Consider the following 144,179-nt stretch of genomic DNA (forward strand, 5'->3'; position numbering starts at 1 on the left):
CGGTTACTTAACACACAACTCTCCTTCTTTACTCGAGCTTGGGACTAACAGAGTTGTTAAATAGCCTCGGCGGAGTTATGGGGAAGTTTGTTTAAAAGGATAAAAAAAAAGAAATGGGCTGGTAAGTAGTTTATTTTATACTCTATATTTTTTTAAGAAGAGTTTGACTCTTGTCTAATTTCTAATCGGATTGGAAAGTGTAGTTGACCCATAATTGGCTCAACTTTGGGCCTATTTTAAAGATTTGACAGTTTAATATGTAGAATTCATCAAGTATATTATTTTTATAAAAAATCACATTGAACGAATATTGATAACTACTTGATCTGTTCATATTTGTGTCAACAGTTTATTTTAAAAATCATACTTCTTATTGATACAAATGTGATGTAATTAAGTAGCTATCGATATTCGATTAATGAAATTTTTTTAAAAAAATGATGTACTTAACGAACCGTATGCATTGAACGATTTGAATTATTAAGATAAGAGCCGATCTGGCACATCATAAGCCAACAATACCTGCCAATCCATAAGTGAATTGGAGAGACGCCACTGCTTTTTTATAAACATTAATGGAGACCACACTGAAATCTAGATGTTATTGTACTTTCATGATATGGTTTTTTAATTTATGTCTACTTGTAGATCATGGGTGCAGATGCTGCAAATGGTGTAAGATTTCTAGCCTTACATTTTTTTTTTAAAGGAAAAAAAAAAGAAATAAAAAAAGCTATCTGAAGGAACAAAACATGAAATCTATGATTGTTAGGGAGAAGATTGAGTTTGTTTGAGGGATAAGGTTGTGACATGAGCAGTGAATGGTCTGTTTGGTATCGATTTATTTATTTATATTTTAAGTTAAAATTGATAATCAAAATTAAAAGTATATTTGCGCTTGTTTCTCAATAAGTTTATTTAAACTATTTTTGCTTCACATTGTAAGTAAAAGTTACATTAAATATTATGCATAATTTTTAAAAATAAAATAAGCTATAAGTAGCTTTATAAAATGCACTAAACAACAGTGCACAAATTTCTGATTGTTACATTTTAAGTAGAATGACACATTTGGCAAAAGTTGAATAAAATAGTTAGAATGATGTAATATTGTCACATTTAAGAATGATACATTTGATAAAAGTTTAATAAAGCTATAGTGCACAAAAAGTCTCATTGTCACATTTTAAGGAGAATGACACATTTGGCAAAAATTTAATAAGATAATAGTGCACACATTAAAATGACATCACATTGTCACATTTTAAGAATAGTATATTCAACAAAACTTTAATAAGACAATAGTGCACAAATGTATCATTGTCACATTTGAAGCATACCCCACCTTTGAATTCTTTAGGAAATATAGTGAAAGGACCTCACGGTATACATTTTCAAATTCAATGGGACTTAATAGTTTACAAGAAAATTTATGGGACTTTTCGACATATACTTTTCTGGATAAGTTCAGGGTAAATTTTCCTAAAAAGAATAATATAGCTTTTTGTGATTCATTCATTTTTAATCAAAACCTCCATCATTTTTATAATTTTCAAAATAATGTTGACACATTATTGCTAATATGTTTTTTTATAATATTTTTGTATCGAAATCATTTTTCACGGTAATATTCTTCACCAAAAAGAAAAATGAGTGCCCAAAAACTTTACTATTTATATCATGACCAGTACCAAATGAACCAGGCTTTGACTATAGAGGATTATGAATTTTCTTTTCAAAAAAAAAAAAAATCTAATAAATTTTACTTTTTCATAAAATTTTTAAGGAAAAATTATCAAAAAAAAAAAAAAAAAATAGAAGAAGACATTATACATCCATGGTACCTTTCAAAAAAATTATAGATTCATGAAAAGTTTAACACTTTAATTATTGAAGTACATAAATTTTACCATTCATCTGATTTTTTTTTTTGCCAAAAAAAAAAAAAAAAAAATCTACTAAGATTATAGCCTTGTAACGAAACAAACCTTAATTTTTAAATTTATTAATTTAAATCTTAATATTTTAATTTATTTTCAATCTAAACCATCTATTTATTTTTGTTAAGTAAAACTGACGAAAAAAATAATATTTTAGTTATTAAATTCAATAGAAAAGAATATTTTAGACAATTTGTGTACACTTATATATAACGATTAAAATATTTTTTTTATTCAATTTTATAACAAAAATGGACAAATAATTTAAATTGTAAACAAATCAAAAGATTAAAATTTAAATTGATAAAGTTAAAAATTTAGAATTTATTTTACTGTAAGACTCAAATCTTGAATTATTATTTTTTTCCTTATAATTCCCCAATTTTTTAATAGGTCTTATTAATATTATATCAGAAAACTTGGTTCATGTATTACTAAACTAAAAGTAAATTTCATGGAAATAAAAATTACTTTATTTGGTTTTGAATTTTCAAAAATAATTTTTGAATTTTTAATTCGTATTTTTTTGTGTGTAGTGAATCTTTTTAATATATTTTAGTTTTTTTTATTTTAAATACATCTAATTTAGACATACTTAAAAATATAAAATTTGTGAAATACATAAAAATACATAACAAGTACAAAAATTCAGTAAATATTTTGCTATGAGCACCAACACCACATAAGGAGCACCTCATTATATTTTTACTCTTCCTTTGGTTTATTGGAATGATATGAGATGTAATATAATAGTCATTTCTTCAGTATTTTTTTTTTAATTTTTTTATTTATAGAACGATCATTTCGTACAATAGTAAACAATGATTACATTTATAATGTATTTTTTTTATCATTATTTTAGTAAATCAAAAGTAAAATAAATATTTTTATGAAATGAGAATGTAACCACCCCAAACTATCTAAGAATTTCAGAAAAGCTACTCTGCACTTTTCATTTTATTTTTTTATTATTTTATATGTAAGGTATCCTACGTATGTTTACGCATATCAAACAAAGTTCCTATAACCCAAACAAGACTTCCAAAACAAATCCCAACTCCGAGGCCAAACCCTTCACATCTCACTCTTTGACAACTCTTCGACAACTTATAGGTAAGATATTTTAAATAACAACTATGCTAGGGACCTCAGCACCCCTACTGGCATTTCATTGGCCAGTTTTTTTTTTTTTTTTTTTTTTTTTCTTTTCTTTTCTTCCAATCACCCACCCCCACGTGGGGCTAGAGGTCATTGGGGGTGGGGAAGTACAGGGGGTCTGGGACATTAATCTTTAAATAATATTCACAACTTAATATAAAATAATAAAATATATAAATAAATAAAAAACAACGGTAATCAAAATAATTCTACTTTTAGTGGGTAAGATATTTCAAATAATATTCACAACTTAATATAAAATAATAAAATATATAAATAAATAAAAAACAACGGTAATCAAAATAATTCTACTTTTAGTGGGTAAGATATTTCAAATAATATTCACAACTTAATATAAAATAATAAAATATATAAATAAATCAAAAAGTCTGTGCCTAAGTGGTAAGAGTTGTGCCGCTTGTAGAGTTTATTTGGCATTCTCTAAATAAATACATTTATTTGGATCATATTATTTTTTTATTTTTTATATATTTTTTTATAAAAAATTAAAAAATATATTTATTTAAATCATCTCAATCAATCCCAGTAAATTTCAAAATGAGAGCTCATTCAAAATGAGAGCTCAAAACAATCCCTAGTAAATTCCAAAATGAGAGCTCAGGCAGCTAATGGAGGAGGCAAAGAACAAAGGGTAATCAGGAAAGGCTGCGCCCAAATACATGCCTTTTGACTATTAGTGAAGCAACTCTTACATAGACATATATTTATGGTCGGCGAATTACACAAACAGTAGGAATCGTATTATTTTAGTTTTTAATTTTTTAATTTTGACACGTTTTATCATAAATTTTGAATCTTGTTTTAAATAAGGATAATTAAAAATGCTATTGATTATAAATTAACTTGACAAAAATAAATGTCAAAAAAATGTTTTTAAATTTTTAAAAATTATTTCTACCCACAAAAGATAAAATTATGTAAAATTGATAAATCTTTTAGACATTTATTTGTTTATTTATTTATTTTTACCAAATTAATTTTTATTATGTGTTTGGATGATGATTATGTAATGGACGGTTGTTAGAATTTTAATGTGTAATCGATATATTTAATATATGAAATATTTTTGGCTTTGAATTTTTTGATTTAATGAATTGATTTAATAATGATATCAAAGTTGTCGCCATATTTGACTTATAGAAAAATAGAAAATAATTTAATGAAAATAAAAACAACCATCCATTACATGATCATCATCCAAACACATAATAAAAATTAATTTGGTAAAATAAGTAAATAAATAAATGTTTAAAAGATTTATCAATTTTACATAATTTTATTTTTAGTGTGTAGAAATAATTTTTAAAAATTCAAAAATATTTTTTTGACATTTATTTTTATTAAATTAGTTTATATTTTATCAAATTGACGATTTTGTCCTTAAAATTAAGTAATGGTATCTTCAATTATCTTTATTTGGAACAAAATTCAAAATTTAGGATAAAATGTGTCACAATTAAAAAGTTGAGAATCAAAGTGATACAAGTCTCAAACTATAGGAACCGTTAATATAATTCACCCATTTATGTTCGGTAGCTTCGTTAGAAACTTTGTTTGTTTGAAACCATTATTTTTTTAATTTTTAATTTTTAATTTTATATTGTTGTTATTTTCTTTATTTTTATTTTTTTAATTTTGTTTGTAAATTTGTAACAATGAAAGCTTTGAAGTACCTCACAATCACTTATCCGCACTCACGTGTTATGATTTTAAGATAAATTTAGAATATACTTTAAGTGATTATTCTCGATGCATGCGTGGCTGGCCTGTTTGTTATTTGTTCGCATCGGTTTTTCATTACTTGTGGAAATTTTCCTTCATTGAAATTTTGTGAACATATAAATGTGTATCTAACCGGGGTTGAACCGGGTGATATGGTATATGTGCAAGACGTGGTAATGAGGATATGAAAGTGGCATGTATTGCCGAATGTTCAATGTGCGTCCCAGTGCTAGTATTGTGCGAACTGGATTTTCGAACCATAACATAACATGAGAGGTAATTTTGGCTAGGGGTGAACATGGATTAGACCGAATTGGGATAAAACCAGAACCAATCAATTATTTACAGTTTTTGAAAAATTAAAACCAAGTCAATCCGTTTAAATTGTGGAACCAATCCGAACCAATCCATTTAAACAAGAATTGGATCGGTTTAGGATCACAGATTCACATAATTAAATAATAAAAAATATATATAACACTTTAATTTTATAAAAATATAAACATAGCACCATATTAGTTTCATAATAGAAACATACATTTCCATAATAGCGACAAATTGTTCTAGAATTTAAACAACCATAAGAAAACTGGTTCAACCATAAGTATTTAGACCATTACAAATTAAAACTAAAAACTAACAAACAAAAGTAATAAAAGAAGATATTATGCGGGTTTATGTTTGGGTTTAGGTTTTATATAGAATAAGAGAAGATACTATGCGATAGGGTGTATAATAAAAATATAGACTATTTATATACGGTCCGGATCGGTTTCAATTCGGAACCGTGGGGTTCAATCTGGAACCAATCCGTGGACTATAGATTTTTAATTTTTCAATCTGGAACCAAATCACAGATTCAAAAAATCAATCCAAACCTACCGGATGGGACTGGACTGGATCGGATTACAAATTTCGTGGATTCCTTACTCAGTCCTAATTTTGGCTCCTTAATGGATTCGGCTATGGCATAAGGGAGGCAGTGAAGGTCTCACACAGAGAGAGTATCCCTGAAAGGCTGTTCCTTTACAGTAGACCGACGATGTTACGGCTTGAGTACATAATTTGAGGCATAGGCATTCCTAGTGTTTACTTATACGTTTTAATGTACCAAGTAGGAGTCTGAATAGCCCAAGGCTAGTGTTAGTGGTTGAGTAAGAACGACATTCCATGGGAAATCGCCTATAAATAACTTAGTTGACTGAACAATAGAAGAACTGGAACTTATAAATTACTTTCATACTAATTGTTGTTTCCGTTGTTTATCGTTAGGGAAAATTATATTATTAATCTCTATACTTTGGCCTGTGTGTCATTTTCGTCCCTATAATTTCAATTTGATCAATTTTGACCCTGAACTTTTGATTGTCTCAAATTGGTCCAATTGCTTCCAATTATTAGTATTTTTTATGGCAAATGTGCACATAAGTGACATATGTCATATTTTTAGAAGTAAAAATGTAGATTTGATCAATTTAGTGACTTAACCTTAACTAATTTAATGAAAATTTTCTTTCAAAAACCCCATCAAGATTATTAATTGGACCAAATTGAAGCCAAATTTAAAATTAAGAGTCAAAATTGAGTCAATTGAAATTGTAAGAACTAAAATGACACAAGCAGCAAAATATAGGGACTACTAGTGTAATTTGTCCTTATCGTTATTATGCTTGTCGTTATATTACTCTTGTTCCTTCTCATTTGTTATAATCGTATTGCTTGTATCTATGAGTGCTTGTGTTATATTGGGGCAGATAGTATTGGGTAGATTGTTTCTATTGGTCCTCGCAACTCATGGCATCCTATGACAACCAGACTATTGAACCAAGGTTAACTTAGAGTCATCCAGGTCCCTGCTCGTCTTTTTCCCTAATTTTCAACTTCTTTTCTTAAATTGAGTACGATTAAGTGTTGTAATCGGATCATTTTGAACTTTGAGTTTATTTTGTGGTGTACTATTGAATATCGAATGATTTAAGGTTTAAATTACATCCGGAGACGTCTTTTCCTATAAAAGTTCAATTTGGTAATGTAGTATGAGTAGTTCATCCTTGATCTTATACTACTAGTGGCTTAAACCTAAATGATGTCTGTAACACCCTACACATATAATTCCCATTAAACAATTAAAAGAACAATCTCCACCTAACGCATAACACCATTCCATACAAAATGTTCATCTTTCTTATTGAACTGCAGATTTTGTTTACAAAATTACAAAAGACATATCTCGGTTCAGTGAGCTAGAGAAGATTACAAAACATTTATATTGTGACATTCCGCTCGCAGAATGGGGTATAGACATCGTCGGACCATTTGAAACAACAGCCAACGACTATCAGGCCAAGTTTGGGAAGACTAAATAAGTACACTTTTTGACTTTTTATGAAATATGAGTTGGATTTGGGTTGGGTTTGAAGTGATGTGTTAGAGAAGTGATGTGACTTAAATAAGATGATGTGACTTAAATAGGATAGTGACTTTTTGACTTTTTAGATTTTTTGGAGGATGCCAAACTTAATACATCTTGGCTGCCACTGACTACTTCTCCAAGTGGGCGGAGGCGAACCCTTTGCAAGAAGTCATGGGAGAAACCACTGCTCAATTCTTCCGTAACAATATCAAACACCAGTTCGGAATCCCGGCAAGGATTAAGTCGGATAATGGACCAAACTTCAGGAACCAGAGCATCTACAGACTTGTCTAGAAGTTTAAGATCAAGTGGGAGTACTCCACTCCCTGGAACCCACAGTCTAATGGCCTAGCCAAGGCCTTCAACAAGATTCTATGCGACATCATAGCCAAGAGTACCCAGAGGCTCAGGTGATGGGGAGAGAAGTCAAGCACAGAGGCACTATAGAGAGAAAGGGGGGAAAACCTCCATGGTGGAATGTCCCCGGCCAGGGAAAAGAAAAGCTGTGACTGGCTTAAGGGGTGGTAGTGAACTGGGGAAGCAAGCAGAGTCTTTCTCCTATCAAATTTTCTTATAGATAAGAGAGTTTGATAGACCATGTCACGAACTAGATTTGAACCAGCACCTCCGGGAGTTACCCAGCGAACTACCGTTATTATTCTGATCGTGACTTTGGTTAACTGGTTCTGCTCCAATGAATGATTAAAGGGCATACGTCCGAGAGGGAGTTCTTTTACCTTTTTGACTCCCCTTTGTCTTTATAGCCTAGTCAAAGAAGTCAAGGTGCCAGAGGAGGGAGTAGGGAGTAGCAAGAGCATAAGGTAGCAGCATTTAGTACAATAATACAAACTTTAAAAAAATAAAATTTAGAAAAGGAGTTCCCAATCACATCTCAACTTCAAGTTTACAAAAGTTTATATCTTAAAAACGAGTAGTCGTTTTCTTCTTCTTCTTCATTAATGGTTTTGGGACTCTTCATTTCCTGAAAGGTTAGTAAATAAGAATGAGCAATTTGCCTAGTAGAGAATAACTTTAACAAAGTATATAAACATTTGATTTAAATATGTATGACCTGTATTAATGCCCAAGAATCTATATTTATTTAAGAATTATTACACAACACACAATTCAACATCCAACCTCCACATTTTTCCGTCCTCACACAGATGGCCTGTGGACGTCTCAAACCTTTTCCAGTTTTGTCGTCCTCACACAAACCGGCTAGTGGACACCTCACAACACCCCCACATTTGTCGTTCTCATGTGAACTGGGCAAGTGGGTACCTCAAACACATTTCAAAACATTAACATTTTATGCAAAACACCAACAATCACATGGATTCTCCAATTTTACTTATCCATTATCCATTACATCAAAATTATGAACAATCCCTTAGAGTTCATATAAAAATTTGGGGCCTTTCATTTCAAATATTTATTTTCTTGATTCAAGTATGTTTACTCACTATTTTATAGTTGATTCCACAATCCATCATTAACTTCACACAAACACTGTATCACACAAGGCCCATATATATATATACATCATTCATCTCAATAGCTCCATACATCTTAAGATCCGCACCTATTTAGACCAAAATATAAATATACAAGGGTAAAGGTATTCCTACCTGAAGGTTGTACGGCGAGAGATGAAGGTACACTCGATGAGCTTCCGAAATACCACGATCTATTCGGTTCAAAATGTAGCTCTTGGCATGGGTAACAACTTTAGTAAAAACCCAATGATCAATTCTTGCTCTTACTAGATGAAATCTAGGTTTTGGAAAGAGGGTTGTTAGGGAGAGGAGTGTGAGAGAAATGAAATAGAAAAGTGTTTCGATCGTAATACAACAATGATGTCCCGACTAGACAGCTTGGGCAAACTTTCCATCGCTCAAGCGAAGTGCCAAAATACAAAGGAACCGTTCGAGCAAACTTTCCACCGCTCGAGCGGTAAACGCAAGGTCCTAGAAGTTTTGCACAACTACAGTGAAAACACTGGAAACTCACATTTTACGCTCGAGCGACCATTCTTTCGCTCAAGTGGTCTCACCTGCAAACCTGCGAGATACTGGAAGCTACAAATTTTCGCTTAAGCGACCAAATGACTGCTCCCCAAAAACAGCTCTTACAATGTCCTAGAGAAATTTGGGACGTCACATGCCACCGGCCACCTCTCACAACTCAACCACTAATTCTCCTCTCTCCACTACCATACACTACCACTACCTTCATTATTTATGACCCCACCCTCTTTCTCCTCTCCCTTCATTTTTTTCCCCATTCCTTCTACCAATGGTGTTTAAATTCACCACTTGATTCCCCCACCAACCCTTAGACTATGATTGACAACACCTAGACTATGATTGACAACCCCTCTACTTCTACCAATGACACATCTATTGAAATTCTTCATTTTTGGCCGATTTGAAATTAGATTTTGAGATGGGGTAGGCTTGGTGACAGAGCTGACTCTAACTTTTTCAAGGGTCAAAGCGAACTGTCAACATGGGACCTTTCATACATATTTGAAAAAATAAAAATTGTGTCTAATTTTTTTTTGGGTATTTGACAGTACTCATAATAAGGTTACTTCTAGTATATATGTCTATTAAAATTTACTTAAATATACATTAAAGTTTACAATAAGAAAAATGACCAAAATAATCTAAACTGGAATATTAAATAAAAAGTAAATAAACTGTAATAAAAATCACTTAAATATAACTCTTCTGGCATTTTTAACTGTAAAATTATTAATCTAGTTTGCATAAACCAACTTATAAGTTATATCATATTCGATGGATAAAATTACTAATCCATTTAATTTTTCATTTGACATAGTTGAGTAAAGGTAAGATTTATTCAACTTTAATTTAAAAAGAGTAACTGCAAGTAGTATAATAAATCATATTCTATATAAAATCTATACATTTGGAAAATAACCATTCAATAATTTCAAACAATTCACCACATCAATAAGTTATTTGGTTTATTCTGATTTAAAAAAAAAAAAAAAAACTATTTATTAGTTTTAAATAATTTATCACATCAACCATTTATTAGTTTTAAATCATAATTGAATTTTATTGAGACCCTTTAAATTTCAGTGGGATTTTTCTTTTTATTGGCTAATATAATAATTAACAAAAATTTGGGGCATTTTTTTTAGTCAATTTTTCAGGGCCAAAGCGACAGCTTCTCCGGTTTGGGCCTTGCTTGGGGATAAGTTTTAGAGTGTGGATGGTTTTGAGATTGGGTTGGGTTGGGTTGGGTTTGGGTTTGGATTTAGGGACCAAAGTGTTAACCTTTTAAATTCCAAAATCTGTCCCTTAATCGTGACGTGAGTTGCTAATTGGATCAAAGTGGGGAATAACTGTTAGTTTAGAGACAAAAGTGAGAATTTTTTTCTACCAAAATGAAAAATGGCCCTCTTCAGGAGGTGAAAGTGTAACTTAACCAAAATAAAATCCTAAGCTAACAAGAAGGAACTTATGGATATATCACAACAGCAAGTGTGGGAACATAACTTACCTATTGATGAACATTAGGTATGGTGTACCAACTGCCAAATCAACAAGGCAAATGAGAAGATATTAAATAGATAAACGAATATAGATAGTTATTCACCTTCACAAGTTTAAACCAGACATTAACTGCCAAATTGTTCTTCTTTTTTGTTTTTTTCCTGGATTCTTACTGCCCACCTTCCCATGTCCTCCTGTACTTCCCATATCTTGCTTTGTATTTGCCAGTCCCATATTTCACTGAGTGTTGAGTGCTTATCTTCCTTTTCCTTCACATACAATCCAAAGTCCCCAAACAGAAAATCAAATCTCTTTGTGAAACAATTTAACATAATGTAGCGCATTGAAGAAAATTTTAACATTAAGCACCCCCACTCTCTTTCTTTGGGGCAGGGGGGGTACCATTTGAACAAGTAACAATAAGCCATAGCCTATAGTCATGCACAATGAATTGAAATTTTATTACTTAAAAAATAATAATAAAAAAAAAGAAAAAAAGAGAAGAAGAAGAAGTTAGGATATCAATAAGTTGCTTCAAAATTTACACGTCTCATTAGAACACTGATAAGATTAGTTTTACCCCAAACAAACAAAAAAGAACAAAGGAGAAATTTAAAAAAAAAAAAGGCTAAGGTTTGACCCCAGTAACAAATCAAATCCAGACTTTAATTATTTCAATTTAAACCCTCAATTTTTCAAATGGTATCAATTCTAACCATCCATCAGTTATAACTAACGAAACATGGGCAATAAAGACAATTTAACCACTTTTTGTCAGTGGTTGGACAGCAGTAGTGGCTGTGGACTACGGAACGAATTAGAGTGGTGGCAGTGAGCTGAGGAATGGGAATAGTAGTAGTTGATGGGGAAAAAAGATGGGGCAGTGTTAGTAGATTGGGGAAGAGAAAAGGATTGGCAATAGCCGACGGTTATGGTGAGAAGTAAGGGTTGGTAATGGCTATAAACAGTAATGAAGGAGAAAAAGTGACTTAACTTCTCTAAATTGCCCAATATCCATTAGTTATAACTAATGGATACAAACATATGGTTAGCATTGGTACAATTTTAAAAGTTGAGGGTCTAAATTGAAACAACTAAAAAGTTCGGGTTTGATTTGTTACAAAGGCAATTATTTTTTTATTTTTTTTTATTTTTTCAAAGAACAAAAAAAGCCAAAGAGAAGATAAAAATTCAATTGGGTAAAATACAAGAATATTTTCTGGTGCATTTATTATATGACATCAGTGTATGGCATTACTCAACTTAGATATGAATCCATCTAATACAGCTATTTTTAATCCATCATATTTCTTACATTCTTTTCTCACTCTTAGACACAACAATGGGACCCACATTCATAAATGCAAATGGGATCCATTGACTTGTGTCTTTGAGTGAGAAAAGAAGATAAGAAATAAGATTATATGTAACATTTTCCATTAATAAATGCAGATTGGTCCTGTTCAAGCCAATATTGCTAGAATACAAAATAAAGTGTTAAGTTACCATTTTTTCCCAAAAGCCTAACCTATTAGAAAATAGGCCCAACAATATATATCAAGCTATCTAACACTCTCTCATGCAACCCCGCCTTGCACGTGGAGAGACAAACAAAAAACTAAACAAACTAAACAGAAAGAGAAGCAAACAGCCAAACGGGGAAAGAACACGACATGCTAATTGAGAGATTTGAACCCAAGACCTCTCTCAACTTGAGCTCTGATACCATGTTAAGTTATCCAATTTTTCCAAAAGCCTAAACTATTAGAAAATGGGCTCAATACTTAGTGGGAATGCACACTCAATACTTAGTGCATTTAATCAATCACTGCCTTGCCATGGTTTCAAAGACGGTATCAATAATGGTATTAGTCGGTGTAATAGTCGTGGTCGCGTGTAACGAATATCATGGCATTAGCCACTGTGTAACAAGAATCGGAAACCAAACTCATAAATTATTTTTAAGCACTAGCAAAAGTTAAGAAAACTCATTGCTAAGTATGTTTTAACCTTAATCATCACAATTTGAATGTTTGTAATGCTTTTAATCAACCATTGTAGGACCTAAAACATGTTTTCGTAAAAAATATTGAATTTTATGTTGTTTTGAAGGCCAAAGAAAGGAGAATTTCATGTAACAAGCAATTTTACTATCTAGGATAATTATAAATGCTACTAAAATAGGAAACTCAAAACAATAAAGAAAACATAATTCAATATATGTTGGTAGTACAATGATACTCATACAAGTTACAACAATAGTTATAACAATGATAATATTCATGCTCCATGCTCTAATATAGTACTAAATAACTAACTAATAACTAACAACTAACATATTGATAACACTTCTTTGATGTTCACAGGTCAGATCCAAAAAAATGGCATGGATGATACTGGTGATTCCCACTTATGTTATCTCATCATCACAAGCATGCTGATGTGGTTGGTGTTTGTAGAAATAGTTGGGGTTCCCATTCCAATATCTTGTACTAGTGATGGGTTCCCATTCCAATATCTTGTACTATTGGTAAGTCACTAGTTTTCCCAACACCTTCCCTCACACGTGCAACCCTGTCTTGTACATAGAGCGGCAAATAGAGAACTAAATAGCAGGAGAAGCAAACAATTAAACAAAGAAGAAGAAACAAAACGGGGACAAAATACCAAATGCCAATGGAGAGACTTGAACCTGAGACCTCTCTTAACCTGAGCTCTGAAACGATGTTAAGTCACCAGTTTTCCAAAAAGCTTAAGCAATTAGAAAATGAGTCCAACAATGTATATCAAATTGTCCAACACTATTGCCACCACAACTATCACTGGAATTCTCAAGATGTTGATAAGCATAGCCACAAGGAATTGGTGGCCCAAATATACTATAGCCATGCTTTGAGGTGAAGGATAAGCTATACGAGGTGAAGGACAAGCTACATGAGTTGGTTGGTAGTAGTGGTATGGTGGTAGAGGCTATTACAGAGGTAGAAGCACATGAGGTTGAGGATACATGGTAGGTGGGTAATGTCGAGTCACCAATTAGGTTCACCAAGTACAAGTTCTCCAAAATGATGCATGACAAGATGATTGTTATAGCTACCATCCAATGAGCAATGACTGCATCTTCTCATGTCAGCTACATTAGTGGGTTATGAACCTCGTGGAACTTTCTCTAATTATTGTCCAACTTCATTATCACAAAAGTAATGCATCTTAGATTCCCCATGAAAAGGTGTACCACTTCTGTCAACACCATGTCCAGACACTACAACTTCATCAGAGGGTGAATTGGTATCAATGTGGCTACTATTAAGCACTCAAAACACCTTCACCATCGAATCCTCTTGCAAGACTAGATAAGTTTGTTTAATTTTTCAAATGAGCTTGTGTCCCTTTGGTTTTTCCTTGTGGCATGACAAATCTTCAGCATATATTGTAATAGACAAAGATAAGTTTGTTTAATTTTTTGTATTTAAGCAGATTCCTTGTCTTTGTATGTATGAGACTAAAGGTGGTCCAATTTTGCTCACAATTGGAGGTTGCTCTAGTTTGCTCAACACCATGTCCAGACACTACAACTTCATATTGCTCATCACTGACATTGCCTTCATTAGAGGGTGAATTGGTATCCGTGTGTGACTACTATTAAGCGGACTCAGGACATCATCACCATCGAAAGCTTCATTAGTGATGATTTTTTGCTTTCTAGGTGTGGCCTCAATCTTTGTATTCTGTCCTTCATTTTTCACCCGAACTCTTGCAAATCAAACTCCTCAATAAATATCAACAAAGAACATGTTGTGACCGGTTAGGCTTGGTTTACTTTGTAATGAATGTAAACTAAAATAGGCTGCGTTTATATCTTCAACATATATTGTAATAGATATTGATAAGTTTGTTTAATTTTTTTGTATTTAAGCCAATTACTTATCTTTGTATGTATGAGACTAAAGGTGCTCCAATTTTGCTCACAATTGGAGGTTGCTCTAGTTTGGCTCAACATTTCAATTGCAATTCTTTGAAGTTCAGGAGCAGATGTGCAATGATGGACCCACCATTCAAATACATTATGTGGGAAAAACACAAATTAAAAACTTCAACAAGTAATATGAAACTTGAAAGATTAAATAAATTTGAGCAATATCCAACTACTACCATTGTATGTCGCACCACTCTTTGAGCTATTACAGTACCAAATGAATCTTGCTTATCTCAAGACAGTAAAATCTGTAAATTTAATTAATATTGCCAACATTTTTACTAAACAATATTATTCAAAATTTCAATACATAATAATATTATCAACTTACCTGATTATGTTTAAGTTGATCATTAAATCCAATCTTTGTATCACTTTGTTAACACCATTCATGATTTCCCTATGGTTGGATAGGGTTTCACTATATTGAGATTGGGGATTGAGAAAATAACCCACCAAGCAGCAAAGTAAGTAACATATTGACAAAATTCATAAGAGTAAATAAATATTAAATGTGAAAATTTAATTAACATATGAACTGCATGTAAATTAAATGCAGTTGAAAACTCTGCTTTTGTTAATGATCTTCCAATAATCTTTGAAATACCAACAATCTCTTTGAATGGTTAGTTTTGCCCTATCAATAGCTTCATACAGAAAGCCCAATGTCTTCTTATCCCCATCCAATAGTCAAAGTATCCTGAACAAGGGGGTTCTTGCACTTTCATAATTTCCCTTACTTTACTCCAAAATTCCCTCTCAAGTATGATCTTTCTAACATCATAACCCTTTACCTTTTTTTCTTTCCCCATTCATAGTTTCTCCAGTCAGTAGGATTGAATATATCTTCCAAGGCAATCGTATGCCTCACAATACTCTCCAAAGTAATAAAATTTGTGGCAAAATGTGTGATGGTTGGCTGTAATAATTCTCTACCATTGATAAATCGCTCCATTAAATCATTAAATTAATAAGTAGGCCTTGTCCATCCATCACACATTATAGTCACAACTCTCTCCTCCCAAAGATGCTTCGGGAATCAATCCATTTCTTTAAATGTTTGTCTACATTTGGTCCTACTTCACTAGCAACAACCAACTACATTGGCAAACATTCGACTTATTTCCTTCACTAGAATCTAATCTTGAAATAGTCAGGAACCAGTATTAGTAAATATTGCATCACGTGATTCAATGATGAACCATTGGGCTCTATTACCAAAAACCTATAGGCCTTACTATGCATAGCATAGCCAAGGAGTATACATTTAGTTCCTTTTTCACCTAAACTCTTCCTTGTAGGTTCATGCAATCAAACTATTGCCCCTACAACCCCAAGTTTTGATGTAACTCAGGTTAGGTTTCTTAGTCTTCCAAGCCTCATAAGGAGTAATTTCCTTCCTTTGAGAGGGATTCTATTGCATATGTGACAGGCAGTAAACAAAGCTTCACCATAAAAACCATAACTTAAATTAGATTAAGAAAATATATCATTAATCATATCAGTTGATGTCCTATTTTTTCTTTCAGACACTCCATTTTGTTGTGGTGTGTAGAGTGTAGATATTTCTCATGAATTATACCAACACTTTCATAATATTTAGGAAAGTCAGATTCACTGCTTCTATTAGACCTAGTCTCTTTATTTTACCATTATATCGATTGTCTACTTCTTTCCTAAATATCTTGAATTTATCAAGAACTTCATCTTTAGAATGCAACAAATAGATATGACAAAACTTAGAAAAGTCATCAATGAATGTCACAAAATATTTCTTCCCTCCTCTAATGTGGGTACTATGGGTGTCACATGCATCACCATGCACAAGTTCAAATAAAGATGTGGTTCTATCTACTTTATGGAAAGGTACACGAATTATTTAGTTTGCATACAAGTTTAACAATTTTCGACCATGTCAAAATCATACTTGAGAATTAAATCTAAATTAACCATATTATTAATTTTCCTAGTATTAACATGTCCTAAACGAGCATGCCACAAAGAAAGATAATCAACAATTTAAGCAGAAACAGATGTATTATTATTAATATTGAGTTTGAACATGCCCGGATACAAATAGCCCTTCCCAACAAAAATTCGACTATTGGACAGTATAAGCTTGCTTGACTCAAAGACTAGTTTGGAACACATCACCAAGAATCAAGACTTTTTTAGAAGTGAACTCCAGATCCACAGTCCCTTTGCCCTTGAGTGCATCGGTTGAAAAATTGCCTATGTAGAGAACTGTTCCATCACCCACTTTGTTCATAAGTGGTGAAAAGATTCCTATCATTGCAGATATATCTTATTGCTCTTGAATCAATCCACCAGTCACCATCATCCTAAGCATATTCACCTCGGATACATCAACCACGAACTTGTTCTTGGCACTTGATACTTCTGGCTTCTTCTTGTATGACTTACATTCACTCTTGAAATGCCTAGGCTAGCAAGCACCTTTCGGCTTCTTTGAGTCTTGGTCTGGGTGAGAGTTGCATTTATCCCTTTGTTGGACTTTTTGCCATCCCCCACCATGTGAACCTTGGAATCTTGAACCACTTTGTTATCTTTTCTCTCAAGAAGCCTTGACTCTTCCTCTACTCGGAGGTTTTGAGTCAATTCTTCTAGAGTAAGATTTTCCTTCTTGTGTGTCGGGCTCTTCTTAAAGTTCTTCCAAGACAGTGGCTTATAGGTGTTGAAATGTGCACATTTGAGCCCCCTAAAGTACATTTGTTAGGTCCTTCAAGCATTGTTACTTGATGGTTTTAATGTGTTTGCATACGTGCAGGTCACTCAAGCTTATGAGATGAAATTGCACTTAATTTGGTATTTGAAACTCGAGAACCTAGAAGATATAAATCAAGCAATAAAAGCCCAACCCAGAAGATTTAAGACATATGTCTCTTATCCAATATTGAATTGAGGTGATTCAAGTGTCGTTGGAAAGCTAACTTAAAGGATTACAATTTTTTGAAAACAGCCCGGCAAGTTGAGCCTAAAAAGATGGGAATAATTCTTACCGAATTGCCCATTTATTTTGGGGAATCCTAACCTGTTAGGTATTACTTAGAAGTCTCCAATGTCTATAAATAGAGAACCTCATTCATTATTAGGGTTTTTGAGGATTCTAGAGAGAGAGGAGGCTAGGAAGAAGATCAATTAAAAGGCTTGAAGATGGAATCAAACACCACCGTGGCAATTGTCTCCTCAACCATGAGCGGTTAATCCTTTCTTCCTTAGGGTTTGGATGAAACTCTAATCAAGTAACATTGAAATTCTTGTATTTTATATTTGAATTTGATTATTTATTCATGACAATTGTACAACCTTGAGATTTGTTTTATCAAATTGGTTTTAAATGTTTCATTCAATGATCGTGTTTAATTTTTGTGATCTTGAATACAACGATTATACAATAGTAATATTTGCACATGTTTTGATTGTTGAGATGATCCTTGCCTAGAGAAGATGAGGCGTGCCAATGACCATAGATGTAGCGTTGACAATTCGTGCTAATCGAATATGGGTCATTCTTGATTTTTAATACAAGAATTTTCTAGAAGATTCCATTGAGGCATGATTCATCTTGCATATTCTATTTATAGACATTTGAGACTTCTAAATAATACTTAGAAGGCTAAGATTTCCAAAAATAAAAAGCAAATTCGGATAGAATTATTCCCAACTTTTTAGGCTCAGCTTGTGGGCCTGTTTTCAAATAAAATTATAGGCTCTGTTTGGAACCATTTTCAAACGAGTTTTCTACTCCCACATTTGAGTATGATGTTTGGATAGAGTTGTGGAATTAATTTTCCACAACTCTGCAGAAAACTCTGTTTGAGAGCGCGATTTTCAAAAATTTTTTTTTCGAAATTTGGCCTAACTGGACGTCCCACCGGTCGTCCGGCCAGTTGACCAGAACAGTGCAATTTTTTTTTTTTTTTGCAATCGATATGTTAATTTTTATATATTCAAAAAAAATATTTTTCGATTTTTTTAAAAAAAAAAATTATGTGCTTTAATAGAATTTTGAGTTGTATATTTGGTTATGAGTTGTAAGTTTTTGTATCAAATATCAAATGTCATATCAAAAATTTCCCACTCTTTTCAAAACTATTTTCAAAACTCTTTCACCAAACAAATTTTCCACACTCAAATCATAATTCCAAAACTCACAAACTCAAAATACAACTCATACTCTCAAATCATAGTTACAAAGCTCTGCCAAACGCAACCATAGTCCTTTAAGTTAGCTTTCCAAAGCCGCTTGAATCACCTCAATCCAATATTGGACGAGAGAGATATGTCCAAAATACTGCAAGTTGTGCAGAGTGACTCCTACGACGGGATAGCAACAAATCTACCTTTCTTTCTTCATACCTTGGTTGGGCTTTTATTGCTTGATTCAAATTATTTATACCTTCTGGGTCTTTAGAGTTGGGTTAGAGCTTGGCTCTCAGGTTTCATATACCAAACTAAGTGCAATTTTATCTCATAAGCTCAAGTGACCTACACATACACAAACATATTAAAACTAAGTAACAATAATTGAAGGACCTAACAAATGTACTTTAGGAGGCTTAAATGTGTACATTTAGGCACCTATCAATGGAAATTTGCCTATTATAGATGAGACACTATAATAGACTCATTCATATTCATATTCTTCTGTCAAAACTAACTAAGAATGTGTTGTATCTCATGTAATTATTCCATGATTGGTTTATTATATACCATATTATAATGCATGAAATTACTAACAAGAAATTTCTTATAGGTGGGATCTTTAGTGAGGTACTTGGACTGTAGTGTATGCCAAAGTTGCTTCACAGTCTCCATATTATATACCATATTCATCATTTTTCCACTTGGTCTTGGTAATGGTTTGTTCCACTTTCTCGTCATCTTGTCCCCTGTGCTACACGGACTCGGGTGCAGGTGTGTATTTAGGGGTCGGACACTTCAAAATTAAAAATTGGGGATACGTGGATATGGATCCAAATTTGGATATAGGTATAGGAATACATTAAATAGTTATTTTTTTAAATATATTTATTATATGAAGATGAGTTAAAAAAAGTTAAGGAATAACAAATTTTGTTAAAAAAAAATAACAAATAAAATATAAATAATAAATAAAAATTATTTTAGACACAAAATAAATTATATTATATATAATAAAATAAATTATTTTTATTTTAGACATAAAAATTATATCATTTATAATATATTATATTATATAATATTTTTTTGAGTGAATATTATATAATATGACTATTATTATATTAATATTAATATCATTTATAAATAGAAAGTAGAGAATGAGAGCAGAGAGGAAGAGAAAACAGAGTCAAAAAAGAAAAAAGAGAGAGAGAGAGAGAGAGAGAGAGAGAGAGAGAGAAAAGAAGAAGAAGAAGAAGAAGAAGAAGGAGGGAAGAGAATAGAAGAGAGAGAGAGAGACCAAAGTGGAATCGAAGCCCTAGGGCCATTTTCTGGGTGGAATCGACTTTGAGATGTTGGTTTTTAGATCTCCTTTGATTCGGTCTAGTTCGCTACTAGGGTTCATGCTTCGATCTTGCTTCGTAAAGGTGAGTTTCAGCCCTCTCTCTCTCTCTCTCAACAACCCTTCTTACCCCTCTTATGTCAGCCGTGTCTGACAAAACCATGCCGAATTCGACACATATTTCACACCCGCACCCGTGTTGTGTTGTATCGACACGGATACTCTACCCTAAACCGTCGAGTCCATGTAACACAGCTTGTTCCTTTGGGTATGGGGTGGTCACATATAGCACTTTGAAAGTGATGAGCAAAAAATGCATCCTCTTTTGTCAGCGCCAAAAATTCCCTCCAACGAATCGATACGGCTTCATAAAGTCTTAAGTCTTGAGTCATTTTTTGAACAAACATCACCATGGTAAATATTTTCTTTGGGTTGTTATAAAAATTAGCGGTCTTCGAGGCTTCAAAATTGGCGATCGACTCGTGTCTTCAAGAATCTCTAATGAAATGACTGCCAAATTCTAGTTTTAAGTCGTGTTACAACGTCGCTTTCCTAAAAACAAAATTGCCCCTCACCAAATGGTGTGCACCGGGTTTACAACGAATTTGCCTCCACAATACAATGAAATTTGATCTAAAGATTAATCTATCAATAGCTGAACATGTGACAGTGTAGGAAGCATGGGTGTGGGTACAGAAATATAGGTACACCGATACGGAAAATTCTTTAAAAAGTAGGGTACGATACGGCTGGGGTACGTCAAATTTTCTTTTTTTAAATTTATAGCTAAACATCGAACATACAAATCAAAGTTTCAATATCAAAACTAAAAGGAGAACAACTTGTCTTAAAAGTTATATAATTCTTCCTTTCTTTTTTTTGATTATCTAAAACAAGATGCACTTTTTCTTTTTTGATTATCTAAAACAATGCAAAAGAGAGCAAAACTATAACTCATGGGTAAAGGGTGTTGGAAACAAATTACTTGATGATTTTCAAAGTTGAAAGAAGAATAATAAAGGCTGCAACAACTGCTGCAACAAATTCTAGCAGTTGCAGAAAATATAAATAAATAAATAAAAATAAAAAAATCACCCCGTCATACCCAAAACGTATCCAGGTCATACCCACGATATACCCAAACATATCTGCTGTACCCAGCATGTATTCGGTCTACCCAGTACGCATACCCACACCTGGTAAGTACCCGGTACTTGTACGGCACCATTTTTGGAGTACACGTGCTTCATAGGCGACAGTAGACTAGAATACTCTTGATATGATCAAGATGATCAAGAGAACCAAGACAACTGATAGTCAAGTATGCAAGAAATGATTATTAGAAATAAAGAAACCAAAAACTTGCTTTTAGAAAACTCTCGATCGAAAGTTCAAGATCGAGAGAGAGAGAGAGAGAACGAATTATAATGTTTTGGATGTGTTGGAATGGTTGGATTCATAGCCTATTAATAGGCCTAAATGCACCTAATCAGATGGGACATGTCCCTTGGTCGCATCCGATCATATGTACTTGATCGGATGAGACATGTCCCTTAGTCACATTCGATCAAATGGGTTATGCCCTTGATCGCACCCGACTGCATGCATTCTAGCACTCATTCCACAGTTCTATATTCAAAGGAATATTCTATGAACCACTTTATTAAGTGTTTTTTTTTTTCTTCTCTTTCCAATGTGGGACAAGTTTGCTTTCCAAAGAAAACAAGATTTTGAAAATACCCAAAAAACTTTAACTGTTAATTTTGAAAATTCCCAAACATTGATTTGATAGCACCAAGTTCCATGAAATTGATGTTGATACTGAAGCTTGGGTAACCAGCTTGGGGTATGATAGAATATCACCCCCTATTTATAAATGAAGATTAGGGTTTACAAGAAACACAATTATAAGATGATCCCTGAGGGCACAGAATGATTACAGACCCTAGTGTAACTTTCGGCTAATATAATATGCTAACACTTTCGGCTAATATAATATGCTAACACTCCCCCTCAAGCTGGTGCGAAGATATCTCTCATGCCCAGTTTGCCTAATATTTCATGAAATGGTTTATTCCCAATCCCCTTGGTGAGAATGTCAGCAAGTTGTTCACCAGACTGGACAAAAGGAGTACAAATGGTACCACTAGTGAGTTTCTCCTTAATGAAGTGGCGATCAATCTCAACATGTTTTGTCCTGTCATGTTGAACTGAATTGTGAGCGATGTTGATGGCGGCCTTATTGTCACAGTATAACCGCATGGAGTCTGTCTGATCAATACCTAGATCACTCAACAATAATTTGATCCATAAAAGTTCACACACACCTTGTGCCATAGCTCTAAACTCAGCTTCTGCACTTGACCTGGCAACCACATTCTGTTTCTTACTCCTCCAAGTAACTAGGTTGCCGCCAACAAATGTGCAATACCCTGAAGTTGATCTCCTATCAGTTACTGACCCAGCCCAGTCAGCATCTGTATAGGCTTCTACACGAAGATGATCATACTTTGAAAAATACAGACCCTTACCAGGAGCAGACTTCAAATACCTCAAGATTCTCATGACAGCCTCAAAGTGAATCTGATGAGGAGCATGCATAAACTGACTAACTACACTGACAGCAACAGCAATATCAGGACGGGAGTGAGATAGGTAAATGAGCTTACCCACTAATCGTTGATAGCTCCCCCTATCCACAACTTCTCCTCCTTCATCATCCCCAAATTTCTGATTGGGTTCCAGTGGGGTGGCACATGCCTTGCAGCCAAGCATCCCAGTTTCCTTCAACAGGTCAAGCACATATTTTCTTTGTGAGATAAATATCCCATCCTTAGAGCGAGCAACTTCAATTCCCAGAAAATACTTCAAGCTTCCCAAGTCTTTGATTTCAAACTCTTGAGCTAAATATTTCTTCAACAGAGGTATTTCCCCACTATCATTGCCTGTAAGAACTATGTCATCTACATAAACAATAAGTGCTGTAGTCTTACCGCGTGAGGAATGTTTCACAAACAATGTGTGATCTGCCTGACTTTGTTTGAAGCCATATTTAACCATAGCCTGAGTGAATCTCTCAAACCAAGCCCTTGGAGACTGTTTGAGACCATATAATGACTTCCGAAGTTTGCATACTTTGCCTTCTGTTTGATGATCCTCAAAACCCGGAGGAATGTCCATATATACTTCTTCTTCGAGGTCACCATGGAGAAAAGCATTCTTGACATCAAACTGATAAAGCGGCCAATCTAGATTAGCTGCTAGAGAGAGAAGTACTCTGACTGAATTCATTTTAGCCACAGGTGCGAAGGTCTCCTGATAATCAATGCCATATGTCTGAGTAAACCCTTTTGCCACAAGTCTTGCCATGTAACGCTCAATAGACCCATCTGCTTTGTGTTTCACAGTATATACCCATTTACATCCCACAGGTTGTTTGCCCGTAGGTAACTCAGTCAATTCCCAAGTGCCATTCTTCCTAAGTACTTTCATTTCCTCAATCATGGCTAGTTTCCACTCAGAGGTAGCAAGAGCATCCTGAAAATGGTTAGGAATGCTAACAGAGGAAATATTGGACACAAACGCTCTATATGAGGATGACAAATGAGAGTATGATACAAACTGTGAGATAGGATGTTGAGTACAAGATCTCACACCCTTCCTCTTGGCAATAGGAACATCAAGATCAATGGACTCAAGAGATTCAAAGTTACCTAGACTCTTATCAGAAGCAGGAGATGGCAGTGGAGTAGCAGAGACGGTCCCGTGTATCCAGTTAACTTGTTTTCTGTCTATGTCCCGGACATAAACATGCCCGTCCTTATTCTTGGTGACAGTGGGTTCTATAGTCCCAGTAGAAGAGGGGGGTGCAAGAACAACTGGTTCCACCATAGGAAGCACAATAGTAGAGGGTGGTGCAAGAACAACTGGTTCCACCATAGGAGGCACAGGACTCACTACCATAGAAAGCACAGTAGTAGAGGGTGGTGCAAGAACAACTGGTTCCACCATAGGAGGCACAGGACTCACTTCACACCAAGGCTCCCCCTGAAATGAGGACGGTGACACCGGAGAGGACAAGAAATAGGACTGGGACTCAAAGAAAGTGACATCCATGGACACAAACCACTTACGAGAAGAAGGGTGGTAACATTTATACCCCTTTTGAGTAGGAGAGTAACCAAGGAAAACACACTTGAGGGAGCGAGGGTCCAACTTACCACGAGAGGGAGAGTGATCATGGACAAAACAGACACAACCAAATATTTTGGGAGGAATAGAAAACAAGGACGGAGAACCGAGGAGGACGTGAAGCGGAGCCTGTTTGTTCAAGACCTGGGTAGGGAGACGATTAATAAGATGGGCAGCGGTGAGAACAGCGTCGCCCCAATAGGGCCAAGGCACATGCATAAAAAAACACATGCACCGAGCCATGTCAAGAAGATGCCGATTCTTGCGTTCGGCCACCCCATTTTGTTGAGGGGTATTGGTGCAAGAGGTCTGATGGATAATGCCATGAGTAGAGAAATATTGTCCTAACCCAGAAGCTATGTATTCCCCGCCATTATCAGAACGAAATATTTTGATAGTGGCCCCAAACTGAGTACAAATCATCTTATGAAAAGTGCGAAACACAGAGAAAACCTCACTCGTATCTTTCATGAGATACACCCAAGTAGCACGAGAAAAATCATCAATAAATGTAACAAACCAGCGATGACCTTTCACAGACAGAACACGAGAGGGACCCCAAACATCAGAATGTATTAATGAAAAAGGAACGAAGCTTTTATTCAAACTGGGAGCAAAAGAAGCTCTATGTTGTTTTCCAAGGTGACAAGACTCACAAAGAAAGTCAGACACATGATGATTTGCGAAACTAGAAGGAAATAAATGCTTAAGTAAATGAAATGAGGGATGCCCAAGACGCCGATGCCACAGCCATAAATTAGCGGGGGTAGTAGAAGACGTGGTGGAAAAATAAGCAAGTTTGTCTGGTTGATCTAGGAAGTAGAGACCATTTTCTGCACTACCACTGCCAATCGTCCTCCCCGTGACAAGGTCCTGAAAAAGACAATGATCAGGAAAAAACGTCACACTATAATTCAAATCCTGGGTAAGACGACTTAAGGATAACAGATTAACAGAAAACTTGGGAACATGGAGAACAGAAGAGAGATGTATGGTAGGAGTGACTTGGACTAAACCTTTTCCAGAAATGGAAGAAACAGTACCATCGGCAATTCTAACTTTGTCCTGACCTGAAGCGGGCTTATAGACAGAGAAAATATCAGAAGAGCCAGACATATGATCGGAGGCACCAGAATCAATAATCCAAGGCAAAGATGTATGACACAGGAAAGCACAAGGAGAAGATGCTAAGTTACCTGAGCGGGCAAAGGACGAGGAAGCGGTACTGAGAGCAGTAGAAGATCGGCGGTCTAACAATTGGCGCAAAGCATCCTCCAGCTCAGTATCAGAAGCTTGGGTAACAGAAGTAGAATTAGAATCAAGGGTATCAACGGCACTAGACTGATGAGCCCGAGAATAGGAACCACGTCCTCTAGATGGGCCTGACCGACCTCCTCGAGAACCAGACCGATCGCCTCGACCCCCGGATGGAGTCCCATGAAGCTTCCAACACGTCTCACGAGTATGCGCGGCTTCTTGCAATAATCACAGAAGACAGACTCCTTAGCAACAGACGGAGGAGGCAGGCTGAGGCCATCTCGAGGAGTAGATAGTAATGCGGAACGGTCAGTAGAGACAGGGGACATCATAGCAGATCGGCGACTCTCCTCATTTTGTACATAGGCAAATGCCTCCTGAAGTGAAGGAAGAGTGTCCATACTCAGAACTCGACCCCTAACTGGATCATACTCCACATTTAGGCCGGCCAAAAATTTAAAGACCCGTTCCCGTGCGATGAACTTCTTGTATCCGACAGAATCAGTAGGGCAAACGGGTTTATAGTCTTCCAGGTGGTCAAGGCGTTTCCAGCCGTTGGTGAGGAAAGTGAAGTATTGAAGAACAGTCTGCTCCCCCTGAAGTGAGCTCTCAATAGAGCGGCGCAACTCAAATGCCTGTGAAAAATTCCCTTTGTGGGAATAGGTAACAGCCACAGCCTCCCAAACGTCCTGGGCAGTCTCCATAGACAAGTAGCTCTCACCAAGTTCTGGAACCATCGAATGGATAAGCCAACTCATAATCAAAGAGTTGGTAATCTCCCATTGGTCATAACCGGAGTCAGTGGTACTAGGTGCCTGTATCCTGTCATCAACATACCCCATCTTCCCTCTGCTCTTCAAGAACATAGTCAAACTTTGAGACCATGCGAGGTAGTTCTGACCATTAAATAGAGAGGTGGTGATTTTCAGACTAGGGTTGGGGTTCTCAGTCATGGTAGTAGGTAGAATGGGACTCTCACTCTTTGGTGTTTGAGAAGAAGGGGACACACTGGTGGAATCTGTCATGGATACAATACTACCGAACCCGCAACAAAACTAGTGGCAATCACAAACCCAGAAGGTAGATAACAGGCACAATGATCACTATAAAGACATTAAGAAACCATTTTTTTATTTTTTATTTTTTTCCTTTTTTTTGTTTTTGTTTTTGTTTTTTTTTTTTTGTTTTTGTTTTTTTTTGTTTTTGTTTTTGTTTTTTTTGTTTTGTTTTGTTTTTGTTTTTGTTTTTGTTTTTTTGTTTTTTATTTTTTATTTTTTGTTTTTATTATATATATATATTGAGGTATTTATGTATACATGTATTTATATAGAAATATAGATATTAGGCTAGATTTATAGATATATAGATATTAGGCTAGATTTATAGATATATCAGGATAGATATAGTGATATATACCTGGGTAGGAGATCAGAGGACGACGAGGGGGGTTGGAGACGAGCGACGAAGGGGATGAGTGGGCTGATCGGGGACGACGAGGGCGATGAGCGACGAACCGCTGGAGGAGCTGAGATCGACGAGCTGAGGAGCTGATCGACGAGCTGAGGAGCTGAGATCGACGAGCTGAGGAGCTGAGATCGACGAGTGACGAGGCTGAGACGGAGACGAAGACGAAGCAGAATGACGATTGTGGCTGAAGATCGACCCAGCAGATGATCCAACTAGGTATGTTTTGAATCCTAACCCTAGAGGTGAAGCTCTGATACCATGAAGCTTGGGTAACCAGCTTGGGGTATGATAGAATAACACCCCCTATTTATAAATGAAGATTAGGGTTTACAAGAAACATAATTACAAGATGATCCCTGAGGGCACAGAATGATTACAGACCCTAGTGTAACTTTCGGCTAATATAATATGCTAACAGATACCACCTACCAAGCACTCTTAGGACGAACATGGCTCCATCAATATGCATCAATTCCCTCCACCTACCATCAATGCATGAAGGGGATAATGGATAACAAGGTGATTTGCCACCTATGGATCATAGAAACCATTCCAAGCCAAAAAAATTCCCTCCACCTACCATCAATGCATGAAGGGGATAATGGATAACAAGGTTGGGTAGCCACTTGTGGATCATAAAAACCATTCCAAGCCAAAAAAAAATTGCATGGAAGATACTATTGCACGGTCTTAGATAGAACTACACTCTCTCTCACGCCTAACATGCTCACTCAACAGCACTTGCGACGTGCAGGCCAGGGACATGCACCCAACCCATTACGGTTTTAATACGATGTTACATGATCTTGGGTAGAACTCAACCCCCAAAACTAGCTCATGAGGTGAGGTTGTCCTCACGCTTATATGCTTAACATTACTTTAGTACTTCGGATGTGGGGCTTTTTCTTTTCCTTTGGAAATCTCCATAGCCACTTCATAAGAAGGGCTGACTTGGTTGAAGTCCACCTCCTTTTTGCTTCACAGATACAACCTTTTACAACTACGTAGCCCAAGCCAAGTCTGCTTCCCCTCCAAGAGGTATTATAGTGTTTGTAATCGTGTTGGGGGAGGCCAGAACAATGTGATCTAGGAAGATGGTAAGCACTTAAGTGGAACGGGATCATCGGACGAGGAGAGAGTCGAAGCACTCTTAGAAGAGAGAGGGTGATCTTGGAGATCTTACAAGTTGGAAGGGAGCTATCTGGGGGGTATTGATGGGATTGTTTAGCGGAGAAATCCTTATGCAGGGAAAGTAGGAGCATGCCCTAGTTTCGATGTCTTGATTAGTCAATGATCTTTTGTCCTGAACATATCAAGATGATCAGCAGATCTTGACAACATCAAGGATCAGGGCATCTCTTGCATGACAGCGTCACGTGGGCATGTAATGTCTACACGGCATGGTTACAGTTAGTTGCAGTTTGGGTACATTACGCAAGATCCTACATGTAGGTCAATGGAGATCCTTAAGCACACTTGTCAATGCCTACATATCCCAAGTTATTATGTTCAAACTTATAATGTGCTTCATGTGTATTCAAACTTATAATCGTGCTCCTTGTGTGTTTAACCACCAAACATATTTGACCTCCATGTGTTAAAGAGTGTCAGGTCTGACATAGAAATTGTGAGAACTAGTATTTAATTATTTTTATAAGTGCATTATAAGTTATGGGTAACAAAATTTCTTTATCTAAAACCTATTTAATAAATGTTTCATTGTATAAGTTAGTTGAAAACTATTCCAATTTAATCACTAGCCAAAAATTGCTAAGATTAATAATTTTGTGGATAATCAATATTTTCTGTTTGTAACTATTTTTATGAAGGTTCTACTTAATAACTACCCTTACTAAATATTTTTATTTGAAAATCTACTTCAATTAATTTCTAAGGAACCCACACACATACATATTTATACATATTCACAAATTATCATTATATGTAATAAAAACTATAAAAATAAAAAAATGAAATGAGTTAGGTGGCCAGTGGGGGAATGACCACCCCACCACTTGTGGCCTTGCATTGAGGGCTAGAAGTAGGATATGATTAGAATTCTTGGTCATAGGAAATTTGAAGGGATGTATCCCATGAAACACTGATGAAGTAGGAGAATGCTTGGGGTTTGTTTGTAATTGCACAGATGTAATATATGTTTGGTGGGGTCTTCGTTTGGCTGGGCTGAAATTTAGTGATAGAAAAAGGAAGAAGGAGAGAAGGAGAAGAGGATGCTAGACTTCTTACCACTTCATTTTTCATTACTAAGTAAGAAAACCCTCAAACCCTCTCTTTCTTTTCTTAAAAACATCAAAAGTTTTTTGTGTTAACAGTATTGAAATCATGGTATGATATGATACTAGATTTATGGTTGCATGTGTGATTTGTGACATGCATTAGGTGTTTGAAGATTTATTTTTTATTTGATCATCTTTTTCTTAAATCTATCCAGATCCTTGTACAAATTTTTAGACATTTTTATAATCAAAATTTCGAGATGATTTCTTCTAAGAAGTTGTTAAGCATGATGTCTAGAAAACCCAGAAATTTTGGTATAATTGTTTGATGTCTTATACGAATTTATATGTAATTTCTTCTAAACATACATTTTGGGACAATTTTTTAGCTATCTTTGAAAAATCACTAAATCTACTATACTGAGCCAAATCTAGTATTTTCTAAATGAATAATGAAGTTTGAGAAGTCTACTTTCACCCAAAATTTTTGGATTATGATTTCAACTTGGATACTTTAGTGTGGAATTATTTTCAGAAAATGTGTCAAATCTATGTCTTGTTTCTTCTTGTCAATTTTTTTTTTTTGTAAAATGACCATAACATGTATACTGACTGTTAAAAATCTCATAAATTTTAGGATTTACCAAATATTTTATTTGAAATTTTATTCATGTAACTCTGAATCTGAAATTTTGGAAAACAAAATAACAAGTGTCCAAAAGTGCAAATTATAACTACTTAGGAAAATTAATACATGCTAGTACACTTATCTAAGTCTTGTACCATATTAGTTCATGCATGCGTGATGTTATTGGTCAAAATATTATATCATGTTATTATATAAATTTTTATGTCATATCATGACTTGATTTAACTGTTTACAATAATAAGTACATTTGATTAATTATTGTAGAAAGTATGTGTTAATATTTCTCTTTTATAGAATGTAATAAAATGATACAAGAGCATCTCTAACGGCAAGCTATAAGAGTTGCGAAATCCAAAATATAATGCTGCTCCAATGGTCTGTTAAAGACCCTGCCAAATTTGGTACAAGGTTTGGCAATGCCAAATTGTCCAGCTCATCTTTTTGACTATATCTCACCCTTCCATAAAGATTTTGGTTCAGTATAAAATATTTAGTGATTTTTCAAAGATAGATCAGAAACTGTCAAAAAAATGCAGGTTTAGAAGAAATTACATATAAATTTGTACAAGACTTCAAAAAATTATAACAAAATTTCTAGGTATTCTAGACATCATGCTTAACAACTTATTAGAAGGAATCATCTCGAAATCTTGATTATAAAAATGTTTAAAAATTTGTACAAGGATCTGGACAAATTTAAGAAAAAGATGATCAAATCAAAAATAAATCTTCAAAAACCTAATGCATGTCACAAATCACACATGCAACCATAAATCTAGTATCATGATTTCAATACTATCAACACAAAAAACTTTTGATGTTTTTAAGAAAAGAAAGAGAAGGTTTGAGGGTTATCTTACTTGGCAATGACAAATGATGTCAGGTATTGAAGTGGTAAGAAGTCTAGCCTCCTCTTCTCCTTCTTCTTCCTTACTCTATCCTTTCTCTCACTAAATTTTAGCTCAACCAAAATGAGAAGACCCCACCACACATACTAGATATATGCAACTATACACAAATTCTTCCTTGCTATATTTTCTAACACTAAATTTTAGCTCAACCAAATGGGAAGACCCCACAACACATATTAGATATATGCAACTATACACACCCTACGCATTCTCCTACTTCATTAGTGTTGCATGGGATACATCCCATCAAATTTCCTATGGTCAAGAATTCTAATCATACCCTACTTCTAGCCCTCCATACAAGGTGTCACACAGCTAATTTTCAGTCTATAAAATTTTACTGTGATGACACTAAGTCCCAACATTTAGTCTCAAACAATGTATGCAACTCACACACACAAGTTAAATTTCGTAAAGCATACAAGTCAAGCAACACAACAATTACGGGAAAACCCAACCTTTATAATTGTACCAACAATTTACAAAGTTAAGCCAAATGCCAAACTCTCAAACAATCGATGAATTCGAGCTTGCATGGCTATACCTATATATAGGCTTAATCAAAACATTTGAAATTCAAACAGGTTACAAAACATAAGGGACACATGCCATCTAGCGTGGCAGTTGACACCCCCAACTGCCAAGGGGTTAAGACAGATATGAAACTATCCTACAGAAATAACTATCACCAATTGCTCCTTTACTTCAGCCTTGTTCCTTGCCAGCATGTCTGGTTCTATGCATAACTGCCCACAACTGTCCCTATATTTTAGGAAGCCTTTGTCTTGTCTTAGACAATTTTGAATTTCTTAAGCCACTAGCCAAACAGAGCCTGAAGTGCCATCTGTTGGCCTTGGTCAAGTCTAACCGCCTTGTTACCTTGCCAAGTTGTGCACCGCGCCTTGTTGTCTAGCCAAGTCAAGCCGTCAGATTATGTTCAAACCCCCAAGTATGCTGCAACCTAGCATTAAGGTCATATTAATGCCTCGCACGTGCCATGCTGCCCATACTTTGGCCAAGGGTTGAATGCCGCCGCTGAACGACACAACTAATTGCCCACCTTGTTATCTTGGCATGTCTCCCCTCATGCCGCGGTCCAGGCCTGACATAGGTGCAAGGTGCCACCAAGTGTCAGGCCGCCAGGTCCCAAATTTCAAGGTGCTAACAGACCACCCCCATCAGAAAAAGCCAACGCTCTCATTGGTTCTTCAACTACTCTCCGACTTGTTTTTCAAACTGCCATAATGTTACATCTTTTTCCCAACTTGCATCAGATTCTGGGGAACCCTTCCACTTTACCAAGTAATGGGTCCTTCGGTTCTTTTTGCTCTGCCCCTCAATCTTGTGATCAAGAATCCTGTAAAAAATTGATGTATTATTGATTGATGTTGTATGTTGTATATTACAAATGGTGAGGGGCTCCTTATATAGGAGATGTAGTAGGTGAAGTGGGTGGAGTAGGTGTAGTAGGTGGTGGTAGGTTTAGTAGGTGGAAGTGGTAGTGGTAGGTTTTAACAGCCCCCCGCAAACTCAAGGGGGATAGGAACTAACCAACTTGAGTTTGGAGAGAGTAACAAAATAAGAAAATAGACTAATACATAAAAATAAAAGAGGATAGGAGACACTGTATGGTCGTGTCAGACCATTGGTGAAGACACTGTATGGTGGTGTCATAACGTTGTAGAGGACACTGTATGGTGGTGTCATAACGTTGTAGAGGACACTGTATGGTTGTGGCAGACCGTTGTAGCAGATAATGCTGGACAGGTGACGAGGTCACACCGGACCGATGGAGAAGCTAACCGGAATCAAATGTCAGGACAGTTTATGGGGTCATGTCGGACCGGTGGAAAAGCTAACCGGAATCAAATGTCGGGACAGTTTATGGGGTCTTGTCGGACCGTTGAAAAAGTCGCACCCTCAAAAGGTGTGCCCAATCCATAAAAAGGCGTGCCATCAAAAGGCGTGCCCTCAAAAGTCGCGTCCTCAAAAGGCGCGCTCGACAGAAAGCATCAATGGCGAGCCATCAAAAGGCGCGCCAGACATGCGGCGATGCACGTGATCGACAGAGCGGTGTGTCGGCCGCGTCGTCATTGTCGATATAAACCAATGCGGAGGCTGTGTAAACCAAACCAGTCTGAAACCTCTGAACATTGCCATTCTGAAACACTCTGAACATTTGCATTCTGAAACACTTTGCAACCCATAACATGGCCTCTTCTTCCCGACCAGCTACCCAGAACATGGCCTCCTCTTCCCGTGGGCTGCTCACTCTCTTTCCCGACCTCAATGAGTCCACAAGAGAGATAACTGGTGCGGTGGCCCGTGAACCGCAATCAAACACCTCTGGTTTTGCTCCGTTGAACTTTTCGATGCGGTCTGTGGAGCAAAAAATGGCGGTGCAATCAGATATTGAAGCCAATCAGTATACATTGAAGTCATGCGTGGAGACCATGACTGCGGTCACAAACTTGTCGCACCGGCTTCAGAGTAGGACAAATAAGGTGCAGCAGTTAAACGCCCAACTGGCTCTGCTCCAATGCATGTATAAGGATGCGCGAGCAGAGATAAGTGTGCTAAAGGCGGAAAATAAAGAGCTGAAGCGGAAGGCCACCGTGATGTTCCGATTTGGAGGGCCGCCATATGCTGTAGTGGAGGAGCAGGGGGGAGTGATCGTGCCCAGTGGAGTGGGAAACACGGAGGCAACACCGTCAAGGGCCTCCCAGGACGCAGGCAAGAAGAAGAGACCGGCGGCAGAGTAGAGAAGAAAAATCCCGCCTGTGGATGTGGTTGTTGTGTGTGGGTTTTGTTTTGTTTTGTTTTGTTTTTTTTTTTTTTGGGTGTAAAATGGTGATCGGGGTGAGGCCCGACATGAATAAAATGAGTTTGGTGTGCAGTTCGTCTTCTTCTTCTTTTTTTTTTTTCTTTTTTTGTTTTTTTTTTTTTTTTTTGCAAAGAAAGAATAATGAAAAAAGGTTTCGTGGCCCACGGTTTGGTTGATGATGAAAGTTGGGATAATATATATTATTTTGAGTCGGTTGTCCATGTGGTGGATATAAAAAGATGGGTCAGAAAGAGAACAAAATAAAGGTGGTGAAAAGTTTGAAAGAAATGATGGTGAAAATAAAGGAGGGACAAGGAAAGTGGCCATAGTGGTGGTATTGGGAGAGTGGGTGCAAAGTGAGAGAGAGAAGAGAGAGATGGTGAAGATGCTGCTGCTACTTTGAACCCCATTAACTGAAGCTCACGCATTGATCTCATATCCAAAAACACCGAACTAAGCAAGAAAACTTGCCATGGCAGAAAAGCCATGACAAGGCAAAGTAACTCACCACCAAACACAAGAAATCAGCATGAACGAACCATATCAGCCAGCCCGTAGAGCCCACCAGGCGACCACCAATCACCAAAAAGCATTGAACCTGAGTTTACCGAACAAACGGACGGCCAAGGCGCCACCCACAGCCGGAGCTTATCAACCCACCGACGCAACACCAACACCACTCTTCGCTGTTCAATACGTAGCGCCCATACAGGAGAAAACAAGGGCAGCAGCAGCGTCCAAGGAGCCGAAGAAAGGAGCGGTGGTGGTGGCCTGGTGCCGTGAGAGAGAGAGAGAGAGAGAGAGAGAGAGAGCGATATGTGTGTGTGTGTCTCTCTTAAACTCAAACCCAACTCCATGTTAGACTAAAGCTTTGAATGGTTTTTTTTATTGATGGGAGAGAGGACTTGTGAGCCATCTCAGAGTCTGCATTCGCTGATCTGCTTGAACGTAAGAGAACTGATTTGATGGTGCTGGTTGGGGTGGCGGTCGCAGATGATAAGCCTTATTACTGAATGTGGCACCATCTGTCTGTTGAGCACTACTAACAGGTTGAATTGGTGGATGGGAACAAGAGCCAGAAGAATCAGGAATCTGTGTTTGTATCTGAAGATCTCCGCAATCACGAGCCTGATAACAGATTGCATCAGACCTTATCGAGTTGATTCTTGGTGCAGCCGGCTGCTGAACCATAGACTGATGTAAGTTTGCTCTGATATTATGTGTACCCATGTAGAGCTTTGAATCGAGGCCATTCGGCATAGGATCTGGTATGGGAGGCAGTGGAGGTGGAGGTGGAGGTGTTGAAAAACTCCATCGGGCAACGAAGGCATGGTTGCCGGCCGGCTGCCGCCGGAAAGAAAGGAATATAGGCCTAAATCTTATAGCTCTGATACCATGTAAAAAATTGATGTATTATTGATTGATGTTGTATGTTGTATATTACAAATGGTGAGGGGCTCCTTATATAGGAGATGTAGTAGGTGAAGTGGGTGGAGTAGGTGTAGTAGGTGGTGGTAGGTGTAGTAGGTGGAAGTGGTAGTGGTAGGTTTTAACAAATCCGTTCTACCTCTCTGTCAAACTGCTTTCTGATCAATGGAGGTGCCCTCCAAGCTTACGTCCTTGTCAAGTTAGTCTAATCCTCATGAAAAAGGTTTCAAAAAACTAACATGGAAAGTTGGGTGGATTTTCAACTGATCAAACAACACTAGCGTGTATGCAACATTTCCCACACGTTTTAATATTTCAAAAGGGCCATCGTATTTCAGAATTAGACCACGGTGCATTGCCTTACTGCTTATCTTCTTCCAAATTGAGGAGTAAGCTTCAGTAGCACTTTGTCTCCCATTTTGAACTCTAAGGGTCTTCTCCCTTTGTTAGCATACTTCTTCATTCTTTTGCTTGCTTTAGCCAAACTATCTTGTGCTTCCTCTAACAACTCCTGTTTAGCTCTTGCAAAGCGGTATGCTATTGGACATCTATCACCAGAACCTATTTTAACCACTTCATGAGGAGTTAGGATTGCTGCCCCGTGGCCAACTCAAACGGACTCATCTCGGTTGCAGACGATCTATGCAAATTGTAACAAAACTGTGCGCTATCCAACAATTCGACCCAATTCTTTTGACTTGCTGTCACATAATGTCTGAGATACTCCTCAAGCAACTCATTCATCCTCTCGATCTGGCCATCCGTCTGAAGGTGATTTGCTGTGGAGAACTTTAATTCTGAACCCAACAAATTAAAGGCACAGTCCAAAATCTTCCTGTAAATTGGGTATCTCTGTCACTAATTATGTCCTCAGGTAAGCCGAAATATTTTACAACATACTCATAAAACAAATCAGCAGCAATATCAGTGGGACAAGCATGAGGAGCAGGACTGAATACAACATACTTAGAAAAACAGTCAACAAATACCATGATGGAATGCATCCCATTGATTTAAGGAAACCTGGAGATGAAGTCCATGGACGCTAAAACCAGGGCTTCTCAGGGAGCGGCAACGGTTGTAACGCCTTCTTCCTTACTGTCTTATCCAGTTGGCACACCATGCAAGTCTTAACATACATCATCTTCCATTTTTAGCCAAACATATGAACGAGATAAGAGTGCCATCATGCATTGCTGTCCCGGATGACCATCCCACTACGGATCATACGTCTCTCTAAGGAGTTCCAATCTCAGTCCCCGAACGCTAGGGACATATAGTCTATCTCCTTTGCCATGGAGAAGACCATCTTCAAGCCAGTACCGACGAACAATACTATTATTTATTTGCTGCACCAACCGTTGATACTCTGAGTCAATTGCAGCACTATCCTTGATCCTTTCCAGTAATTGTGTTTCAATGTTGGAAATAGCAACCACGTATTCAACTATCTCTTTTCAGCTCAAGGCGTCAACGACTACGTTATGTCGTCCAGGCTTGTGTCGCCACTCAAAGTCATATTCTTCAAGGAATTCCTACCAACGGGCCTGCCTTGGAGACAACTTTTTTTGAGCTTTGAAGAGTGTATTGGCCATATTATCAGTGAGAACCAAAAATCTAGTCCCCAACAGATAAACCCTCCAAGTAAGAAGGCAATGTACTACCGCCGTCATTTCCTTCTCATGGGCCGAATAATTCTTCTCAGCAACATTCAATTTTCTGCTTTCAAAGGCCACATGGTGTCCCTCTTGCACCAATACCCCCCCAAGCACTTTGTCCGAGGCATCCGTGTGCACTTTGAAAGGCAACTCAAAATTGGGCAGTCGCAAGACCGGTTCACTTGCCACCACCGCCCCTTTTAATTTGTCAAAGGCCTCTTGACAACTAATGGACCAGTGCCATTTGTGATCTTTCTTCAGCAAATCAATGAGGGTAGTAGCCTTCTTTGAATACCCCTCGATAAACTTCCTATAGTAATTTGCCAAACCCAAGAGGGATCACACTCCACAACATTGGTGGGACCATTCCGGAATAGCCTGCACCTTCTTTCCATCCATTTTGACAAGGCCTCGGCAAATAATATGCCCAAGAAACTTAATTTCTTTTTGAGCAAACTAACACTTTTCCTTCTTTACATAGAGTCTATTTTCCCGTAGTCAGGAGAATACTTTTCAGAGATGGGTCATCCAAGTAAACAACAACAAACCGATTAACATAATCATTAAAGACATCATTCATTAAATTACAAAATGTCGCAAGAGCATTGGTAAGGCTAGAAGGCATAACTAAAAATTCAAAAGAACCATATCTAGTTACACAAGTGGTCTTTGCCTCATCCCCTTCTGCAACCCGAACTTGCCAGTAACCCGAGTGAAGGTCCAACTTTGTGAAGAAAGTAGCCTTGCTAAGACGGTCGAACATATCAACCACCAAAGGGACAGGGTACTTATTTTTGATAGGCACCTTGTTCAAGGCCCGATAATCCACGCACATCCACAATGGGGCACCGTATATGACTTTGGAGGGTTGGACTAAACCGGCTTCCAACAAATCTGTCAATTGCTTCCTTAATTCAACAAGTTCCAACGGCGACATTCAATAGGGTGCCTTCGCAGGAGCCTTAGTGCCAAGCACCAATTCAATTTTGTGATCAGTAGCACGCTGAGGAGGGGGAGATTTAGGCAACTCTGGAGGCATTACATCAATGAACTCCGCCAAGACATCAGCCATTGCTTCCGGCACTTCAATAGTAAGGTTAGGCTTGATTTCAATCAATGTTGTAAGGAATCTCTCCTCACCCTTCCTTAGCCCATTAAGCACTTGCACGGCCGACAGCATCTCATCCTTCTTCTTTGCCCCATTTTTCTTGTCTAGTCGAGTAGATTCCGACACAAAACAAGGTTGATTCTCATCTGAAATCAACAACCCACCGAAATATGGCATCAATGCCACTTTTGCAGCCACAAAGAAGTCGTTCCCAAGAATAACATCAAAGTCATCTAATGGGACTGCCCTCAGGTTTAATTGTCCAGTCCATTCACCCACTACTACCTTCACATCTCGAGCCATCCCATGCACCGGTTGGGCTGCAGAATTCATGGTCTTGATTCTACTTGGATTCTAGACAATCTTGAACTTTAAGGACTGCACTACCCTTTTGGACACAAAGTTATGGGTGGCACTAGTGTCAACCATTGCAAACACTTCAATACCATCCAACGCCACCTTTATGTACGTCACACCAGATAAGGGGTCCTCTACACAAATTACATTCAGGAACTGCAAAGGGTTGACTCGAGTAGGGCCATCTGAGTCAGATCCTGCCTTATCATCTTCAGCAACTATGGCACTTAACTTCTCCCACTTCAGACAGTCTTTGGCTTGGTGAGGTCCATGACAAATGAAGCAACTTGAGTTAGATTTTGTTCCCTTACTTTGTGATTTCTCGCCTTTCTGTTTGGGCATGTAGCCCTCTTTCCCTTACTTGCAGCCCTCCTTCCACTTCTTGCCTCCGTTCTCCTTCCCTTTATGTTTGGAAGATTTGGATTCAGAAGTGGATGCTTGACTCAATTTGTAGTCAAGTAAACCATTCGCAGTAGCCACGGCAGAGGACAAATCTTTTACCCCCAACCTACGAAGTTCCGATTGTGCACAATTCTAAAGGCCCGACATGAAGTTGAACAACTCGTCTTTCTCAGACATGTTTTTGATGTCCAACTTAACTGAATTGCTTCACATATTCTCTTACTGATCTGCTATGTTTCAATCGCTTCAAAACGTCTCTTGCAACCCAAGACGAGTTACAAGGAAGGAACTGCTCCTTTAATTCCTTCTTTACTAATTCCCACGTCTCGATCGCAGGATGAGCATCATCCTCCATCCTAGTGCGGCACCAAAGTTTTGCATCCCTAGAGAGATACATGCTCGTGATCGTGACTTTCTCTGCTTCAGGAACATGGGTAGCCTTGAAATGGGTAGCCTTGAAATGCTACTCCATATCCCACAAAAAGTTCTCAAGTTCCATGGCATTGCGAGCACCGCCAAATGCCTTAGGGTCAGGGACTTTAACTTTCGAAGGGACATCACCACGACCCGAATGCCCACAGACAACCTTCTTGAGGATAGACAATTCGTCTTCCATATTCTGCATCTTGTCCCATGGCAGCCATGTCTTCCAAGGCTTCCTTGAACCAATCTGCCATCGAGGCCTCAAGGTCAAGGAACCCAGACGCCACGGTATCCAATCGATCTGTCAAAGAGTGACTTTCATCAGCCGGCGCCCCCACCAGATTTTCACTTGTTTTTTCAAAACATCCATACCAGACACCATTTATGAGCAACCTAGTTCTGATACCAACTGTCACAGGGTTAATTTTCAGTCTATAAAATTTACCTGCGATGGCACTAAGTCTCAACACTTAGTCTCAGCCAATGTATGCAACTCACACACATAAGTTAAATTTCATCAAGCATACAAGTCAAGCAACACAACAATTACGGGAAAACCCAACCTTTATTATTGCACCAACAATTTACAAAGGAAAGCCAAATGCCAAACTCTCAAACACTTGATGAATTCGAGTTTGCATGGCTATGCCTATATATAGGCTATAATTAGAACATTTGAAATTCAAACAGGCTACAAAATATAAGGGACACATGCTGTCTGGCATGGCATTTGACACCTCCAAACAGGTTACTCCTTTATTTCAACATTCCTTGTTCCTTGCCAGCAGCATGTCTGGTTCTGCGCATTAGTTGCCCACAATTGTCCCTATATTGTAGTAAGCCTTTGTCTTGCCTTAAACAATTTTGAATTTCTTAAGCCACTAGCCAAACAGAGCCCAGAGTGCCATCTGTTGGCCTTGGTCAAGTCTAACCGCTTGTTACCCAACCAAGTTGCGCACCATGCCTTGCTGTCTAGCCAAGTCAAGTCGTCTGATTATGTTCAAACCCCCAAGTATGCTGCAGCCTAGCATTAAGGTCATATTAATGCCTCGAACGTGCCATGCTGCCCATACTTTGGCATGCGTCGAACAACACAACTGATTGCCCACCTTGTTGTCTTGGCATGCCTCCCTCGTGTCTGGTTCTGTGCATAACCGCCCACCATTGTCCCTATATTTTAGGAAGCCTTTGTCTTGCCTTAGACAATTTTGAATTTTTTAAGCCACTAGCCAAACACAACTGATTGCCCACCTTGTTGTCTTGGCATGCCTCCCTCATGCTGCGATCCAAGCTTGACATAAGTGCAAGGTGCCACCAAGTGTCAGGCCGCCATCTCCCAAATATCAAGGTGCTAACACAAGGCCACAAGTGGTGGGGTGGTCATTCCCCCACTGGCCACCTAACTCATTCATCTTTATTTTTTTATTTTTTTTTATTTTTAACGTAGAATGATAATTTGTGAATATGTATAAATTTGTATGTGTGTGGGTTTCTTAGAAATTAATTGAAGTAGATTTTCAACCAAAAATATTTAGTAAGGGTAGTTATTAAGTTGAATCTTCATAAAAAATAGTTACAACAGAAAACATTGATTATCCACAAAATTGTTAATCTTAGCAATTTTTTGGCTAGTGATTATATTGAAATAGTTTTCAACTAATTTATACAATAAAATATTTATTAAATAGTTTTTAGATAAATAAATTATTTAAATGATACCAACTATAACTACCAGAGATGCCCACGACCAGGCTTACATATCCACGCAGTGACATCTATGGTTTGTCCAAAAGGAACGGTTTGCCAAGGATATCCTCCCTGTTGTGCCACCCGCACATCCGCCCTTATTCCAAAACTGAAATACCATAAAAGGTTCAAATTGTTTGACATTGTATCTGGATAATTTGAAGTTTTTATTTATTGTTGTTTGAACTTATGTTTATGTATTAGCGTTGAAAATTCCAATTAAGATGGTAAAATTTTATTTAGTAAGTCTTATTTGTTTATTTAAAAAATAAAATAAAAATTGATGTTCCAAATTTTGGGGTGTCACAGAAATGCCACATTCTTAGAATATCAGTGTTTCGTTGCTCTATATAGTATTAACAACAATTATATGCTAAAATAATATTTCTTATGATGTTTCAATTTGCCAGTTGTGCTAGTGAGCCACTATTTGGAGAGGGTCTACTAACCATGCACTGACAATAAATATAGAAATATATATATATATGTATATAGAAATGCTTGATGTCATAGCATTCAACGGTTTAGCAGAAACATAGAAGATAAATTTCACTCACCTTCCCTGTGGAAGATGAAGGAAGCAACAATCCACTTCCATGATGAGGCCTATCAACACGTAAATGAAGATTTTGCTTCACAACCAAAAGTGCTGTCTCCATATCGAGAAAGCCAACTTCCACCATCCGCTTAAGTACTCTAGCTTGGAAGGTCTTCCCTCTGTTAATGGAAATAAACCTAAGTACTTCATAATTCTAGAAGAAATTGAAATACAAGAAATTTAGTAGTACCGACAACTACAAACCTGCTAGTGTCCCTGAGTGGCGATCGAAGCTCTGGTGCTGGTATGATCCCAACAAGCATTGCACATTCCCCCAAACAGAGAAGGGTTGGATGTTTCCCAAAATAAAATTTGGATGCCATTTCAACCCCATAAATACCATGTCCCCAATATATCTGTAATTTACCATACCCTTTTGTTACACTTGACTGCTTGAGAGCTCAAAGCCTGATACTGGCAGTGAAATGATAAAATTGCTATGCAGTCAAACATTAAGGGTAATAAGAAATGGTTAATCTTGCCAAAATACAATTCACATTAACAACTTAACTAAGGCTAAAAATCTTTATGTCCTAATCCAGTGCTAGGAAATTGAGGACAGGAAAAGTGTAACAATTTTATAAGCTCTATCTCTATATTGTGGTGATCATTTCATTATATTTTCCTACAAATCTCAAACAACTAAACTAATAAAAATTGAGCAGGTGACAAGAGGAGCATGCAAAATGATGCTTGTAATAAAGTCCTCAAGCTATTCAAACTCAGCCAGTTTACACAGTCAGCTCAAGCTAACAAACTAACAGAAACCAAGCTCAATCCTGACCTCTGAGCTCACTAGCTAAAAAACCCAAATTTCAGCAATATCCTCTGGCCAATCATGCTTGTTTACATGAAATAACATTCAAGGATTCAAAATTTCGTCAATTTGCAGTCATTTATTGCAATGGTTCAGAGGCCAAACCTAATTTGAGAAATTTATAATCCGAAAACAATTCAATCACGATGTACCTCTAAGTGGGACCTTCACATACTAGCAGATCCTCAAGCCACTGAAAGTTATCCTCAAATCCACTGCACACAATTTTGGCCATCTATCTTATAGTTGGCAGAAAGCTTACAAAACTCTCTCATAATAATAGAAGGTATACATAAACCTGGTCTATTCTTAAGATTGAGCACCCTTCTGAATTAATTGTAAGAGAATACATTAACACATCAACTCAAAACAGAGAAAGAAATCAACTTGCAGTCCCACACAGAAATTCTTCAGTCCATTTTCTGTAATTTCAATGGCTCTAAAGGTAGTAAAGAGGAAAGCTTACAACCAATATGGCTGTAAATGGAAACTATAAGCCTATAATTAGTTTGGTCCATGTTCAAGGATCGATGATGGATTTCTATACATTTTTAATTAGCATCACAAGGCAGACTAAGTGATTGAATTGAATTGAATTTGAGCTCCACCATAGTTCAAACCAAGTAACGATAAACCGGCCAGTGCACAATACTCCTAAAACTATGAAAGCTAAGAAGCACAATCACTTCGACGTGCCTGTGTTGGAAGCTGGACACACATCAGACACTCAGGGGGACACATGTCCATCACTGTTCCATTGCTTAGATGCAAATTAAACTTATTACAAGTTTAAACAAACAAAACTTGGATAAACTTATAAAAAAAATAAATAATGTAAACTTATTAATCTCACCATCTCTTTAAACTTCAAAATTTAATGTTATGTTGTATTTTTTTCATTATCTTTAATGAAATATATCATATAGTTGAATGCAAAATTCATATATTTACACCGGCATGACAAGCGATGTGACACATGGACACGTAATCTGCTGCTTATTGTGTGTACAAGCAATGGACACACATAAAAAAAAAAAAAAAAAAAAGTACAAATTTATCCTTCTTAATCTCATTCCCTTTAAACAAATTTAGTGTTATGTTGTATTTTTTCATTAACTTTGAATGAAATTTAAAATATATGTGTATATATATATAAGCCAACACAAGCAGCGATGTGACATGATGCAACACGAAATTTTTTTTAAAAAATGTTGGATAATTTTACTATATGTTATATATATGAATATTTCATTCAAAAATAATAATAATAAATACAACATAAAACTAAACTCTAAATTTTGAAGGAAGGATTAATATGTATAAATTAACATTGTTTTCTAAATTTCATTCAATCAAATTATTTTGTTAAACCTTGTAATGTATTTCATGTGTGCAATGGACAATGTTTGGACGTATGTTTGACCAATATTGTTTCACATGTGTCCAACACGAACACACCATCTTCCTAGAAATACACGTCCTTCTTTGTGTGAAAATAGTTCCCACAGTGGTAATGCTCTCATGGCTAAATTATTGAAATGGCCTTTTTATTATCAAAATAACCATTTTACCTCCTAAGAGCTAAAATCACCAATTTACCTCTAAAAATTATCAAACTAACCCCAAGTGACAAAATGGCCAAAATGCATATACCATTTTACCCCTAATGGGTCAAAATTATAATTTTACCCTTAATACACCAAAACTCCTCAAATAATCCAAATAATGTACTTTTAATCATATCAGGCATAAAATAGCAACAATGAAACTAGAAACCAACAAATATTTCAAAAATTCATTAAAAAATCCAAATCATGCCATACTTTAAACTTTGTCCTAATCAACACTAAGCCATGAGACTTGCATCCCTTGGTTCTCAAAAGCATGGGGGCATCTATGATGTTGGACACTCTGTAGATGTCTCCACTAAAGTGGATCCATTATCTCAAAAATTAGATCAACTGATGTTGGTTGGGCACATTTCACCTCCCCTCAATCTCCTACACTACAAAAGGCATGTACCATTTGTGCTAGTCCTGCTAACCACATGAGTGAGCGTTCATCAGTCCCTACTTTGTAAATGTCGCTTACAGACTTCTACGACTTGGGTGCCACACACATTAACTGAAAACAATTTTGAGAGTACCTAAATCTTCCTACCAGAATATGGCTCTGATACCAAAGGTTGTCCCAGTATATAATCTTAGTGATTGAAAATAGTTTAAATAGAAGACAAAAAATCTAACATTTCTTGATATCTATATATTTGGTTTTGAACACGTTGATGTTCGTCCAATGCTCATGAGGCATAGAATTGAGACCAGATAAACTAGGATAAATTTTTTCAAACCGTGCTTCTAATCCTTTTATAATTTTTTACTTGATAATAACATAATCTATGCAAACAATAAAATCTATTAAGAATAGGCATAAAGATAACACAACCACACTTACATTAATAATAAGAAGTTACAACGAAATACTTAAATGCATATAGAGGATCACACTCTTCTAGGCAAACAGGGCAAAGCATAAACAAATACAGAAACACTCACACTCAAGACTCATAGAAAGAAAAATGAAATATTCTTCAATATTTTCAGATGCATTTTTCATTCTAAGCGGTTGCTTATATAGAGTATGGAAGTCGGATTTCAAACCATTTGATGTCCGAAGAGATAAGATTTTGCTGGTGAAGTCACATGGGCTGTATGAGGAATCAGCTTTTCATTTGGCATAATTGCTTTTTGCTGATGAAGTCACATGGGCTGTTTGAGGAATCTACTTTTCATTTGGCATTATTGCTTTCTGCAGGCTCGCTAGGCATAAATACTTTTACAAGTTGTATTAGGAATCCTTGCTTTTTGTTGTTTGTCATTCTCTGAAAATTATTGGCAATTGTCTCAGAAGCCTTCATCAAGGTTTTGTGTTGGAAAATGGGTTGGAGATGCTAGTGGACTGATAGAGGCTACTTGTATCCTATTGGAAAATTGAGGGATAGTCTCCAATATTTCATCAGAATCAAAAACAGTTTATTCTTCTACCATTTGGATCATTGTCATTTTAATTTCTTTTTTTATATTTTTGTTCAAGGTCCTTTTTTGATATTGAGGGATACCTATCCTTTAATTTTTATTTAAGTTCAGTCTTAAAATTGAAGGGCGGGCCTGGCGTAGCGGTAAATCTATCCCCTAGTGACTTGGTGGTCACGGGTTTGAGTCTCGGAAACAGCATCTCCATTTGCGAGGGTGAGGTTGCGTACACCAACCCTTCCCCAGATCCCGTTTAAGAGGGAGCTTCATGCATTGGGTACGCCCTTCAGTCTTAAAATTTTCATAATCGAAAGACTTATGAGATTTTGTGCTTGAAGAAGCCATAGATGGTGCAGAATTGATGTTAGCTAATTTTTTCCTTTGCTCATACAATTGGAGAAGTGGTTCATGATAATAATCTACTAGGATGGCATAGTTTTTCCACCATTTCATTGCTATCTGCCGGGTCAGAAACATGGTATTATGAGGAGAAGATGTGGTATATTGCCATGTTATAATCCATGGGAGTTTGAAGTCAATGACAAAGTATAGAATCTCAAGGAAAGGAGGTTCAACTTCCTTTCGATAAATGAAATATGATTTTTGCAAAGGTTTGGGAAGAACTGGAAATTACCATCCAAATTGGAGCCACCATGGTTCAAACCATGTAGGGATATCAGCAGTAGTAACATCGAAGTTGGGTCCAAAATGAATCCACCATGAGTGGTGGAAGAAATGATTTTGGAAATAAAAAACCTGAAACCATCCTAATTGATAATCATTATAATTGTAACTAGAAGGTTTTAAATTGGGGTTGACAAAGCGACGTAAGACTGTGGGATGAGCTCCTCACTCAGATTGAGAAATTATTTTATAAATATAAAGTTTGGAGTATTGGAGAAGATTTTTATCTTCTTTAGAATAGACATGCTCAACTGAAATTGATTTGGTTTCTTCTAAAATTTTCTAATAACATAGGCGAGAATGTTGGCCGGAATGTTGCAGGTAATGCCAATTATTGGCAAAATAAGTGGAGATTAAGGTTTTTAATTCTAGGTGTTCTCGAAGATATTGAGCATGTTCAATGGTGAGAGGGACAATGGGATATGTTATGTCATGGTTAAAATAACCTTTGGTATCAGAGCCATATTCTGTTAGGAAGATTTAAGTATTCTCAAAATTGTTTTCAGTTAACCTGTGTGGCACCCAAGTCGTAGAAGTTTGTAAGTTATTTTGGTCATTAGGCAAGAGGCCATCATAGACCACCAGAGATTAGGCAGAACTACCACCTATTGACAACTACAGTTATTTGTTAACCATGGCAAGAATATTTAGGTCATTCTCTAACATGATATCTGGCAAAGGTTCATCTAGGAAGCCTTTACTCATTAATCAAAGTGATTTGGAAATAGAACAAATGGAAGAAAAACAAAATATGGTTGTGATACCAGAGGTTAACAATTGCCAAGGCATAGATCTCAATAACTGTGAATCCAATAATTTTCGCAAAATGACAAACAACAAAAAGCAAAGATTCCTGATAAAGCCAGTAAAAGTATTTATGCCTGACAAGCCTGCGGAAAGCAATAATGCCAAATGAAAAGCAGATTCATCAAACAACCCATGTGATTTCATCAGCAAAAAGCAATGATGCCAAATGAAAAGTAGATTCCTCAAACAGCCCATGTGACTTCACTAGCAAAATCTTATCTCTTCGAACATCAAATCATTTGAAATCCGACTTCCATACTCTATATAACCAGCCACTCAAAATGAAGAAGGCATCCGAAAATATTGAAGAATATTGTATTTTTCTTTCAGTGAGTCTTGAGTGTGAGTGCTTGTGTATTTGTTTATGCTTTGCCCTATTTACCTAGAATAGTGTGATCCTTCGTAAGCTATGAAGCATGGACACACAGACACGGACATGTGGACACGCAAATTTTTAAAAAATGGGGAACACGATACGCTGGGGACACGCTCAATATATATATATATTTAATTTATTATACGTAAAATTAAAAATATATATTATTTTTATTTATTTACTTTAATATCAAATGTCATTCACAAAAAATATATGGGCCAACAAAATGTGCATCAATGTCCAAGTCTCGAACGCTTCATCATGAACCCGAGCACCGAGCTAGTCAAAACGCTATTGGCTCGACTCCTGATACGCATAAAAGTCAATTTGCATGAATGCAACCGACTGCTGATAGTCAAGCTTTCAAGCGTTGATTTGGTAGAATGCCGCTTGTGAATCATCCCGATACACCTGATAATCTGTGTGCAATCCCATGAGAAGCTGGTGGTGATCTTGAAGAGTACTGTGGACCTGATCCACAGAGTGCTGAAGATGCAAGTACTTCTCTCGAGTCATGTACATGGGCTCCCCTTGGGGAGGCACGGGAGGGGCAGGAGGGGGTGGGCCATGCATGGGATCATTTGCCTCAGCAACCGGGACACCGCCCTGTAGTGGTATCCGGGCTAAGCTATGCCGCCATTCTCGCTAGTCAAAAGTCGGGTAGGCAAGGTTGGTCTCCTCAACCGGATCAATTGGAAGGTTGTTCAGCTGGAAGAGAAGCGTGAGCAGGTTGGCAAAGGGCAGGGGCCAAGTTATGTTCTACAAAGGTTAAGGTTGAACGGCTTCCCGCATTAATTTCCGCATGTGCACCCAAATCACGTGCTAAAGATTTACCCAGTAACAATGTAGGACCCCGCACAAACTTCTTTCGGCGCTCAACTTTGTGCCCAAGTGGAAGGGCATTCTTATATAACACCAAGTCGAGGAATAATAAGTGAGCAGGCAGCTTGCTCCGGCGCAGGCATGTGAAGTTAGGATCACCATGGGCCCCCGAAAAGAATTCTTGGATGATGTGGGGTATGGTTTATTATCCGCAACTTCAGGAAATGGATGGCCTTCACGCTCGTTATAGAGACCTAACACCCTAGCAATCATGGGTTGTGTGATGCTGATGATGTGGCCATCTATAGTGGACAGAAGGTGGGGGAGATGACACCATGGGCTCCTCGTACTTGTTCTGGTAGAAGAGCCGGGCCAGACAAGGATAGGTTGGCGCAGTAACAGTGCAAATGTCCAACTGTTGCCGGAGTTGAAGCTGTTGAACGGCCCTAGAGGTGCCTGGGTCATTCTGAAAATACAAGATGTTGAACTGAGTGAGCTTGTGAAGCGGGCGAGAAGCCCACTTCGGTCTTCGCGATTCAACCGGTAGTGGTGGCAAGGATGGTGGTGACGGCGGCAGCAGCAGCAGTGCCGAGGAGGATGAACCTCTAGCCTTTTTGGAGGCTCGGGTGGATCATGGCCTGCACACACCAAAAACATATACACACATACCCATGGAACCCGCATGAGAATAAAATAGAATATCAAAACACAAGTCTGCCCACTTAGTTCACTACATGCAATTCTCATTATTTTATTTTTTTTTAAAAGAAATAATGAACAATGGCAGGAAAAAGAAACTCTATTAAACTACAATAAACTCAACTACAAGTAAAGATTGAAAGAAGAAAAACACAAATCTAAACAAAAATAAAGATTTACCTTGAAAAGTGAAGAAAGAGAGGGAGAGAATTGAGATCCGGAAAAAAAAAAATGGTGGTCACCGGAGATTCGCCGGACGGAGAGAAGGTAGGGCGCTGGCTGTGAGGCTTCAGTGGTAAGGTGGTGCTGAGAAGAGGTTGGGTTTGAGTGAGAGAGGAAGAAGAACATGATAAGGTAGAGAGAGAGAGAGAGAGAGAAGGTAGGGCGCTAGTGATTGCCAGGCAGAGAGAAGGTAGGGCGCTGGCGGTGAGGCTCCAACGGTAAGGTGGTGGTGAGAAGAGGTTGGCTTTAAGTGACAGAGGAGGAAGAACATGATAAGGTTGTGGTGAGAAGAGGTTGGGTTTAAGTGACAGAGGAGGAAGAACATGATAAGGTGGTGGTGAGAAGAGGTTGGGTTTAAGTGACAGAGGAGGAAGGACATGATAAGGTAGATAGAGAGAGAGAGAGAGAGAATCTGTGAGAGTGATGGTCAAAGTGGGTCTAGGGTTGTAGATAAAGAAATCAATTTTTTGTTTTTTGTTTTTTATTTTTGAGGAAATTCCGACGTGCCGAACATAACCCCCGCTCGTACATATAAAGCAGTACCCTAACTTGTTTCAGAAAATTCTACCACACATGCGGCTGTTGTGCCGCACCGTTTCTCGCACTTGCAATAAAAGCTGTAGCTAAATAGGGGACCTGAATTTGTGCCGCACCTACGGTGGGTTGTGCCGCATGTGCATGAATTTTTTTTTTTTTAAAGAGATTATACCATTTCTTAACCCAAGTACAACCCAAAAACATTTCAAACCATTACATAATCAATAATAAAAAAGGAAACCCTAGGGTTTCATCAAAACCTTAGAAATAGAAGCCTAGCCACTCATGGAGGAGTGGGAAGAGGTAAAAGAAGAAAAAACGCCCATGAAAGATGTTCTTGAAACTTGAGAACCCTCCTTTCCCAAACCCTAGCCCCCTCTCTCTTTTGCAATCTATCAAACTAAATCTTTTTTTTTTTATCTTTTTATACTTCCCGCTCTTTCAAACAACTCCAAATGGGCATGTTTTTTGAGGTACAACCGCACGTGCGGGAAACGCCGCTACACGTGCAGCGAGGGTTCCGAACATGGGGGAATGGGCCTCCGCATGTGCGATTTTCTTGGGCTCTGTTTAGTTGCAATGGATGGTCCTCCACATGTGCAGGAAGCATTTTCTGCTAAAAATTACAATTTTTGCTCATTTTATGCTCCTACTGCATCCAACCTGAATGGCATTAAACAGACATAAAATATACAATTTAACTAGCAAGTAAGGTTAAGAGATCCTAGTTACCAGCCTCAATGTAGTACAATTCGGCCTCAATCAGAAACGAAGATTCGAAGAAGATGAACAGGGTTCCAAGAAGACGAACAGAGAGCACCGAACAAAGGGAGAGAGAGAGTCGAACGCAGAGATTGGAAGAACATACCTCGATCTAGGGCTTCAGTAGGTTCTTCACCCTTTCTCTTTCTTTCTTTGTCTTCAATGGATTAGGGTTTCTCTCTCTGTCTCCAATACGTCCATAACGAGTGTTTGAAGAGTGTCTAGCTGCAAAAATTCAAAAAAAAAAAAAAGGGACATGTTAGGTAGAATGTCTGACACGTGTGCACCGAGTGTCTGTGTTCGACACGTGTCAGACACCCATACCATACGTTGCCTCCGGAGAGGTGTCCGTGCTTTATAGTCTGTAAGTATTTAAGTACTTTGTTGTAACTTCTTATTATTAATATAAGTGTGGTTGTATTATCTTCATGCCTGTTCTTAATAGATTTGCATAGATTACGTTATTATCAAATCAAAAACTATAAAAAGAATTAGAAGCACGATTTGAGAAATTTTATCCTAGATTATCTGGTCTCAATTCTACGCCTCATGAGCATTGGGACGAACATCAACGTATTCAATACCAAAAATATAGATATCAAGAAATGTTAGATATTTTGTCTTCTATTTAATCGGTTTTCAATCACTAAGATTAGACACTGGGACAACCTTTGATATCAAAGCCATATTCTGTTAGGAAGATTTAAGTATTCTCAAAATTGTTTTCAGTTAACATGTGAGACACCCAAGTTGTAGAAATCTATAAGCTATTTTGGCACCCAAATCTTGAGTTGTGTACACATATATCTTGGCTTAGAGACCCTACTTCAACAATTTTACACATCAGAATTTTCCAAAATTTTTATTCAATGTTCCTACATGAGTACAGTATACTTGATAAAAATTTTGGATCAAAATCCTCTGAAATTAATTTTATAAAATCCTTGAAACCATACTCGAAGTGACTGCCGAGCATAATTATGCGTTTCGAACCTCCATTTTGTATTTTCAATCAATAGTTTCACATCTCAAGAAATTTTGAAAATTTTATATGGTGTTCTCTACAAGTCTAGTACATTGAGTAAAATTTTCAAAGTAAAATGTTTAGGAATTAATTTTGTAAAATTGGCAGATTAATCTTTATTCTGATGACTGTTAGATCAGATTTTGTATTTCGATTATGTATTGAGCTTTGGGTATTAAGCCTATGACTTGAGGTAAATTTTGTTGGCCCATATTTAGCCGAAGGGTAAGTGCTAGTGGACCCATGGCCCAAACCTATTAGATGGAATCTTTCCTAGTCAAAGACATTCCAAAAATTGAAATAAAATTTGTTTCTCCCATGTGTACTTGCCGACCACGCTTCTCTTCCTTTGTCCCATCATTTTTTTGTTTTACATTATATACTGTGTGATGTGATGGGTGTCTATGCCTTGATCCCTATTGTCTTCTTTTTTTGATAACTCGGTATCCAAACCATTGGGACGACTGATCTGGGGGACCAATCCCATCGTCCAATTGCAGGGGTTGTAGAAATTTAATGTATAAAGAGAAATGATTGTATTATTGATTGATATGTTATGTTTACAATGAGTCCTATATATAGAAGATTAGAGGAGGTAGGTATGTAGTAGGTGGAGTAGTAGGTGAAGTGGGTGGAGTAGGTGTAGTGGTAGGTTTTGGTAGGTTTTAACAGCCCCCCGCAAACTCAAAGGGGATAGGAACTAACCAACTTGAGTTTGGAGAGAGTAACAAAACAAGAAAATACATAAAAATAAAAGAGGATAGGAGACACTGTATGGTCGTGTCAGACCATTGGTGAAGACACTGTATGGTGGTGTCATAACGTTATAGAGGACACTGTATGGTGGTGTCATAACGTTGTAGAGGACACTGTATGGTTGTGGCAGACCGTTGTAGCAGATAAAGTCTGGACAGGTGACGAGGTCACACCGGACCGATGGAGAAGCTAACCGGAATCAAATGTCGGGACAGTTTACAGAGTCTTGTCGAACCCATGAAGGAGCTAACCGGAATCAATGTCGGGACAGTTTACAGAGTCTTGTCGGACCCATGAAGGAGCTAACCGGAATCAATGTCGGGACAGTTTACAGAGTCTTGTCGGACCCCTAAAAAGTCGCACCCTCAAAAGGTGTGCCCAATCTTTCAAAAGGCGTGCCATCAAAAGGCGTGCCCAATCCATAAAAAGGCGTGCCATCAAAAGGCGTGCCCAATCCATAAAAAGGCGCGCCGGACATGATGACGAGGCGCGTGACTACCTTGACTTGCGCGCCCGTTTTGTCGTCTGGCGTCAAGTGGCGCGCGATGCGCGTGTCTGCCTCGGCTATTTAACCGCGACGGAGGCTGAGGCTGAGGCAGAACAAACTAGTTGAAACTTCCTCGTTCTCTGAGAGCTGTTCTCTAAGAGCTGTAAACCCTGAAACAATCTGTAACATCTGAAACACTCTGTAACAATCGGTTGCCCAGAAAATGGCCTCTTCGTCCCGTAGTCTGCTCACTCTCTTTCCCGACCTCAACGAGTCAACAAGAGAGATAACTGGTGCGGTGGCCCGTGAACCACAACCAAACACCTCTGGTTTTGCTCCCTTGAACTTTCTGATGCGGTCTGTGGAGCAAAAAATGGCGGTGCAAACTGATATTGAGGCCAATCAGTATACTTTGAAGTCATGTGTGGAGACCATGACTGCGGTCACAAACTTGTCGCACCGGCTGCAGAGTAGGACAAATGAGGTACAGCAGTTAAACGTCCAACTGGCTCTGCTCCAGCGCATGTATAAGGATGCGCGAGCAGAGATAAGTGTGCTAAAGGCGGAAAATAAGGAGCTGAAGCGGAAGGCCACCGTGATGTTCCGATTTGGAGGTCCGCCATATGCTGCAGTGGAGGAGTATGGGGGAGTGAACGTGCTCGGCGGCGTGGAAAACACGGAGGCAGCACCGTCAAGGGCCGCTCAAGACGGAGGCAAGAAGAAGAGACCGGCGGCAGAGTAGAGAAGAAAAAAAGCCTGCTTGTGGATGTGGTGGTTTTGGTTTGTTTGTTTGTTTTTTTTTTTTTTTGTTTTTTTTTTTGTTTTTTTTTTTTTGTTTTTTTTTGTGTAAAATTGTGATCGGGGTTGATCCCTGAAATGAATAAAGCAAGTGTGTTTGGCAAACTCGAATGGTAGGTGTGGAAATGCAGAAAAATCAACTGGAAGGAATTTTTTTTTTTTTTTTTTTTTGTGAAAAATAATAATAATAATAATAATAATAATAATAATAATATGGGTATCATGGAGTGGGCGGTGGTATAAAAATATTGTGTAGAAAAAAAGGGAGATGGTGAAAAAAGAGGCCACTCATGTTATTAAAATAAATTAAGGAATTAAAAAAAGGGTATTGATTGGCGAAATAAATATATATATATGAAAAAGGAAAAGGATGAGAGCATTGACGGAGGGACAGGCCCATGTGGCTGGCATGAAGTTGGGTCCATTGTGTTTTCATCATAAGAAGTGAGTGGGTGATAACATAAAAGAAAAGAAAATAAAATAAAAAGAAAGTTGGGGTTTGTCACAAACAGTATACTTCTTGGCTCCACTCTGGTCTACATTCCCACATGAATATCCTCTGTTTACTCCAACACAGCATGGCTTCAATGAATTCTCAAACTCTGAAATCCCTGTGTGATTTTGGTGTAAATTCAAAGCAGACAAAAAAAGCTGTGTGTAGATCGATGATTTCTGTCCCTTCGCACAAGTCAATGGAGCAAGTAGATCTCGATGAAGCCGAACCAAACCTTGATGTTGAGAGCCAAACAAGACCTTGATATAGCCGAAGGTGTAGATCTCAACGAAGTCGGCGTAGATTTCGTGTGCTCTGATCTTGCGATCCAAGCCAAGACGAACTCGATCTGACCAGATCTGGAAGGACGGTGGGTGATGGGGGGAAGAAGTCGCGATGGTTTTCATTGTCAAAGAAGAATGCGTCATAAGAAAAATGGAGAAGCTTGCATCAACTTCTGGCAGTTTCTACCATGGTTATGACACTTGCTGTAATGGAGTGGCTTGGACACCCATAACCCTTTATTGAGCCACCAACAACACCTAGGGCAGCAAACTTTGGAAGAACATCAAATGGAAATTCTGCCTTCTCCCAGTACTTCGCCATTATTGGTGCTATTTCTTTTTCCATATACTCTCTTACTTTCATCATGATGGACTGTTCTTCAGGAGTCAATAGGTCATGAAACTGAAAATAGTCCGAAGTGCAAGGAGGAAAGATGATACAAGAGGCCGAAAAGTACAAGGCTGAGGATAAGGACCACAAGAAGAAAGTTGAGGCCAAGAATGCATTGGAAAACTATGCCTACAACATGAGGAACACCATTAAGGATGAGAAGATCAGTTCCAAGCTTGGCCCAGATGACCAGAAGAAGATTGAAGCTACCATTGAGCAGGCAATTCAGTGGTTGGATGCGAACCAGCTTGCTGAGTCGGACGAGTTTGAGGACAAGATGAAGGAGCTGGAAGGCATCTGCAACCCCATCATTGCCAAGATGTACCAGGGTGCCGGTGGTGCTGCTATGGATGATGATGATGCTCCTCCTGCTGGTGGTAGTGGTGCTGGTCCCAAAATTGAGGAAGTTGACTAAGCTCTTCAGTTTGCGTGATGGCAGGTATGTGTAGAAAATAAGCGGAAGAGGTTGAAGTCCGGCGGGCGGCTAAGGTGAGGTTGCCGCCCGCCGGGGAAGCGAAAATACTAGGTTCTAAACCTGCTCTGATACCATGTAGAAATTTAATGCATAAAGAGAAATGAATGAGTCCTATATATAGAAGATTAGAGGAGGTAGGTATGTAGTAGGTGGAGTAGGTGTAGTGGTAGGTTTTGGTAGGTTTTAACAGGGGTCCTAGGAAATTTTTTGCACGTAGGAGGTTTTGAACCTAAGGCCTTGAAGGGAGCACACCCCCAAGTCCCAAGCCCCGTATGGACTGCCCTTTCTTTCCCTAGCCACTGCCATGCAACACTTCTCCCCCTCCCGTCTTGATTTTTTTCATCTTCCTCCATAGAAGAGCAACTTTGAGCGCCTATACACATTAACCCATCAACCCCTTTTTTAGCTATTTTGAGAGTTTTGGGGGTGATTTATTGGCTTGAAACTCATTCAGAAATTGCGGACAGCTTGTTGGTGATAAACTTTCCATCCCCTCAAGTGACGCATTGCGTCTGCCTCCGGGTGTTTCAAAAAGTAAGCAAGGGGCGCCGCATTGACGCCTGGGTGCGGTGAAAAATGGGCAAAGGTTCCCGCATTTTTCTGGACGAGGGCGGGTAAAGAAGCTAGTCCAAGACAATGGAATATAGCTTGCATACAAGAAATTAAGTGGACGGGTGAGAAAGCTAGGAAAATTGAGGATACTAGTTTAAAACTGTATTATAGTGGTAAGGATAGACGTAGGAATGGGGTAAGAATCTTAATTGCCAAGGGTTTTGTGGAGAATGTAGTGGCAGTTATTAGGAAAGGGGATAGGATTATGGTAGTTATACTAGTTATTGAAAGGAATATAGTGAACGTTATTAGTGCATACGCCCCTCAAGTAGGATTAGATGATCGGACTAAGAGGGATTTTTGGGAGCAAATGGATGAGATCAGACTAAACTAGTTATCTTACAGGATTAGATAAACTAGTTATTGAAGGGAATATAGTGAACGTTATTAGTGCATACGCCCCTCAAGTAGGATTAGATGATCAGACTAAGAGGGATTTTTGGGAGCAAATGGATGAAATCTTACAGGAGATACCTAAAGGCGAGAACCTAGTTATAGGTGGAGATTTAATGGCCATGTAGGCATACTAGGCTATGAAAGGGTGCCTGGTGGATACGGTTTTAGTGACAGAAATGAGGCTGGAGAGAGTATTTTAAATTTTACGTTGGCTTCTAACCTGGTGATGGCCAATACTATGCATAAGAAGAGGGAGGAGTATTTGATAACCTTTAAGAGTGGGTCAGTTAAGAGCCAAATAGATTACTTCTTAGTGAGAAAAGTAGACTGCCTAAAATGCAATGATTGTAAAGTGATTCCTGAAAAGAGCCTGACCTCTCAACATAGGATTTTGGTACTAGATTTATGTTTTAGAGGGCAATACCAAGCTAGGAAGGATGGTGGGCGTCATAGGACAAGATGGTGGGACCTAAAAGAGGATATATTAGAAATATTTAAGAATAGAATGGATAAGGAAGGTACTTGGGACTTGGAAGATGATGCTAACACTATGTGGAACTCGATGGCCAATTGTATGAGGAGAGTCTCAAAGGAAGTGCTTGGAGAGTCAAAAGGAACAGGACCCAGTTCTAGGGAAACTTGGTGGTGGAGAGAAGAGGTTCAAGCGGTAGTTAAGGCAAAAAAAGAGTGCTTTAAAAAGTGGCAAAAGGATAGAACTGAGAAAAACCTTAAGAGCTATAGATTGGCTAATAAGGAGGTCAAGAAAGTAGTGAGAGAGGCTAAGTGGAAAGCTTATGATGACCTATACACTAGACTAGATAGTAAGGAGGGAGAGAAGAGGGTATACAAACTTGCTAAGATACGGAAGAGGAAAACAAGAGATTTTAATCAAATTAAGTGCATTAAGAGTGAGGATTCTAAGGTATTGGTGTGGGATGAAGAGATTAAGGAAAGATGGAAGAACTATTTTGAGAAACTATTAAATGAGGAACATGGAGGTACGGCAATAGGGGAAGAAATAGCCAGTAATACGATAAACCAAGACTATAGGTTCTATCGCAGGATTAGGAACTTTGAAATGGAGATTGCACTTAAGAAGATGAAATCAAATAAGGCTTTAGGACCAGACGATATCCCTGTTAAAGCTTGGAAGAGTTTGGGTAAAAAGGGGGTTGCTTGGTTGACTAGGTTGTTTAGCAAAATTTTGTTAACTAGGAACATGCCAAATGAGTAGAGGAAGAGTATTTTAGTGCCAATCTATAAGACTAAAAGAGATGTCCAGAATTGCAAAAACTATAGAGGAATCAAGCTAATTTGTCATATAATGAAAGTGTGGGAGAGGGTGATAGAACGCCGATTGCGAGATGGAAAATGAGTGGGAGCACTAATTAGTGCTACCACTAAAGATGTGGCAGTAGGCCCCACCATGAATGATTTGATGTTTTGGCCTTGGTGTTGTAGTTTTTTTCTTTTTTTATTGAGTGTCATATCATTAGTGGTCTTTTTAGAGCTCCAAAATTAGTGGTCTCTATCATTGTTGTTGCGAGATATAACAGAGGTGTTAGAGAATCAATTTGGGTTTATGCCTGACAGGTCAACAATGGAAGCAATCTATCTTTTGAGGAGAGTAATAGAAAAGTATAGAGAAAAGAAAAGAGACATTCATATGGTGTTTATCGACCTTGAGAAAGCATATGATAGAGTGTCCCGGGATATAATATGGTGGGTATTAGCGAAGAAAGGGGTGACAAAAGGTTACATTGATGTGATTAGGGACATATATGAAGGGGTGGTGACCACTATTAGATCGTCTGCTGAAGAGACAAATGAATTTCTTATCACTGTAGGGTTACACCAAGGATCTACCTTAAGTCCTTATCTTTTTGCTTTACTTATGGATGAGTTGACGAAAAATATCCAGGATGATGTGCCATGGTGTACGCTTTTTGCAGACGATGTAGTGCTAGTGAATGGGACTAGAGAAGGAGTAAATACAAAGTTGGAGATTTGGAGAAAAGCTCTTGAATCTAAAGGATTTCGGATAAGCAGAACTAAGACAGAGTACATGGAGTGTAAATTTAGTAACAGTAACAATGAAAGTAGAGGAGAAGATTGAGAACCAAGAACTGCCTAAGAGTGAACATTTTCGTTATTTAGGGTTGATTATCACAACAATTGGGGAGATTGATACGGATGCGGCCCATAGGATTAAGGCGGAATGGTGTAAGTGGAGAAGTGCGTCTGGGATATTGTGTAATAAACGAATACCCACTAGACTTAAAGATAAGTTCTATAGAACGGCTATTAAACCGGCGATGTTGTATGGAACGAAGTGTTGGGCAACCAAGAAACAACATGTAGATAAGATTAGTGTGGCTGAGATGAGAATGCTAAGGTGGATGTGTGGCAAGACTAGACAAGACAAAATTAGGAATGAGTGTATTCGGGAATGGGTAGGAGTAGCACCGATAGAAGATAAGTTGAGAGAGAATCGATTGAAATGGTTTGGTCATATTCAACGGAGACCAACAGAGGCAGTAGTGAACAGATGCGATACTGTAACGGTAGATTGAAGTGTTAGGGGATCTACTTAATTTAACGGTAGATGAAATGGACGGGGTAGGCCTAGATTAACGTTAGTTAGCATTGTAAATAGAGATATGGATCTACTTAATTTGACTAACGAAATGGCCTTTGATAGGGCTGCGTGAAGAAGAAGGATTCATGTAGCCGACCCCATTTGATGGGACTTAAGGTTTGGTTTGGTTTTCCAAGATATATGTGTCCTTTTGATCATGTGGCTTTGAAAATGTAGAAAAGAAAGTTAGTTTATTGCCTTGAACTGAACTCCATGCTTCACAATGCTTACTTTGCAATAAAACCCTAAAAAATGTACTACTATAGGGTAGATTTGAGGCATTTTCATATGTGTATTGCTATATTTGATTAATATTTGTGAAATTGAAAAATGATTTTATAGAAATTGAGCAAAATGTTAATATTTGATTTGGATTTTTTTACGAATTTTTGAAGTATTTGTTGGTTACTAGTTTAATATTAATTATTTTTATTTTATGTTTTACATGATTAAAGTCTGTTACTTGGATTATTTGAACATTTTTGTTGTCTCAAGGTAAAATGATCATTTTGGTATTTTTTGTAGGTTTAGAGAAGAGAAGGAATTAGGGAATGAGTTAAACTTCATTCCCTTTTATATTAATAATACTGAGTAATTAAAGGAGTGCCATAAGGCATAATATATGGGCCAGCCCATTACACCAATAAGGGAATAAATAAGAAGAAAATACAATCACATATTTCCTATTCTAACTTGTTTCCTATTCTAACACTCCACCTCAAGCTGATGCGAAGATATCTCTTATGCCTAGCTTGTTAAGAATGCCATGAAATGGTTTGCTCCCTAGCCCCTTAGCGAGAACATCGGCTAGTTGGTCTCCAGTCTTCACAAATGGAATACATATGATGCCACTAGTGAGTTTTTCCTTGATGAAGTGCCTATCAATCTCGACATGCTTAGTTCTATCATGTTGAACTGGATTATGAGCTATGTTGATTGCGGCCTGCTTGTCACAATATAGTCGCATGGAGTTAGTTTGATGGATTCCCAAGTCTCCCAACAATAGTTTAATCTATAGTAACTCACATACATCTTGAGCCATAGCCCTGAATTCTGCCTCAAATCTAGCCACCACATTATGTTTCTTACTTTGCCATGTGACTAGGTTGCCACCCACAAATGTGCAGTATCTAGAAGTTGATCGTCTGTCGGTGACTGATCTAGCCCAATCTGCATCAGTAAATACCTCCACACTGAGATGGTCATGTTTGGAGAAATAGAGACCCTTACCAGGAGAAGACTTCAAGTAACTCAGAATTCTCATAACTGCCTCCAAGTGGGAAGTTCTAGGAGCATGCATAAACTAGATGACCATGCCCACGGCAATGGCAATGTCTGGACGTGAGTGGGATAAGTATATGAGCTTGCCCACTAGTCTCTAGTATCTCCCCCTGTCCACTGGATCTCCCTCTTGATCCTCACTCAATTTCTGGCCCGGTTCTAGAGGTGTATCACACGGTCTACCTCCAAACATTCAAATTTCCTTTAGCAAGTCAAGTACATACTTCCTCTGGCATATAAAGATGCCATCCTTGGACCGAGCTACTTCAATGCCCAAAAAATACTTCAAATAGCCTAAGTCTTTGATTTCAAATTCTTTGGCTAAGTATTCTTTCAAACGAGGAATCTCCTCAACATCATCTCTTGTCAGAACAATATCATCAACATAGATAATAAGAGTTGTGGTCTTACCATGTGAGGAGTGTTTCACAAACAAGGTGTGATCAGCTTGACTTTGCTTGAACTCATATTTCAGCATAGCTTGAGCAAACCTTTCAAACCAAGCCCTAGGAGATTGCTTTAGCCCATAAAGTGACTTTCGGAGCCTACATACTAATACCATTGGACTTAGCATCCGTAAAACCAGGAATATCCATATAGACCTCTTCTGCTAGGTCTCCATGAAGGAAGACATTCTTCACATCAAACTGGTGAAGTGGCCAATCCAAATTTGTAGCAAGAGAGAGTAAGATTCTCATGGAATTCATCTTAGCAACCGGTGCAAATGTCTCCCGGTAATCCACCCCATAAGTCTGAGTGAAGCCCTTAGCAACCAGTCTTGCTTTTGTACCGTTCTATAGAACCATCTGCTTTGTGTTTTACCGTGTACACCCACTTACACCCAACTGGATTTTTGACTCTAGGTAACTCCACTAACTCCCAAGTGCCACTCTTGCTAAGAGCTCTCATCTCTTCCATCATGGCATGTTTCCATTCAGGAATAAAGAGAGCATCCTGAAAATTGGTAGGTAGACTCACAGAAGACACTTTAGACAGAAAAGCTTTATATGAGGAAGACATATGAGAATAAAAGACATGATTACTAATAGGATGATTTGAAAAAACAGGAATAGAAGCACTAGAATCAGAATTACCTGGACTCTCAGGAGGCGGGGGTGACTCTGGACACTCATTCAGAGAAGAAGTTGGCAGTAGAGGAAAGAAAGTAGTCTCTTGCATCCAGGTGACTTGTTGTCTGTCCTTGTCCCTGATATAAACTTTGCTTACTTCCTTTTCTTCAACAACTGCTGGCTCATCATCCTCTATCTTTTCAATCACTTGCGAAAGTGAACAGGAATCTCTTCATACCAAGGTGCCCCTTGAAGGGATGACTATGAGACCGGGGGGGTCAGAAAGTAAGGCCGAGACTCAAAGAAAGTGACATCTATGGAGACAAACCATTTGCGAGTGGGAGGATGATAACAGTTATAACCCTTTTTGGTGGCAGAATAACCCAGAAAAACACACTTAAGAGACCTAGGATTCAATTTACCACGAGTGGGTGAATAGACAGCCAAAAGTCTTAGAAGGAATGGAGAACCCGGAAGGGGTAGACCCGAACAAAACTTGAAGAGGTGTCTGTTTTTTTAAGGACTTAGGTAGGAAGACGCTTAATCAAATAAGCAGCAGTGAGAACCGCTTCCCCTCCATAGGATCAAGGAACCTGCACCTCAAAGGATAGACAATGGGCGACATCAAAAAGATGGCGATTTTTGCATTCTGCAACACCATTTTGTTGAGGGGTATCAGTGCATGAAGTCTGGTGAATAATGCCATGAGTGGTGAAGTAAGTGGCAAGACCAGAGTCAATATATTCCCCCCCATTATCAGAACGTAGAATTTTGACAACCGCCCCCAAACTGAGTACAAACCATTTTATGGAAGTTTTGAAACACAGAAAATACCTCACTTTTATCTTTCATCAAATAGACCCAAGTGGCCCTGGAACAATCATCTATGAAGGTAACAAACCATTTTTGACCGGTTAAAGACACAAAACGGGATGGACCCCATACATCAAAATGAATCAAAGAAAATGGAACTAAACTTATTAATAGAAGGAGCAAAAGAGGCTCTGTGTTGTTTTCCAAGTTGACAAGACTCACATTAAAAATTTGACACATTATTTTTCCCAAAAACAGAAGGAAACAAATGCTTAAGTAATAAAAAAGAGTGATGTCCTAAGCAACGGCGCTAAATAGATGAATGAGCTAACTTGTCTGTCTGATCCAAAATGTAGAGCCCATGTTCCTCTCTACCACTGTCAATCCTCTTCCTCGTGATAAGATCCTGAAAAAGACAATGATCAGAAAAAACGTCACACTACAATTTAAGTCACGAGTAATACGACTGAAAGATAAAAGATTAACACTGAAATTGGGAACATAGAGGACAGAAGACAAAGGAAGAGAATAGGTGGCATGAATTAAACCTTTCCCTCTGAGGAGGGGTTATACTCTGAAAATAAATTAGAGGAGCCAAACATATGGTCGAAAGCACCAAAAATCAATAATCCATAGGATAGTCGTATGAGATAACAATGCACATGGGGAAGAAGTCAAGTTGCCTGAATTGGCAAAGGAAGAAGAATGTACACCTCTAGTAGAAGTGGAGGCTCGATGATCTAGCAAGTGTCAAAGAGTAATCTCAAAATCCGAGGTAGATAACCTCGAGACATCAGCAACGGAAGAGACAACTGGAGATGAAGATGGTGGCTCAATAGTGTTTGAAAGATGGGCTTGTGCATTGGCCTCGCGGCCTCTAGTACCAGACCAACCCCCTTGAGTACCAGGACGGTTGCCTCGGCCACCAGAGGGAGTTCCATGCAGCTTCCAACAAGTCTCGCGTGTGTGCGAGGTCGACGACAGCAGTCATAGTAAAGATTATCCTTCTCAGAGGAAGGACGAGAACCACGAGTCATACGGTCGCCATCGCGAGAGGGTGCAGAAACCAAGGCCGAGCGAATAGTAGCAGAAGGAAGCATCGCAGAACGGCGACTCTCCTCATTCTGCACAAAAGCAAAGGCTTTCTGGAGAGAATGAAGCACATCCATGCCAAGTACTCCGCTCTGAACCGGATCATACTCCACATTTAGGCCTTCCAAAAACTTGAAGACCCGCTTTTGCGCCACAAACTTCCGGTAACCAGCAGAATCAATGAGACAGACAGGCTTGTAATCCTGAAGGTGATCAAGTCGCTTCCACTCCTATAGACACCCCATTTTTGACCGCCCTTAAGACTTGGGCGCTACTGATTGTTTACTTGGTGATGAAAGTTGTGTAGTGCCAAAGGTTCGATTTCTTCAGTAAGGAGAGCGTCAAATCCCAATCTTATACCCCTTTTTGGACCAAAATTATTCAAAATGATTTTAGACCTTAAAACCCTCTCTTTCAAAATATTTTTGAAAAAGAGTTCCTATGATGTTCCGAGGCTCACATTACGTTAAATGTAGCGCTTTTCGGTAAACCGAGCAAGGACAAAGTAGAAATGAATGAAAGAGAGGTGAACTCTTTGAAAAAATCTTTAAAACATCTTATTTAGAGGTTTGGAGTTGAAGAAAATTGGAGGAGAGGGAAGAAACCAAGTTGGGGAAGAAGATGGGCATGAATTGTTAAGAGAGAGTCGAGCAGCCCTCACTAAATCGGGCCTATCCATTTGTACACTTGGATTTCAACTATGAGGCCACCATCGTTGGAAATTGGACTTCCAGGGCTCCATTTTACATTCAAGAATCTCCTCAAGCCGAGGCTAGATGAGGGACATATGGCTGGTTGAAGTTAAGCATCAATCCGGTTGGACCGAAACTGAGCAGTCTTCACTAAAAGAGGGATATCTCTTAGCACACTTGGAATTTTGATGTGAGGCTGCCACCATTGGAAAGAAGACTTCCAGGGCTTCCATTTAGGCACAAGAACGACCTACAAAGGTGCTGGAAATTTGTGTTAATAATAAGATAGTGGCATGTATATAATATGATAGTGGTGTTGGTGGTAGATAGTGGCATGTATAGAATATGTGATAGTGGTGTTGGTGGTAGATAGTGGCATGTATATAATATGTTAGTGGTAGATAGTGGTAATATATAATATGTAAGTGGCATATAATGGGTTATAATGATGTTTGTAATATCTCCTATATAAGGAGTGTCATTTGGTCTTGTAAGAGAAGAAGTTTTGAATATAACAGAAATATATTCCTTCTTCCTCATATTTTTCGGAGTTCTTCTTCCTCATATTTTCTAAGTTGGTATCAGAGCAACAAAAAACACAGCAGCCCTAAAACCGTCATAGCCATGTCGGAAGTCACGTCCGAAACCACTTCAACCCCTGCCGCTGCCATTCCGGTGAAAACGTCCAACTCTCACTCTGTCCAAATCACCACCATCCGCCTAAATGGTGATAATTTTCTCCGCTGGTCACAATCTGTCCGGATGTATATCCGTGGGCAAGGAAAGATCGGTTACATCACTGGTGACAAGAAGGCTCCTGCTGTTAATGATCCGCTATTCGACAGTTGGGACGCTGAAAACTCCATGGTTATGACATGGTTGGTCAATTCCATGGAGGAGGATATAAGCTCTAATTACATGTGCTATACTACTGCACAAGAGTTGTGGGATAATGTTAGTCAGATGTATTCTGACCTAGGAAATCAATCTCAAGTTTTCGAATTAACTTTGAAGTTGGGAGAGATTCGTCAAGGAGATGATTCCGTCACCAAATATTTCAATTCGTTGAAAAGGTTGTGACAGGATCTTGACATCTTCAACACATACGAATGGAAATCGGTTGACGACTGCAACCACCACAAGAAAACTGTGGAAGACAGCCGTATTTACAAGTTTCTTGCCGGCCTCAACATTGAGTTCGATGAAGTGCGAGGAAGAATTATTGGCAGACCTCCTCTCCCATCCATTGGCGAAGTATTTGCCGAAGTCAGAAGGGAAGAGAGCCGAAGGAGCGTCATGCTTAAGAAAAAAGGTACTGGTGAATCAATTGAAATTTCTGCTTTAATTAGCGATGCTGCGGCCAACAAGGCTGCAAATTACCAGCGCAGGTTTGATGATAAGCCACGGGTCTGGTGTGATTTTTGCAACAAGCCTCGCCATACACGCGAAACGTGTTGGAAGGTCCATGGCAAACCTGTCAACTGGAAAAGCAGCAAACAAGGAGAGAAGAATCGTGGCTTTCCTACCGCTAATGAAGCCGATTCAGGTCCCTTCAACAAAGAGCAGATTGATCAACTCTTAAAGCTGATAAAATCCAACTCCTCATCCGGTACTCCTAGTGTTTTGTTGGCACAAACAGGTAGAAATCCTAAAGCCTTCTCTTGCCTAAACTTCTCTCCGTGGATCATAGATTCCGGTGCCTCCGACCACATGACTAGTTTTTCCCATTTATTTAGTACCTATTTCCCTTGTTCTGGTCATGACAAAATCAGAATAGCCGATGGTAGTTTTTCACCTATTGCAGGAAAATGATTTATTAAACTAACTGAGAAAATTAATCTCAATGCTGTTCTTCACGTCCCCAACTTAGCCTGTAACCTTTTGTCTGTCAGTAAACTATCTAAAGATTCTAATTGTCGTGTTACATTTTTTGAATCCCATTGTGAATTTCAGGACCAGAACTCGGGGATGATGATTGGGCGTGCTAGGATGCTTGAAGGTTTTTACTACTTTGATGAAGTACCTGTTAGTAATAAAAAAGCTCAGAGCTTTAATAGTACTAGTTCAATCTCTGTTCGAGAAAAAATAATGCTATGGCACTATAGGCTAGGACATCCTAGTTTTCTTTATCTGAAACATTTATTTCCAGAATTATTTAAAGGGATTGATTGTTCTTCTTTTCATTGTGAAAGTTGCATTTTTGCAAAATTTCATCGCTCTACTTATTTGCCAAAACCTTACCAGGCTTCCAAACCTTTTTATTTGATTCATAGTGATGTTTGGGGCCCTTCTAAAATCACTACTCTTTCGGGTAAAAGATGGTTTGTTACATTTATTGATGACCATACCCGCTTATGTTGGATTTATTTGATGAATAAAAAATCTGACGTGAAAAATTTATTCACAAATTTTTACAATATGATTGAAAACCAATTTCAAACCAAAATTGGTATTTTACATTCTGATAATGGAACAGAATATTTCAATGAGCAGTTGGGTGAGTTTTTGGAAAAAAAGGAGATTTTTCATCAATCTACATGTCGGGATACCCCTCAACAAAATGGCATTGCAGAACGAAAAAATAAACATCTACTTGAAGTAGCACGTGCTATAATGTTTTACATGCATGTTCCTAAATATTTATGGGGTGAAGCAATTTTAACAGCCTCTTATTTGATAAACAGGATGCCTACAAAAGTGTTAACATACAAAACACCTTTTGATTGTCTCAAAACTTTTTTTCCTGACACGAGGTTGTTTTCTGATTTACCCGCCAAAGTTTTTGGGTGATAGCCTATGTTCATGTTCCCAGTCAATTTCGTTCAAAACTTGACCCCCGTGCTATAAAATGTGTTTTTTTGGGTTATTCCTCAAACAAAAAGGGGTATAAGTGTTTCGATCCTCAAACCAAGAAATTTCATGTGAGTATGGATGTGTCATTTGTGGAAACAAAATCCTATTTCCCCAACACTTCTCTTCAGGGGGAGACAAGTGGAGTAGAAGACCGTTTTTGGGATATTTCTATCCCGCTCCCCAATGTCATTTATCCTACACAAAAACCACATCTGTCTGATAATGATCACTTAGGAGAACCAAGTTCTATGGTGCCTAGTCAAGAAGATTCTTGTTTAAGTACTACAAAATGATCTAAATCCTGAGCTTCAGGTTTATACTAGGAAGCGATTTCATCTGAGGAATAATGACCCGAATGTCCATCCTAATGACCCGAATGTCCACCCGAGTTCTGGCATCGAAATTTTAGGTAATCCTATTCCTTCTATTTCCAACCTTGATGTTCCTATAGCAATTAGGAAAGGTGTCCGAAATTGCATTAAACATCCTATTGCAAATTACCTCTCCTATCAAAGACTGTCTAAAAACCATGGAGCTTTCACATCTAGGATTTCACACTTGTTTGTTCCAAGGAATATACAGGAAGCATTGGATGATCCGAATTGGAAATTAGCAGTGATGAAGGAGATGAATGCTTTAAGGAGAAGTGGTACTTGGGAGATAGTTGATCTATCCAAAGACAAGAAAACAGTTGGGTGTAAATGGGTGTTTACGATAAAATGTAACGCAGATGGAAGCGTTGAGAGATACAAGGCGAGACTGGTGGCTAAAGGCTGAACTCAAACTTATGGGATCAACTATCAGGAGACGTTTGCTCCTGTTGCTAAAATAAATTCCATCAGAGTACTGTTATCTCTTGCAATAAATTCAGATTGGCCTCTACATCAACTTGACATTAAAAATGCATTTCTCAATGGTGATCTTGAAGAGGAGGTGTTCATGAGCCTACCGCTGGGATTTGAGCAGAGACTTGGAAGCGACAGAGTATGCAGATTGAACAAGTCATTATACGGACTCAAACAATCACCAAGAGCGTGGTTTGAACGCTTTGGGAAGGCAGTTATCAGTTGTGGCTTCTCGCAGAGTCAAGCAGATCACACAATATTTTATAAACATTCAAAAGACAGTAAAATTGCAATTTTGATTGTTTATGTTGATGACATTATTTTAACTGGTAATGATGAAGCAGAGTTAGCAGCTCTCAAAGAGAAACTCGCAAAAGAATTTCACATTAAGGATTTGGGAGCCCTCAAGTATTTCCTCGGAATGGAATTTGCAAGATCCAAGGAAGGTATATTCATTAATCAGAGAAAATATGTTCTTGATCTCCTTGGAGAAACAGGTATGCTTGGTTGTAAGATGGTGGAGACTCCGATCGAGCCTAACTTGAAGTTACAAGCTGCTAAGGCTGAAGAAGTCAAAGAGAGGGAACAATATCAGCGACTTGTAGGGAAATTGATTTACTTGTCTCATACGCGGGCTGATATTGCCTTTGCAGTCAGCATGGTAAGTCAGTTCATGCACTCACCAGGGGCAGAGCACTTTGAGGCCATTTATAAGATCTTAAGATATTTGAAAGGAACTCCAGGGAGAGGCTTACTGTTCAAGAAACATGGACATCTTCAAGTTGAAGTATACACAGATGCAGACTGGGCAGGAAGTGTTACAGACAGGAGATCAACATCCGGATACTGCTCCTTTGTAGGTGGGAACCTAGTTACATGGCGGAGTAAAAAACAGAATGTGGTAGCTAGAAGTAGTGCAGAAGCAGAGTTCAGAGCTGTTGCCCATGGAATCTGTGAAGTAATGTGGATTAAAAGAATTCTTGAAGAATTAAAGCTTTCTCACCCGACACCTATGAAGGTCTATTGTGACAACAAAACAGCTATATCTATAGCTCATAATCCAGTTCTACATGACCGCACAAAACATATAGAAGTGGATAAACATTTCATCAAGGAGAAAATCAATGCTGGCATAATCTGTATGACCTACCTTCCAACAGGTGAACAATTAGCTGATGTGCTAACGAAGGGACTACACAAGAAGCAATTTGATAAGCTAACTAGCAAGCTGGCAATGGAAGATATCTTCAAACCAGCTTGAGGGGGAGTGCTGGAAATTTGTGTTAATAATAAGATAGTGGCATGTATATAATATGATAGTGGTGTTGGTGGTGGATAGTGGCATGCATAGAATATGTGATAGTGGTGTTGGTGGTAGATAGTGGCATGTATAGAATATGTGATAGTGGTGTTGGTGGTAGATAGTGGCATGTATATAATATGTTAGTGGTAGATAGTGGTAATATATAATATGTAAGTGGCATATAATGGGTTATAATGATATTTGTAATATCTCCTATATAAGGAGTGTCATTTGGTCTTGTAAGAGAAGAAGTTATGAATATAACAGAAATATATTCCTTCTTCCTCATATTTTTCGGAGTTCTTCTTCCTCATATTTTCTAAGTAAAGGAGTCCAGATGAAGGAGATATGCCCATTTGCAGTCGAGCTTGGAAGCAGATTTTTTGTGGCCGACCGACCACCACAAGTGGACGACCGGCCACTACTTCTGGCCGTTGGCCACTTGTGAAAAAAGCTCAAATTTTCCAGATATTATCCTCCAGCTGTCTCCCACACTGCTCCAGATATTTCTGAATTGACATTTTTGACTTGAGCTCTAGTATTTCTACATATTGAGGCCATTCTCTATTGTTTTCAAGGTTAGCAAATTTTGGGAGCCTCTCTCTCTAAAAATCCTCTCTCTCTACAATTCTCTCTCTCTAGATTTCTCTCCTTGCCCTTCTGTGCATACACATAGAGATACACCTCTCCTTTGCCTAGACATCCTTGATCAAAGTGGTTCATCTTTGGGCTGAGGTTGCTTGAAGCTCTCTTGGAGCTTCATTTGAGATCTAGAAGGTGGTTAAAGCTCAGATTGTTGCTTAAGTTGTGTCTTCCCTTAAAGAGGTAGAAACTTCTCTTTGCCATCTTTTGACACTGTTTTTGAGCTGGTTTTCAACTGTAAAAACCTCTGTTTTTCAGTCCTAAAAATGGTGGTTTGAGCCTATTTTGTGTTAGGGGGTTGTCTTTCCCTTTTGTTCCTTAGCTTGTATAGCTTTTTGCGCCATATTTCAAGGCTTTCAAATCAAACTTTTTGGGCCTTTAAAGCACTGAAATTTAGAGTTATTTCAGTGGTGGAAAGTATGTTTTGAAGTCCAAAAATGGAGGGGTTAGCCTCCCCTCCTTGTGTCTCACTTGCATGCCTAGTTAGCATCACATGGTAGCACATTTTTGTAGCTTAACTTAGCTTATTCCCAGCATGTGTTTACCTCTGATTTGGCATGATTTAGCTCTGTTTTGGGCTGCTTTGGTCATGTGGGCATTGTTTTGTATAGTTGTAGTGCAAATGGCTTCCCTAGCTTGGCATTTTAGGCCTCTAAACATGTTTTGCTTGGAATGATTGCATATTGTAGTGTCTTTTTACATGTAATTTCAGTGTATATAGCTCTGCCACATGCTCATTTGTTTCACTGTTTCATTACTTTTGAGAGTTGTGTCTTGAGTCTTGTTTGCAAGCTAATATGCGAGCATGTTTTTCTAGCATTTTGTACCTTCAACATGATTTAGTCACTGTTTTGACTGGTTTTAACTCTGTTTTGAGTTGGTTTGGCCCTTTGAGGCTTGTATTTTATGGTTGTAGTGCAACTTCTTTCACTAGCTTAGTGAGTTAGGCCTTTTAGCATGTATTGCATGAGTTGATTGCATGTTTTAGTGTCTCTTTGCATCCCATTTCAGCACTGAAATCTCTGCCATCTCCCTCTATTCTTCACTCTTTCATTTGTTTTGAAAGTAGCTTTGAACCCCTTTGTTGGCTTGAGTGTGGAATTGAGGCCCTCATGCCTAATGGTTTTAATCCTCTTTTGAGGGTTTTTACTAACCAACAGCATGAGGCCTCTTTCATGCTCAAGGTGCTTGTGGTTTAAGTTCACTTTCAATTAGAGGACAATCACCTTGGACTTAATCGATTAAAGGACTAATCGGTAATGTAAAATGTGTAAACAAAATGAACAAAGTAAAAAAGGCAAGATTAAGCATCTTTGTGTTGCATTACATGTGTTCGGATAGGACGTTAATCCGAACACAAGAAAAATGGGACGTTTCATACTCAAAGCGATGAAACGTGCCACTTTTCTTAGTCACCATTACCCTTGATCATGCATGATAGGGTGGTGGTCCTTCGAGTCTTATTTGTGCATTCATTAAGCTAGTACAAGCTTGGTTTTCTGGCCATCATGCATTGAAAATGCTTGGTTAATGGCTTGAGAGCCAAGAGCTACACTCCTTTGAGCTTCAGAGATGATAAGGAGGATAGCAGTACATACATTTCTTGAAAATGCATTGCTTTGCCTCTATTTGTTCTCTGTTGCAGCAAAAGAAGAAGTCCAGAAAAGTGGGTGGCCAACCGGCCACTTGAGGTAGCCGACCGGCCAGTTGGGGTGGCCGACAGCCACTTTTTGTAGCCGACCGGCCACTAGTAAATTATTGCACAAATGTGTCCCTGTGTTGGAGCAGAGGCAATCTGGAAGTTGGTACAATTTTTTAGTGATCAAATGAGTGCAAACAGAGGCATCCGATGGCAAGGCAAAGGCATTTTCGGGTGAAGCAACCGAGCATGCATGCATCTCTCGTCCCTCAAGGCCGTTTAAATTGCTTTACTAGTTAATTAGCGTAGCTAATTATTCAATTCATTTTGTAATATTTTAATTAGCTTAGTATAGCTAGTTATTCAATTGTGTTGTAATAATTAATTAGCTAGAATAGTTAATTAGTTTCGTTTTGTAATAATTAGCTTAGCTTATTCATTCGGACCCTCCTTCGCGAGGGCATAATGTTGTAATAAGTGTGCGTGAGTGTGTGCATGTCTTCCAACCCCACGTGTTTCTCCCTTTTATTTAATCGCTTTCGATGGTTAGATTAGGGTCATATTTCAATTAGCATACCTTATGCTTGCATCATTCATTTGTCTTGCATGCATCGAGGCTCGGCACATCATTCAAACTGCATCACAATTTCAAATACACTTCTTTGAATACGTGTTTTGAAGCATGTTATCAAGTGTTGCAAATGCCATATTAGTAGTCGAACCTATTAATTGCATTATTGCATGTGTTGCATTAGGCATCTTGTATAGTTAGGATCATGCATCATTTCTAACTAGTTTTTGTTTTGGCTTGGAGTACTCGGTAAACTTTTACGCTTTAGCATATTGCATGAGTGTAATTGCCATAAATGCCATGTTTCGCATGCTTGCCATGAGGTTATGTAATTAAATGCTAAACTGCATGAATGCCTATGGATGGAGGCTTTGTTGCTTGAATTGGAACAATTCGATAAATGTGTGTTTTAAGCCCACTTTGCGAAGTGGCAAAATCATATTTTAAGCCCACTTGAGGGTGGCAAATTCAAACCATTTTCGAAAACAAACATGAGTTGAATTCGTTCTAATTCTTGCGATTTTAGTCTATACTTGCTTGTGTGCGTCACATAATAAAGTTAGCTAATAACCGGAATAAGAACACATGAGGTTTATAAAACAACATATCATGATAATAGAGAGCGGGGGTGCTCATTTCAGGACCTTCCCCTCTCGTACCCAAGTTCTAGAGCTGAGGCAACTTTGGTAATGACGAACACGTGGCCTTTGGCACGAGTCAGGGTTTCCTAAATTTCCCCAAAACAAAATATTTAGGTGGCAACTCTGTAATCTAACAAAGTAGTCTAGTTTTGGCATTATTTGATTCAAAATCGATTTTCCAAAATGATTTGCCGGATTGGACTCTTTGGTGTTTATCAGTCTCACATTGCACTTTGAGAGACTAGATTCAAAACCGTGACAGGAGTCCGAACTGTAGGACCAATTCGAGCTCTCCAAAAGGGGGGTGCGAAGAAAGTCGAGCTACAACCCCCATTGCTAAGGAAGGTAAAATACTGAAGGATAGTCTGCTCACCTTGTATCGACCTTTCCATGGAGCGACGTAACTCGAAAGCCTGTGAGAAGTTCTCCTTCCTAGAGTAAGTAGAACTTAGAAAATATGAGGAAGAAGAACTCCGAAAATATGAGGAAGAAGGAATATAATTTTTGTTATATTCAAAACTTCTTATCTTACAAGACCAAATGACACTCCTTATATAGGAGATATTACAAACATCATTATAACCCATTATATGCCACTTACATATTATATATTACCACTATCTACCACTATCATATTATATACATGCCACTATCTACCACCAACACCACTATCATATTCTATACATGCCACTATCCTTCACCAACACCACTATCATATTATATACATGCCACTATCTACCACCAACACCACTATCATATTCTATACATGCCACTATCCTTCACCAACACCACTATCATATTATATACATTAACACAAATTTCCAGCACTCCCCCTCAGGCTGGTTTGAAGATATCTTCCATAGCCAGCTTGCTAGTCAGCTTATCAAATTGCTTCTTGTGTAGTCCCTTCGTTAGCACATCAGCTAATTGTTCACCTGTTGGAAGGTAGGTCATACAGATTATGCCAGCATTGATTTTCTCCTTGATGAAATGTTTATCCACTTCTATATGTTTTGTGCGATCATGTAGAACTGGATTATGAGCTATAGATATAGCTGCTTTGTTGTCACAATAGACCTTCATAGGTGTCGGGTGAGAAAGCTTTAATTCTTCAAGAATTCTTTTAATCCACATTACTTCACAGATTCCATGGGCAACAGCTCTGAACTCTGCTTCTGCACTACTTCTAGCTACCACATTCTGTTTTTTACTCCGCCATGTAACTAGGTTCCCACCTACAAAGGAGCAGTATCCGGATGTTGATCTCCTGTCTGTAACACTTCCTGCCCAGTCTGCATCTGTGTATACTTCAACTTGAAGATGCCCATGTTTCTTGAACAGTAAGCCTCTCCCTGGAGTTCCTTTCAAATATCTTAAGATCTTATAAACGGCCTCAAAGTGCTCTGCCCCTGGTGAGTGCATGAACTGACTTACCATGCTGACTGCAAAGGCAATATCAGGCCGCGTATGAGACAAGTAAATCAATTTCCCTACAAGTCGCTGATATTGTTCCCTCTCTTTGACTTCTTCAGCCTTAGCAGCTTGTAACTTCAAGTTAGGCTCGATCGGAGTCTCCATCATCTTACAACCAAGCATACCTGTTTCTCCAAGGAGATCAAGAACATATTTTCTCTGATTAACGAATATACCTTCCTTGGATCTTGCAAATTCCATTCCGAGGAAATACTTGAGGGCTCCCAGATCCTTAATGTGAAATTCTTTTGCGAGTTTCTCTTTGAGGGCTGCTAACTCTGCTTCATCATTACCAGTTAAAATGATGTCATCAACATAAACAATCAAAATTGCAATTTTACTGTTTTTTGAATGTTTATAAAATATTGTGTGATCTGCTTGACTCTGCGAGAAGCCACAACTGATAACTGCCTTCCCAAAGCGTTCAAACCACGCTCTTGGTGATTGTTTGAGTCCGTATAATGACTTGTTCAATCTGCATACTCTGTCGCTTCCAAGTCTCCGCTCAAATCCCGGCGGTAGGCTCATGAACACCTCCTCTTCAAGATCACCATTGAGAAATGCATTTTTAATGTCAAGTTGATGTAGAGGCCAATCTGAATTTACTGCAAGAGATAACAGTACTCTGATGGAATTTATTTTAGCAACAGGAGCAAACGTCTCCTGATAGTCGATCCCATAAGTTTGAGTGAAGCCTTTAGCCACCAGTCTCGCCTTGTATCTCTCAACGCTTCCGTCTGCGTTACATTTTATCGTAAACACCCATTTACACCCAACTGTTTTCTTGTCTTTGGGTAGATCAACTATCTCCCAAGTACCACTTCTCCTTAAAGCATTCATCTCCTCCATGACTGCTAATTTCCAATTCGGATCATCCAATGCTTCCTGTATATTCCTTGGAACAAACAAGTGTGAAATCCTAGATGTGAAAGCTCTATGGTTTTTAGACAGTCTTTGATAGGAGAGGTAATTTGCAATAGGATGTTTAATGCAATTTCGGACACCTTTCCTAATTGCTATAGGAACATCAAGGTCGGAAATAGAAGGAATAGGATTACCTAAAATTTCGATGCCAGAACTCGGGTGGACATTCGGGTCATTAGGATGGACATTCGGGTCATTATTCCTCAGATGAAATCGCTTCCTAGTATAAACCTGAAGCTCAGGATTTAGATCATTTTGTAGTACTTCTCCCCCTAAACAAGAATCTTCTTGACTAGGCACCATAGAACTTGGTTCTCCTAAGTGATCATTATCAGACAGATGTGGTTTTTGTGTAGGATAAATGACATTGGGGAGCGGGATAGAAATATCCCAAAAACGGTCTTCTACTCCACTTGTCTCCCCCTGAAGAGAAGTGTTGGGGAAATAGGATTTTGTTTCCACAAATGATACATCCATACTCACATGAAATTTCTTGGTTTGAGGATCGAAACACTTATACCCCTTTTTGTTTGAGGAATAACCCAAAAAAACACATTTTATAGCACGGGGGTCAAGTTTTGAACGAAATTGACTGGGAACATGAACATAGGCAGTACATCCAAAAACTTTGGCGGGTAAATCAGAAACCAACCTCGTGTCAGGAAAAAAAGTCTTGAGACAATCAAAAGGTGTTTTGTATGTTAACACCTTTGTAGGCATCCTGTTTATCAAATACGAGGCTGTTAAAATTGCTTCACCCCATAAATATTTAGGAACATGCATGTAAAACATTATAGCACGTGCTACTTCAAGTAGATGTTTATTTTTTCGTTCTGCAATGCCATTTTGTTGAGGGGTATCCCGACATGTAGATTGATGAAAAATTCCCTTTTTTTCTAAAAACTCACCCAACTGCTCATTGAAATATTCTGTTCCATTATCAGAATGTAAAATACCAATTTTGGTTTGAAATTGGTTTTCAATCATATTGTAAAAATTTGTGAATAAATTTTTCACGTCAGATTTTTTATTCATCAAATAAATCCAACATAAGCGGGTATGGTCATCAATAAATGTAACAAACCATTTTTTACCAGAAAGAGTAGGGATTTTAGAAGGGCCCCAAACATCACTATGAATCAAATAAAAAGGTTTGGAAGCTTGGTAAGGTTTTGGCAAATAAGTAGAGCGATGAAATTTTGCAAAAATGCAACTTTCACAATGAAAAGAAGAACAATCAATCCCTTTAAATAATTCTGGAAATAAATGTTTCAGATAAAGAAAACTAGGATGTCCTAGCCTATAGTGCCATAGCATTATTTTTTCTTGAACAGAGATTGAACTAGTACTATTAAAGCTCTGAGCTTTTTTATTACTAACAGGTACTTCATCAAAGTAGTAAAGACCTTCAAGCATCCTAGCACGCCCAATCATCATCCCCGAGTTCTGGTCCTGAAATTCACAATGGGATTCAAAAAATGTAACACGACAATTAGAATCCTTAGATAGTTTACTGACAGACAAAAGGTTACAGGCTAAGTTGGGGACGTGAAGAACAGCATTGAGATTAATTTTCTCAGTTAGTTTAATAAATCCTTTTCCTGCAATAGGTGAAAAACTACCATCGGCTATTCTGATTTTGTCATGACCAGAACAAGGGAAATAGGTACTAAATAAATGAGAAAAACTAGTCATGTGATCAGAGGCACCGGAATCTATGATCCACGGAGAGAAGTTTAGGCAAGAGAAGGCTTTAGGATTTCTACCTGTTTGTGCCAACAAAACACTAGGAGTACCAGATGAGGAGTTGGATTTTATCAGCTTTAAGAGTTGATCAATCTGCTCTTTGTTGAAGGGACCTGAATCGGCTTCATTAGTGGTAGGAAAGCCACGATTCTTCTCTCCTTGTTTGCTGCTTTTCCAGTTGACAGGTTTGCCATGGATCTTCCAACACGTTTCGCGTGTATGGCGAGGCTTGTTGCAAAAATCACACCAGACCCGTGGCTTATCATCAAACCTGCGCTGGTAATTTGCAGCCTTGTTGGCCGCAGCATCGCTAATTAAAGCAGAAATTTCAATTGATTCACCAGTACCTTTTTTCTTAAGCATGACGCTCCTTCGGCTCTCTTCCCTTCTGACTTCGGCAAATACTTCGCCAATGGATGGGAGAGGAGGTCTGCCAATAATTCTTCCTCGCACTTCATCGAACTCAATGTTGAGGCCGGCAAGAAACTTGTAAATACGGCTGTCTTCCACAGTTTTCTTGTGGTGGTTGCAGTCGTCAACCGATTTCCATTCGTATGTGTTGAAGATGTCAAGATCCTGCCACAACCTTTTCAACGAATTGAAATATTTGGTGACGGAATCATCTCCTTGACGAATCTCTCCCAACTTCAAAGTTAATTCGAAGACTTGAGATTGATTTCCTAGGTCAGAATACATCTGACTAACATTATTCCACAATTCTTGTGCAGTAGTATAGCACATGTAATTAGAGCTTATATCCTCCTCCATGGAATTGACCAACCATGTCATAACCATGGAGTTTTCAGCGTCCCAACTGTCGAACAGCGGATCATTAACAGCAGGAGCCTTCTTGTCACCAGTGATGTAACCGATCTTTCCTTGCCCACGGATATACATCCGGACAGATTGTGACCAACGAAGAAAATTATCACCATTTAGGCGGATGGTGGTGATTTGGACAGAGTGAGAGTTGGACGTTTTCACCGGAATGGCAGCGGCAGGGGTTGAAGTGGTTTCGGACGTGACTTCCGACATGGCTATGACGGTTTTAGGGCTGCTGTGTTTTTTGTTGCTCTGATACCAACTTAGAAAATATGAGGAAGAAGAACTCCGAAAATATGAGGAAGAAGGAATATAATTTTTGTTATATTCAAAACTTCTTATCTTACAAGACCAAATGACACTCCTTATATAGGAGATATTACAAACATCATTATAACCCATTATATGCCACTTACATATTATATATTACCACTATCTACCACTATCATATTATATACATGCCACTATCTACCACCAACACCACTATCATATTCTATACATGCCACTATCCTTCACCAACACCACTATCATATTATATACATGCCACTATCTACCACCAACACCACTATCATATTCTATACATGCCACTATCCTTCACCAACACCACTATCATATTATATACATTAACACAAATTTCCAGCAGTAGAGTTACTACGGCCTCCCAAATATCCTGGGTAGAGTTACTACGGCCTCCCAAATATCCTGGGTAGTGTCCATAGACAAGTAGCCCTCTCCAATCTCCGAAACCATAGAATGGATCAACCAACCCATAATCAGAGAATTGGTGATCTCCCACTGGTCATAATGAGGGTCAGTGATACTGGGTGCTTGAACCCGTCCCATCAACATATTCCATCTTCTCTTTGCTCTTTAAGAAAATAGTCAAACTCTATGACCACGCTAGGTAATTCTGACCATTGAATAGAGGGGTGGTGATTCTAAGGCTAGTGTAGAGGTTATCAGTCATAGTGGAAGGGATAACAAAACTCTCGCCCTGAGATGGCTGAGAGGTAGTAGATTCACTAGTCAAATCTGCTATGGAGACTCTACTAATTATTCCTCAAACACGATGCCAATCACAAACTCGGAAGATGAGAGTGGAGTAACAAACACAATAACCACTAAGAACATTAAAAATCCAGTTATGTTTTTTTTTTTTTTTTTTCATCACCAGAAAGAAACCATTTTTTTTTTTTTTAAACAAAGTTGTACTAAACAAACAGAGCCTGGAGACGAGACTGACAGAGAGGAAAGTTGAAGTCGAAGACAGCAACAGAGGCAGACGCAGATGGAAAGCTGGTCGACGAGGGCCCAGATGGTCAAAGGGAGTTCCGACAGAGGCCTAAAAAGCCAGAGGGACTGCCAACAACCCCCTAGGAAGCTAGAGGGACTGCCAACAACCCCCTAGAAGGTGGAAAGGACGATCGACGAAGCCTAAGAGGCTGTCGAGAAAGCTGGGCAAGGGTGTTGGGGCTAGGGTTTAACTGTAGGTAGGCTGGTGTGGGCTACAGTGGTCGGTTTGGACTGTTTTGACGGGAGAGGAAAGGCAACAGAGAGATGAGGCTAGGGTTTTGGCTCTGATACCATGTAGGTTTAGAGAAGAGAAGGAATTAGGGAATGAGTTAGACTTCATTCTCTTTTATATTAATAATATTGAGTGCCATAAGGCATAATATATGGGCCAACCCATTATACCAATCAATGGAATAAATAAAAAGAAAATACAATAACATATTTCCTATTCTAACTTGTTTCCTATTCTAACATTTTTTTGCTTAGGGTTAATTTTTGCTTACTGTTGCTGGTAATTTGACTCTTATAGTAAATTGGTAAACCTCTTGCAAAAATGGTCATTTTGTTAATAAATGGCACAAAGGGCAATTAAGTAATTTTAACCATGAGGATATTTTGGATTCTATTGATGTGTTTTTGAGGAACAAGACTTACTTGAAAATCAAGAGAATAAAAGAACTTTCTGGAAAATTAAGTAAAGTGAATTGATAACTAAGATTGAAACGTTGATTTTCTTAAATAATAAACTTAAGTGAATTGTTTCCACTTAATTAATCTCTTAAAAGTTGAGGTGTGACAATCACCCTCAATATCTTCCTCAAATCATAACTCCATTTGTTTCTAGGGTATCACACAACCTTTTCCACAATTTCTAACTCACAAGGGTAAATAAAGACCTAGGGATTATATCCAAATGATATAGATTAAAACCAGATTAAGTCAAGAGTAAATATTGTAATTGTTTGCGGAGACGCTTTATAGAGGTTTGTTCATCTTTGATTTGTCTTTTGATAGTAGAAATTCTTTGACAATAATTAATTATAGATTGACTAAACGCACTAGATAATAATAATCTTAATCTTTCTAATTCTTCTTTAAGATTAGAGATATATTGCAAACTATCATTAATTTCAGTACGAATATCTGAAATTAGAAGCATAATACATAAACATCACACTTATATTAAAGAAAGTACAAGATTACAAGATAGAAAACAAACTTACACAGGTTCAAAATTATGGAAAAAAGAGGGGCAAAGCATACAGCCCGTCACCCTTCTTCACACTCCCTACCTTTACTTACATACACTGACACTCACACTTAGTAGGTAATAAATCTTGCAATTGAAAAGCTTGTTCCCTTCCCTTGAGAGGGTCTGCTTATGTAGAGTTTTGAAAATGGATTTGGAATCAATTGGAGTCCGAAGAGATAAGATCGAATCTTCTTTTTCTTCACAGGTATACTTTTATTTTCGCAGGCTTTACTTTTGCAGGCTTCACATGGGATTGTCCTGAGTTGCGAATTATTGATGAATTGGAATCTGCTTTTTGATTTGCGTTTGTTAGAATTCACATGGGGTTGTTGAGATCCATTCACACCTTGACACGTGTTGGAATAGTCATCGTTAAGGTTTTGAATGGGAATATGTGTTGGAGAACCTATTGGAGAAACTGTCGGTTGTCGTCCGTGAGTAACAATTGGAGAAAGTGTTTCCAATACAATATCATCGTCAGAATCGGATAGGCATTCCACCTCTACCATAAGGATCATCTTTATTTTAATGACTTTTTTTGTTTATGCTCAAATTCATGTTTAGAAATTGTGGGATATTTATCCTTTAATTTCTTTTTAAGTTCTCCTTTGAAATTATGATAGTCAAATGATTTGGAGGATTTTAGGCTTGAAGAAATCATAGAAGAAGCAGGATTAATTTATGTCTTCTGTTTCCTTTGTTTATAGAATTGAGAAAGTTGATCAGCATAATGTTCGAATTGAATGTTATAATTTTTCCACCACTTGGCAGCAATTTGCCAGGTGAGAAATTGAGTATAGTAAGGATAGGAGGTGGAGTATTGCCAGGCCATAATCCACGGCAGTTTGAAGTCAATGACAAAATACAGAAATTCAGGAAAAGGAGGTTCTACTTCCCTCAGGTAAATGTGATATGAGTCAAGTAAAGGATCTGGTAGGGTAGCAAATTGTAGTCCAAATTGATGCCACCATGGTTCAAACAAGATGGGAATATCACCAGTAATAACTGTAAAATTTGGTCCAAAACGGATCCACCAGGAATGCTGAAAAAATCGATTTTGGAAATAAAAAATGAAACCAGGCTTGCTGATGATAATCATAGTAATTGTATTGAGCTGGCTTGATATTGGAATCAAAAAATTTTAGAAAGACGATCAGCAGTAGGCTTATTCAGTTCAGACCTCACGAGCTAATTAGGGAGCCACCTCGACTCAATTAGTACAGCAGGCCTATGCTCCGAGAGGTAATTCTGTCGTGTTCAATTCTTTGGCTAGTGTGTTGATTGATACGGGTGCATTGCCTTCATTTATATCTACTACTTTTGCTTCTGCTTTGGGGTTAGAAATTGATCAGTTGGAGTGTTGGTTGGGGGTAGAGTGGCATTGGGCCGAGTGTGTCGCTCTTGCGAGATTGAGGTCGCAGATCGCCGACTCTTTTGACGACTTCATCATCTTAGATATGCACACTTTTGATATTATTTTGGGTATGGATTGGTACACATTTCCGGGCTACTATACATTGTCAGCGCCACCGAGTGTCCGTAATTACACCTACCAAGGATTGTTTCTATTTTCTATGTGATCAGGGTGATAGTTCGATTCCATCGTTGTTTGATCATAAGAGTCTAAAATACTCGTTTTTCCAAAAAGATTTGAATTTACGCCAACGAAGATGGATGGAATTTAAGGAAGATTTATGATTTTGAGTTGCACTATCATCCGGGGAAGGCCAATGTTGTGGCCGATGCATTGAGTCGAAAATCCGTGAGTAGTGTGGCAAGTGTGGCCATTCGAGAATGGGATATGCTAGGTGATATCGGCGGGTTTGATTTGCATTTGGGAGAGTCTAGTGAGGGGGCTACCTTATTTACCTTAATTGCCCCAACCCTCCTTGATTAGCATAGTCATAGAGGCACAACAAGGTGACTGTGAGGTGGAGACAATCCCTGAGAGGATATCCAACAGGAAGGAAGAGAAGGGTTTGAACATCCACTCGGATTTGAGTGTAAGGTACCTACATCATTTGCTTGTGCCAAAATCTTGTAGAGATAAGGTACTCAGAGAATTTTATCACTCACATCTTGCGGTACATCAAGGAGGCACTAAAATGTATCATGATCTTAGTCGTTAGTTTTGGTTGAGGGGTATGAAACGAGACATCGCTTCATTTGTTTCGAAATGCCTTACTTGCCAGCAAATGAAGGCCGAGCACCAAAAACCAGCGGGTTTATTTGAGAACGCTTAGTTTGTTCTAGATTCCAATATTCTCTAGTGTTTGAGAATGAACCGTTATAATTGCTAACCACTAGTTATTATCATTGTTGTTGTTTTTTCAAGCATGAGAACTGTCATAGAATTGTCACAATTGTTATTGAACTTCATTTCTTATGATTATCGTATTATTTGTTATTGGTATTGTGGCTATGGCCCATGGAAACTATGATGATGGTAGTAGAATATTGTTGAGATTGAGATCTCTGTGCTATTATTGAATTGTTGTTGTTATTGATTCGTTATTGTCATTGGTGTCGTTATTATCGCTCGGAGCCCTTTTATTGTTGAATTGTTATTGTTCATTGGAGGTTGTTAGTGAGAGGTGTGATTAAATTTCGGGGACGAAATTTCCTAAGGCGTTTTGATTTTCATATTAGGCCATTGAGATTTCAATTTTTCTCTTACTTAACCTCTATCAACGTTTCTGAGTTAAAATTTTGAGTTTTGGGCGTTGAAACTTGTATCGGAGTGTGGAATCAAATTTTTGGCTAGCAAAATTGCTAGTGCGGATTTGGTAACCACTCGAGCGGAATCACTCGGGGATTGGGGGAAATTCTAGGCAGAAAACTGCTTGTGCGGATTTGGTTGAAATTCTGGGTTTTTCTCTAGCTCAAACCGCTCGTGAGAGGCATGATCAACTCGTGCGGATTTACATTTCCGCTCAAGCGGAATTTGAATTGCTCATATGGTTTTCAATGTGTCTGTGTAGCTTGCTTTTCGTGCTCCTTTCGAATATGACTAGCCCTACAGTTCGGACTCCCATGGTTCTAAATCTGATTTCACAAGTGCAATGTGAACTGAAAACACCGACAATTCTTTTTGAAAAATCGATGTTTGAATCAAATACCAAAAATCGATGTTTGAATCAAATACCAAAAATGGGCTGCTTTGCCAGATTTCAAAGTCGCCACCTAAATATTTTTGAAAAATTTAGGAAACCCATGACTCGTGTCAAAGGCCACTTATCCGTCATCACCGAAGTGTCTCTGCTCGGGAACTTAGGTACGAGAGGAGAAGGTCATGAATTGAGCACCCCACTCGGCCGATCAAAGATCGGCCTCTACTAATCATGATATGATTTTTATTTACATTACATGCTCTTGTTCCGATTATTAGACTAACATTACTATGTGTTGCACACAAGTATAGACTAATTTGCAAAAGTTGGAACATTTGATTTTATGTTTGTTTTTTAAAATTGTTATGAATAAGCGTCACTTGAAAGGTTGAGTTTGTACATTAATCAATTTGTCCTAATTTTAGCAATTAACCTTCATCCATAGGCATTTCAAAGAGTTATATCACTCAAGCAATTAGCCTCATGGTATTATGCATATGATGGCAACAATCACACTTATGCGATATGCAAAAGCGATTAGTGCTCACCTAGTACTCCAAGGCAAGCCAAATAAAGAAAAATGATTAGAAAATATGCATGTTCCTAAACAATACAATGTGACTAATGCAACGCACACATTTATGCAATACTTAGGTTTGGCTATGAGCATGGTATATGATCCAATTCAAGACATGTGATAAATCACGTTTTCAAGGAGTGAATTTGAAATTGACATTGGTTCGTATGATGAGCCGAACCCAAATATACATGAAACGAGTGTATGCAAACATGGGAATGCTAAATAAACATGATGCTCTATACTAACCATCGTAAGCGGGTAAATAAAAGAGAGAAAGATGTGGGGTTGGAAGATATACAACTTATTACATGTTGGCCCCTCGCACAAGAGGGTCCGAATGTCCGGCTTTAAACCAATTATTACAAAACCATACAAATGAATTTACTTTAACTAAACTAACTAACTAGGTAAAGTTATTACAACAAGAAGAATATAAAAATGAGTGTTGAACTAGCAATCTAAGTTAACTAGCTGTATAATTATAACTAAACAAGTAATTACAACTACAACAATAATTAATTACAATACTAATTCAAACAACAAAGGGCACGACGATTGTATGTGTGATGCCCAGAAGTTCCTCTGTCTGCCCAGGTTACTCTGTTCCACCTCAGTCACTACCCTCTGTTTTCTACAAAACACCTTGTTTACCAAGCATTGGGAGCCGGCTGGCTCCAAATGAGCTCCAGCCGGGCCAAGACAGTGCCGGCCGGCACTAAATTTCAAGCAAAAATTCATTTTGTGCTCTAAGGTGAGAACAGTGCAGACAAAGGCTCTGTTTGTCCCTTCTGCCCCTCTCTATCATGGAAAGTCTCGAGAGAAGAGCAAAGTCATTACCGAGACCATCAATGAGCAAGTTGATTGCTTGATGATTTCGGACATGAGTTTGCACAAAAATTAATGAATGCAATGAACAATGACCCCCCTTCCTCTTATCATGAAATGAGCTCAAAGAGGGAGGTAGAGATGCTGCTTCAAGGTTCATCAAAACATCATTAATCAACGTATGACGACTCTTGACACAATAGACTCGGCATAACATCCGGCCGAACCCAAGCAATGTAACTCATGTTCTTTATGTTGGTTGGTTCATTTTAAGCCAAACTCATTAGTCTTTGCCATTCTTTAATCTATTTGTCCAAGGTGGTGATTACGTCCACTAAATGAGAAGCATGTCAAACGGGAAGTGATTCTCAACATGAAAGAGAGAGACCATGCCGTTGACGATGAACCTCTGTAGAGATTAAGCCATTAAGTATAGATCTTTAGCTCATGTTTTGAACAACCATCAACCGATTGAAACAACTCTAAAATGAAAGAAATGAATGATAAGTTGATTATTTAAAATGAGGTTCTTAACATGGAAATTAAACAAAGAAAAGCCAAGAGCAACATACAACAAGCTATATATGCAAACATATAAGACAACAAGCAAACTAATCAAACCATTAATTAATTAAATAAACTAGGACAGCTCTAAAACCGCCTCTAATAAGTGAAAAACAGTGGCTCAAAGTGTATGAAAAGAGCCCAAAAAGCTAAACAACAAGCAAAGAAAATAAGGCTAGTAAGCAAGAACAAGGAGGGGTCTCTAACCCCTCCACTTCTGAAACCTCAAAGCATGATTTTTAGCTTCTTTTAAACTCTGAAAATCAATATGGAAAGCAAAGAAAAGGGTGTAAAACAAAGGTTTGAGCTATAGGTGAAGGTGCAAGAAAAAGTGTTAACCCTCTCTACTCTTTAGCCATTCAAACTCAAGTTCCAACACTTGAAATAGGACCAAAGCAATATGAAAACACAAGAAATAGGTAGAGAAAGACAGAAATGAAAACAAGAGAAAGATGGTAAACCGTATGTTCTTGTTTGTAAATCAAACTTAGTCTAAGCACACCCTCAAGTCTGAATTTTGATGCTCAAAGCTTAACTAAGGCTCTAAGGTTTTGGTGTGAGAGAGTGTATGGTGTAAGAATGGCAAGCTTACTCAAAGGTGACTTGCACAAGAAAGAGCTCTCAAATAGGTGTATGCTCTTTGGAAAATTTTCAGCCTCCAAAACAGAGCCAAGAGCTCGTATTTATAGAATTTAGGCCAAAAAGATCGAAAATATCTTCAAAATAGGACAGCTGGCCCATTCCTAGCCAGAATAGTGTATCTCGCTATCGAGTGCCAGCCGACTCCCAATGGCTACGGCCGGCTTCCAATGTGTGCCGGCTGGCAGCCAATGCATTCCCCTGTTCCCCTGTTTCAAACACAGTGCAGGCTGACTCAGGATGCAAAAATGAATTTATGGGGTACAAATAGGATTAACATGAAAGGTTTGGGATTGGTTTTGGAGCTCGAACCCAAATTCCTTCGTTGAGAACTCGAACCACACTCATCACAACTTTCATCATCGAGTGCGCAAAACCAAGCGTCCAAGTCTTGCGGGCGGTCAAAAATGGGGTGTCTACAGTCTGTCTCGAATTTTGAGCTTTTTTCCTCAAATCTAATGCTAAAAATGTGTTTTACACACTTTTTCATATCTCTCTCTCTATATATCTTCATCTTTTCTCCTCCATCTCTCTACAAACCCACCCTTCTCTCTAAGATTTTTCAAAAACTATCAAAATTTTGATAAGGCTTTTTACACCAAATCAAAGAGGGCGACGAAGGCTACGTTTTCACCGATCGAATCAATATTTCATCAATGTTGGATTTTAGGATTCTTCTCTCCTTCCTCTTCCAAGCTTGCAAGGCTTGTTTGAGGCCTTTATCTTATATTTTGAACTATGATTTTGGGTTCATGAGCTCTAGATGATTTTAAAAGTGGATTTTCTCTATATATTTGCCAGAACTTTTGACAGTATGAACTATGTTGTTAAGCGTGAGTGTTAAAATCCTTTCCAAAATGGGAAACCCTAGAAAATTTAGAGATTTTGGGGAAAATATTGAGTTATTATGAAATTCATGCTTGATAAAATTATTATGGTGAATAATTGATGGAGGGAATTCTATAATTGTATCTAATGAGGGATTCCATGAAAACAATAAAAAAGATGAGAAATGTTTGATTTTGAAGCTTGATGCATAGCTTATTGTTGGGTTGTCTTGAAAAACCAAGTTTGAAAATGATGATTAACATGTGGAGAATGCATGTAATATGGTATCGTTATTTATCTCTCAGATGATATATATTGTGAAATTACATTGAGAAGAGATGTGGAAATTTTGATCACAATGAAAGATTGCGTGGTGAAATTGAAAATGGAACTATTATAATGCATTGTTAACATGTTGCATTGCCATTCCATTTCATTTTCATTATCATTGATTTCGAATTTGCATTTGAAAATTATTGCTTGAGAAAAGAATTGTTTTGTGAAACAAGATCTTCTTGAATTGTTTTTGGGATAAATACGTTGGTAAGTCCGGAGAGGGGGGGTACAGTATGTTGAATGTATAGATGAGAAGGAGAAGAGGAAGAAACAGCAGCTATATTATTTGATTAAAAAACATGGGGTTTCCCCCTTACATAAAGACCAAACTACCCCTAACACTTAACACTCCTCATCAAGTTGATGCAAAGATGTCTCTCATGCCCAACTTGCAACAAATAGGGTGAAAGACTTTACTACTAAGACCCCTAGTAAAAACATCTGCCAGTTGATCTTTACACTTAACAAAAGGCATATCACACCCTTATTCAACTTCTCCTTAATGAAATATATGTCAATCTCAATATGCTTAGTCCGGTCATATTGAACAGGATTGTGTGCAATACTAATAGCAGCCTTGTTGTCGCAATACAAAGTCATTGGATCACTGCAATCATGCTCTATATCACTCAGCAAAGATTGAAGCCACATTAATTCACATGTGCCATAGCCCTATATTCTGCCTCAGCACTAGATCTGGATACTACTACCTGCTTCTTACTATGCTATGTGACTAGATTTCCCCCTGCAAAAGCATAGTAACCAGAGGTAGAGCGTCGTCATCTATGGAGCTTACCCAATTTGCATCTGTGAATGCTTCCAACCTTAAGTGACCATGATTAGAGAACAAAATTCTTTTTCCAGGGACAGATTTAAGGTACCTCAAAATGCGATAGATTGCATCCAAATGAGTTGCACGAAAAATCATGCATAAACTGACTCACTATCCCAACTGCATAGGCAATATCTGGATGATTATGAGATAGATATATCAGTCTTCCCACAAGTCTTTGGTACCTTTCCTTCTCCACAAGCTCACCAACCCTACTACAAAGATGATGATTAGGCTCAATTGGTGACTCAGCTGGTCTGCAGCCCAACATGCCCATTTCCTCAAGAAGATCTAGAATGTACTTCCTTTGAGAAATGAAGATGCCTTTATTAGATCTGGCAACTTCAATCCCAAGAAAGTATCTCAAAGGACCAAGGTCTTTTATTTCAAACTCCTTGGCTAACAGCATCTTGAGATGGGTCACCTCCTCATCATCATTACTTATCACAACTATGTCATCCACATATACAATAAGCACTGTTACCTTATGTACATTGCGTTTGACAAACAAGGTATGATCTGCATTGCTTTGCTGATACCCAAACTGCAGCATTGCCTTTAGGAATCTACCAAACCACGTTCTAGGAGATTGTTTCAAACCGTACAAGGCTTTCAATCTACAAACCTTTCCAACTGTAGACTGAGATGAGAATTCCAGAGGTACATCCATATATACCTCCTCCTCCAAATCCACATGAAGAAAAAGCATTCTTCACATCTAGTTGCTGTAGAGGCCATCCCAAATTAGCAGCACACAACAGAATAGCTCGAATGGAATTCATCTTTGCTACCGGAGCAAAAGTTTCTTGATAGTGAACACCCACTTATATCCCATCTACATGGTGCTTAATAGTGAACACCCACTTACATCCAACTAGTTTTTTTCATTAGGAAGAGACACCAACTTCAATGTGTTATTTTTACTCAAAGCTTGCATCTCCTCTACCATACTACCTTCCACTTAGGATCATTGATGACTTCTTTCCAACCTTGTGGAATACACACAGAAGAAAGAGACGAAACAAAAGCACGGTATGGAGAAGACAACGAATCATATGACACGAATTTAGAAATAAGGTGTTGAGTACAGGCTCTAACCCTCTTTCTGCAATAGAGAGACTCAAATCATCAGCAACGGGACTATCAACAATAGGTGAAGCAATGGGCTGAGGATCATTATCTGTAGAGTCAGTGGAAAGTGGAACTGGCCGCCACAAGAGAAGCCTGCTCTTTCTGATGCCGTGAATAAGTCTTAAGATCAACTCTGTCCAAATGACCACCAATATCCAACTCCTCATGAATAGAACTGTTAGGCTCCCCCTCCTCACCACAAATAATAGCCTGCTGAGTAGGAAGGAAAAAAGACAACTCATGCTGATATGATGCCATCTCATCCGCAATCTCATCTATACCACTCTCCCCCTAAGGACATAGCAGAGGACAAGAAAAAAAGAACTCAGATTCATGGAAGGTGACATCCATACTAACATACAACTTATGAGTGTAAGGGTCATAGCATTTGTAGCCCTTTTGAGTAGCAGAATAACCAAGAAAGACACACCGGACAGCCGTAGGATCAAGCTTCCCATGAGTACGAGGTTGAAGATGAACAAAACAGACACTACCAAACACCCGAGGCGGAAGGGAAGAAGGGATAAGTCACAGGAAGAAGCTGAAGAGGAATTTGGAAGTGGAGGACACTAGAGGGCATACGGTTAATAAGGTAAGCCACAGTAAGAACAGTGTCCCCCTAAAGACTTAGGAACGTTCATGGTAAACAAGAGAGAGCGGGCAACCTCACGGAGTGCCAACACAACTAATCGGATAAAGAATGCCATGCTTCTGGAGGTACGCCATGAAAGTTCCATCAACATATTTAATCCCATTATCACTCCGAAGAATTTTGATAGTAGTATTGAAGAGATTGGATACCATTTTATGAAAAAGTTTGAAACACAAGAAAACCTCATTTTTAGTGCGAAGTAAATAAATCCAAGTCACACGGGAAAAACAATCAATAAACATGACAAACCACCGATAACCACAAGTAGAAACCACAAGGGAATGACCCCACACATCGGTATGAATAAGCATAAAAAGAAAAGTACTTCTTTTATTAATTGAAGGATAACAAGTACGTTTATGCTTAGCAAGCTCACAAGCACCACAAACAAAGTTATTCCTAGGACAATCTCGAACTAAGGAAGGAAAAAGTTTCTCTAAAATACTAAACGAAGGATGCCTCAAACGGCGATGCCACTGATGAAGAAGACGAAGAGAGGAGCCAAAAGTGCATTGAAGAGCCCGAGAGGACAAAGTTGATGCAGGAATGGCATCCAGAAAGTACAGTCCACTTTGTGCTCTACTACTGCCAATCATTTTCCCCGTAGCCAGTTCCTGAAAGACACAATGAGTTGGAAAAAAGATTACAAAGCAATTGAGAGCAGTAGTAAGGCTACTAATAGAAAGTAAGTGAAAAATTAGGAACATGAAGAACAGATGAAAGCGAAAGTAAAGAGAATGAACAGAACCCTTACCAGAGAAAGAAGATAAAGTGCCATAAGCCACTCAACCCAGAACTAGGTGAGTAAGAATGGAAAAAACTAGAAGTACCCGTCATGTGATCAGTAGCATCGGAATCAATGATCCAAGGAGACAGCGAAGAGGTACTAAGTGCACTAGCAGAAATACCTGTGTGGGCAAAGTTGGAAGAGTCAGAAGAGGAAAGAGCTAAGGCATCAAGTCGAGCCATCAAACGTCTGAGAGTGTGAAGCTCATCCTGGGAAATAGAACCAGCATCATTTGAGGCACTAGCAGTAGTCTCAGAAACATGTGCTTGAGGACAAACACCACCACCACCACGACGTCCTCGAGTAGGCCGACCGTGCAACTTCCAACAATGTTCTTTATCATATTTATCTTTCCCACAATAATCACACTTCAACCGGTCCCGATCAACCAATGGACCCTTACCACCACGCTAAGGCTGACAAGGCGAAGTATCACGTGACTTGGGGACCATAATAGTTTCTGTCTTCACATCATTTTGTCTCAAAGGCACCATATGTATTATAAGCAGTATATCGACTTTTTCTAACAAAGCCCTTGAATTGTTTCAATTTTTTCTCAAAGAGTAATTCAAATTTCTAAGAGAAAGAATTGTACATATTTATTAGAAAAAGTTTCCATACATGTTCAACACATTAAAAATATTAACTATCAAACTTTTGGAAAGCCAACAACCATCTCTGACCGATCCTCAACAGAGGCATGCACCATAGCACTACGACGACTCTCCTCCTGCTGAACCAGTGAATAAGCCTCACACAAGGTGGGAAACGGAGAGCGACCCAACACCTGAACTCGTATCTGATCATACTCCAAATTTAGACCAGCAGAAAGTCATACACCTGCTCCTTCTCCACAGCCTGCTGAAACATAGTGGCATCCGTGGAGTAAACTGACTGGAAACTCTGGTAGAAATCTAGCTCTTCGACAATTCATAGGCCTAGGCATCATTACCCTGTTGAGAATACATCAGCGGGTATCCATCAAGAGAAAAGTTCTACTAATGGTGGGTTCCATAGAATTGAACAGCCAGGTCATCACGAAAGCACTGTCCTCAGTAGGTGGCTTGGTACTACCAGTAATATAACCAGTCAAACGTCGGGCGACAATGGCAAGATTGCAGGAGTGGGACTAAATCAAGTAATTGGTGCCATTAAGCTTGACCGGACTAATCTGGATCTGGAGAGAAGGACTATCACCAAGCATACCACAACTTAGGCCTCGTTTGGCAACTGAACTTTTTAGCCAAAAAGCCAAAAAGTTACTAAATTAGCCAAAAAGCCAACAACTCATACCAAAAAGTCAAAGATTCTCTTTTCTCTCTACTTTTTGCACATCTTTTCGTAATAAGCCAAAAAGTCATCCCAAATATACTAGTTTTTTTTAACTCATATTTTAGCCAAATAGCCAAAAAGTTACTAAATTAGCCTGTTCCCAAACGAGGCCTTAGAGTACTGACCCTCGCATTCAGCCATGAGATAAGAGAGAGAGATGGTATAGAAACACAAGCAGGATATCAAGCAAGGCCTGACAACACCTAACCAGCACCGCAAAGAACCTTCTAAGGCTAAAATAGTGCAAAATAATCCCAGAATAAAGCAACCAGATCAAACACTGAAGTAGATCATCCAAAACTCAGGAAAAAGCTAAGGTAGAGCCAAAATACAGCAAAACATGGACAGCAAACTCCTCTAGAGGGTCAGTCGGCTCCCCAAGATGTGAGAGGGAGGGAAAAAATCAATCAAAAAAGGGTGCAACCAGTGACTTTCGAAAAATCACCCATTTTTGATGAAAAATCAAAAAAATTGGAAAACACAATCAATAATAACCAAAAAATCAAAAGGAAATTACAGAAGAATGCCCATTAATTTTAGTAAGTTTTTATTTTTTATTTTTTTTTGAAAACGTACCAGATACAAGAACGAGGGACGAAGGAGAGGCAATCTTCATGAGGAAGATATTGCTCTGATACCATGTTGAATGTATAGATGAGGAGAAGAAGAAGTTCAACACAGAGAGAGAGAGAGAGAAACAGCGGCTGTATTATTTGATTCAAAAACATAGGGTTTCCCCCTTACACACAACTATATATACTAATAAGAATAATACATAAAGACCAAACTACCCCTAACACTTAACAGTTTGGTATTGGTTAAGTTAGCCTGAGTGTCCATGGTGAAAGACAGAAAACACGCGCAGAGGAGGTATCACGTTCATTCCGGTAAGAAACTGGTAAAGTGGTGATTGGTAGTGCTTGATATGCCTACTTGCAAACACCTATCTAGGAATTACCTGAGTCGTATTTACCACCCCTGAACTATATGAAAGTTATTGAATTGTTGTGTTTTCAAATTTGCATCGTGCACAAGATTTCCAAAAGATAAAGAAATATATTTTGAGCACAACATGACATATGCATTCATCTCAGGAGACTGTATAAAATGTATATACTTTGTTAAGATCACCCTAGTGGCTTTTGTGCAGGAAATGATGTGGTGATTCCGCCGAGTTAAAGGCTATTTTGAGGGCACATGGCTATAGATTCATGAGGGCATGAGGGCATTAAGTTGTATTCGATTTGTTGAATGTATAATTGCATGTGGAATACTTTTGTTAAATCTCTAGAGTATAATGAATACAAATGTTAGAGATTTGATGATAATGTTAATGACATTAAGTTGGGAACAAGATCATGTTGTTGGAGTATGTCTGAGTTTTCTTATATTAATTATTTGGGGGTGTTACACTTGATATCTCTATACCCTAGTTTCAAGAAATTGCCAACTTAAGCTAGAGCTAGACATAACTTGATACATGTGAAAAACTAAAGAATGCATATCTAACTGCAAGGTTGCAATTCCCACAATTTATCATACAACATGTGAAAATAAAATGGATATCAACTTCCTTCAAAAAGGGTAATATGAAATAGAGAAATATGTGATAAAGTAATAGATATGACCTTGCTCAAATAAGAGCCCAAGATTTTCAATTTTGATAGTGTCCTCTCTAATGCTAGAGCCAGCACTATCTCAACAATTTTCCTCAAGAATGTGCGCTCATTTTTCATGAATGTGTTCTTGACAAGCTGCCATATGGAATTGAAACCATTGTAGACAAGAATGATTAGTTAAGACAAAACAGCGCTAAAAACAATTCAAAACAACAATGAAAGCTTCCACATTAGTACTATATTAACATCACATCAAGACAAACAAACAGCAGTAAAAAAGCTTCATACAGTTTAGGTCCTCCAACAGATGAATCAGTCTGGTCTGGAGCATCAAAGCTTAGATTAAGGAAATAAGAATATATTATTATGCAAATGACAATTCTGTTTTCCTCTATGTATATGGCCATTTAACAACTTGTTCACCTCATTTTTGTTAAAAGAGTTTATTTCACTTTTATCCCCTAAACCATAACCATTTTGTTAGTTTCATCCCTAAGCTATTGCATCTATTTATTAATCCCAACGACCATCTCCAACGCTTCATCAAATTTTTCATCAATTCGGCTAGTCATCCTGTTGGTCCTCCTGTGAAGAGAATACCTAATTCATCCACCACACCAACAAATGCTTCGCTCCTACACGTGTGCCTGCTGTCCCAGTGCGTATGTAATATTCACTCTTACAACGGCCATTTCCGTTTCTGAGTCTGAGTCCCAGTGGTTGAGCATTTGCGGCACCACGTAATCATCGTCATTTGGGATATTCAGCGTGACCTCATCAGTTTCACTCTTCCTGCGTATGAGTTGTGTAATGCCATCAACGCAAAATGCAACTTCAGCATATTCTGCAAAGCCTCCCACCTCAACTTCCAGGCACCAAATGTCCGCTTGATACAACTACACAATGACGAATGTGCCTTGTTGAACCGTTCGAAGTCGTTTTTTGTGGTATTCGATTCCGATGCGCATTTTAGTGATATCTATACCCCTTGTACGGGCCTAGATAGCCTGTCTTGTTGCTATAGCCGCTTATCAACCAAATAGTACTTTCTTAACAGCAATACGACGTATACATATAAATCAACTCATTCAACAACCCATATACAATTTGTATCATTTACCAATGACTTCATGAAATTTTGTTCACAATACAAGTTGTGTTGTTTACTTTCACAAATTATGTCCCTTGCACTTACAAATAAATTGAATATTCAATTACTTGTCGTAATATCATAATTGTTTTCCAATCGCCAAGTGGTCCAAGTAATTTTATCATTGTCTATGAGACCAATTATGATTTTCTAATTTGTTGGCTAATAAAGATAAATAAACAATTCTGACAAGAGGGAATTTGTTACCAGGCGCGGGTGAGGGAATCGATGTTTAAGCTCGGTTGTCATATAGTGCAACACCCTGCTGTCGTGCATGCTCCTGTCCCAACCGGCGGACACGAACGTGAATTACAAATTAAAGTCATAAACAACAATAAATTCTGCATTGGCACGCCTTTCTGGCCATAGTAAGAAGTGGCGTACTCTTGGGAGACGCGGACGTACGTGCCGTCCAGTGCACCGATGCAATCCTACGCAACGCAAGCATTTCACAAAATGTAAATCAAAAACTCCTGATTTGATTCGTAAGTTTAGTCACCGAAATTTTTGCAAGGTGTCACCTTGAATGGCCGGTACTGTCGCTGCGACCGTAAATGTGGATCACCCCCTTGCAATAGTAAGAAGTGGCGTACTCTTGGGAGACGCGGACGTACATGCCGTCCAGTGCACCGATGCAATCCTACGCAACACAAGCATTTCACAAAATGTAAATAAAAAACTCCTGATTTGATTCGTAAGTTTAGTCACCGAAATTTTTGCAAGGTGTCACCTTGAATGGCCGGTACTGCCACTGCGACCGTAAATGTGGATCACCCCCTTGTTGGACTTGCTCCAGCGCAAGACTCCTACTATGAATCGATGTAAACGGTATCATAGCTTGTAGAACCTTGTGGAAATGCCGTGGCAATTTTGCAAGGAATGTCTTGGAAAATTTTGCAAGAACGATTCCAACACTCAACGGAGACATTGTCACGACATTTCCATGAGGTTCTACAAGCTATGATACCGTTTGCATCGATTCATAGTAGGAGTCTTGCGCCGAAGCAAGTCCAACAAGGGGGCGATCCAAATTGATGGTTGCAACGGCAGTACCGACTATTCAAGGTGACGCCTTGCAAAAATTTCGATGACTAAACTTATGAATCAAATCATGAATTTTTAATTTACATTTTGTGAAATACTTGCGTTGCGTAAGACTGCATCGGTGCACTGGATGGCACGCACGTGATGGCCCCCGTGTCTCCTAAGAGTATGCCACTTCTTACAATGGCCGGAAAGGCGTGCCAACGCAGAATATAATAGTCGTCTGTGACTTTAATTTTTGCTTCACGTTCGTATCTGCCGGTTAGGACGGGAGCATGCACGACAGCAGGGTATTGCACTATGTGACAACCGAGCCTAAACATCGATTCCCTCACCCTGCGCTTGGTAACAAATTCCCTCTTGTCGTAATTGTTTATTTATCTTTATTAGCCGACGAATTAGAAAATCATAATTGGTCTCATAGACAGTGATGAAATTACTTGGACCACTTGGTGATTGAAAAAAAATTATGATATTATGACAAAATAGTAATTGAATATTCAATTTATTAATAACAGGGGCGACTTTTTGATGAAATTTTGAAGTGTAAGGGACATAATTTGTAAAAGTAAACGACATAACTTGTATTGTAAACAAAATTTCATGGAGTCATTGGTAAATGATACAAATATGGGTTGTTGAATGAGTTGATTTATACGTATACGACGTATTGCTGTTAAGAAAATACTATTTTCATCTTTGCAGGAAAATACTATTTGGTTGATAGTGGCTATAGCAACAAGACAGGCTATCTAACCCCGTACTTGGGGTATAGATATCACCAAAATGCGCATCGGAATCGAATACCGCAGAACGACTTCGAACGGTTCAACAAGGCACATTCGTCATTGTGTAGTTGTATCGAGCGGACATTCAGTGCTTGGAAGTCGAGGTAAGGGGCTTTGCGGAAAATGCCGAAGTTGCATTTTTCTGATCAGGTGCCCTTTGTATGTGCGTCAATGGCGTTACACAACTTCATACTCAGGAACAGTGAAACTAATGAGGTCACGTTAAATATCCCAAACGACGATGATTACGTGGCGTTGCAAATGCCCTGACCACCACGAATACACACGGGTTGCCGATATGATGGAGCCAAGGGACTCAGACCCGAAAATGGCTGTTGTAAGAGCGAATATTACATATGCATTGGGACAACAAGCGCACGTGTAGGGGCGAAGCATTTGTTGGTGTGGCAGGTGTTATCTTCGATGTATGTTGTATAATATTTGGAATTCTAATTATGAAGCACGGTTCATAATTTTTTATTTCAAAAAGTGTTGTTATTTTTTATAATTTTTATTCCAATATGTTTAATTGAGAATTCAAATTATAACAAATTAAAAAATGAACATAAATACGCACAAGTGAGTATAAAGTATTTTAACAGAAAAAGTATATGTTTAATTGTATTTATATTTGTAAGAAGTGATTGTGTGAAAATTGCTCGTCTTACCTTTGTAACGTAAAATCCGGGTTTATTAATTTGTTTAATAGAATTGACTATTCCGCATGTGTATTTCAAATAAATTAGAGATTATGATACATTGGTAAACACGTGAGTTTTTTAACATTGTAATTGTATTTTTAAAAGATTAAGATTTATTAAAAAGAATTAAAAAACGACTTTTTAAATTAAAATTTTAACTTTTATGTTGTAATTTTGGCAATTTTTTTTCACTGTCATTAGTAACGTTATTGAAATAATTTATAAACTTATCATATTATTGTGACACGTATCACCAAAATAACATGAAGGAAGTATGTGCATATTTCACTTGACAGGTATGCTAATGTCTTTATGGCGTGAAGTCTCATCTTCTGGCAAATATGAAAAAAAGAATGACAAAAGAAAAAATATTGACCAAAAAAATATTACTTGTTGAAAACATTGATGAAATTGTAAGGGATATATGTAGGGGCTAAATTACCATTATTTATAAAAAAAAAATAATTATTACCATAGTGGAACCCAAAAAAATGCACATTTGTTTACCAACAATAGCACATCAGTCATTTTTTTAAAAAAATTGCAGCTCTTTTATATTTTTGTTTGTTTTGATTTTTTGTTTTTTTTCTTTTCAAATTCTAGTACAATTGTGCTGCCACAATTATGCTCTTGTTGAATTCAACAACAAAATCCAAAACTATCTACCCAACAGTGCAGCACGGTGGGGTAAAAAAATATACGAAAAAAAAAAAAAAACCAGTGCTGCATTGCAAAATGCTAAATGCAGTTTACGTGGTGGTTCTTCACCACAAATTCCCATAAAAAAAATAATGAAATGCACCGAAACCCCACTCTTCCTCCTTCATGTGTCAGGAAGGGTAATTACGTAATTTTGCTATTTGTTACAATATTTTATTATATATTTTTTCATAAAAAATCAAAATATTATCCCAAACCTACATCTTTTTTTCCTCTACTTTTTTGGCCAAAAAATCAACTTATATAGCACATCTCAAACAACCCAAGTAAAATTAACCCTTGTTAAAACTATTTATTTACCCTCCTGGTTAAACAAAAGAAAGGATGTAAAGCAGTCCCCTACTATGCTTTGAATAAACCAGCTTCACTGACTTAAATCATCAAACACATGGTGTGCAGGAACACAAAAATACCTGTTGGGTTATAGTGCTACCGCCTCCACGAGCAGAAAAAGAGAACACAGCCCGAGCAATGCCGACTGGGTCGATCCCAAAATGCTGAAAGAAGCGGCGGTCTTCGTAGGCAACAAGAGCTTGCCATAAATGCGAAGGGTAATAATGGCTAATAAACTTGGATTCGGCGTCTTCGGAAATCGCTATGAGTTGATGCCACCGGCGAGGAAAATCGGGCAACAACACAGTGGAGGTGAGACGAAGAGAGAGAAGGGTGAGAGAGAATATACATAGAATGAGTGTTTCGAGAATGAAGTGGGTTGTTTTGGGACGACGACTGTGGAAAGACCTGTGTGGATGATGATGATGATGATGATGATGAAGTGAGTGGAGTCGGGTTCTAGCATTGTTGGGAAGTTTGGGTAGGAAGAGAGAAAAGGAGAGAGAGTGAGATTGAAGAGTTTGGATTGTGTTGAATGGCTTTGGATTGTGGTTGTTTGTATATGGAAGTAGGATTGGGTTGTTCCTGGGGATCAGACTCTGAAAGTATTGGGACATTTCTCATTGATTAATTAATGTGGCTAGTAGTAATGGTGTGTCATTTCTTTGTATAACGGTTCAATTTTCATGTGTTTCAGTTTCCGCAACGGTCGACATACTCTTTTCCCTTTTTTCTTGATTTGCAGAGAATAGCAACAAAATTCCCATTTTGAAATTTTGGGAAGTGGGGTTTTTTTTTTTTTTACTAAAATATGAAATGAGAAAATTTAAAATATTTAAGAATGATTTTTTGTCTTATGAGAAAAAATTTGTAAAAAATTAGAGAAAATAAAAATATTTTTTTGACTTTTTTTGTGATGTATGTTTTTTTTTAGTGACTTTAATTTTTTAGCTAATTTAACATATTGTTAAACATAGCCTGAAATTTTTTTGTGTTGTATTTAGATTATGAATTTGAATAAAAATTTTAAAAAATAAAACATAATTATATTTTATCTACATTTTACATGTTCTTTTTTAAATCTTTATTCAAATTTATAATTCAAATATCACCTTAATATTGTCTATAGCCATTTGTGATAGTATATTTTCTTACTTGCCAATGCAGATCAGGTGGTTTATATACATGGCCTAATGTTAAAATCATATTTTCACACGTGCTTTAACCTCCGTGCACATCATATCTTAGTTTACATATTTATAAATTTGATTATATATTATTATTGTCATTTTACACACCAAATCTTCATACTATAATCCTAACTCATAATATGTACACTCCCAAATAGATTTTTTCATACACTTGTTGGCTTTTTTGGCTTTCGAAGGTTACTTTCGTAATTATGAACGTGCCAGCAAGGATCAATCAGTCCTTACAGAATTGTAATTGCCAAACAATTATTCAGACGATTGTGTTATGGTTCTTTCGGCCTCAATAAAGAGGACTTTTACTGGTGGCTTACTGGTAATTTGACTTCAGAAAACTTGAACATAAGAACAATTAAATAAATTGAAATATTTCATTAGTATGAAAAACTTACAATGATCTTAGTTCCGTAGAGAATTACAGCGGCAATATACTCGAAAACTACTCCTACAAATGAAGTGCGACGCAGAAACTTAAAGTACAGAAATATAAAGGACAGGAAATAACACTGGACTATGTAAAGTAATTCTTTAGATTTTTTGCCGTCCCTTTCTCTGAAGTCCTTCCTGCTATTTACACTCTCCGAAGATAACCATCGAATTGTACTTCAAACCGTCGAACTGCTCCTCCGTAGTCGCTGATCATGCTACCTTATAAGTAGTTCCACTACGCCTTCACTTGCAGTTAGGCTTCCCCCTTATATTCGAATTTGAAATGTGAGCAACCGTTGAAGCCACGTCACTGTACGTCTCTTTGTTGATCTGCTACTACTCAGATCTTATAACAACCAATATTAATTGCCACGTGTATGATCAGGATCGAAGACCTACCTGGTCTCCCCATATTACCCTCACTTCGCCACGCGTCGGATTATCACTGGCTTAGTACAAAATGTGTAGCCAACATTACCCCCCGCACTAATATACCCAAGACTTGGTGATATTAGTGGATCAGAGTCCCTTTTCCCACGTCTTAGAACGTGCATGGGTTTTGCATCTTCCCAGAAATGCAACTGTCACACACTATCTGTATTAATACTCTCGTCTTAATCCTTAAGTACTTTCTTTGTCTTATTATTCGAACAGACTGATACATTTCATGGCCAAATTAATTCTTTCTTCCAATGATGAAGCATACGAAGAGTCATATGTCGATGCTATTCCTCATCGAAAGCATGCATTTATTAGCCACCTTTACCCACCTCTCTATATTCAGGTCATGGACGCCTTTTCAAATTACCAACCTTTGGATTATGAACACATTGCTCTTAATCCTTCGATTCAGAAGGCTACAAACAAAGACATAAGAATTTTCCCCTCTGACCTACCTTTACAGTTCAAACAATCTGCTCTCAAACCTCTGATTCGTAAAATTGCAAACATGGATTTGAGCAACTCTTCTTCGCAAATTTCTGTATGGGATAAAGCTGCAACTTCTTCTTCTTCTGGAGGTTCTGACTGGACAAGCTGGTCAGTACCTGAGACTTATGATTTAAAGGAGCGAATCAACCACCATTTTGTTGAGTTCACTGACCCTTTAGAGTTTCCTTCCTATGCTCGAAGTTCAGTTGTTTATCCTTATGTGCCCATTGACCATCGGCGCAGTCTGGAGGAGAATCTTCTTGTAGCATGGTATACATCTTCCATGCCTACAAAGATAGTGCACTCTGCTCCTCGCCCAGAAGAAACACAAGGGTATAACCCATCATTCTTAGCCCAGAAGGCGAAGATCTGTTCTTCTGACTGGCTTGATTATATTAATGCCTTTGTTCCTTCTGCTCCCGTGTCATCCTCGAAAACAGAAGCGTCCACACCTTCTTCTTCGTCTCCCGAAATTGATTCTCCCCTACCAATTCTTTCTTGGACAGAAAAACTGAAGATTGCCCTATCCACGGAGAATGTCTTTCCACCTTATAAACCTCTGCCTTCTCCTACCCCAGCTGAGCGGAAACAGGCTCAACTTCTGCTTGCAGCCTTCTCTCACTTGCCCTTTAATGTTCTCGAGGACGAAGTCCCTCTTAAGAACCTTCAATGGGCTTGTGACATCATGACTAGGGGCCATGTTCTTAATCCCCTTGCTCAGGCAGAACTTCATATGTTTCTGGACCAACTTCCATTGCTTCTTCACTGGCATCGCAATTCTGTGGCTACTACACAATCTTTAGACCAACTTTCGTCCCTTCGAATTCATGCTTAGTACGAAGCAGAGAACTTTATTGAAGAATTCAATGATTTCAAGAATAAAGATTCTTCGTATTGGGATGACTTAGACATTGATGAATTGGAACAAGGGTTAAGAGAGGTGGCCTTCGAAATAAAAGCTGAAGAGCTCTACTATGAAGTGAGAGCACATCAACTTATGCAGCCAATGCTAGAAAATTTAGAAGATAGAATAAGGAAAGAACAAAAGTTCATTGATCATTGTTGGACTAAATTTCATGATCTTGTTATTTATTCCATTCCTTATTTTTATGAGCTAGAGTTTATACCAAGATAGGGTCAGCTGATGTAATCGCTCTGAACTTAACATAAACAAAATTTGTCTTTGTTTGACCCTGTCTTCACTTGTATTTTTACTTGTGTTTTAAAAGTCAACTCAGAGCTTCGAACTTCGATCAATTTCATCCTTTGAATCTGGACTTAATTGTTTTAAATAAAACACTAAATGAGCCAATTGTAAACCTTTCCAATTTGTGGAATAGAGTTTTGGCTGATTTTCAATTGGAAACAGTGCTTCGAATCTAGCAATCTTACATTTAAAATTTGTTTTGACCATAGTCAACGTCTAGTCATTGTCATTATTGCTTTCGATGTTTCGAACACCAAATCCCATCCTTAAAGAAACTCAAGTTTTGCTTCGAAGGACATTACCTTTGTTAAAGAAACTCAAGTTTTGCTCCGAAGGACATTACCTTTGTTAAAAACTCTAAAAACAGGTCTTTAACCTCTTTTAAAATGAATACTGGAGTATTTTTATATTTTGGGTAGGGCAACCCACTTCGAAGCTGGCTTCTCTGTTTTCGAAGCCGTTTGACTCGGCTTCGAAGCAAAATATCTTACTTCGAAGCTAGCCTTAACAACCGGGCTTTGTTTTCCCTCCAAAAGCATCAATGTTGAAGGAAGCTTTTGTACTCGTACTTTTAATACTTAACAGCTCATGTAATATATTTTCAAATACGAGGGCTTTTAAAAACCCTTTTGTTTTGAGCTCTGAAATCACCTGCTCTTCTAATCGCACAAACCCCTCTTATTACCGATCGTCGGCTTCTCTCTACTTCCTTTCCTAAAGAAAAACATACCGTCAATGGCTTCTTCTTCAGTATCAGTCGTAGAGCGTATGAGCCCATCTGTGGCCCTGAAGAGGATTATTGATGCGGAATGCGAAAAGTACAAAGCTGGGGAGAAGAGCGCTATTGATGGACGCATCTTTGTCCCTCGTCGCCATGTGCAGTCAGACTATGCGCTCGGGCCCATATTCAAAGAGGTCCTCACTGAACTCCCAGCCCTGTATCCCCGACTGGAAAACCAATGTCTTCTCTATAAAGGTGGTCTTGACTGGAGGAACTGGAGGGTAAATCACCCCCATCGATGCTGGCCCACGGTGAGACCAGAATGGCAAGAGTGGTATGATCGGGTTATTCCTGCTAGGACCCTGGACCTCCAAGAACTCTGCCTTCTCGATGCTCTCAGACTGTCTAGGGTAACTATTTCAGAAGACCCTTTCCTTGTTCCCACTGCTCTATGTTTTTGGAATCCTGTTTTTAACTTTTTTCAATTTAGATGTGGGATGATGGCCCCTACTGTTCTTGATATTTGCCATTTACTGGGACTATCTCCTATTGGCACTCCTTTTGGACCAGATTATCCTGATTTAGTAGTCCCTTTCTCCCTCCCCTCCCTTAACTCATCTTATAGTGATTTTGCTAGGGCTGAGAATAAAAGACAGGGCCCTGTGACTGATAGGGAATTTTTTTCTTTCTTATTGTATTGGCTTTGTAAATTCCTTTTTTACACTTCCTCTCAGAGAATTATGTCTGAATTTGCCCCTCTTGCCAAAGCCTTTGTCTTACAGAAAAAGGTGGCCTTAGCCCCACATGTTCTAGGACACGTATATAGAGTCTGCTCCCTTTTTTGTGAGAAACCCTTAGATGCTAATCAAGGGGGGCCATTCTAGATCCTTCAGTTTTGGCTTTTCGCCTATTTTACTGAATTACAATCCAAATGCCTTAAATTTTCTGAGCCAAACCCTCTTACTCATGGCATAAAGATGGCTAATGCTTCACTTTACCCTTCTACCTTTGCCTTTTACTTCTCTTTCTTTCACCAGCTTCCAGTCTCCCTTCCTACTTATCGCTTTCATCCCTTCGAAACTTCCATTGGTCCATCTTGGTTGAGGAATTTTCTGAGTGACCAGTCTTGTACTTCGCTTGCTCACAAGGATATATGGGCTTCCATTCTGATTCCCAGAGAGCTATTTATCGGGACTTTAAACCCGAAGGCATACAAATGTATTGCTGAACCTTACTGTCCAGCTCAGTTTGCTAGACAATTTGGCCTTTCACAAGGGGTTCCAATACCCCTCTGTAGCAACACAAATCTCAGCCTCTCCAGAAGGGATTTGAAAGTCCGGAAATCCAAGTTAGAAGAGGCAACTTTGAAATTTGTAGATGACTTGGCCAACTTTGAGTACACCCCTTTCATTCCTCAAGGTACCGTGTTGAAGAGGTACCAAAATTGGTGGGTGACTAACATGGAGATTTATTTGGCCATTCCACCTTTAAACCTACTAACAGTGTTAGATGTGACTAAGCCCAAAGAAACTGGGGAGGTCACTTCTTCCACTGTTTCAGAATTGGCACATGCTGCTCCTGCTGCTTCAATTCCTCCCAGAGTCACTCGGGCTGCCTCGAAGAAAGGTATACCCTTGTCTTTTCTCCTTTTGTCTTTCATAATGCATTTTGCCTTATCTTTAATTCTTCTTTTGTGGAGGCGGTCAATCACAAAAGAAAAAGAGCCTCTTTGAACTCGAGAAAGGAACATCCAATATTCCAGGGGAAGAAAAGGAAGAATCAGACGAAGAGGAAGAGTTACTTTTAAAAAGAAAGAAGAAGGCGATCGTCTTTTCATCCGACTTGGTAACTGCCAGAGAGTCAGAAGATGAATTCATTTCTCTGGAATCTAGATCGCAGCTTGAAGAGCTTGAGGGAAAAGTTGAGAAAGAAATTGAGAAAAAACAGACCCTGCCAATACAGAGGAAAAAGAAAAGAAAGATAACTGTTTCTCCTTCCGATATGGTCGAAGACTCTGATTCTGAGACAATCGCCAAAGCCATAGAGAAGAGGAAAAAGGTGTCTGCTTCCGCTCCTATCTCAGTCGAAGATACCATCCATAAAACAGCCGTCAAGACAATAGAGCAAGAACATCCTAAAGCCATGATTGTCTTTGAAAGAGCTGAGAAGAGACGGCAGCAACAGTTTCTGAGAGATGAACCTGCTGCTGCTGACATACTACAAAGGGAAACTGTAAGAAGTCAACAGACTGCCAGAGATTACACCCTTCGCAGTTCCCCTATTATCGCCGATACTTCTGGAGCAGGTAATTTTATGCTTTTGCGATTTTTCCTCTGTTAGCCTTTGGTATTAGGGTTTGACATTGCTTTACATTTCTTCCTCATGCAGCAGCAACTTCTGAGCTCATCTTTCTGATGGAACCTCTCTCAGTTTCATTTGAGGTAGATCAGACGCAGGATGTAGGGACTACTCAGACTATACTTCCATTTTTGGGGTCTAGATTTTCTACACTTTTCCTGAGGCCAAGCATTCTTGCACCTTTTCCTCTTGGTTTGGCTCCCTATCTTTCTTACTTGACTCTTGACTTTCCCCAATCTACTTCTTTACTGAGTCTTGCTCCTCTATCTCCTTCGAAGGAGACTCCAAGTGCTACCTTGTCTTTGATGAGTGCTGACAGCTCTCCAATTCGTGACTTACCATCTTTACCTAGCTCCAGCCCTCCTTCTCTTGGTTCATTGGTGACCAAGACCATGGAGACCATCAAAGATGCTCCACCCATTTCTCCTATTGCTATGCAATCTTCTGTGTCTCCCATGGCAACTCTTTCTGCTCCTCTCATGTCTACTGATGAGATTGATATTTTTGAAGCAAGATTAGCTAGTCTTTTTGACATCACTTCTACTTCTCCGACATTCGATGAGGAGACTGAGCCATTAGTTTTAGCTGATTCTTTGCTGGAAATTTTTGAGAACTCTCCTTCCTCCAGCAGCCAACCTTCTGTGCCTTCGATAGACTTGGACACCTGTCTAGACCTGCTAATTTCTTTTTCGAGGATTCCCTTCGAGGCTCTACAAAGGCCTATAATTAAAAACGGGTTTCTTCAATGCTGCAAACTTGCTGAGCAGTCTGGTATGGATGTCTCTAACCACCTATCCCAGGCAGCAGCTACCATCGATTTTTACATCAGCATCTGTCATGCTGCCAAGGCTGCAGATGAGAAATTGGTCAGAGATCAGAGTTTTGTTTCTCAAGTGCACACTGAAGTATCAACGCTTAAGGAACAACACTTCTCTGCCTCTCAATTCCGAACTCAATTGCTGAAGAGGAAAGCTCAACTCGAAGAGGAGCTTTTCGCCGTGAATCAAGCCTTACTCCGAACTGACCTCAAACTGCAAATCACCAATCAAGGACTGGCTGATCAAAAGAAAGATATGACTGCAGCTATTCAACTGTTTTCATCGTTTACAAATAGGAAATCTGTTGTACAAAAACAGCTAAAACACTGTAATGATTTTTGGGCCAACTTGTGGCACAATGTACTTGACTCTTTATAAAGCATTTCCTTGTTTACTATTTTATGTTCTTGTACTCACTGTTTATTTTATTCCCTGTGTTTCCCAAATAGTTGGAAAATATGGTTTTAAATATCTGCCATTAATCTTTTTGGGATGCACATAACCACTCAAATCTTTCAAATGGTATGCCCCAAAAGGCAAAACTCTATGAATTTGATATGGTCCTTCCCAGCTAGGTGACCATTTGCCAAATCTATGGCTTCTAATCCCTATTGGGAGTATTGTCTTCCACACCAAATCACCTTCATCAAAGCCAATGTGTTTGACTTTCTTGTTATAATTTTTGGCTGCTTTCTTCTTCTGAAAGAGAATGCTATTTAATGCCAAAATTCTAGCTTCATCTATATCTTCTAATTCCAAGCACATACTTTGATAGTACTGCTCAGGATCCAACTGGTCCTGGCATCTTACCCTTAAGGATTTAACATTGATCTCCACTGATAATACTGCATCATGCCCATAAACTAAGGCATAAGGAGTGACTCCTGTGCTTGACCTTGGGGAAGTTCTATAAGCCCACAATACATCTAACAATAAGTTGTGCCAATCTCTCGGATTATCTTCCACAACTTTTTGTATTCCCTTCTTTAAGGATTTGTTAGATGACTCAGCTTGACCATTGGCTTGTGCGTAGTATGGAGTGGAATTCACAAGGCTAATCCCGAACTCAGCCACAAAAGACTTCACCATTTTCCCATAAAAAACAGTCCCATTATCGACCGTTATCATTTGTGGGATGCCAAATCTATGGATCAGATCTTTAATGAACCCAATAACCTCCGTCTGATCTACAGCTTTATATGGTTTGGCTTCGACCCATTTGGTGAAATAATCAGTGGCCACCAAAATAAAACAATGATGCTTCGAAGAGGGAGGGTGTATTTTTCCCATCATATCCATGGCCCATCCTCTAAATGGCCAAGGCTTTACTACTGCATGTAGATCAGTTATGGGCACATGCCTTATTGTACCGTGCTTTTGACATGCCTGGCAGCCCTTTGCATATTCTATGCAATCTTTAAGGATAGTCGGCCAATAATAGGAATGTCTTCGAAGCAGCCATCTCATTTTTACACCAGGCTGATGTGCACCACAAATACCTTCGTGAACTTCAGCCATGGCTATTAATGCTTCTTTTGGCCCTAAACATTCTAACAATAGACCATCTCCTCCTCTTTTGTAGAGATCATTGTTGTATATGATATATTGCACAGATTGCAATTTAACTCTTCTGCTGGCTTTCGAGGATGGGCCAGCCAAGTATTGTATTATTGGATGTCTCCAACCCTGTTCCTGCAAATCATTATAATTGATTTCTAGGACCATGTTCCTCTTACTTAAAGGTGGTATAGGTTTTTGGTATGTCGTTTGGCTTACATCCCAATGGGTACCATCTTTATTCTTGAAATTCGAAGCTTTCTGTGCCACATCGTTAGCTCTATTATTCAAGAATCTCGGGACATAAGTTACATTTACTATTTCAAATTGAGAGAGCAAATGTAATGCGACAACATAATATGGCAGCATACTTATACTTTGACACTTAAAAATCCCTTTTACTTGGTTAACGACCAATTGGGAATCTCCAAATATGTCAACTGCATATACTTGTAATCCAATAAGAATTTCCAATCCTACTATCAAAGCTTCATATTCAGCTTGATTATTAGAACAAGAAGTTTCATCTATTCTGAAACCATGTGTGGTCTCTATTCCTTGTGGTGACTTGATTACTATACCAATTCCAATTAGGCCATTGGCTTTCGACCCATCGAACCACATTTGCCATGGCTCGACACTAGCCATACTGAGTTCCATTATTTCTTGACTCTCTGTTTGAGATGGATGGTCTGCCAAAAAATTGGCTAAAACTTGCCCTTTCACTGCTCTTTGGGGCACATATTCTAAGTGAAATTCTGACAGAGCTAATACCCATTTGCCAATTATTCCCCTCAACATAGGTCTAGATAACATGTATTTAACCAAATCTGTGGTTGCAATTACCAAGACAGTTGTAGGCAAAATGTAATATCTTAATTTCATTACAGCAAAATACAGTGCAAGGCAAAGCTTTTCTACAGCTGAATATTTACATTCGCAAGAATTTAAAAACCTACTAAGGTAATAAACAGCTTGCTCCTTGCCTTCCTCATTGTCTTGGGCCAAGAAAGCTCCCAATGAGTCTTCTGCTGCGGCTATGTACAGCTTTAAAGGCTTAACGCCATTTGGTGGCATCAGTACTGGAGGATTGGCCAAGTAGGCTTTGATTCCATCGAAAGCACTTTGATGCTCCGTTGTCCACACAAATTCCTCTTCATCTTTCAGCCTTAATAAAGAAGAAAAAATTTTAGTTTTCCCTGTAGTGTTAGAAATGAATCTTCGAAGAAAATTAACCTGTCCAAGGAACTTTTGTAATTCTTTCTTACTTGATGGAGGTCTGGCTTCAATGATGGCTTTGGCTTTATTCTGGTCGATCTGTATTCCTTTCTTGTGTACTACATAGCCCAAGAAGTTTCCAGATGATACCTCAAAAGCACACTTAAGAGGATTAAGCTTCAATTTGAACCTTCTCATTCTTTCAAAGGCTGCCTCTAGGTGAAACAAATGTTCCTCCATGGACTGGGATTTAACCACAATGTCGTCAATATAACATTCTAAATACCCACCAATAAGGTTATGAAAGATAGTGTTCATAGCCCTCTGATATGTGGCCCCAGCATTCTTCAAGCCAAACGGCATTTTGACCCATTCGAAGGTCCCAATATTCCCAAGGCATCTAAATGTTGTCTTATGAACATCTTCCTCCGCAATGCAGATCTGGTTATAGCTTGAGTGTCCATCCATCATTGATAAAATGTGATGTCCGGCTGAGCTGTCCACCAACAAATCTACTATAGGCATAGGATATTCATCTTTTGGAGTTGCTAGATTTAAGTTTCTAAAATCAATGCATACCCTCATTTTGCCATTTTTCTTGACTACAGGTACAATATTAGACAGCCACTCAACATACCTGGCTGTTCTGATAAAGCCTGCCTTGAGTAGTCTAAAAATTTCTTCCTAGACTTTCTGGATCACCTCTGAACCCATTCTTCTTGGTTTTTGTTTGTATGGCTTGAAGTTAGGCTTCATGGGAAGCCTATGTTCCACTAATGACCTATCCAATCCTGGTAGTTCATTGTATGACCATGCAAAACAATCTTTATATCTTCTCAGAATAACCAATAACTGGTCCTTATCAAGAGAATTCAACCAAGCACTTATATAAATGGGTTGTTGTACAGAATCTTCCCCTAAATTTATTTCTTCTAAGAGGTCTTGTATCTGAGTACTTACCTGAACTCCTTCTTTGATCTTCTCTGATTTTGCAGAAATCTCCTTGCTGTGTTATGCTTCCAAGCTCTTTGATTCCTCCTCTTTATTCTCCTCCTCATAGACAAAATCTGTCCCCAAAGTTTTTTCTTCCTGTATTTCTTGGACTTTTGTTTCTATGTCCAATGCACAGTATTTATCAAGGGTCAAAACTCTGGCTTGTTGCTGCTCCCGCTTGCAGCCAATCGTCATGACTTCTTTCTCCTGCTCTCGAACTTTCTGGACTATTGACTTTATATCCAATATTGAAAACTTGATTAAAGCCAAAGACCTGGCTTTTGGTGCTTCATCTTGCTGCCTATAACCAGGCATCATTGTCATCTTTAACCACTAGCTCTTCATCAGCACTCTCCTGGACTAGTTGCTTTAGGTGTGCTACCTCCTTATCAGCCGTTACTTCGACTGAGCCATCGAATTCCATCAGTATACTAAGCGGTGCCACGCCATCAATATACAACTTGGCTTCTGCGAAATCCGCATAGGCTATGAAAGGTTGAGGATCTGCATTAATTTCCTCCGTCTTCCCATTGCCTAGAGCTATTATCATTTTCTGATGCAAAGAGGAAGGCACACATTTATTAGTGTGGATCCAATCTCTACCAAGTAAAGCATTGTACTTCGCATTGCTATCGATGACGAAAAACGCCGTCATGCAGTCCTTGGTTCCCACACTCAGGTTGATGGGTAGAATTCCCTAGGCCATCTGCTTGTCTCCAGCAAAACCAGCGATGGTCGTACTGGTTGGAATCAACCTGGGATTCCTCTTTCCTAATTTATTCAAGGAAGATTTCGGTAATAAGTTCACCGCTGCTTCATTATCCACCAAGACTCAGTTTAACTGAACCCCATCGAAGAAGGCCTTAATGTACAAAGGCTTAACATGCTGCGTCATGGAATTCAAGGGATATTCGAATGGATATGAGAGGTTAATGCTTACCACTTCCTCGCTCTCATATTCAGCTTCCATTGGGGTAACCATTTCGAAATTATCTTGCACCATACTTGCTTGTGAATCTTCACTAGAAATCGAAATTGGATCAGCTTCCTGCCCCTCTTGATTCTCATCTCCAGCTTGGAATTCCCGTGGTAATATGTGTACCATGTTCACTGATACCGGGGGAAACGAGCCAAACTGAATGGCTGGTTGTACCTGTTTCCCCTCTTGGTCACTTTGGTCAATTTCCTCAGAAACATCCTGCATGATGCATTCTGGTATTTCATTGCTAACGGGTCCCTTCGAATGATTTTCCTCAGCTGGCTTTCCAACCAAAAATGTTTGCTCAGCCATGAAGGCTTCGAACATTTCTTCTTCCACCATTTCTTTCTTCTGGCTTACGCCAACATCTTCTTCCGTTTCGCTACCACTCTCCATCAAAGCTTTCTCCAACCCTGCTAGACTTTCCTTCTCTTTGGCCTTTAGTTCAGAATGAACCTTGACCAACTGTTCTCTGCTGCGATCCACCTCGTTTTGTGTAACTGGCTTTGAATTATGGTCTGACTTTCGATTCTTCTTTTCTCCAATCTGGATCATCGAAGAACTCTCTCCACTTTCTTTCAGGTCTCTCTGGTATTGGGTGTACCTACGCTGAATTTTTCTCCTTTGTGATCTGGAAATAACGGGGACCATATCTGGTTCCCTCGTTCTTGGGTGTTTCAGCAATACCCAGTTGTTGGGGGCCACCAAAGGAGGCTTAACCATCCTACTTTGATTTCCAAAATTCCTTTGGGAAGGCATTTCCCTGGGTTTGTTTTGCATCACAAACCAATCTGGGACTCCAGGTACCCACGAACTTACTGACCCAGACGTTGAACCGCCTCTTTCTTCTTTCGAGGTCACCTTCGAGGCTGGCTGTGAAGACAATTGTCTGGCCCTGTCTCCAAGCTTTGAGCCTGATTCAAGTTCTCGATGATGATAATCATTTTCTGTCCTTCGTGAAGCTGGCCCAAGGGGCCAATTCCTGGCTTTGATCCCAAAACCTGAACTCTTCTCCAGCCTTCTTTCAGAATGACTACTCTCCAACCTGTAATAGTTGGGTGATCTGGACTCATATAAGGGCCTCTTGCCTTTAGTATGCAGTCTATCAATTGCAGGTTCAACCACTAATGGCTGCCGCCTAACATTAGCCGGATACGGCCTTTTGTTATAAGCATTAGTTGCTTTGGGACGCCTCTGCACATCCCTGTAATACTGCTTCCCATCGACTGGAAGGCCTTTCAACCACTTATAACTCAGTCTGCACCTGGGACACATTCGTTGCATTACGGCTGCCTCCAGGGAGTCATCATCCAATGCTTCTTCATCAGAGTCTTCCCTCTGATGTGGGAAATCTCGTCCCATGGCTGGTGGACTTTTAAGGTCTTTTTTGGTTGCTGTCTGGTTGGCCACATGCATCTGTACATTGACTTCCTCCAATTCTTTCAGAGACAGATTCTGAAAGTCTGTCATAATGACATTGGCTGCCACCTCTCCAATTTCTGGAAATGGATTGCTATCGATCCCCATGGCTTTTTTAGCTTTGGCTGGGAACTTCAAACTCCCCTTTCGAATTTGTTCTTGGATCCTGTCTCGAAAAACAACACAGTTTTTAGTCGAGTGAGACCAAGAATTATGCCATTTACAATATATTTTTCCTTTAAGTTCATCAAGAGATGGAATTTTAACACCTTTTGGTAACTTAAGGAAGTTGGCCGCAAGCAAATGATCAAAAATGTCATCTGCCTTAGTTAAATCGAAAGAATATTTCCTATGGATATCTTTCTTTTTAAACTGCTGGTCAATTGTTGTATCTTTATGAATTAATGCTTCACAAATCATAGGCTCTTTTCCCACAATCTCTGCTGCATCGATCTCATAATTAGGATCTTTGTAGTACGTCTTATATGACGCATTATTTCGATCCTGTTCCTCTTCTAGTAATGCTTCATATCTAGATACTTTATAAGTCAGTTCCACTAAATCTCTAAATTCTGTTGAATCAAACTTCTTTCGAAGTCTGAACTCTAGGCCATTTTGGGCAAGATTACTCTACATTTATTTCGAGCCCTCTTAAATCTGGAAATAAACTGAGTAGCCTTCTCTTTAGGCCTTTGACTCAATCTGGCCAAGTCTGCCATGGAAACTTCTGGCTCTGATTGGAAGAACTGGGCATGAAATGCCTCTTCCATTTGCTGCCAAGTCTGGATGGAGCCAGGTGGAAGGTTAATATACCATACAAATGCTCCTCCGGTTAGAGAATTTGGGAATAGTCTCAACTTTATATAGTCATGATTGGTAAATTCTCCACATTGAGCGGCAAACCTAGCAATATGTTCTACTGTTGATTGGTTTCCGTTCCCATGAAAGCGGACAAAATCTGGTATCCTGAAACCTCTTGGATATTCATGTACCCTATCGACTCATTCTGGGTATGGTTTTCTATACACAGGGGTCTGGACCCCCCGAGCCATTGGTCCACACAACTCCCTAACTATCTCAGTGATCTGGTCCCTAGGGACCATATTTTGCACCTGCTGAACCACCACTGGGGGAACAAACACAGGATTTGGTGGACAAACTTGTGCTTGTGGTCCTCTTGGTTCAGAAGGTGGTACATTTGGGACTGGCTGTCCTTGTGGTAGAGGGTGCTGTTGGGGGTGTAGGTAACCTCTTTGAGCCTGTCCTGCAAAAGGACCCACAAAAGGTGCTGGAACAGGTATTGTATTCCTTCCACTTGTAGGAAAACCTTCCAACCCCCCGGGTATAAATTCGAATACGGGATTATTGTACCCCCTGGTGCCAGGTATGGCTTCGAATGTGGGATTTGGACTCATTCTTATACCATTTTCTTGTACCGGGCCAGATCCACCAATCTGCATGGCTTCACTGTTGAACATTGAGGCATTCTGGCCTGGTACAGGCCTCGAAATGGGTTCGTACCAAGACTGAGGTGGTAATCTTTCATGAATCTGATTACTGGTTTGACCATTAGAATGTCCATTAGCTTGCATAGGCTGTTTGTCTCTAACCAATCTTTGCTGAGGGACATTCACCTCCTCTATGTGTCTTACACTCGTTGGTTGGTGGTTATTCATTCGATCCAAAAAGGATACTGCCCACCTTTCCATTGTGTTTATTAATTGCTGTCCCATGGCATCTATCAAGCCGCCCCACGGATTGACTGACTGAGTAGATGGGACACTGGATGGTCCAATTCCTTGGTCTCGTCCACTATTACGAACAAATGGTATTTGTTCTGAAGTATTGGTCTGTTCGACCATGGGTTCCGATAGGATAGGAGTCTCCATAGGATGTGTTATCACATTATCCTCTGGATTGGATGTCTCCACCTCTCCTTCCATGCCTTCTTCCAAACGTTCATTTTCTCCTTGTCTCCTACGTCTAGCCATTTTTTTTTTTTTTAAAAAAAATGTCCCACTGGGCGTGCCAAAAATATATGTTGGCTTTTTTGGCTTTCGAAGGTTACTTTCGTAATTATGAGCGTGCCAGCAAGGATCAATAAGTCCTTACAGAATTGTAATTGCCAAACAATTATTCAGATGATTGTGTTATGGTTCTTTTGGCCTCAATAAAGAGGACTTTTACTGGTGGCTTATTGGTAATTTGACTTCAGAAAACTTGAACATAAGAACAATTAAATAAACTGAAATATTTCATTAGTATGAAAAACTTACAATGATCTTAGTTCCGTAGAGAATTACAGCGGCAATATACTCGAAAATTACTCCTACAAATGAAGTGCGGCGCAAAAACTTAAAGTACAGAAATATAAAGGACAGGAAATAACACTGGACTATGTAAAGTAATTCTTTAGATTTTTTGCCGTCCCTTTCTCTGAAGTCCTTCCTACTATTTATACTCTCCGAAGATAACCATCGAATTGTACTTCAAACCATCAAACTGCTCCTCCGTAGTCGCTGATCATGCTACCTTATAAGTAGTTCCACTACGCCTTCACTTGCAGTTAGGCTTCCCCCTTATATTCGAATTTGAAATGTGAGCAACCGTTGAAGCCACGTCACTGTACGTCTCTTTGTTGATCTGCTACTACTCAGATCTTATAACAACCAATATTAATTGCCACGTGTATGATCAGGATCGAAGACCTACCTGGTCTCCCCATATTACCCTCACTTTGCCACGCGTCGGATTATCACTGGCTTAGTACAAAATGTGTAGCCAACAACACTACATCTTCAAACCCCTAAAGTGAATTCTATGTGTTTGGTTTCCATGGTCCTACTAGTGTGTTCGGCTAAGAGCTCGTTTGGAAAAAAAAAAAAGCCCCAGCCTTTTTAGCTAAAATAACTAGAAAAAAACAAAATAGGTTTTTTAGCCCAATAAGACAAAACATCACATCTAATCCATAATTATTACATTTTTTCTCTCACAAAAGTCAGACAACTAAAAAGTTTATCCCAAACGAAACTTTTTAAACCCAGACTATAATAGCCAAAAAGCCAACCCATATCCCAAACAAACCCTAAATAAATTTGATTTTCTATTTTTTAAAATAATTTTTGAATTTTAGTTCGATGTTGGTTGGTGATGAGACGAAAATAATCTATTTGGTATTGGTTGTCCAAATCAAATAGGTTTACTCGGTTTCGCACCTTTGAAAATTTTGTATTTTATCAATTTTGTATTGTCGAATAAATTTCGTCAGTTGAAAACTAAATTAATTTATATTTTTTGGAAGTTAATTTCTGAAATCATGAAATTATCTCGGTGGTTGATTTTCAAACATAATCAAAAGTTTTGGCACTAGTTTCCCAAATGAAAATCGCGATCAGGAAAAAAAAAATACCACTTTTGCACTTAAAACTCACATTTTCATCATTAGTTGTAACAGAGTACAATAAAATATAGTAATGGAAGAAGCGAGAAATAATGGAGGAGCAATATAGGTTTTAATTTTTTATTTTTCCAAAAGATGTGTATTGAGAATTTCTTTTTTTTTATTTTTAGCAAAAGATGTGTATAGAGAAAACTTAGTTTTAATATTCAGTGTGTATATTGATGTCACTATGGTCATTTTGTTTTATGGTCAAATTATAATAAAAATGGGAGATTTTATTTACACACCACAAATTTTCTTAGTACACAACATTTAACCATTAAGGGTGATTCTACTTACACCACTCTTTTAGCTCCTTACACCCTCCATATAAGATTTTTTTTTTAGTGTTGCTATTAGCACCTGCCAAAATTCTTTGGACCCCCATTTCTTTGGTCCCCAACCTTAAATCCTAAATTTTAATAATATTTTTTTAGACACTCCACTTATTACCAAATCTACCCCTATTCATAATACTTTTACAATCAAATGTACACCCACCTAATTTTCATACCTCTCATTCCTGACTATCGGTCTACCACTGTGTTTATCTTCTCCACAAATTTGGACCCCCCATTTCGGAAATTCAACACTTTACTGCTGTAAAATTTTCCATCTACCATCAAAGGTATGATTTACTGCTATAAAATTTTTCATCTACCATCAAAGGTATAATTTATTTATCTTTTCTCTTCAATTAATCATCACCACACAAACAAAAAAACCATTTACCAACCAAAGCCACAACCACACAAAACCCTAATTGTGTTGTGTGTTCAGTTTTGTGGGTCATATGGTTAACAGGGGATGATAGAATCTTTGAACGGAAAAGTGATGATTTGGAGGGATTATGGGAGAAGATTCACTATATGGCTTCATTTGGGTTTCAATATCTCCTTCCTTTAAAGGAGATTCCCCTTTTTTTTTTTTTATTTCTAGAGATTGGAAGGTTTTTCGAAGATCACGATATTTTTCTTTTGTTTTTTCTTTGCTGGGGACTTCTTGTCCTTATGGTTTCCTTTTTATCGTTATTTTTGTATTCCATGTTCTTACTTTTTTATTAATGAATTTTTTTTGTTATTGACAAAAAAATTATGGCGGGACAATGATATCATGAACCCACCAAGTGGAGATCATATTATTTAAGTCAAACAGAATCACTACCATCCTAATGCTAATTTGTATCATTGATGGTGGAACATATTAAAATAAACTTGTCCACCTTTGAACTCTAAAATAATAGTATATAGCTTCCCTTTAAAAGAATTAATGATGTAGCACAGAAGGAATGACAGTAAAGAAGAAGAACAAAGTATAGACAAGAAGATAAGTGAATAAAGAAAGAAAGTAGAGGGAAGGAGGAAACAGTGAACCAATCCCAAATCAAAAAACTCAACTAATCAATATCTAAGCCAAGTTTGCAAAACCTATTACATATCATCCTAGGAAACCTCAGTAATAATTGCCAAAAAAAAAAAAAAAACTACAATAAATCCTAATAAAACCCAATAAATCAAAAATCAGAAAATAATGCTAAAGCAAATACCTAAACTTCAAGTTTATAGTCACATTTTTTTTGTCCATGTATGTTTAGAGGGATGGTATTAAATTTTTTGTCAGTTAGAACTTGAGAACTTGTGCAAGGTTGAGATACTTTGTAGAATGGAGGTATTAATTTAAATTTGATTCTTATTTAAATTTGAATTGTGTGAGCTAATTAAAGTAAGCTAGTTAAGGATATTAATTAAGTCATCTATCTATTAAATTTGATTCTTATTTAAATTTGATTCTTACTTTGTTGTTAGTTATTATAGTTATTAATTAAGTCATCTATCTATTAAATTTGATTCTTATTTAAATTTGAATTGTGTGAGCTAATTTAAGTAAGCTAGTTATGGGTATTAATTAAGTCATCTGTCTATTCTATCTGCATAACATACCTGCATTTAGCAGTAAAGCCCAAGCTAGTCCAAGCTATATACCAAATAATGCATCTCACACTTAACATATTCACCTCTATATCCTTCATCAGGGTGAAGTTCTTCCCACAAAGAAACAGCATAACACGTAATCAAGTAGGAAATAAACAGCCCAAAGCTGCTCCCAGAATTGTCCAGTTGACCTACACTTGAACCACCCCATTTCAACACACACACCCACACACACACACACACACACACACACATGCACACACACACACACACATTTTCTAGGCTAAGTCACTCAACCCACAACAATAAGAAAACCTGCAACAAATCTCCCTATTTCCTGAGCTAACATACTCAACCCTCATTAAAGCCATTTCACTCAGCAAAGAGGCAGGAAAAATAATATAAGAAGTAATAAAAGACTTAATTCCAAAAATGTATCCTCTCTTCACTAGGCCCTCAACAAATAACTCCCTAATATTTGTACCAGCTTTCAGAACCTGCAGCAAGATAAAGTTAGAAATGATATAGTGCCTTAGGTCACTCAACCCTCCACACCCTGTCCTCTCATGCCTAGGTCTTTGCTCACTGTCACTCAACTCACCATCCCTACAATACAGCCAGCTTAACAATCAGCATAACAACCAGTTAGTGAACATCATAAATTTTGTTGCTTACCATATTCAGCACATAGGAGAAATATGCAACCCTCCAAGCCCCTAACCAATATGTACAGTGGCAGTATCCCTCAAGATGGAATAATAGGTCATAATCAATAAGCCTTTTGTTTTTAATACCAAATTCCTAATTGTTTAGGCTTTCAAATTTTTGCACTTTTTTGGGAAAGCTTTGTTTTTGTCTATAATTTTATTTAGGTTTTTTTTTTTTTGTTTTTGGTTTTGATGGCCATGCTCTTGGCATGCTTCTAATGCATTATATCTAATTGTACTTGGTGGACAGCTATGGTGGAAACTGCTCGAGATCACCCAAAAGTGTCTAGGAGACGTAATGTTATACTTTCTCAAAAAGTGGCTAAGAGACCTCGACGCACTCGTAAGACTAAGGATCAAGGTAGTGGAGTTAATGAACATGACATGAATGACATAGGTGCTGCTCTAGCAAAAATGATTGAGGTTGAAAACGATGGGGGCAATCAATTTAATGTGAGTGATATGGGTGATGATTTGGGGGATGAACCAATAGATATGGGTGATGAACCAACAAACATGGGTGATGATCCAGGTGATGAACCAACAGACATGGGTGACTATGAAGACCAACCAGAAGATACAACTGAAAAAGTTAATGAAGATCTTACTGGACCTTTTCCTGGAGGGCCATATGATCCTTCAATTTTGAAGAGTTTTCATTGTCACATAGCAGCCAAAATTTGGCATAAGGATGTAAGTCATTGTCTTACATTAATTTAATGTTTCAAATTTTGTTTCAACTTTACTAATTCTTTTTTTTTTCTTTTTTCTTTTTTTCTTGTTTTTATTCTATGTTGCAGGGACGTGGAATACTTAAATGCTTAAATCATGGTTTTAAAGTTGGAGAATGGTCATTCAACTTGGAAGATAATGAACAGTCCAAATTTCATGGTTTAATTAAGGATTCGGGGTTGATTTCTTTAGTGAGTTGCTCCTACAAATTTGTAAACAAAGTTGTAGTTTCGGCCTTTGTAGAAAGATGGCAGCCAGAGACAAACACGTTTCATCTTCCATTTGGTGAGATGTCACCAACCTTAGATGATGTTATTGTAATTCTAGGGATTCCAGTGAATGGTAAATCAGTCTCTTGCAAGAAGTTATCAAATGTTGACGCTGCAAATCTTCTAGTTGAGGCTTTTGGAGTAACAATAGATGAGGCGGATGTAGCGTTGAAGGTAGCATGGGGCCAGTCTATCAAGGTAGAATGGTTGAGACAACGGTTTGGGTCAGTGTCTGATGCAGACAATGATAATACCATTGAGTGTGCAGCTAGGGCATATTTGTTATATTTGTTAGGTTGTACCTTATTTGCAGACAAGACAGGCACACGTGTTCCGGTAGTGTATTTGCCTTTTCTTATGGATTTGCGGTCGGTTGCTTCTTATGCTTGGGGTGCAGCTGCATTGGCTTTTTTATACCGGCAATTGGGTACTGCCACAAGGTATGCCGTAAAACAGATGGCGGGATACATGACATTGTTGGAAGCTTGGATTTACGAGCATTTTGTTGGTGCTAGACCCCATCCCAATTTGGACTATAAAGAAGATCAGCCTCATGTCTTTTGTTGGATTTCTCGCACCCAATCTGGTTCGTCAACGTCTATTTTACAAAGGTTGCGAGAGGACCTCGATAGATTAGAGGCCCGTGACGTAAGTGTCAATCTTATGCCAATGTATGTACATATTACTTTTTATTATTCAATCTAATTCATAACTTACATATAAAATTTTTACTATTGTAGGTTATTTGGGATCCATACCATGATAACCGTATTAAGCATCCATTTTTTGATGTTGCTTACTATAGTGGATGCTTAAAATGTATGCACATTGTTGAACCATACCATCCAGATAGGGTACTGAGACAGTTTGGTAGGGTGCAAATTATTCCCTCACCTCCGCTTGCTCCAGTTCGAGCCTTTAGAGGATCCACTTCAAAACAGTACATCATTGCCTATAAATACTTGGATACGATTTGGGAGAGTTGGGAAAATCACTTGTTGTCTGAGATAGGTCGTACTGTTCTAGTCTTGCATCCATGGGATTGTGTGCCAGGTTACTTGGACTGGTTTACTTCCATTTCACATGTGCAAGTTCAAAACCCGACACATCGTTCTAAGTATAATCCACGCACGGAGACATCAGCTGATTATCGTGAACTTCAATTCGTATGTCAATTCGACGCAAAATTTCCTTGACTTGATCCAAGATATCTTTTAAGTTTTGCATGTGAACTCTCAACCCTATATATGAAAATAAACTGTTATAAAAAACCAAACAACTAGTAAATTTAAATGTTCGTATTTACCTATTTGTTGTAGAATTTCCAAAGTGCATAAATGTGTCATTCCAAGCAGCCACAAAGTTTGACTTGTATGTATCCAACCAAGATGAGGTAACATAATGAAGTGCATCTTGATAAGTACTGAACTCACTATATAACAAAGACAGTCGTTGCATGTATACTTCTTCAGACAATGACATAACCAACATATTCCAACTCATTATAAACATATCCCATTTATCCTTGGTCTCAAACATCTTTTTGCAATTGGCAAGCACATTTTTTCCAATATGCATCTACATAACAAATTTGTAGTTGCAGGAAACACCGTACATATGGCATTCATAAGGGCCAATTCTCTATCTGTGACAATAACAGAAGGAAGAGTATTTTCGTCCATGACACTACGCAAAAACTAAGTGCCCATGTATAGTTATCCTCCTTCTCATACTGAAGGTATGCAAATGCAACTGAAAAGGTCATGTCTGTCGATGTCACACCTACAATCTCCAGAAGGGGCAACCGATATCGATTGGTCTTATAAGTACAATCCATCAACAATACTTTTGGAAATGCACGTAACAAATTCAAACTAGTAGGATGTGCAAAGAACAAATCAGTCACTGTCTTAGTATCTGCACAGCTCCTATGCCACTCAATGTACTTGTTCATCGCTAACTGACCTAATAGTTGTTGCATTTGAGATCTCCCAGCTTTCTCAGCAACTTTATACCTATGACGTGCATTGTAAATTGTCTTCATTATGGAAGCATTTGCATCATCACGTTGTTTCAATGTAACCAATATCTCACTCGGTCGTACCATACTTGTCGACATGTTTACCAACAAAGAGGTTTCCTCATGTGACAACCTTCCAGCATAAGAATGACCCTTAAGATATTCTGCAGCAGAATGATTATGCACACCACAAACAACTATCAAGATCCAGTCATCATTTGTGGCTAATTTTTTTCCCTGTAATAAAAAAGGACATTCACATTTTTTTGTACTAGTCAGTCTTGCTTTTTTTGTCTTAGGCCTGCTATTTTTTCGAGTGTCCCTATAAGATCCACTCCTCTCACAAGCTAAGCTAAGTCTTGGCTTCTTACCTCGAATACCACCCCTATCTGAATTCTACACGACAATAACGAATCCATTTTTTCTTCCAACTTGACGTGCCCATCGAATTAACTCATCTCGACTCTTGAAAATCTGAAATAAATAAATAAATTAAACTAACCGATTATTGCACATAAGAAAGGTACATTACTTGTAAAACAATCAAAGACTCACCTCATGAGTAACAAATTCATTACTATAATCCATTACAAGTTCTGAATCAACCTTACTGCCTCTAGTCGAAGCATTACCCTGAAAACACGTGTGAATGTAATTTCAAAATTGAGAAAATGATGTTCATTTTAATAGTCTCGAAACTAATGGTTTTGTTTAATTCAACAATGACGAAAATGAAAATGATATTCGGTTGAACAGTACTGACTATCTGCGTCAATGTTCGGAACCTATGTATTGAACGAAAGGATTATGTTCAGTACTGTATTACCGAACATAATACTAACAGTCATCAAACCAGTACCGAACAGCTCAAACGAAACAAGAACGACCGAAAACGACCAACAATGTTAATACAAGATAGATAAACTTACCAATGGAACGTCGGTCTCACTAGAATTGTTGTCCTCCTCCTCCATTGCTATACACAGTGACATAAGTGAAGCAAAACTTTCAAGTCCAATAGTGTTGATGATGGTGATGAAGATAACACATTCAGGATTTAAGATGATTATGAAAAATAATAGATTTAGGGTTTATGTTAGTTGGTTATGAAAAGTAATAGGTTTAGGGTTTACAAACATGGAATACGTATAGTTGGAGTTGGAGGTGGGTGTCCAATATTATAGAGTATTAATTCTTATTGATAGGTGGGTGTTCCATTTAATAATGTCTTTTAATGTAATTTTACTTCAGGGTATAATTGTAATAAAAAAAATTATAAAATGGGGGGTCCAAAGAATTTCGGCAGGTGCTAATAGCAGCACTCTTTTTTTTTTCTTCCAATTTTATCCATCTGTGAAATTACTTAAAAGGACAAAACACTAAAATTAAATGTACTTGATTATCTCCTTACACTCCTGACCTTTCAATTCCTACTTATCGTTTTCCTTTGTGAAATTTTCTTTTATCTTACACATTGTTGGCTACATATTTTGTAAAAGCCAGTTACAGTTCGACACGTGGCAGAGTAAGGGTAATAAAGGAAGGTTATTCAAGCCTTTAATCCTGATCGTACACGTGGCAATAAATATTGGTCCTCACATGATCTGAGTAACACTAGATCAATAACGGGATGCAAGATGACATATCTTCAACGGTTACTCATATTCAAATTCAAATACAAGAGGGAAGCTCAACTGCCAGTAATGGCGTAATGGAGCTACTTGTGAGGAAGCATGATCAGCGATCATGGAGGAGCAGTTCGACGGTTCGAAGTGCAGTTCGAAGGTCATCACTAACGAGTATAAATAGCAGGGCAGCCCCCAGAAAAAAGGACCGAACTCAGACCATACAAATCAGTCATTTACTTCATATATTTTCTTTTCCAGTTTTTTACATTTCCAGTCTTTAAATACCTGTTCTTTAAATACCTGCACTTTAAATACCCGCACTGCACTTCGATTCATAGGAGTAGCTTCAAGTAGATTCAAGTAGATTGCTGTTGTAAACCTCTCCGAGGCTGAGTTTGGACCATTGTAAGTGTTCATTTTTATGAAATACTTCAATTGTTCTTCATATTACTGTTATTTCTCTTAATTTCTCCTAAGTCAAGCCACCAGTAAAAGTCCTCTTCATTGAGGCTGAAAAGAACTAAAACACAATCGTCTGATAATTGGTTGGCAATCACAATTTCTGTAAGGACTGATTGATCCTTGCTGGCACGCTCGCATTTACAAAAATACCCTTCGAAAAGCCAAAAAGCCAACACACATCTCTTTTGAAAAACTTATAATCATAGTGTATTGATTATCAAAAAAGCAATGGATGAAAAAACGGTGGTGAAAAACCATCAAAAAAAGTAAAATGGTGAGTTTTTTTTTTAGTTTGGTAGGTTTTTGTTTCGATTTTCTGGGTTTCTGTTTCGTTTTGCTAGGTTGGTGTGCGATTTTTGTTCGGTGTTTCGAAATTGAACAAAATAACATAGTCCGGCGTCAGAGTGCTGAAAAAAAAATGTAAGTCTAGTGTCAAATTGCCGAACAAAATACAAATTCTCCAATTGTATGGCAACATAATGCTGGTAAAAACTCGTTTGTCTGGTAACACAACACTGGATTAATTAAAATTCACTAGCATTTTATTACCAAACAGCCCCAGCACAAATTATTACCACATCATTTGGGAGGAAATGGCTCTGTAATTGTATAGCCACAAAAGACTAGACAAAACCATTTATTCTGGCGTTATAAAATCGAATTTTTGTAAATTGTTTCGCATTGTGTGATCAAACAGGCACTTCTATGTGGACTCTACTGGCTTTGTTGGGAAGCGAACAAAAATTATCCAATTGTACGGTAACATAATGCTGGGAAACAAAATATTATCCGGTAACATGAAACTAGAGTAGTTCAAATTGTTTAGCATTGTATTACCGAACGAGCCCAGCACAAATAAAAAAGACATTGTTTAGGATAAAGTGGCTCTGGGAATATATAGCAATTAAATGCTGGAGGGCTCTATTGTTTCCGGCAACCGAACATCGGAATAATTCAAATTGTTTAGCAGTATGAAGCTGAACTGGCCCATTGCACTGAAAAAAACACTTTAATACCATTACAATGTTACTTCTAGCAAATGGTACCATATCCCTCCAAAAGACTTTAATACCATTACAATGCATTACAAACAATAACAAATCCATATGTTCGCCAAAATAAATTTCCATTCACATAAATATTAAATACAAAATAAATGTGAAACTGTTTAAAATTCTTACAAAAGTATGACAATTCATTATTTGTCCAACCAAGCATCTAGTTTACAAAAGATCCAAGGCATCCACAAAAACTATGCCATTAGGGAAAAGTATATCCCAAATTCTGTACGGCCTAGGCATTCACAAAAACTATGTCATCAAAAAAAAAACTAGATCCCAAATTCTGTACGAGCTACGATTTCACAAAAATTATGCCATCAAAAAAAAAATTACATCCCATATATCATGTACGGTTAACACAAAACTATATCTCAAAATGTATACGGGCTAGACATTATGCAAAATTATGTCATCAAACAAAAAGTAGATCTCAATCCTCATGTATGGTCCATCCTACGACGTTTACGATAGTAGACTTGATGCTTTATACGTGTTGAAGAAGATCCCAAACTCTGTCCATCAAGAACTTGCAGCATGCGACCAATGGTTTCATACAACATGTCAGGTTTCAACCAAACTACACAAAATAAGTGGAACTGCCAAGATAATAAGAGTAAAATACATCAAACTGCCAAGAATAGAATAAAAAACGAATGCATAATGTTCATAACATGGTTGGCAGACAATAATGAAGCAAAATTGGTCGGATATGAAACAAAATAGCATTTTCTTTGTGATTTGGACAATTTTAGCCGATAATAGTTTAATGTTGGAGGGAATAAGGAGCAGCATTCAAGTGGTACCAATTTGTTAGTAAGGACAATGGGGTAAGTAAGCAGTCATTCTACAATTAGTGACATTAACCATTTTCTGGTAGTTGTATAAAAACAATAGGGTATATTACATTGATCTCCCCTGATGTTTGGTCAAATTACAGTCAACCCCCAAGATTTGGGATAATTAGACCAACCTTCCCTATGTTTTATAGTCACATAACACTTCGTCCCTGTCGTTAGTCTGCCTTTAGAAAACATGTTGGAATTTGTTAAGGTCATCAATTTTTAAATTGACATGCCAAAATTTCTTTTAACTAATTATCCCATAATTTAAACTAATACCTCAACCTAACAAAATCAGCCTAGTCACCAACCACTCCTCTTCATTCTCTCAACAACACAATGAAAACACTAGCCCAACCCATTTCCTCACCCCTACTCCCATCTACTACACCCTCAAACCCAATTCTACCACTAAATTTTAGGATAAGTTACAAATTTTAATATTTGATGATTTTTTTTTAGTAAGGATTGGAATGTTGCATATCAAATCAAGCTTTTAACCAAATTTTCACTCAAATTTGATGGAAAAAGAGTAAGTATTAGAGATGCTCTTATGTCACCCAACAAACCAACAATTGACGAAAAGTAACACCACAAATACAAATTACATAATTCTCAATTGTCCAAGACAATGCAGCAACTCCACTTAAGAGAACTATATACTTCTGACAGAAACAAAAGAAAATCCTAATGCTCTACTGGTTAGTCAAAAAATGTAACAAAACAACATAACAAGCTAATTTTCTATCCCACTATTATTACTTTTCCCTATTAAATAGTACATTGAATTGAACTTTTCATGTTTGAACCAAAACCCAAAAACCTTAAAACCCCAAATTCCATTTCCATTTCTTTTTCCTTTAATTCTATCAATGGCAAAAACAGAGCTTAAAATTCTCCTGATATAAAATGGCACACTAATCAAACCCAATTGTTTATCTGAAAACCCAGAAAGATTAATACATAAACAAACATGTAAAGTGGAGAAATTGGAGAAATGGGTACCTTATGAGACTTAATTGGGTGCAAGATACGACTATGAACAGAGAGTTTTTGGGGTCGAATTGGTCTATTGGAGTGAAGAGGTGGAACAAATTGGTGACGGAGAGAAGGGCAGAGATTCAAAGCCATTTTCTTCGGCGAAAGAGAGAATTTACTGGTTTCAACTGATTTCAGAATTGTATATATGTTCTTGAATATATGATGAAGTTTTGGGTTTGGGGTTTGGTTTCGTGTCGGTTTATCGCGCGAGCAATGTGGCACGGAATGTGGTTATTCTTTGTTTATTCAAAAAAAATTATGATATAGATGATAGAGATACATATATAGATACATATATATATATATATATGTCTGTCAATATAGAGAGAGAATGAAGAGTTTTTCACTTACCTTGAGCGGATGAGAAGAATGAGGTCAATCGCCCACGCCGTTAACACAGACCACAACGCCGTTCAAATCCCTCCTGCCGTCCAAAACACTCGCCTTCTCTACGTCGGACCCGTCGTCTTGCTGCTGCTTCTTCTCTCGTTTCCCTCCAAAAGGTAAGTGGTGTAAAGAGATGAAAGGGTTAATTTAGGGTTACTGTAGGTAATATAATGGGGGTGTAATGAGAGTTATATTTTTTTTTGGTGGTGTAATGAGATGGAGGGTGTAAGGAGCTAAAAGTGTGGTGTAAGTAGAATCACCCAACCATTAAATATATATGACAATAATACCTTTAAGTAAAATGACTATTAAGAACAACATGGGTGTACATGTACTCATTCAAATAATTCACATATAAAAACACAAATCTCTCTTTACACACCATCACTTATATGTCATATTTTTAAGAACAAATCTCTTTTCCAACACTCATCCAACACTGTTCATCTTCACTATTATAATACAACATACTACACTCATCATCTTCATCATTATAATCTTTAACATTATTTTTTAGGATAAATTACAAATACACCCCCTGAGATTTGCTTAAAATACGAATTGGCCCCTGTGGTTTGGAAAATTACAAATACCCCTTGTTAGAATTTTTTATTTAACATAATTAATTGAAAAAGTGAAATTTCTAATTGTCATCTGTAACGCCCCCCCCCCCCCCCAAAAAAAAAAAAAAACTCCAACATAATCTAGGTACATCAACTAATATTCATTATAGAATAATAGCAATTCCCAAATCGTCATAACATTGATCATTAAAGTTTGTACAAAATAGTCCCACATGCGAATTATACATTCAACGATATTACATACATGAATTTATAACATGTAGAACGTCAAATTCAAAAGTAAAAAAAAAATAAAAAATGTCCTCAAGGGTTTACAATTTCCAAGGTTTAAGCCTAGTTACACAAAAATAGTCCCTCAGACTCAAACAGTTATAGCCCTAGGCTTACAAAATGCAATCACAACAAAACAAAGCCCTATACTCTATATACATATATCCACGCCCTAGATTGGCGGATTCACCACGTTCTTTCCTGCACCAAAATCCTATAGGAGTGAGCATAAATCCCAGTAGAGAATTCTTAACAAAGTATATACATTTGTGCAAGATTCCCAATATGAAATGCACATGCCATGCTATGTCTTTAAAAAGAAGATTTCATTTACATCTTTTGAAAACCAACATGCTCAATGTTAGCTTGAAATCTCAACGATTCAGAAATTTACAATTTAATTCAATGGAGTGGTAAATACGACTCAGGTAATCCCTAAGCTAGTATCTGTAAGTAGGCATAACTAGCACTACCCAAAAATTCCCACTTTATCGGTTGCTAACCGGAAGGGAAGTGGTACCTCCTCCGCACGTGTTTTGGGTCTTTCACCCCGGACACTCAGGCCAACTTAATCAATTTCATCTACACCTCCTATCCGGACTTACCCGACGTATTTATCCCAAAACATTTCAACAAATCTCATTTTTCATTATTACAACATTTCATTCTCAATGCAATTATTCAAACCCCAATCAATATTTATAACAAACATAGTATCGAAATGTTAATGCAATTATTATCCATTCCATGCAAGAATTAACCATGCAATGCAATGTCCTTCCATTCATCAAACTTCCACACAAATGTTTCATTTGTGATCAAATACCCATTTTTCTCCTTTCAATACCATTTCACAAAATAGCCAAAATGTTCGCTACAACTCATTAATATATAACAACATTTCCATAATTCATACATTCCCAACATCTTAGTCATTTCAAGACTATAGCAATATTTGGACAACAACTTCCAATCTCAACAATTTTCATATGTTATGAAACCCATCATCTATATGCTTATTTGTATGAAATCAAGAAATGTTCCATCTTCTTTACTCATGTTGGCACATAAAAACATATATATATATATATATATTAACCATATCCACCATATATCCTCAACTTCTTTCTTTTTAAAAAAAACACCAAAATTTCTAGGTTTTTCGTTACAACAACACACACACACACCCAAACCCTTGAAAGAAACCATAAAAAGAGAACATCACTCCTTACCCAAAGTGATTCAAACCCTCAAGAGATCATTTAAGAGGAACAAGGTTAAACCCACTTTTGAAATTCATAACTTTCTTATTAGCATTAAGAAAAAAACTCCAAATTTAATATCAACCTTGCAAAAACATATATATAGCTCAAAGAAGTCCCTACCTCAAGCTTGGAGAAGAAGATGAGATGAAACCCTTAAAATCGACGGTGTTGAAACACGATCTTCACTGCACACAACGAAGCCCTCGAGAGATTATCCAACTTTAATTGAGAAACTAAGGTCAAAATGTTTATGGATTTGGAAAAATCAAAGATTTAGTGGGTGTTGATGTAGGAATATAGAGAGAATGAGGAGAAAAGTCTTTTTAGAGAGAGAGAGTGACATACAAACAATGAGATACACACAGCCTAAGGAAAGAAGAAAAGCTGATTTTCGAACTCAGCCCGTCCCTCACGTGCGGCACTTGCCCCCGCATGTACGGAGCGTGCTTCCCGTACGTGCGGCACTGATCCCCACACGTGCGGCACTGATCCCCACACCTCCTTTCCGCACTTGCCTTTTAAGCAGAATGCAACCCAGAAACTCCCCTGTTTCCCGCATGTGCTCCCGCACGTGCGGCCTCACCTCCCGCACGTGCAGTCCCTTTCCCGTGCGTATGGCCTAAGGCCCCATACGTGTGGCTTAGCCCTCCAGTCCAGAAAATCTCCAACTCAACCCCAGACACTCCGGATCCAACCTGCACCTTCCGAAACACGTGAAACTTGGACTAGCAATAAATAATAATGAAAATTTTTGAGAAGGAGTTTTCAAAACAACAATCCAACAGTCAAACCAAAACCTTACACTAAAATCCGACGCTATAACAATCGTAAATCGAGGTCAAACAAAGAGGAACAAATGAATAACATGGCCGGTCATCACATCATCTATACAATAAAAAAATTATCTGAATTATTAATTGAAATAAAATTTTAACATTATTAAAAACTGTTAATTAACTTGATAATTTATTAATAAAATGACCCATTTGTTATGAAATTAGAAACCTTAGGGGGCATAATATAATTTCTAGAACCATAGGGGGTAATTTGTAATTTAAGTAAACCTCAGGGGGTGTGTTTGTGATTTACCCTATTTTTTAAATTCAAAACATTATTACTTTTGAAGACTTAGGGTTTTAAAAACATTGAAATCAATTAATTTTGAAGATTTATACACCATGAATGACACGCAGATTGTTGATTTAAAACAATACAACAATGAAAAAGTCAGTTTACATTTTTGTTTTATCTCATTCATATAGAAAATGGCTTCTTCATTCGTCATGTATTCGGACAACCAGCCTTGAACATATATAAAATGTTCAATTATTTACATTTGAACAAAATTATTTTGTTCAAGTTATTAAGGTTGATCAAATATTAAATCTTTTTACACACACAAAAAAAAAATACTGAACATTTTGGTGGTGGTGTGTATCAGTTTATTAGCTTAAGGTTAAAAAATGAAAGTTATGGTGTGAATTGAGATATTTTCACAATCTAAAAATTATTATGTATATGTAATAAGTAATGGTGTGTAAATAGAATTACCCAATAAATTTGTTTTTCACTAAGTGTGTGCACAGAGACTAAAATGTGTGAGGAAATAGAATTTTCCTAACAGATCAGATTTATATTTCAATAATATTCTCTAATAAAAAGACCATTAAGGACAATATAGGGATGTATTCTACCAATTCAAAGTTTCATATATAAAAGCACAAAACACTCTTCATATACCAATATCACCTATAGACATAAAAGCATCCAAAATAAATTGGTTTTGAAGATTTAGGGTTTAAGAACATTGAAATCAATTGGTTTTAGGGTTTAAGGATATTGAAATATATTGGTTTTGAAGATTTAGGGTTTAAGAACATTGAAATCAATTGGTTTTAAAGATTTGCAAACCATGGATGATACTGAGATTGCTGATTTCGAACAATGCAACAATGAAAAGGTTAGTTTAATACTTCGTTTTTTTGATTTTTTGTTTATCTTGTTCATATAGTTGTTGGAAAGATGACTTTGTTTGTCATGTGTTTAAATAGTTAAAGTTGAATTTTTACACAACGTTTGATTATTTTTATTCAAACAAAACAATTTCGTTCAAATTATTAAGGTTGACCAAATTATAAATATTTATACATATAAAATTGAACAATTTAATCTCTTAATAATTTCATTTTTCAAATTTAATTTAATTCAACTCAATAATTTAATTTGTTTTTAATATATTTTCTTTTATTTTTTTACAAAAAGTAGATGTATTGAACATTTAAAAAAAAAAAAAAAGAAAAGAAAAGAAAAAGAAGACAAACAAGCAAATAACATATAAAATTTAATATATGTTTAACATAATAAGTTTGATTGAGTTGAAATTGTTCATGATATAAAGTATAAACGTATTTATTTTGTTCAACATAAATATTTTGACCATATTTAATTTGTTTAATTTTGTTTTTTTTACGATGATACTATGTTCAAACAACTAGAGTTGAGCCAAACTCAAAATAGAAATTGTTATGGAAGTTGAATCTGTAACCAAATCAACAAAAGATAGGAAAAATATATTAAGGTGGGAAAGGGTGTGAATTGGTGAGAATGATAAATCTTCAACATCGATAATGAATCGGTGAAACAACAGCAAGACCGCGGTGAAAAAAGAGATCTAAAACGATGACAATGCACCGGCTGAACAAAACCCTCCGTTGGCGATGGAGATTGTCAATGCCGATGACGGAGATCTATGGTATTCAGAAGATGGAGATATTTAGATATGAGTTGTCGTGTGTATTCAAATAGATAGGTGCTGTGTTACCTTAAGGCTAATAATAAAAAGTTAAGGTGTGAATTAAGATATTTTTAAATTTTAAAAATTATTATATGTGTGTACTAAGTAAAGGTGTGTAAATAAAATTTACCCAATCCGTTCATAATATATACGGAGAGAATTAATATTATGTAAATAAGATTTCCCTAATGTTAATATCTTGAAAAGGTAAAAGACATGTTAGTATTTTGAATATTTTATTTCAATGACGTGTGTAAGTTGAATTCAAAAAGTTTCTTTTGACAAGTTTTGAAAATCAACTTTTTCTCTCACATTTGAATTGCAATAATAAGTTATGGGAAAATAGTATATAAATTTATCTTTTAGATTAATTTTTTAAATTTAATCATGTATAAATAATATGATTAATTAATAATTAAAAAAATATGAGAAAGAGTGTTATCTTTACTAAATTTAAAAATTGGGTATAACTTTTAATCTTGAATATCATTGAGTGATAAGGAGTTATGGGGCTCATGGTGCTCAAGGTTTGCTTTTCTTTTTTTGACTGTTTAATTTTTTAGCTTTCTGACGAGTTAAAAAAGTTGGGAGGTTGCTAAAATATCTATTTTTAACGATTAAAAAAATTGATATGACATCTGATTTTTTTAATTAATGATAAATGATTTAATAATTTTTAACTTTTTAAATTTTTAAGGAAAAAAAAAAAACCAACTTTGTTGGCTAGTCCCCAAACCAGGCGTGAAATTTTCAAAACCAAATACCGAACCGATTTCTAGGGAAAAAAATTCCAACACAAAACTGTGTAGAAAACAGACCAAAAACCGGTCCGTGTATGCGGTTTTTATTTCACCCCAACCCCAAACACCTAAGTTACAATAAATACACGAATAATGATTTGTCCCCCTAATTTTCTCCCCCCGAATCCCCCTAATTTCAGAAGAGAGAGAGAGAGAGAGAGAGAGAGAGAGAGAAAAGAAGAGAGGGAAGAGGAGGAGCTCGATCGTCGTCTCCGGCAGGCCCCGCCTCTGCCTCGCCTCCGGCCCCACCTCTGCCTCGCCTCCGGCCCCGCCTCCGCTTCCTCCTCCCCGTGGTTATGGCCCCCTCCAGTCCTCCTCCTTCCTCCTCCTCCTCCTCCTCCTCCTCCTCCTCTTTCCTTCTCTTCTCTTCTCCTTCTTCCTTCTTCTTCTCCCTCGTTTCTGATTGAAAACAAAAAATGCAGAAATGATGTCGTTTCTGGGATTAGGGGGATTCGGGGGGACTTTTTTTGAGCGACGTAACATTACTGTAAATACACCATTTCAACTTAAATTAAGTTAAAAGTTGAAATAAGTTATTTTTAAACTACACCAAACACTGAATTTGTTTAGGTAGATTGTTTTTAAAGTAAATTTCTTCAAATACTTCAAACCCAAAAAATTTCTTCAAATACTGAATTACACACTATTTCATTTGTATAAAATTGTGAATTTCATATCTAAAAAAAAGTGTACAGATTCTATCTAAATTTATAGGCTCTAAAATATAGCACCAATAACAAATGTATTTTTAAAATCAGACTTCAATTTCTTAGACTGAGTAACTAATGTCTATTAAGTTAATGGTGTTTGTTAATCTCCCTCAAGTGTATTTTTTTTTTTTTTTTTTAATTTTGTTAATGTACATATTAGAAGCATATGCTATGAAGTTTAAAAAAATTATACATTTTACATAAAAAAGTGCATTAATAAAAATATACGATCTTTAAATAATTTTAACATGTTACTTAAAGGCAATGTAATAAGTTTTGTATAATGATAATTGGTGGAAAATCCACACTCATGGGCTCATATGTTATTTGGTTCAAAGTTTGATATTTTTTTGTAGATAAGAACATGTATTAATGAAATTGTTTAGTAAGAATGACAAATTATTTTTTTGAAGATTTTTTTTTTCAATTATACCCCCAGTGTTGTACTGTCATCAAGCGTTTCGGAAAGTTTGCCGAAAAAATTGCCCAACAACAATAGGTGATGGATGGCAATGACAGTGGTGGTAGTGGTGATGTGAACAAATAGATAAATTACGTGGATAGATGTGAACAAATAGATAGATTATGTAAATCATAAAGCATTATAAATTAACGCAGCGAATAAAAATAATTCGGATCATACCTTAATGACACAACCTCGTGGGTAACTCACGTGCTTCCAAAATCTGATCAATCAATGAACCCAGCAGTGGAGTGATACTACAAAATGAGTATCACCCACACAAGTCACAGTGCAAAATGGCTTGATCATTGTTTTCTGGGAGAGAGTCAGAGAGAGAGTATGGGGAAAAAGGTTATGGGTAAAAACTACATAGCGTATATCTGATATACGTGTATGTTTAGATTAACCATATAATCTGATATATAACCAATATCTATCTATCCATCTATCCATATCTATTGATATGATAGATATAGATATCCTGAATGGTTATCCAAATAAGTTTTGAATTCAAATTCAAACTTACATGGATAAGGTTCAAAAGGTTCAGGTTCAAAAGGTTCTAAGGGTCATGCCACATGGGCGCCCAATTTCTAATATCTCCCACTCGGACATGAGTTGGCATGACACTGCCACGTCTCTATCTCAATCTCCCAAAAAATAAACAATCTCATACTAGCCACTGCACCGTGCGACTGCTGAGAACACCTACATATGGGAGCTCTATACTAGAAACTCAAAATGAGCCAGCATAGAGACATCAACCCAAAAAGAACAGAAATAGTGTCTCATATACCCCAGACCCATCTAATTATACCGGTCCAAAAAACATCTCTAATCCTTCAAAAGAGAATGTTTGACCCTCTCAATTCTTGCAATATATTCACACTCAATCCGCTTCTCATACAGAGCGATGTGAGTTGCCGGTAGTGAATATACAACAGTGGTGTAATACTAGATGATCTTCCCTTTGCCCTCATGCCATTTAGTTTAGGATTGACCGCTTTCCCAGTGATGTCCCTTAAGGCCGAATCATACATAACCGCAGGCAACATACCAAAGTAGCAGAACATTAACCCCTTACCTTATGACATAGTCAAAAGTCACAAAAGGGTACATAAATGAAAGTCATATCAATAATGATACGTAAGACTCACACGGTGAGGAAACAGGGATCCATTCTCTCACCTCATTACTCAGTCGCCAAGCACATATAGTATGAATACATGTTACGGTGGAGTAACTCTTCCAAAAGAGTGACGTCATCATCGATACACCGTACATATATAAGTCTAGTCGCTTTCTAGCTCCTAACCCGAATTCTCTATTTGCTCGCCTTCTAGGCGCCAAATGAGATCTCGCATCTGGCTAATCATAACAGGCACAACATGGAAAGTGGGTACTAATATCCATGTTTGATCCTTAACATGACCTCATCTTGGTTGTAACCAAGGCAACATATATAGTGGATTATTTAAGCCTCTCTTGGCTCCAAATAAAAATAAACCACTAGTCTCATCCTTGCTCGCTCCCAAGTGCCAAGGGCGATTGCTCGTGTGAGTGAGCCAATCTTGCCTGCTGACATCATCAACTGCTAATCATTATGACACAAACCATAATAGTGTCAACATCCCATCATCTCAAAATAAGTGATCGATTAAAAAAAATTTGACCACAGCTTGCGCAATTCTAGATTCCAAACATAAGCCTTATCAACACCTCTTGCGATAAGTATATACAACGGAATCCACTATGTGCGCCTCACATGAAATGATTCAAGATCACAATTCTAGATTCCAAACATAGACCTTATCAGCACTTCTTGCGATAAGTATATACAATGGAATCCACCATGTGCGCCTCACATGAAGTGATTTAAGATCACTACCTCTTGCGCAATAACCTCTCTAAAGATATTTTGGTGACCAATTTGCGTTCATTCTTGATGCGCCCAACTAGCGCATATGCACCCAACTAGCGCATTGAATCTTACAAGGAGCAAATTAATATACTACTAGTAAAGCATTTTATCTACAGTCTAATGAGCAAGGTCAATGTCTAAACAACTCAGTTGACCATTTACCAAAGATAACACTTATCATGCCGAATACGCCCACATAGCATACTTTAGGCTCCCACAACAAAGAAAAGATCAAGGAATATAGGTCATCTGTTTCTCCCAAAGACAATCTGAGGATTCACTCAATAGCTAAGGCTCTGGCTTTTACCGATAGGTAAGTCAATGGGTTTGCAATTTTGCATCTAGAATCGTTCTAGGATATTCCTTATGTAAGTCATCGAAGACAAAACATGAATTCTCCCAAAGCAATCCCTAAGGATCGTACATTCGAGCATTACATCACCCATGTCCATCATATCTAAAATAGAGGACTGCCCATCCTAGGCGGCGACAACCTTATAAATTCCTGGCTCATAATGACTAAGTAAGAAAAAACTTCTTTTGGACCATTGATCATGCCTCAGTGGTCTTCATCGATCATCGTTGGCCTATCATGGCTTGACGAAATCTAAGAACCACTATTTGGATAACTGTTTTAGGCTGTAAAAGATTTATTGGAACTAGCAACCTTTTTGCGCTTCTAACTTTTCATCATAAAAGCAGAAGGTAAATCCCTACGGATCTACTTATCCAATTCTCTAACGAGAAAGTTGGGTCACAATGTCCACAAATCAATGTTCCGAACTTATGTCAATCATAGCCTAAGTCAAAATAACCTCACTCCCCAGGAGGAAGTCTTCTCATGGTCTACACTTTCCTCAATGGTGCAACTTTTCGGTATCTAGCGAGCCTTATGCCTCAACAATGACTATCCAAATTACGCATAACTTTATAACAGTTTTGCGTCATAATGGAAAGTCAACCAAATTATAAAAATGGTTAATCCTCAAAGACTTTGTCTTAAATTGCGCAACATTGATCCACTTTCTAAAAATAGGGGACTAGAGCCTTAGGTATTATCCTAGGCTCTTTATCATCTTGCGGAGCAATCATGAATGTTTCCCTCTCAATCACCCAGTGATGACGTGGAAAATTTTCACATTCGCTACCACGCAACTAAGAATGTAGAGTATTCTTCTCTAATGGAGTAATCCATTCGTAGGCACATCGCTCCCATTGTCCCTAGGATATTGGAAATTTATTTCCATTCTCAACTAGGCTACATAGAGCGCTATGCTTAGAATTCTCTATCTTATAGAGTTCCAAAAACTCTATTCACGTCACCTTTACTAATAAAACTTTATATGACTTAGTTACACTACCACAAAGCTGCTTACCTATATGCACATGACCCGGAGGGTTTACATGACTGCATACAATAATGCGCCACACGACCCTTTGTGTTTACAAGACAGCATACAATAATGCGCTATAGAACCCTAGGTCTTAACTTCGCAATCTTATGAGAAGTAAAATAAAGATAAGCTGCTTAACGGTTACAGATCACCCATAGATGGCTCTCCGTTAACCCATTACTCAAATAGAGTGTAAAATCTGATATGGAGGGCACTTAGTTAGGGATATAGGCAACAAACTAGTGCAATTCCCATTTGGGAAACATTTTGCGCCATTATCCACCTAACATTAACAATATTTAATTCCTTATCTTTACTACACCATTGTGTTGTTGAGTACTAGGAATAATCAATTTTCTAAGCATCTATCTCTCTTCACAGAGTTTTCTAAAATAACTCAAATAGATACTCGCCACCCTGGTCAAAACTAAAGGCACGAAAGCTATTATCTCATTGATCTCTTCCTCATATGTGTTATGTTAAAAATCATCTCAAAACTTTTGACTTATGGGAGATCAAATAGTCTTGACTCAGATGCGTATCGTAATCTATAAATGTGTCGGGATTGAGGCTTAGCTATTATACCCTTACACATATCTAGTCACAAATATCATAGTGGACTAAATGCACCATTGCGAACAAAGTTACACATTCACATGAGAGCAGGATGTCTTAAGCGAGTGTGCCCGAGAAAGCCTACTCAAACCATCGTGTCATCATCTCATTAATGTGATTGAGTATAACAAGCCACTGGTTCATGACCAATGTCATAAACTAATTCCAATCATCTTAATGTGTGAGTTCTCAAAGACAAGTTTTAACGGTTTAGGTCCAACTAGGTAATGACACACGACTAATTCATATTCACTAGACCATAAAAGGATGTCATGGAGATATCAAGTGCGCCTAAGTCGCAAATTTAAATAGTAAGTGCTAATCCCCTGCACCTTCAAGTCAATTTTATTCTCCATACACTTTACTGCATCTAGTTGAAAGATGACGATACTCCTCTTGCCATATCTATTTCTCGCTTCATAGTTACTTGCAATTAATTCTACTATCCACAAGAAGGAGAGAATAAGCTATCAACTATGACAGCTCCTGAAGTAACTTAAGCGCGAATTAGGCTAAAGAGTCTAATTCAACACAATACTCTCACGAGCCATGCGTCAAATTCTTTGAGTCATAACAACCTTGTCAGCCTTGACCTTTTCATTATTATGCTGCAACGTTTGCACTTAGTGGTAAACGTCATTCAAAAACGTTAGCCTAGCTAAGGAATCATACAAAGAATTCCCTCCTCATGTCTCACACTCAAGTGTGGAAGCAGTAAGTATCCAGACTTAGACAAGTTGGCAATGCTAATAGATTTTGCAGCCACTAAGCGCTAATCTTTTCACTTAGTGTTAATAGATTTTGCAGCTTCTAAGTGCTAATCTTTTCACATAATGTTAATAGATTTTGCAGTTTCTAAGCGCTAATCTTTTCACTTAGTGTTAATAGATTTTGCAGCCACTAAGCGCTAATCTTTTCACTTCACGTGATATTTCAATGCACACTATTATAGTGCATGAAATTTTGCTCCATCCACTCCCAATAATTGGGTAGAGAGCAAAACAATGCTTATACTGGCTACTCGTCTTATACTTAATGACTAAGTTATTTAAGCTCGCATTTCTTAGATGACGTGACTCTTGAATGTTACTTCATCCAATGATGTAACATTATACAAGTCAAATTACAAAGTCAATCCGCGCAGCTCAATAGTCAAGATCATATACAGATCTATTAAGGGTTTACTAATTTCATAACTCCAAAACTCGCCAACCAAAACTACGTAGCGTGCCGCTAACCATAGCGCACACATTAGTTTTTATTATGCCAAACAAGGCAACAAAACCACGGCGACTTTGAGTTATGTTTCCTTACTTTGGCTCAATTAAGACTTGACCTAAAGTCTCTAAGACTTTTGCTCATCTGAAGAATGGGATTACATTGTTCACATTTGAACATCTTTACTAAGTCTAGGTCAACCAATTAACTTCCATAAGCTAAGTCAATTTAGAGAAAAATTCGCATTGGGATTAATTTGATTAGCATAATATAATTTTGCCACAAAAATTTAAATTAAATAGTGACAATATTACACAAGTCGCAAGATCGAAAATCCGCTATGCTCATAATCATCTCTTGCGCCACAGGTGACAATTATCCAAATTTAATTTAATTTATGCGCAAAATATTGGTTTTCGGGAGTTAATCTGCAAAGATTTCTCTCAACCGAATAACCTCCCACTAACTATGGCATGTCTAAAAGCATGATAAAAAAAATTCTAATTCCATACAATAACATCATAATGTAGATTCACAATCAATACATGCTATGTTACATTTAATAACAGAATTAAAATAAAAAATAATTAATCATGCTATTCTAATCACAACATATGACAAACCCTAAAAAAAATAATATACTGTATTTACTATTCAAATTATGCCATAACAGAAACTGTATCACTTCTGAAATTTTCTGGAATATTTCTGAAATTTTCTGGAATTCTAAATAACTAATAAACACACATTAAATTAGAAATAAAAAATTCTAGAATCTGATAAACTGAAAAAATTATTCCAGTAAATAGTAAAACATTTCAGAAGTCTACAATAAAAAATTCAACCCCAGAAAATAATTTATGCAATACCAGAAGCATTTTAAAGCATAAATAATGAATTATAATCACAGGAAAAATACTTTTTATTTTCATAAAATTTTCAAAGTTTTACAAAAGATAGAAAATATAATTCTGAGTCTAACGGTACTAACCACGCTTAAAACAAAGCTATAATGAATTAATTATGACCATTTAACGTAATTCTGAATTTAAAAACAAAACAAACAGACCCTTACATCAGCAGCCAAGCCGGCGGAGAAAAAACGGTGCGGCTTAGCACGCGGCTTGGCTCGCGGCTCAGCGCGCTGCTCGGCGCACGACTCAGCACGCGGCGCGCGTGTGTGGCGCGGAGGGCGCGCGCATGGAAAGCGCGGAAGAGCGCGCGCGTGTAGGTGCGTGGAGGCGGGTGAGAGCGCGTGAGAACGCGCGGAGGCGCATGGCAGCGCGTGGAAGCCTCCCACGGCGTCAGGTGGCGAGTGAGGCCCACGCTCCGCCTTACAGGGTGTTTTCTTGTTCGATTTTTGTACTGTCGGACTCCATTTTTCACAATAAAAACATTTATGGCATTAAAAATAACATTTAATGAACATAAAAATGAAGTGTATCACATTCTCAATCACTGAGAGTTGAAGTGCAAAAAACCGTGCACTTCATCTTCCTCCTCCATTAATTTTCATGCATATAATGTGTATATATTTATATAAAAAAATACACATATTTTAATGCATAAAAAATAAGCACGAAAAAACCCATATAGGCTCTGATACCAATGTAAATCATAAAGCATTATAAATTAATGCAGCGAATAAAAATAATTCGGATCATACCTTAATGACACAACCTCGTGGATAGATCACGTGCTTCCAAAATCTGATCAGTCAATGAACCCAGCAGTGGAGTGATACTACAAAATGAGTATCACCCACACAAGTCACAGTGCAAAATGGCTTGATCGTTGTTTTCTGGGAGAGAGTCTGGGAAAAAAGGTTATGGGTAAAAACCACATAATGTATATCTGATTTACGTGTATGTTTAGATTAACCATATACTCTGATATGTAACCAATATCTATCTATCCATCTATCCATATCTATTGATATGATAGATATAGATATCCTGAATGGTTATCCAAATAAGTTTTGAATTCAACTTCAAACTTACATGAATAAGGTTCGAAAGGTTCAGGTTCAAAAGGTTCTAAGGGTCATGCCACATGGGCGCCCAATTTCTAACAGATTACGTGGATAGATAAGTGACATATAGACAAATAATGGTATAACATGTGAATAGATAAGTGTCCAATGAACAAATAGACAGATAGATAAGAATAAAATAGTCTTTCAAATTATAATTGTCCTCTTGACTCCAGAAATTAAAAAAAAATGAATCTCTGGCCTCAGTTTTTCTTCTTCTTTTTTATTTTTTTATTTTTTATATATTTGAAATTTTAACTCAAAAGTCCCACAAAATACTTGTGCTAGGGTTGTAATCGGGTGGGTCGGTTAGGATTGTGACTGTTTTGAAAACAAATTGAGGTAATCAATTTGATAAAATGGCGAACCAATCTAACTAAACAAAACATATGAAGCGCACCATTTCTCAGCGGTTTGGACTTCAAATGTGGACCTTATGACATGGGTTATAGGTGGCGGTGGTGTAGTGGAGATGATACGGGAGAGAAAATGAGGTGTGGTGGTACGTGGTGGCAAACGTAGTAACAGATTGAGGCCACGGTGGCGAATGGAAGTGGCGGGGAAAAGCTAATAGAGAGAGAGAGTGCGGTGATGAGAGAGAGAGAGATTGAAACGAGAAAATAGTCTAAAATAACGGTGTCGTTTTGGACTTTGGCTTTGTTTGAAAAAACTTTTTTAATAATTTTTTGTATTGAGTTTATAACCTTCTTAACTGATTGGATGTTTGAGAATTGATTTTTTTTTTAGTAATTTTTTAAATTTTTACAAAAGACGTATAAAATAGTAGAGAGAATAATATGATAATTTATAATAATTTTTTAAACAAAATAAAAACCTCCAAACAAGGCTTTAGAGTAACTCTAACCACACTCTTTATTTTTTACTAAATAAAATATAAAAAAGATAATTCTTTATTTTGCTTAATTCATTTTATATCTCTGTATTTCACTCCTACTCTTTATTTTTCTATTTATACACACAAAATATTTAGAGAGCTTCCCAAGACTCTTCAAATGTAGCTAGTTTTGAAATTTTTTGTTAAAATAACTATTGTACTAGCAAACCCACTGCAATTACTAAAATATAATAATACTAAGCCCTGGTTTGGTTGTCATTTTGGGGCTAAAAAAGTACAAAATAGGCTAAATAAGTTAATAAAACAAAATATTGCATCCAATCTATAATCATTATACGTTTTCTCTCACAAAAGTCAAAAAAGTCAAAGAATCCAAACCAAACGAGACTAAAAAAGTTAGGCTAAAAAGGTCCTAACAAAAAAAAGTTGGCTATATTAGCCAATGTCAAACGAACTTTAACTATAATAGCTAACAAGCCTCATTTAAAGGGACAGAGGGATGTTGTTTACAGTGAGAACTCGTGCGAGTTTATCTTGGGCCTATTTTGATGATTTAAACTGTTCATATTATAGAATTCATCGTATAGATTATCCATAAAAAAAAAAAAATTAATTGGATATATGTAATCCTATAACAAAAGCATATTTATTTTTTAAAAAATAAACGGTGAACATGATTTTAATAAAAAAATTTAAAAAAATTAGGCTTGATCGTTGGGCTATAAATGTCTGATTAACTTAATTTTTTGCGTAGACGATATACTCGACAAACCTTACAATATGAACAGTTCTGATCATCAAAATAAGTACAGGACAAACCTCCATGATGCCTCACAGCAGGACTATCGTGCCTTTGGGTACAGCAACCCCACTTCCCATTTAAAGAGTACATTAGAAATACTCATAGCATATTCACAAACATAATCTTAAAAGTATGTTTATCCCAGTCGCATACAATTGTTAGTAAAAAAAAAAGCTAACAACAAATCTCTATATTGGTTGAATTTTCAAAATTTATTTTTGAATTTTTTTAAAAAATTACAAGTTATTTTGACAAAAATAAGCATTGAAAAAAATTATTTTTAGAGTGACTCTCCGAATGTAGCTAGTTTTGAAATTTTTTGCTAACATAATTATTGTTATAACTAGTCTATTGAAGTGACTAAAATATGATAATACTAGTTATAATAACTAACAAATTTCATCTAAAGAGTCCATTAGAGATGCTCTTAACATGTTTCCAAATAGGGATTTTTGGTGAAACCCACTTTTTTGGGCATTTTTTTAAGATAAAGGACAATTCAATGAATTCTCCTTCAAAAAACCCCTGAGTAAGAGAAGCCCGGCTCAATAAGGACATTCTATAATTTGTATTTTTTTTGACCATATTGCCCTCATATATATCATATATTTGAACAATCTCAGCTCGTGAATACACCGATCTTGAAGACGATCTGCGAAGTGAAGATGATCTATGAAATCCATGAAGACAATCTCAAAGTCTGAAGATCTCACCGTCGACGATCTCACCCTTGGTCAACACTACACGATCTCGTCATCCAAGATCAACACTCTCAATTAAATGGGAGATTACGTTGCAAAGCTGTATAAATTTGTTGTTATTTTTTATTTATTTTTGTTGATTTGCCAAGTTCAATCAGGTGTGTGCTCTATTTTTGTTTGACATAATGAGAGTAAAATTTTACTTTGATTTGTGCTCTGTTTTTTGTTTGACAGAATGAGAGTAAAATTTTACTCTAGTATTATTTGTTCTGTTTTCTTAACATGCAATTAAAATTTTACTTTATTTTAGAGTAAAATTTTACTTTATTTCAGAGTAAAATTTACTCTAAATTGAATGTAAAATTTTACTATGTTGTTGAATGTTTGTCTATGCAGTTTCTAATTTGTTTTCTAGTAAAATTTACTCTGAATCTTCAGAGTAAAATTTACTTTGAATTTTCAAGTAAAATTTTACTGTATTTCAAAGTAAAATTTACTCTGAATTGAAAATAACATTTTATTGTGTTGTTGAATGTTTGTCTATGCAGTTTCTGATTTGTTTTCTAGTAAATTTTACTGTATTTCAGAGTAAAATTTACTCTGAATCTTAAAGTAAAATTTTACTGTGTTATTGAATGTTTGTCTATGCATAAGAGAACAAACTTTATTTTTCATTAACCAGAGTAAAATTTTACTGTTGCGAAAATGGAGTACATACTAAATAAATGAATTATAGTCGAATTTTACTTTAGATCTATAAGCAAACAAACAAAAACCTCTCGATTTTTTATTGTAATATATCAATTTATCATTTTTTTAGCATATATGAGGTCATTTTATCTCAGATCTGAAATGATTGATCTCGAACATAAGTTCATAGGTATCAAATCTGAGATGGTGATGGATTTTAATGGACGATTTTAAGATTTCGATTTTGTGAGATGGATCAAAGATGGAGATCAAAAAGGTTTAGGGTTTAGAAAGAGAGAAAATAAAAGGAAAAGAGAGGATACCAGTAATGTGGAGATAGAAAAGAAGAGAAATGGTTCGGCGAGGGTTTTGGATTATATGGAAGGGTATTTCAACATTTTCATCATATTTTTTATTTGAGGGACTTTTGAAACTATTATTTTATTCGATGGGCTTCACACAAAAAAGCCCCCATAGAAGGGGCTTTTCACCAAAAATCCCTTCCAAATATAGTCTTAAAAGTATGTTATCCCAGTTGCATCCAATTGTTTAATTAAAAAAAAGGGCTAACTACAAATCTCTATGTTGGTTGATTTTTGAAATTTTTTAAAAAAGTACAAGTTATTTTGACAAAAATAAGCATTGAATTTTTTTTTTTTTTAAATTTATTTGTTCATAGGATTACTCTTACAACTTATCCAATTAGAAGAAGACAAGTTTGGAGCTAATTTTGCAGGTTGAAGATTAATAATAAAAAATCAAAGTTAAAAATACTATTCCACAATGTTCTGCTAATTATTTTTTAAAAAAATAATTTTTTAAAATTTATTTAAATTATTTTAAACTCTTACACTATGAAGTAAAAAAGCACCAAATAACACCTATTCTCAATAGCATAAAGAAAAATATTTTAAAAAATAAAGATCAGGTTTGAGACGGGCTTATAAACATCCACTCCCGCCCTGTATCATATCAGAAGCGGAGCAAATTGGGGGTGATGGAAGTGAGATAGGTGCGGGACACGAGGCGAGTTAATTTTGTAAGTTAAAAAAAATTATAAATAATATAGTATATTATGAATAATAATTTATACGTAATGAGAATTATATCATGTTATAATATTTTAGTGTTTAAACTTTATTATAATGAAAAATAAA

At 37.6% G+C, this 144,179-nt stretch overlaps 2 protein-coding genes and 1 pseudogene across 5 annotated transcripts; 1 reads left to right on the forward strand and 2 right to left on the reverse strand.

Annotated features, from left to right (window-relative positions):
- Window positions 1-10,738: 10,738 nt before the first annotated feature.
- LOC114290858 (uncharacterized) lies at window positions 10,739-98,355 on the reverse strand. Of its 3 annotated transcripts, XM_028234870.2 has the most exons (5): window positions 97,635-98,347; window positions 92,828-92,953; window positions 41,724-41,875; window positions 41,479-41,638; window positions 10,739-11,053 (listed from the first exon to the last, which is right to left on the reverse strand). In XM_028234870.2, the coding sequence occupies exons 1-5, from the start codon at window positions 98,169-98,171 to the stop codon at window positions 10,910-10,912; spliced, it is 1,119 nt and encodes a 372-aa protein (XP_028090671.2). In that variant the 5' UTR covers window positions 98,172-98,347; the 3' UTR covers window positions 10,739-10,909. The 3 variants fall into 3 exon arrangements, with proteins under 3 accessions (XP_028090671.2, XP_028090685.2, XP_028090668.2); XM_028234884.2 differs by lacking the exon at window positions 92,828-92,953 and having other exon boundaries at window positions 97,635-98,355; XM_028234867.2 differs by lacking the exons at window positions 10,739-11,053; window positions 41,479-41,638; window positions 41,724-41,875 and adding an exon at window positions 88,546-89,694 and having other exon boundaries at window positions 97,635-98,337.
- LOC114276215 (heat shock cognate 70 kDa protein 1 pseudogene) lies at window positions 53,396-55,083 on the forward strand (annotated as a pseudogene). The gene has a single exon (XR_014342642.1). The product of XR_014342642.1 is annotated as a heat shock cognate 70 kDa protein 1 pseudogene (transcript).
- A 21,416-nt stretch (window positions 98,356-119,771) lies between the features above and the next one.
- On the reverse strand, window positions 119,772-121,463 carry LOC114315438 (uncharacterized). Its single transcript, XM_082890436.1, has 4 exons — window positions 121,419-121,463; window positions 121,045-121,122; window positions 120,160-120,726; window positions 119,772-120,047 (listed from the first exon to the last, which is right to left on the reverse strand). Exons 1-4 carry the CDS (start codon window positions 121,461-121,463, stop codon window positions 119,772-119,774), a joined length of 966 nt encoding a protein of 321 aa, XP_082746562.1.
- Window positions 121,464-144,179: the final 22,716 nt, after the last annotated feature.

The sequence above is a fragment of the Camellia sinensis genome, chromosome 10, assembly GCF_055761805.1.
Source record: "Camellia sinensis isolate YWXY chromosome 10, ASM5576180v1, whole genome shotgun sequence".
NCBI classification, from domain to species: domain Eukaryota; kingdom Viridiplantae; phylum Streptophyta; class Magnoliopsida; order Ericales; family Theaceae; genus Camellia; species Camellia sinensis.

Coding starts and splice junctions, on each gene's coding strand:
- LOC114290858 (XM_028234867.2), bottom strand. CDS start 98,171: ATGTCCCAATACTTTCAGAGTCTGATCCCCAGGAACAACCCAATCCTA. Junction 92,954..97,634: donor GTAGCACTATAACCCAACAG/GTATTTTTGTGT, acceptor TCCATATGGCAG/CTTGTCAAGAACACATTCAT. Junction 89,695..92,827: donor TGGGCTCTTATTTGAGCAAG/GTCATATCTATT, acceptor TGTGTCTTTCAG/GAACTGGCTACGGGGAAAAT.
- LOC114315438 (XM_082890436.1), bottom strand. CDS start 121,463: ATGGAGGAGGAGGACAACAATTCTAGTGAGACCGACGTTCCATTG. Junction 121,123..121,418: donor GTGAGACCGACGTTCCATTG/GTAAGTTTATCT, acceptor ACGTGTTTTCAG/GGTAATGCTTCGACTAGAGG. Junction 120,727..121,044: donor ATGAATTTGTTACTCATGAG/GTGAGTCTTTGA, acceptor TTTTTATTACAG/GGAAAAAAATTAGCCACAAA.